This window comes from Ochotona princeps, chromosome 4 (assembly GCF_030435755.1).
Source record: "Ochotona princeps isolate mOchPri1 chromosome 4, mOchPri1.hap1, whole genome shotgun sequence".
Taxonomy (NCBI): Eukaryota; Metazoa; Chordata; class Mammalia; order Lagomorpha; family Ochotonidae; genus Ochotona; species Ochotona princeps.
Genome location: NC_080835.1, coordinates 24,685,030 through 24,829,208, shown reverse-complemented (window position 1 = coordinate 24,829,208; position 144,179 = coordinate 24,685,030). Strand labels below are relative to the sequence as shown.

The following is a 144,179-nucleotide window of genomic DNA, read 5'->3' as shown; positions in this document are numbered from 1 at the left end:
GTGTCAGACAGAGATTCCCCATCCATTGGTTCACTCCCCAAATGTCTGTAGGAGTTGAAGCTGGGCCAGGCCAAAGCCAGGAGTCTGAAATTCAATCTGGGTCTTCCACGTGGGTGGAAGGGATTAAGTACTTGAACCAACACCTGCTGTGCCCTGAGTGCTCATTGGCAGGAAGCTGGCACCAGAGCCAAGACATAAATTCAGGTACTCTAATATGGGATGTGAGTACCCCAACCAGCGTCAAAGGCCCATCCCATCCCAAGCTTCCATACATGTAAAAATGGCATATTAATAACCCCTGTTGCATCATGAGGTTGTGAGGATCATTACATATATGAAGCGCTTAGAACGACATTGGTCTGCAAACCCCCAATAAATGGTGAAAAAGTAAAAAGTCAAAATAAAAAGGCAAAAAGTTAGGCCTCTTGGCAGCCAATCTACTAATTTTTGAGAGAAACTAGAGAGACCGAGTTTGAGGGACTGCAATATTTTTAAGTGTAGGTAAATAATACAAACACTCCCCAAGTTTGTATGAGCCAAAAGAGAAGGGGGCTTCAGGCCACATACAGTTCTCAGGCAGCCACTGCCTCTTATCTAATTCCTTGTAACCAACAGATCTAGGGAGGCAGGCAGGCCTCTGATCTACTTCCAACTGGGGTCCTGAGAACACAGAAGCTGGGAAATCAGGATCAGAGAAACATGGGATGCAAAATCCTGCGCAAGATTATGCACAAGTGACAGATGGCCGTCCTGACCACACGGAACAGAAGGAAGTGCTTGCAGAGAATTCAAAGAAGCTGTACCGTGTAGGGAAGCGATGGGACAACACGCCCCTCCTTGTCCCCATGTGTTTCTTACCACATCTTTGACGCTGGCCACCACCTATCCTACAGGGGGCCAGGATGGACATCCTTTGTGTCCAGAGCCAGCGTAGAGTCATTCTCTTCATTCCATTTGTAAAGCACAGTCTTGCTCAATGAGTCTACAAGCCAAAGCAGTTGCTGTGATTGCCAAAAACACCAGACGGCAATTCGGCAGAGAGCGCTCAGAGCTGCTTCTCAAGTGAGACATCAGATAAATAAGTGAACAACAACAACAAAAATAAAGATCAGTGTCACGGAGAAACAGCCATTTCTTTAGAAAGACAGTGCACCAAGAAAAGCATGTACTCTTTGTAAAAGTTTAAGGGCAATGCTCCATTCTCCTTTGACACTGCCGGCTCATTATCTTGTCTGCCATTATTTAAAGCTGGCCAGACAGGTTTATAACGAGATGCTAGTTCTTTTCTATTCCACTGACAAGTCTGCAGCCCATCTGCCTCCCGTCAATGATGGCGCACGTGTGGAGATGGAGCAATGAGATATTTTTAAACACTCTTTCTTTAATTAATTCATCCCAAGGACTTGGCGCTGGGCATGCGGCAGGGTGAGGGGCAGGCAGAGGGAGGAGGGAACAAGCTCCCAATCCTGGTAAATAAAGAGATTTGCCGTCATCTGGATTCTAAAACCCTTTCTGTGAAGCATTCTGCCTGCCCCCCGACAAGCTGTTAAGGGCATGAAAGCAAAGACTGCAAGCAAGGCAGTGTCTAGCATTTGTGGAATTTTTTTTTTTTTTTCAGACTATGAGGGCAAGTTCTGAAAGTGCAAACAAAACTAAAATCTCATATTGAGAAGGACGCTTCTGCGCCACTAGGTGATTGGAATGAAGGATTTTGGAGGTCATACTGAAAGGTAAACCAGTCCAATGAGGAAAAAAATATCAATATAGAAAACAATTTAGTTTGCCTCTGAATAGGGGGAAAACCAGACACTGGGCATTTTGGTGGAGAGCAGGGAATTTTCCTTGAAGTTATCCTGGATTGAGTTTGAAACTGACAAAGCTTTGCAATTCTGGAATTGTAGGATTTATGGCACACTGACCCAGAAATCTCAGACTCGGCCTTTAAATATTACATGTTTTTGCAGCCAAGGCTTCATTTCATAAGCACTTTTCCTTGTCTGCCTGCCACACCACTTAAATGTAAAAGGCCAGGCAGACAACACCTAATTGATGGTAGCATGAAGTGGGAAAGCTAGTGGCCAGGGGACTGATGAGCAAACCTGTCTTCTAGATTTTAATTACCTGGCATTTCCACTTCACAGGTTTCATTTGGATTAAATATTATTTCTTGAGAATTAAGCTCTGAATTACTCACAAGAGATTGTCTTGGTAAACATGAAATGGCTTTCTCACAGCCTAGTTAATGTCAATTTTACCTAAGGAGGCCGATTTCTATGCTCTTGAAAATGAGAAAATTAGGAATGAAAATTACAGCAAAGCCCAAGGCATGCAATATGCAAACCCCTCTAGAGCCCCCCAAGGACAGCCACCCTCTGCTCGCCCCCTCTCAGTGAGGCCACGGCCTGAGCCCTCCCTCCAGCTGATTTCAACTTCCCTCCCCAGGGGAGGAAGGAGAAGGCAGTGGTTATGTTTTGCCTTTGTCTGCTCAAACTAATAAATTCAGGGGATCTCCCTTGCCAGGGTTTTCTGCTGTCAGCAGTTTTCTGTTTCCCTTGCTCCCTACGTCAAACAGAAACCCAAGCCCTCCTGGTTGCCTTCCGCCCTGACCCCCTGGCTCCTGGGAGTGGATGGGAAGACAGATTGCCTTGGGTCTCTGGAATATGTGATGATCTAGCCGCCACCTACCCCCAAGAGTGTATTTCTAAACTGTCTGCCTCTCCAGCTGCAGTCAATAACGGACACTAGCCTGCCTGCCACCAACTACTTCTAATCTCTTTCCAATTTGGGTCAGGGACCTAAAAGCCATTTCTGTAATTCTAGCCATGACAGGGGACTAGAAGAGAAGAATGCTCAACTATCAGATTAGACAGCTTTGCAGGAAAATCACTCTGAGGCCTGAGAACTACCAAAGAATCCACTGTTAATTTTTACAGAAACTGGATGTTAATAACCCTGATTCCAAATAATCAGAAACCTTGAAAAACAAATAGATTTTAGATATATGTAAAGTGCTCGACAAAGCAAAGACTGAGGCCATAAAGAAATGAGTAAAAAAAAAAAAAAAAAAGAGATCCCCAAAGGGACATGCTGGATAGGGATAGCAAAGATTCAAGGTTCCTCCCAGCCATGCCTGAAGAGCAATCCAATTGCTTCCCCAGGTGATGATTCCAAAACTCTGCCAAGTCCTAGCATCTTCCTGGAAATGTGGCATTATACTATACACAGCTTTATTCCCAAAGTCTGTTTTCACTGAACTGTTTCATAAAGTTATTGCAATAATTAAATGTGATGATATCTGAGAATGAGCTTTGAAAGTATGATGTTAAACCAACACAACATATCATCATTGCTTCTAACGATTCTTTAACGATTTGTTAATGATAATTGAGTCACCAAATAAATATTAACTGGAATGGTCAGTCTACCATGTCACCTTATTCTCTAAGCATTCTGCGTGAAAGGTTTCACTGAACATCCAAAAACTGTACCAGAGTTTTTGTCTCCTACTCAGCTATGTACATTTCAAGGAAACAGTTTCAATACTGGTAGCCCTAAGAAAGGAGACCAACGTTAGGATTCCTAGCAATTTTTTTTCACAAGGTGCATTAACTCGAGATACCGGAAGGGGAAACAGAATATCACATAAATAATTAGCTGATAGAGTCCTCCACTGTGGCCAAGCTTCTAAAAACCAGCTCCCAAACTACACATCACACTCGTCACCCCTGATCCAGCAAGTGCATGCTCCCTGAGACAAAGATGAAAAAGATCGGAAGCGAAAGATCAGGGTTCTCAAAACCGTCACCTGTATATCAATGACTGCTTCTAAATAGATGACGGATCTCTTTTTAAAAAATTTGTCTCCCAGCTTTTTCAAATTCCTTCAATTCCTTCATCTCTCAGATAGGAGTTCTCTTGGCCAATCCTAACTCAGTGCACAAAGATGCCAGTATTAGTTGCATGTGAGTCTTTTGTAAATAATGCAAATATTTTTACTCTGTATTTATGTCAAACCATGGGACAGCTGTCACATAGGACAAGAGAGAGATAAACACCTTTAGTTCAAGGTGTTAGTTATTTTCCTAATCTCTTCCTCTCTGACCATCAAATCAGTGAGTTAGTTGGATGCACAATGTGTGAAACTATGATCATCCATCTTTCTTACAGCCGTCTCCAGCCCAACCTTCACAAGCAGGGGTGAGTCTAGGAGAGCTCTGAAAGTACCCAGACATACCTGGATAGCTGTTCCAATGCAGAAACAGAGGGACACTGATGCTGAACCACCCGTGCTGTTAATACTGAATTCTAGAAATCTTCTTTAGCACCTTTTCTTGAACCTAAGTGTCTTTTTAGGGCATCTTTCAGGAGAAATAATAATCCAAGTGCTTGTCACTGCCTAAGTATTAGGGCACGAAGGTCAGAAATTTCATGCTACTACTAGATGCCAGGCTGCCTTGGCAGGAGTCCAGGGGGCAGAGGATGAGCTCCTCCTGGGCACAGACAGTTTCAGAACAAATCCCTTTGTTCGATATTGGAGTGTGCAGACCTGGCTTTGGACAGCAGATCTTCACGTCTACTTGAGGGACGCATTGTGCCCAAAGATGTCTGCTCAGGGGTGGAATTTATTAAGAGAGACTGCAAAATGCCAGCACCAAGGACCCACAACTTCTGCCGGGCGGGTAGTTCCTGTACTGGCTCCCCACAGAGCGTGCATACAGTCATCCCTTGCAGAAACTATTGCAGTTTTGTAAATCAATCAAACGGCCGAGTTTTCCAATCAGTCATTTATTGCCACTCAAGCTCTACATAGCTGGAAAAGTTTCCTGGAGATGCTGGCCAGGAAGCTGTTCCCGGTCCCTTTCTTTGAAAAGAGAGTAGTCAAGGGATGCTTTTTACCTCTTGCAACCCCATCTGCCATTTGTTAAAAGACAGTGGTCCTTCTACAGCTCTGGTGCTTTCTCTATGCTAACAAGAGCCTTAGGAGACAGGAAACGACTCCAAGGGCTCCGGGTGCTACTGGGAACCCGGTGCTACGCCAGGGCCTGGGGACTCCAGCTCCTGACCCAAACCACGTTTTCCTTTTTCCACGTCTCCTTTCGGGAAGCACCCAAATCTCTTCCACCCTGTCTTGGAGCTGGCCAGGGGGATTCCGCCACCGGGGGCCAAGCAGGGACCGGAAGGAGCCAGCTTTGATTTGAGAGGCCGCGCGCGTGGGCTCCAGCCCGGGTTCATTCATTCCGACTGCTCCCCACCTGACAGCGCGGCTTCCCCAAGCAGGGTCTGCTCACGCGACGCGCACGCTTCCTAGGTGCTTCTGAATCTCAAGAGTAACCTCCAGAGGATTCTTCGGCACACTTTTTCCACACCTTTATCGTACCTTACCCCTTTCACTGAAATAAAACGACCCTCGGTATCTCTTGCCCTCAAAGGGTTAAGCGGCCAATTCCACCACAGAACACCCGTCTCGCCGCCACCCTCCCACCCCCAGCCAAGCGTCACTCCGCCGCCACCTCAGAGGCCCGGCTCCAAGCCTCTCGGTCCCCATCCCGCCTAGGAGACCACCACCCCACGCGTGGCCCTTGCTGCCCCGCGGGTCCCGAGAGAGCCCCTCACCCTTCGGAAGCCGCCATGGTCTGGGGAACGCCCCCTCCTCTTCGGCACTGTCCGGCCCCGGCGGACGAGCGAGAGAGCGCGCCCTGGGGTGAGCGCGGGAGTCTTGGCCTGAAGCGATATTTAATAGGGAGCCTCTCCCCGCCCTTCCACCCGCCTCCCGGGTAAGCCCTTTAGCGCCTCGACGTGCGTTGGAGGCTTCTGCGGGTGCTAATCCGCGTTTCAGCTCCCCGCGCCGGCCGGCCGGCGCTCGCCTCAGCCGCTGGTGGTGGCGCCCAGCAGGGCGCACCGAGGGGATGGTAGAGCCCAGATCCCCGAGAGCGCTCTGTGTCCCGAGCTGCAGGAGGCGCACTCCGCCGCTGCGCCCCCGCCGCAGCCGCCGCTGCCACCTGTGATTCGCTGCGGGGCAAGCGGGCGCCGCGAGTGGCAGGCCCGAAGAGCGCTGGCAAGGGGGAGGAAGGCGCGCGCGCGCGCGCGTGTGTGTGTGCAGTGTGTGTGCGTGTGAGCGCTTGTGTGCGGGTGGGTGCTCGCCAGGGAGGCGGCGGAGGCTGCTGCGCCTGGCTCGGCGCCGGCTGGGGAGGGATTGCGAGGTTTAGCCCCCGCTGGAGCAGGGGATTTGCAGGCGATCTCCCTCTATTTTCGTCGAAGAGCTGACATCACCTCGGGCGACTCCTTTAACTGCCGACCCCCGCCCCCCATCTCCAGACTCGGTACCTCCTCTGCCATCCCTCACCCCCTCACCCCCCCAGCCCCTCGCCATAAATTAGCCAAATAAGAAAAGAGGCTGCTCCGGTCGTCCGGGAAGGCCTGGACAGCCCATGGCAGGAGCCCAGGATCTAAAGAGTTGCTATTGTTTCCCACTCAATCCCACGTCACCCCGGATCACCCCGCGCGGGCCGAAGCGCAAAGCGACGACGCAGGGAGCAGGGTTGCCCTCTCGGCCCGCACAGTTTCGGGTGCTCCCCCTCACTGCCTGGCACAGCCGCTCAGACTCACACTCACCCCCAAGCTCACCCCCACAGGCGGGAACACCCACCCCCATTCTCCCGTGTCTGTGGTTCCGGGCCGACCAAATGCCAGAGGCTGAGCGGGACGGGCGGCGCGGCCGAAGCACTGCCCAGCTGCGCGCCCTCCTCCAGCTCGGCCAGAATAAATCTCTGGCCTTTAATTATTCATGGAGATTAATATTGATGCTGCTCTCGGGGGACAGCAAGCGGCGTGCGGAAGAGGCTGTAGGTGTTTTTGTTTTTGTTTCAGCGGAGAAAGGTCTGCTTGGGGGCGCGCCCAGACTAAGGGGGTTGGGGATGGAGGGGCGCGTCTGAACCCTCTCCACTCGTCCGGGTCAGAGCCCAGGGAGGCGGTGCGCAGGGACAGATGGACCGGTGCAAGGGAGCGTCCACGCCTCCTGGCCGGCTTTGCATAATAATTACGAGAATCGGGCAGCTATTATTTTCTCAGCGACTGGAACCCAGCAGACACCCATGGCTCCACCACCTGCCACCCCGTGACCGAGGGGAAAGGAAAACCATGCTTTCTTGGTCTAGACAAAAGAAACCCAAATAATGATCTCCTTGACAGGGCCGCAGTGAGAATTGCACTGCCCCTCAGTGAGAAGGATGTGCACCTGCACCGTGTAAACGCTTTGGGGAGCTGTGAGCGGTGCAGTGGCGCCGGCCGCGTGGCAGCTGCAGGCTCCTTCCTGAGAGGTCGCAGAACCCTGAACTCTGCAAGCGATCCGGGTGCCCTCTCCCTCCAGCCTTCTTCCCTGGAGGAGGCGCCCTTGCGCCCTGGGCTGGGCTGAAACTTATCAGTAGGTGGAGTGCCAAGAGACACGTGGCGGTCCAGGAGTGGTGTCAGGGAGGCAGGAGTCCTAGCAGCACACCTTGGTGTTTAAATGCCCAACGTTGATATTGGAAGGCTGCAATCTTCCACCACTGTCCAGAGGAGGCAAACTCCTCAGCCTCCCTTCTTTCCATCCATGAAGTGCAAAGGATACTAAATGAAATAGGAAAGATCTGCAAAGCTAGAGTCTAACACCCATATAACCTTCAAAAAATCTTCAATTCATTTTAAGAGACTGCAGAAGATAGTTTTTGGGTAAAACATGCAAGAAGGAATAGACAGAGGAGCAAAGCAACAAAGGATCTAATGGAAGTTAACAATGAATGAACAAGTACCTATCTGCCTGCTTGCTTCCTCTCCCTTCACACAATTTACATAATACAAACATCATCCTCCAATCCTCACCACCTGCCCGTTCCTTTACTGCCTGTCCCATGACATCACCCTGATTTGCATCACATTCCTCTTGCCACCCTTAGAATCTAACTCAGTATTTTCTTTTATGGAATAAAAGCTATAACCATTTCTTTATCCTTGGGCATTATTCTTTAGGTACACCCCTCTTCAAAAAAAAAAAAACCACACAGGTATTGCTTAATTGAATAAAGATGTTTTATAGAAAATAATGGGTCCACGAAATGTGCATTTCTCATGCCTTGATAGTATGCTTCACATGAATGTCGCTTAGGTTATCACATCTCATTTACTTTTGGCTGTTTAGAGATTTCCCTTTTCTGTCAGCTGAGGTGGCAGCCTGAGAACAGACATGAATTTCTCCCAGGCCTCGCCGTTAGGGGTCCCAGCAGCACTCTGCTTTGTTATCACTGCCTTCAATCTCAGCATGAAGGCAGTACTTCCTTGCAATCACTCCACATTGCACTCAGGCACAAAGCTCTGAACTGCCCAGAGCAAGGTGTTTGGTATAGAAACAGGCTGTTAAAGAGAAGCAACAAGAAAGAGGATGGCATTGTTTGCCAATTGTAAAATATCCTGTTAAGAAAAATTAGTCTTAATTATGTTTTCAATATTTGGGACCTGTAGAGTTCAGATGAGTTCTCAGGAAGGTCTAATGAAATCAGAGTGGTCCTTCCAGTTGGCCACCTTCCGAGTAAGTGGCTGTTTAGAAACCTTACATTTGACGAACATTGGCATTCAGTGACCAGGTCTATTAAATCATGTGGATGATGCCACAGATAATTCTAAGAAGAAACTGTTCTCTTTCTTCATGCCAAGTAGGTCCTTGCCAACATTCATACCAATTCTTCATTTTTAAGCAAACTGGAGCAGTGATCTGCCACACTGGCTGCCCTTTAAAAAGAGCTTCTTGGAAAATCACAATGTGTAGGCCACTCTCCGGAGATTTCTGTTCCATCAGTCTGAAGGCTCTGATTTTGGTATTTTTTTTTTTTTTTTACGATTTATTTTACGGCCTGGTGTGGTAGCCTAGCGACTGAAGTCCTTACCTTGCACACACCGGAATCCCATATTGGTGCTGGTTCGTGTCTATCCCAGCAGTCCCGCTTTCCATCCAGCTCCCGGCTTGTAGCCTCAGAAAGCAATCAAGGACAGCCCAAAGCTTTGGGATTCTGTACCCACATGGGAGACCTGGAAGAAGCTCCTGACTCCTGGTTCCTTACCTTGGATCAGCTCAGCTTTCATCAGCATGGCTACCTGGGGAGTGAATCAGTGGGCAGGAGATCTTCCTCTCTGTCTCTCCTCCTCTCTGTATATCTCACTTTCCAATAAAAATATATGAATGTTAGATAGATAGACAGATAGACAGATAGATAGATAGATAGATAGATAGATAGATAGATAGATAGATAGATTTTATTGTTACTGGAAAAGCATAAAGAAAAGGACAGGTTGAAAGATCTAACATCCACTGGTTCACTCCCCAAGTGACCACAACGTCTGGAGATGAGCCAATCCAAAGCCAGGAGCCTGGAGTCTCTTCCAGGTCTCCCACACAGGTGAGATGGCTTAGAGCCATCCTCCTCTCTTTTTTCAGGCCATTTCAGGGAGTTGGATGGAAAATTGAGCAGCCAGGACATGAACCAGTGCCCAGATGGGGTCCTGGTGCTTGAAGGGGGAGGATTAACTAATCCAGCCATTGAGCCAGGCCCAACAAGGGCATTTTTGAAACATCCTCAGTTGATCGATGCCACTGTGCAACCAATATGGTGACCACTGGACTACAGATGCTTCAGTAAGATGGGGTAAGGTCCAGACACAGGGCTCCAGCAGGTAGTTGGAACAAACTGACATATTTAGTCTTTGGAAAGAGATAATTAGACTGATCCATCTGTCTTCAAACACAGAGAATTAAAATCCTTCCAGGCAAATACTTGGGTGTGGTCTTGACAGCTAATGTGAGAAACAGAAAAACTTAGGACTCTATTACTATTCTGCACATAACGTATGAAGGGTAAGCTAACACCTACCCCCACCATTGTTCTGGATAGCAATTCAGCTCTGGGTCCAATAGTGCAGTCAATGTTACCACTGCTGCATGGTAGACTCGGTGCTACTTTAGTCTGTGTATGGGAGCCTCTTACCTTTGTTATTTTAAAACTAGAGAAGATTACTATGACTGCTTCAGAGTTTCCTTGAGGATTAAGCCATATGTGGGAAGCACTTAGCTCTCAGCTTGACACGAATGGATGCTACCTGAGATTCCAGGACACAGTAGCATGTACCCCAAGCAATTTACCAGAGACATCACTTGAGCACTTAGCTGCTCCCACCCAAAACGTGACCCCACTTTCTGTTTTTATTCCCACAACAAGCTTCATCCCTCAGCCAACATTAAGAAGATAGAGCCTCCTTATGGGGTCAGAATGAAATCAAGTCTTCTAGTATCTCCCAGGCTCTTCAAGGGAAACTGTCCTTGGTTATGGAGCAGTCAGTACATGGGATGTGCCATATTTGCATACTGATTTGCCTTTCTCAAGTCCAGCTCATGAGCAGGCCTCCCTCCACATAAGAGCCCTCCCACAGGACTGAATACAGAAAAAAGTCAATTGTGTTGTATTTTGAGAGACAGCTTGAGGGATTTTTAAAATAAATTCTGACATAATGGGTAATTCCTTCTTTTCTTCTAGGTTGCTGACTTAAAACCTAACTTACACTCTGGAAAATGACTTACTAGAGTTGAATTAAGGTAGTGTTTATGATGCAATGTTGTGGTAGTTGCAGCAGTACCTTAATATTTGGTGAATGCTAACTGTGTATGTAATATAGTTATATGGGCAATCTTTTTTTTTTTTTTTTTTGGATAATTAACAACAGTGCCAGTACTCAGTTCTTTGGACTCCTTGTCCCATATCCCATTCTTAGTGAAATAAATTTGATGACTGGTATACAAGAAACCAATGGAAACACAAAACCCTATATATATTTGTACACCAACAACATTTTCAAGTTGCTGGAAATCTTTATGTAGCCAAATCACTTTCCTCTATATTCATGGGCAATCTTGTCTGATTTTTAAAGATGACCTTCTGCAAAAGATATAACTACAATTCCCACTTAACAGAATCAGAAAACTGAGGTCCATCAAGATTAAGGAATCTACCCAACTTGATAGAGACAGTGATTATATGAAGTCAGGGTCCAAACTAGAAAGAGATGGTATATTCAAATGAAATAAATTGTAGAAAGTTTAATAAAGGCACCATATATAGAAAGATACAGGAAGGATGCCAAGCAACCTCAAGGCAGGTCCTTGGGCTGGTATCAGTGAGACATAATTACCCACTCTGAGGTTGAAAGAGGCTCTCTAGGATTGGGAGAGGAGTACTGTCTGCAGAAGATTGTCTAACAACTGAAGACTTTGAGGCTACAGCACAGCACTGGGAGGAACACGAGAGAAGCCCCTGTTTCTCCCCAGTTCTTCATTTCCTTCCAGGCATCACTACTGGTCAAAGCCAGCTGACAGGTGGAGGGCAGGAGAGACCACTGAAACAAGTCACAGACAATCCTTGCAGTTTACCCTCCCCATGAAAATACAGCAGGAGGAGGAAAGTGTGGAGAATGGGTCTCCAGAGGCCATGGACAAAGCTGGGGTTTGAGTACAAGCAGTCTTCCAGCAGAAATATGCTTTTGACCTCTTAGCTATGTGACCTATAGAGATCATCATGCCATCAGTGTTAGAAACAGTTGTTCCATAGCATCTAGAAACCTCTCAACCATGGAGTCTTCCAGCAGAGACTCAGACTACTCATTAGAGATCAGAGAATAACTTTGTGTTATAACACTGGTTGTGGGGTAGCCACAAAGGTTTCAGTTCAGAATCCTGAAATTCTCAATGTTCTCCAATAACTAGGATCAGAGAAGGGACAGAAATTATCTCCTTTGTGATCTTCTAAGGACTGTCTGTCTCGTTTTTGTTCAGATTGCTTGACATTAGCTATATAAGCTGCACATAGGGAAAGGGATGGGGGACTCCTAATACAGAAAAGAGAAGAATGTCCCTTGATACTTGCCCATAAAAGCTTATTCAGAAAGACCATTCCCCTCAGAATGACAACAGAGGACAAATTCTTCAATGTCCAAAGATTATCAGAAGAAGGGGACCTGGAGAGAACTATCACAGCCAAGTGACCCAAGGGTTACCCTGAAAAGAGACTACCGTTGAGTAATGTCTGAGGAATATGAACTTGACTTTTCCTCCCAAATGCAATCACTGCTTCGTTGGCTTTGCTCTTTAAAAGTATTGATCTTTGGGGTTGGCACTGTGGCACAATGGGGTAAGCCACCTCTTGTGAGACTGGTATCATATATGAACACAAATTCAAGTCTTGGATGTTCTACTTCTGAAGCAGCTCCTTGCTGATTCTCCTGAGAAAACAGCAATGGAAGTTTTAGTACTTGGGCCCTGCCACTCATGAGGGAGACTCAGGTGGGCTACATGGCTCCTGGTTGGTCCCACTTGGTTGACTCCACTTCACTTCCACTTGGTTCAGACCTGGCCATTGCTGCCATCTAGGGGAATTATTTAATACCTTTGAGCTTTAATCCCCTCATCTGTAAAATGAGGCTATTCATTTAGCTGCAAAATTATATCTGTGTAACAGTTATCATAGGACTTGGGACCCCATGTGAGCACACCAAATGCCTGTGCTATGCCTTCCTCAAAACAAAGGCATTAGAAGCTATGTGTCCACATCTGTTTTTAAAATTGACACAATCACTGAGACTACCAGACTAGACATATTAAAGTTTTTAAACACAAATAAACCATAAGGGACTTTAGAGGCCCTTTCATAAGACAATTGATATGAAAATGCCAATTTTTAAATGGGAACTATCTTGGGAAGCATGAAGTGGTTTTTTTTTTTTTTTTGGAGATTCATTTATTTATTTGAAAGTTACATATTGAAATGGAGAGATAGAGAAAAAAAATCTTCTACCCACTGTTTATTCTCCAATGGTCACAGCTCTAAGGGATGAGCCAGGCCGAAGCCCAGTGCCCAGAATTGTTTAGGTCTCCCACATGGGTGGCCAGGGCTAAGCACTTGGGGCCACATTTTTTTCTTACTGCTTTTCCAGATGCATTAGAAGGGAGCTGGGTTGGGAGCAGAGCAATCGAAATTCCCACTGGCACTCACACAGGATGTTGGCACCACAGGCAGTAGCTTAAACTGCTTCACTGTGATGCCAGCCCAAGAAAATTATTGCATAATGTTCCTATTTTTAAAAAGTTACCAAACCAGTCTCCGACAGCACTGGCTCTGAAACCAGCAGCATACAAGAGAGAAATTTGAAAAGTCCAGAATTGAGTTGGAAATAGAAACGATTTGAGAAAGAGAAGGGCATGCAGAACTTTAGCTAGCAGGAAGAAAATTTTCATGGAGGCAACACCAGATCATTGTATCAAGAATGCCAAGGTGGAGGCAGAAGTTATAATGCAGACTTCAGAATTTGACCAACCTGAGAAGCATTTTTCTAAATCGCATTTGGTGTTGAGTGCATCACTGTCTTCCTGCTTTAAATGACCTTCAGTTTGACGCAGCTCTCTGGGGGCATCAGTGGGTATAGTCACAACCTCATACACTAACTAATTAGGGCCACGTCATATAAATCACTTAACACAGTCCCTGGCACAATGTGGTGGCTATTATCTTCATTAGGTCAGCTTCCTGGCTGCGACTGCTCTAATCACTCGAGAGAGCAGTGGTAGCATCTTGGACCTAACAGCACATACAGTTATGGATAGGCCAGCCTGGGACCCTGCTTGTCTGATTGTGGTCACTGAATAAGGAGAACCATCCAAGTCACCGAGGATGGAGCTGCCGGGAGTTGTAAGCTGCAAGCTGAGTTCATTCATTCTTTTCTTGTTAGCACTCATCAGCAAAAGACAAGTAAAAAAGCTCTATTTTTACCTTTCTTACTTAGCTGACGAGGAAAAAAAAAAGATGTTATTTCATAGAAATCTCAATTCAGACTGAGAACTTCATCTAAATATAATCCAGTCTTCAGGCAGAAAGCACCAAGTTAAACAGAGGGCTTGAGAAGGTTAAAATGCCAGGTAGTTACACTTACTGCCTGATGAATTTTACAGGAAGGCGTGCGGATTCCTTCCGTGTAGCGCAGGTGAGAGAGGAAAGCAGACAATGGGAAAAGATGAATGGGGCGTTCTCCACGCTGTCTATCACGTGCCACATCAGTATTTCCAGGATAAAAAGACTGGAGGCTGAATGTCAAGGTTAGCCCACATTTTTATGCCCATCATAAAAATCATAACATTTTGAATTAGTGTGACTGTCTCTTTTTTAATAGCTTTATCCTATATAGAGTAGAAATAGTTTTTTAGAGTGATTGCTGGTATTCTAATTTCTGCCCTAGATTTTTTGTAATCATGGCAAAGATGACTAGCTAGGCATCCATCTTCCCCCTTCTTTTTTTCCTCTGGGACATTACAATATTCCATTGTGATATGCTACTCATCATGAACAGAAGGAGGAAGGAGTGATTTTTTTAATCTTTAGGGAGATGCCTTTGCTTGGTGCTAGCTTACAAGAATAAATTCTTGCTGTATTTATTCAGTAATTTAATGAAATTACTTGGTAATTCTGAAAGAGACTGTGTGGCAAACACCAAGGGTGTTTTTCTTATAAAGTTGCTATTCTTAATAAGACACAACAATGCAGCAATTTAATTCTAAATTGAGATTATAGGCTCAGAGATTTGTTTTTAATCAGTGGATAAAGAACTAAATTATGTCTCTGCAGAGCTGCTGTAAATTGCAAGGCAGCCTGGTTCACCTCAAGATTTTGTTTATTAGCACCAGGTTATGTTTTATTGGCAACATTGTTTTTCACTGAAAATATGCAACCTTTCCTGAATTGAGAATTAAGGATTAGTAGGATTCTTTTCCCTTTCAGATGAATTACTTTTTCTTAGAAGCCATAAGTGTAGAAATATGAGTTATTTTCTTCCTTTTCTCACCTGCAAAAGCAATTCCCTGATTTTATCTTCTTTTTCTGTGTAAACAACACTCTCCATCCAACCTGCATTGAGTCTCTGGATAAACACGCAGTGAACTGGAAAACAGACGTGAAGTGAGCCCTAAAAGACTCAGCCATTGAGCAGTCCTTTTAAAATGCTGGGCCTCAACAGCACATCCGGGCCAAGCCCTGCCAGGCAAAGCCAGTCCTGCTGCCAAGCAAAGCAAAGACAAGCCACAAATTGCTACCAAATTACTCCAAGATGTTCTCATCTTCCCAACAGCTCTGAAAAGATAAACTTCCTCAAGCCTAGGGATCCCAAGGACTTCACTCAAAATTTTCACAGGATACTACAAAATGAGAAAACACAAAACAGCACCAAAGATATGTCTCAATTCTTTGCATCTTGCATGCCAGTCAGCTTTCTTCTAACTCATCTTCACTTAAGATTATTCTTTGCTAAAAAAAAAAAAGTGCTAAAAAACAAAACAAAAACAAAAACAAAACTGAAATAAGCAGAAATGGTGATGTCAAAGTAATGAGACTGAAGGTTTTTATTCAGGTCCAGGTCAGGGCAATGGAAAAACACCAATAACTCCTAGTGCACATTGTAGGAATTCATGGAGTTTGATACACACCTTACACAGTGTGACCCTGGAACTTCCCTCCCATTTGGTGCATCTAGCTTCCAAAATAACCCTGGATCAGGTGGCATCATCTTACAATGCACTTAACACTACTGTTCTCTTCAAACTCTTCCCTACAGCCTTATTATTTTTCTAGAAGTTCCTCCAAAACACCAGTTGCCAACTTCCTCAAGACCTCAGCACAGGCTCTTCCCCTTAGCTACACTGCTCTTTTATTATCATTATCATTATCATTGGGAAGGCAGATCAGATTCACAGAGAGGAGATACAGAGAGAAGAATCTTCCATCCATTAGCTCCCTCCTCAGTCAGAACAGCCAGTGCCAGACATAAACTGCTGCCCACATGGGATTTCCCATTGCTTGCAAGGTGAGGATTTAGCCACTGAGCCATTGCGCCAGACCCTGCAATGCGCATCCTCGTTCTGATAGATACTATTTCTCAGCTCAGTCAGCACTCCTCCATTTTAAATCCATCCCACCTGTTACGCATTCTCACCACATTCTGTATCTTTCTTCTAAGGACTTACCATGTTTTTCCTTTTCTTTTTTTTTTTTTTTTTTCATTTTCTGTATGGGCTTCTGGTTTGAAATGACTGAAGGAAAGGCCTATTGCATCAGCCTTTAGTGTTCCCAGTCCTTGGAATATATCAAGCACTCAATAAACTTTCATTGATCAGTGAATAACAGGTGAAAAAAATTAATGAAATCATAATTCTTAATTCAAGATCGAAGAAATTTTACTAATATTCTGACATAGGGGATAAATATGGACAGACTATTAAGCTTTTTTTTCTTTTTTTTTTTTTATTGTTAATTATTTTGCATTATGTGACAGTTTCATAGGCTCTGGGTATCCCCCCCTCCCTCCCCCTCCCCTCCCCCCGGTGGATTCCTCCACCTTGATGCAGTATTACAGTTCAAATTCAATCAAGATTCTTTCATTGCAAACATATACCAAGCATAGAGTCCAGCTACTTATTGTCCAGATTGGTTGAACAGTTTCTTGGGGAGACCTTTTCTGGTCTGAAGTTTGAGCTGGCAGAATATCATCACAGTCAATTAAGAGTCCCAATATAACATCAACAGCAATTTGCAATGTTATGGAGTTGACATGGTTTTGAGTAACCAGTGTATTAAAAAGAAAAAAAATAAATAAAAATAAAAAAAAAAAAGGAAAACAAGTCCTAGCCACAACCTATGATTAGCTCATTGACATTTCAATTTAGTTCATATACAGGACCGGCTGCTCTATACCTTAAAATGGCCATAAGGCACCATTCAGCTGTTTCGTGTCCATTTCATCTTAGTATTTAGCCAGTTGTTGTGTTGAAGTAAAATTTTGCTGATCTTGGCAGATTTTAGGATAATCCAGAATGGCTTGTAACTCCAACAAGATATATGTCAACATTTTAGGTGCAGAACATTTTTTTTGGGGGGGGGGAGGGTGTGCAGGAAAATCCTCAACACCATGGTGAGGAGTAAAACTAATCTTTGTGACCCACCCAGCGAGGCATGAGCCAATCCATGCCAGCTCTTTCCTGTCAGATTTCAAGTTCTACTTTCTGTTGTTTATTTATTTTAGGTTTTTTTTTTTTTTTTTAGTTTGTATGATTGTTTGTTTGCTGTGAGGGGTTTTTGAAGCGATCCCGATGGTCATTGCGAGGGAGGGGGGGTCCAGAGGTGGAGCCAGGCTCGGACCAGAGAAAGCTCTCCTCCCTGGTCCCGAAGGACGTTTATTGTTCTTCTGTTTCTGCAGACCACTCAGGGCTTCTGGTTGTCTTTCCGATGACGTTGGTTTCTGCACGGTAGTGTTTGGACTTCTTCCATCCCCTGTGGAAGCTCCGGTTGGGGGTGGGTGACCTCAGAGTACTCGGCCTCCGAGGGCATCCAATTCCCTGTGGCCTCCTTGGCAGTTGGGATATAGTCCTTGTTGCTCGTATTAATAGTTTGTGGTGAAGGTCTGGGAGTCTTCATGGTTGGGATCCAAGCTTCCTCCTTACCACCTGCTCCACTCTGGAGTGCTCCCCTGCTCCACGCACATGACCTCCTGTTAAGAGGTTGTCAGGATCGCACCCGATTCCCCCCTCATGCATTGGTATCAGACTATTAAGCTTTGAGCAAGTGATGAATTCAGTAGCATAAAGATTCTTAAATCCAAAGGAAGTGTGAAGTTTCACACTCAAACCTGTGCTCATAACACTATAGGAAAGAAGTGTAACGTTGGAAAGATGAGGATTAGATGACTGCAAATTTCCAACTTCTTGAGCTGAGTCTTGCCACTTTTAATAAGTCAAATAGTATCACTCTTGTATCTTTGTTCCCAATCTTCTCTGCTCCTCTTTCTCCACCCTGCCACACACCTCTAGGTAAATGTCACCACAGCGGGCATTTGGCTCAGTGATTGGGACACCAGGTGAGAAATATACTTTCCACATCACAATGCCTGGGTTAAGTGCCCATTTCCAAATCCTGACTCCAGATACCTGCTGTACAGATCTACGGGAGACTCACATTGTTTGCTTTGCTTCTGGCTTCAGCCTGCCTCAGCCCTGGCCATTATGAGTAGTGAACCAGAAGATGGGCTCTCGCTCTCTCTCTCTCTCTCTCTCTCTCTCTCTTTCTCCCTCTTTCTCTCTCTCTAGCTTCCTCTCAAATTTCAACAATATTATAAGGAAATGATTATTGCCTTCCTTGGCACTTTTTCTCAAAATTTTGGCAGACTGCTGCCACATACACAATAATATGGCTTCTTGTTCTTGCCCCTGATCACTCTCTTAACTCTTGGATTCAATTTAACTTATACCTACCCTTTTCTGTTGTGGACCCTCCTCCACAGATAAAAATTTCATGTCTTCTCTCCACTCTGCAAAACACTTCTCATGTCTGATTTCAGTCTCCAGTCTCCTGTTCTGAGCAACAAAAGAGAAACCACTACTGCTGCAACAGCAGACAGCACTGAGTTGGGGCAGTGGGCCAGCCAGCCTTCACACTGGGGAGGTTCACAGAAATGAACCATGTTTTGGATTGGATGTTACTGGGCATAGTTCTGAAACTGGCATCATAATAACTCTAGATCAGATCTAAAGCTCTAGCTGAGAGGGAGGCAACTGTTGCTCATATAATTGGGAAAGAGGGATATTTAGTATTTGTGTTTTGTAGAGTGACCTCACTTTTGTCTGTTATTAGAAAATACATGACATCATTTTGCATCTTTGAAAGACAGAATGTGTGTGGGTACATGCATGTGCATTAGAGACAGGGGGGATACAGAGAGAGAGAGAGAGAGAGAGAGAGAGAGAGAGAGAGAGAGAGAGTGAGAAACGTTCTTCCAACTTTTGGTTCCCTTGTCAAATGCCCTGCAATGTACCTGGCTGATCCAGGGTCCAGAAACTTCACCCAGGTCTCCTGCATGTGTAGAAGAAGCACAAGTAGTTGAGCCATCATCTCTTGCCTCCAATTGTACACATTAGTAGAGAACTGGATCAGAAGTGGGGATGGGATTTGCATTCAGTCACTCTAATACGAGATACGGACTCCCAAGAGGAGTTTAATCCAGCACATCACATTGCCGAACCCTGTTTGTGTCTTGATCCATCAAAATCACAGAGGAATTGTCTTATATTTGCATCCTACAAAACCACTTTTTTTTCAACAAAGAATGCTTTTAAGCTTTGGAGTGCCACATCAATGGATAGGTACCACAGCTGGGTTAACAAAATATCAGAGGGAATAGGGTAAAGACACGTTTAAACGGACGGAGAAACAATTAATCAGGCAGAAGCCTAGATGATACATTCCAAGAAATAGGAGAGGACAGAACAACAGCAGAGGGGAACGTGGAGACTGATAGTCACAGGAAAGAAGCGGACACAACAGTGTGGTGTTGGAATGACTGATACCCTAGCACCATTCAATGAACGGCAATCTGAACTCCACCAGCAGCCAAGTTCCACCAAAGACAGGTCTGCGTATCCCTCAGACTTGACAGCTAGCAGATCAAGAACTCCAGTAGTGGCACATCAGGTACCATTTTTTTACAGTATGGCAAAGAATTTAAGACTGCAGGGACAACAGTGAGCTGTGCATGCACTAAGCTTGACAAGAGCTCACTGAGCTCATTGCATTGCACTGGTCCCACAGGAAAATAATACCAACTATGGCATTGTACTGGTAAAAATGTCCATGTAGCCCTCAGACCTAACAGCCAACTGGTTCCGGCAAGATCACCACCAACAACAACCTAGCTAAATAAGATACCTGGTGTCTTCTTAATCCCGGACCTGCTCCAACCATAAGTGGGAGAAAGTTGTACAGACAATCGTGCAGACTCAGCACAGTATCACAGGAGGTGGAGAGTGGTGAGCCAGGAGCTGGGGCTATCGAGACCATGGTGGAAATCTAATATAGGAACCCAGACTTGGAACTCGCTGGAGGAAGTGGCACAAGTGACTGCAAATAAAGAGCCCTGGGCCAATTGCAGTAAGTAAAATCGAACTGTAGACCTATGGGTGGCAGAGCTTAGAAACCTGCCTCAAGGAGAAGAATCTGATAACCAGAAGTACAATGACCAAGAACAGAAGAAGAGATAGAGGCACAATGAATATTACTGAAGACTCCCCTGCAAAGGAGCAAAACCCTTTATCAACCTCAGAGTTCACTGAGAAAGATATCGAGAAAATGGGGGATACAGAATTCAAAATTCTTGTTATAAAACTTCTTATCAACAATGAGAAGCATGTAAAGCAGGAATTCAAGGAATATGTCACACTGGAAATAAAGCAAATGAAAGTTGATATATCAGAAATGAAGAATACAGTGGAGCAAATGAAAAGTACAGTGGAGAGTCTCCAAAATAGAATGATGGAGGCAGAAGAAAGAATCTCAGAATTGGAAGATATTTCCTGTCACCGGGGGAAACAAACAAAAAGCTGGAAGCAGAGCTGGTTCAGTCTAAAAAAAGTATTTAAGAATTGAAAGACACTATTAAAAGGCCAAATATAAGAGAGGAGTCGCAGATGGTGCAGACAGAGAAGCTGGGTTTACAAATGTTTTTAATGAAATAAGGAGAATTTTCCCTAATCTGGAGAAAGAATTGGGAAACAACACCAAGGAGGGTCACAGAATCCCCAACAGACTTGAGCAAAAACAATCTTCACCAAGACACATGATAATCAAGCTCTCTTCAATCATACATAAGCAAAAGTTACTTAAATGTGCACATGAAAAAATTCATCTGACATATAAAGGAATGCCAATTAAACTCCCAGGAGACATCTCACAGAAAACTCCACAGATCAGAACAGAATGGAGTGACATATTCCAGATTCTAAAAGAAAAATATTGTCAGCCTAGGATAACCTACCTAGCAAAACTTTCCTTTGTCTTTGAAAATAAAATAAAATTCTTCCACAGACAAGTTAAAAAAGAATATGCCTCTTCCAAACCTGCCCTACAAATGATACTTAAAGATGGTCTCTTGACAGAGAAAAGGAATAGCGCCCACCAAAACCAAAGGCAAATGCTAAGAACATCTCAGTAAAATAACAACAGAAGACTAAATCAATGAACAACCCATTGCTAAAATGACGGGACCAAATTACCACCTATTTGTACTAACTCTGAATGTAAACAGCTTAAACTCGTTAATTAAACATCAGATTAGAAGACTGGATTAAAAAACAAAAACCCATCTAATTTTTGTCTACAGGAGACACATTTCACCAACAAAGATCAGTGGAAACTATGTATCATGGATTTTGACATTTTTTTTTTAGTTTCATCTCTTCAAAACACTTTCTTCTGATTAAGTTCTTCAATGACTCAAAGATCATACAGTAGCATCATTTTTCTTCAAGAATGTTCCTGATTTTCTTTTTTCTTTCTTTAGCGACACGTTAGTCATTCAGTAGCATGTTATTTAACTTCATGGTGTTGTTAATTCCTTTTTTCTTCCTGATGCTGTTGTTGATTTTGTTTTGTGGCTTTTCATTTAAGGGAATGTATAATAACTGTGTAATAGAAACTATCATATCTAGCAGCATGTTATTTAACTTCATCTTATTGTAAATTTCTATTTTTCTTCCTGTTGTTGATTTTGTGGATTTTCATTTAAGGGGGTATATAGTGTGTGTGTGTGTGTGTGTGTGTGTGTATATATATATATATATATATATATAGTAACTGTGTAATGGAGACTATCATAGCCAGATGTGAGGATACAATGCAGTACGCATCTCTACTTTTAGACAAAGATGCACTCCCAATGAAACTGTTTACTACGTCTTGACAATAGGATGCTGGACTCTCTGTCATTGTCCATGCCCGCAATGATGGACATATGATTGTGTATGAAGAACTATACTATAGTAATGATATAAGAAACTCAGTGGAGGGAGAGGGAACTGGGGAGGGGATAAGGGAAATCCCACAATCTATGGAACTGTATCATAAAATGATAAAAATAAAAAGAAGTAAAATTAAAAAATAAGTATCAGGTATCAGGGAGTACATAGATATAAAAAACCTAAATAGCCACTACAAAGGACCTCAGAACCAATCTATTTTGAATGAAGCTGGAACCTTCTCTGATCCTTCCTGAAGGCATCTTCAGCTAGCAGCCACATTCCCAGCACTCACATCCCATGACTTGTATGCTTTCAGGGGCAAGAGGCACAAGAGAAACTCCACGAGTGACTTGGAAAAGAGATTGAAGCCAAAAGCTGCTTTCATGTTTGAGAGTGGATACAGCACATCAAACAGACATAGTGGCAATCCACACACTGTGTCACTGATCTGCCTGCTCAATTTTCTGGGTGAGACAGCACCCAGCCCAAAACTCCTCCACCACCTACTGAAAATGCTCCTCTGGCTTCTCCGAATCCTAGACCGGGAAAGCATGTAGCCTCATGCAATGGGCGCCAGCTTCTTCAGCTCTGATATCCACAAGATTGAGGTGGCGGGCAAGATACAGTTGTAAGTTTCTGTTGTGGTTTTGTGAATTCCATTTTGCCATTGCTTTGTCTGTTCTACACTCCACTTCCCATCCCAGGGTACAGGCCTGGTTGATTTCAGTTTGTGTTGATTTCCAACACCAGGAGCAAAGTCAATAGAGTTGCATGAGTGCCTGCAATTGTGTGTGGCCATTATAATCCCTTCAGGCATTCTGATTTTCTTTTATTTTTAAAGATTTTATTTATTTTTGAAAGGCGGATATACATAGAGGAGGAGAGACAGAGAGGAAGATCTTCCGTCCGATGTTTCACTCCCCAAGTGAGCGCAATGGCCAGTACTGCGCCGATCCGAAGCCAGGAACCTGGAACCTCCTCCAGGTCTCCCACGTGGGTGCAGGAACCCAAGGCTTTGGGCCGTCCTCAACTGCTTTCCCAGGCCACAAACAGGGAGCTGGATGGGAAGTAGAGCTGCCAGGATTAGAACCGGCACCCATATGGGATCCCGGCGCGTTCAGGGCGAGGACTTTAGGCGCTAGACCACGCAGCCGGGCCCCCCTGATTTTCATAAAAAAAAAAAAGAGAGAGAGCGAGCGAGAAGGAAGGAAGGAAGGAAGGAAGGAAGGAAGGAAGGAAGGAAGGAAGAAAGAAAGAAAGAAAGAAAGAAAGAAAGAAAGAAAGAAAGAAAGAAAGAAAGAAAGAAAGAAAAGAAGGAAAGAAAGAGAAAGAAGGAAAGATACCAATTCCAGATTTTCAAATGAGAGGGGAAACCCAGTCCCTGGAGCCCTAACTTGGATGCAACAACCATATGCTAAAAAGAGATGAACAACCTTCCAAATGCAGCGAAATGCGGCTGACTTAGAATCTTAGGTCTGTCAGCTTGAGGACTTGTAGCTCAGGGAGGCAATCTTGGGGTAGGAAGCTCTAGCAGATAACAGGTATCAAAAGGTCTTAGATTGTTAAACAAGCTGTGTAAAAGGTGATGTTCCAGATTTGGAGTCAGATTCATTTTGGTTTGGAGGGGTGGCAGTAGCCAACATCATAGCTGAGACAGCATGCATGTAGTCTAAGTCTGCATGATGAGGCAAGAATGGAAAACGACACAAAGTAAGAAAGAGCGTATCAACAATGTGGGGACTGATGGTCCTAGTGGGGTTGGGGGTTGGGACAGAGCCGAGGAAGGGAGAGTGAGTCTGCGTGTCCGTGTGTGAAGTGCTCACTGAAGCAGATGAGGAGGCTCTGTACGGACGGCCCTGCTCCTGTCTAGGATCACGAGCATGAGACCATCCGCCACGTGCTGCATTCATTACTTTACATGATATCTCACCTAGTTGTCTAAGCTGCCACAAGAGAATCCCAACATCTTAATCTGCCAATGTAACACATGCTGAAGCTGAGGTTGACAGCTAAGTGACTTGCCCAATATCGCTTAGAAAAGGTGTAAGAGAGAAATTCAAATCCAGATCTCTTTGATCCAACTTCCATTATATCTTTAAAGATTCATAATTTCTAGGCTTAGAGAAAAAGAAAACCATTTACTGCTCTGCTAAGTATTGGTAGAAGTAAATTCCTCAGCATCCATTAAACCTACAGTTGACTGTAACCTTACATAAAGCCACTTTTTAACATTCAATCCTTTGGTGGCTTTAAGCCACCAAACACTTGCTAATTTGTACTTGCTAATGGTAACTAGGATGTTGCTTGAGATTAAACCATATGAATGGAGTGGCTATAGGTGACAGGAGAAAGGATTTATGGGCATTCTTCTGACTCAGGAAAGAAACCAGTGATGGAGAAGAAGGTTGGTACACAGATATGTTCTTACCTCTGACTTCAAAGCTAACATCCTTGTGGGCCCGGCGCTTTGGCCTAGTGGTTAAGTCCTCGCCTTGAATGCGCCGGGATCCCATATAGGTGCCAGTTCTAATCCTGGCAGCCCCGCTTCTCATCCAGCTCCTTGCTTGTGGCCTGGGAAAGCAGTCGAGGACAGTCCAAAGCCTTGGGACCCTGCACCCACATGGGAGACCCAGAAGAGCTCCTGGCTCCTAGCTTCAGATCAGTGCAACACAGGCTGCTGCAATCATTTGGGGAGTGAATCATCAGATGGAAGATAATTCTCTCTCTTACTCCTCCTCTCTCTCTCTCTCTCTCTCTCTCTCTCTCTCTATATATATATATATATATATATATATATGACTTTGCCATAAAAATAAATAAATCTTTCAAAAAAATGCTAACATCCTTGAATGGGAAGTTCTTTGTGTGAGGTGAAGGAATGGTACAATTGCTTCTTGTGCTTCGAGGAGATAAATGTCTCTCAGAATGCCCTCTCACAGGTTCCCAGATCTCTCTCTCCTTTTCTTAAGATTTTTTCATTTTTATTGGAAAGGCAGATGTGCAGAGAGGAGAGATGGAGAGGAAGATCTTCCATCCATTGATTCACTCCCCAAGCGGCCGCCACGGCCGGAGCTGAGCCGATCCGAAGCCAGGAGCCAAGAGCCTCTTTGGGGTCTCCCATGGGGGTTGCAGGGTTCCAAGGCTTTGTCCTCGACTGCTTTCCCAGGTCACAAGCAGGAAGCTGGATGGGAAGCAGGGCTGCCGGGATTAGAACCAACACCCGTATGGGATCCCAGCATGTGCAAGGCGAGGACCTTAACCACTAGGCCGGGCCCCCCAGATCTCTTATGGTAGTAGGGATAAGGGAAAAGCTCCCACTATCTTCCAAGGGAGGAAGAGTGAGTCACTGAGAGTCCCTACTCATCAGAACAGGTCATATTAATAGCCATGAGACTAAGTGATCAAAACCTGAGTCAAATGGGAGACACCACCATCTTTTAGGAATATTTGGCCCCACAAGAGCTGAGGGACAGCCAACTCAGAGGGAATGACGTCTGAGCCTCATGGACGCACAAACAGAACATAACACAATTGCTGTATATACATACCCTGGCATCAAACATCAGCAAAACACCTAAAAAGGAGAAAATTTCACAACATACCCCCCGGGAACCTGCAGGAATTCAGGAGTCCCCATTCTGGTCACAGTGTTCAAAGATGTACACATCTCCAAGACCTATCTTGGAGAGAACTGATGAGGAGAAAACAACAACAACAACAACAAACTATGCCAGTTGGAAAGGAGAATGTCACTGAAAACATCACTTAAGGTATGTCATTGGATTAGATTAATTTTTTTTTTCAGTGGAAGGTAGGAATGGGGCTTAAGAGGAAACCCACAGAGCTACATAAATCAGTGAAGTGACAATATCTTGGTATATTTAAATCTAGTGCAAAGATATACTCAGATGTGACCCCAATGCCAAGGATTTAAAATATACCATAAAGATTCATGGGCTTGTGCTGTATCTAGAATGAAAGAGCTAGTGAGGACACTACTGAATGCCTGGAGTTCTACTGTTTGTGCTTTATCTGCTGACAACCAGTCTTCTTTCCTCGGCCTGGTATTAGACAGATGGCACTGCCATTGTCAAAAATACCATTTGTGAACCACAACCCTCTATGCATTTTAAAGGACTATTACCAACCCACTGGGCTTTGTCTATGTAGCTCAGAAAAATGGCATGCGGATAGAACAGTGTAGCAATCTGTTTTGTGGGTCAGAAGCTAACCTTTGTTTTATTAAAAGGTGTCCAGGAAATTGGAACAGAACAGGGCCAGATTGTACTTTGGCAATGTACAGAAAAGCATGTCTCATGTTCAAACTCCACTATGCAAAGCTGCATTGCAGGCAGCTCCTTGAACTTGGTCTCGTTGGAACCTCAAAGGAGGCCCTGTGAAGCAAAGATCTCCTCAGGTCAGCTCTCCACCAACCAAAGCTGACCAGGACATTCACATGACAGAAAGCAGGGAAGACCACCAGGCCAACTGAATGTGGAGACTTTCTCTTTTCTGTTCTTATGGCTTTCTTCAAACAAACTCAGTCCTTGCAAGCCCTGATATCTGCAAATGATTGTCCAAACATTCTTAAAGGTAGTGGGCTCTAGAAACTGAACTCTACTCATCCTCCACTGAGTGGGGTCCCTTGACTCGGAAGTCCTGGCTAAGCCAAGATCACAAGCAAAATTACACTTCAGATCCCCATGCGTAGTGCAGCACACACGTGTACACACAGATGGGTACATGGAAAAGCTTCTCCATGGGCCTGCAGACAGTTCATTTCATGTTTCTTTCTATCCAGTCTTTAAAAGGAAGTACTTTGGTGAAGGCTGTGGAGAGGCTGTGGCTACATGTTTTGTCATAACTCCAGCTGACCAGTCCCACCAGATGCCAGCGTGGCTCAGGGGATGCTCTGCCTGGGAAGGACATGGCTCCAATCCCCCCTGTCTCTGTGGTGCAGATGTCAGAAGGGGCAGCAGGGTCCCGGCTTGCACAGAACATAGTGTCAGTGACACTCACTGGGATTCCGTGATCTTCATGCTGTTCCTCACACAGCAGTGAATCTATCACCTTCATCACCCCTGAGTGAAGCGTGTCATTCTTAAAGCCAGGGCTCCTGACATCTGCCAGGATGTTCCAGCCAGCCACGGTGATCTGTGACTCCTGGAAGGCTGTGCTGAGGTCCCGGGGGGCTGCAAGGCATATGGGCTGGACACGGGTGCTGATGCGAGCTTTGTCCAGGAGCTTCAGGACGGCAATGTCAGCATCAAGCAGGATGGGGTCATAGTTGGGATGCAGAATGATAGCAGAAATCTACAAATGCAAAGAACAGATACCAGTAATGAATGGCCAACTCACAGTAAACCAGAACCAGCAAGACAGGAGAAAATGTCTAACAGACAGCTACAACAATTCGGAGATGCTTCACTCAAGGAATCATACAGAACAATTGTTCTGTTTCCAAGGCTGCAAACCAATATTTTTACCATTGCCTGACAGGTGGTAGATAGTAAGTAAGTGGATGATGGAATGCCCATCTAAAGTGAGAAGTGGTCAATCTTTCTAGCCAACAATTTCTATGCAGAAATCAGGCCAGTTTGCTAATTTTGCTGAGCATGAATGCCAGATTTTTAAATTGTTGGCAAAAAATGATTCAGAAAATATACCCAAATACTGGAACCAGTGTCATGGCATAGTAGTTTAATAAGCTTCCACCTGCACCACCAGCACCCCATATGGGCACTGGTTTGTGTCCCGTCTGTTTCACTTCTGATCTAGCTCCCTGCTTATGGCCTGGGAAAACAACAGAGGATGGTTCAAGCTCTTGGGCCTTTGCACCCAGGTGGGAAACCTGGAAGAAACTCTTGGCTCCAGGCTTTGAGATGGTTTAGCTCCAGCAGTTGGATCCACTTAAGGAGTGAACCAGTGGACGGAAGATCTCTCTCACTCTTTCTCTCTGTAAATCTGCCTTTCAAATAAAAATAAAATAAATCTTTAAGAAATATATACCCAAGTACTGACAAAGATCATCTATAAGCTACCAGTTCTCAACCTCTGTCCCATTGTAAACATTTTATTTACCTTTAAAAAGTAAGATAGGGAGTTCATCTAGAATGTTTTGGAGGACTTTCCAGAAAATCTTCCCTGATTATCCATTCTTGCTGATTATTCTCTTTTAAGGGGACATCCTGGAGCTTACATCTGTGACATCTTGTAATTGTTTAAATGTATACAATATGTTTTACTACTTCAGATATATTTGGATGTATTTTCTCGGAGCTTCTGTTTTGTCACCCTAGTCATGAAAAACTGATTCATTGCTCCACAAAGACTGGATTCTTCAGAGAAAGAAAGTTCCTTTTCTTTTCTGTTTATTTTTCCTTGAAGGACACTTTGTAGGAGCTCAACAACAGATGAGTAGAAAGCTGGGTGGAGGGATGTATGGATAGATAGGTAAGTGAATGGTAGATGGATGGATGGATGCATGTGTGGATGAATGAGTTGATGGATGGATGGATAGATCCATGGGTCAATGATTGAAAGAGAGGAGGGAAGGAAGTAAAGAAATGAATATACTGCATGGGTGAGCCATTAAGATGCAGCAGATTCAGTCACCACTTAGATGCCAACATCCAACATCAGAGTTCTGGGACTAGTCCCATCTCTATATTCAACCCAGCTTCCTGCTAAATGCACACTCATGAGAGTCAGCAAATGATAGCTCAAGTATTTGGTTCCCTGTCACCCATGTGAGAGACCCAGACGGAGTTCCTGGCTCCTGACCTTTTCCTGGCCCAGCCCTGGCTGTTGTGAGCATTTGAGCAGTGAGTCAGTGCATAGAAGAGCCCCCTTCTTCCTTTCTTCACTCCTTCCCTTCCTCTCATGCTTTGCCTTTCAAATAAACAAACTTTTTGAAGAAAGAAATTCAAAATTGAGTACTAGAATTATAGATGAAATCTCTGTATGTTCAAAAAGTCTACCTAGGGTAGGGCCCACAGGTAACAAGTGATTAAATTGAACAGAAGAAACATTGACTAGTAAGCCACCTGGAACTAGAGACTATGCTAGGCTAAGAGCGTACAGTGACAACACATAACATCTGTGGAGCAGATGTATTCAAACACATTCAATAAATAATTTCACAAATGTTTAATTTGTTATAATTTATAATATGTACTACTAGGAAGTACATGTATATTTTACTCTTTGATGATAAAGTTTTAGACAACCACAATGATAGATGATAGCTATTTTTTTATCTTATTTTTAACGCTTTCAACAAGGCAGATGATGTTTAGTCCTCCTAAATCCTGTGTCTTTAGATGTGTCACAGATGTGAGCTCCTGGACGCCCTTTGCCAGAGTCTGTCAATGTGCAACGCTGAGCACCTGGCCCTGGCCAGGCTCGGGGGTGGCTGCTGACAGGTGCAGGTGACAGGGCTGACAGAGCAAAAAGGCTGCAGCTCTGCTGTGCTTGCAGATGACTGAACTATAGCCCGCATTCCCAGCTTGCTTCCTTTCTCACCCGAAGGTTCTGGATGGTCTTCTCATCTCGATCATCATCCCGGTAGAATTTCCCCAAGACGACTTTGAGATCTGCTGTCTTGATGAGGGTGATCTTCCCCAGGTCAGTAACACAGTGGGCGGCAACTACCACAGTGCGCTCATTGACCAGGGCACCACTGCAGACCAGGAACCAGGCACCCTTGTGCAGGCCACCATCATGGCCTGCACTGGTCCTTCTGTAGATGGCTGCCTGCCACGGCCAGCGTGTCCCTTGAGTCTTCGGAGAAGTAGCGTTCTCAATTTTCCCACAGACTGTGGAGTAAATACGAGCTAAATAAGATAAACTAAGACCTTCTCACACAAATCAGAAAGTGTCCTTTTACCAGGAGAGCAAAAATTGGTGCTATATTGGGGTAGAATGGCCACTGAGTTATCTAACCTGCTTTATTTTACACCCTTTAAATATGAATCAACTCTCTTAGCATGGTTGGCCATAAAATCTAAGGATTTTGCCATCAAATTGCTGATTTCAGGCATTTACTATCAATATGATTTTGGATAAATCACCTAATCATTTTGTAGCCTCAGTGTTCTTGCCTGTGAAATTGATGGAATAATAACAATGTTCTCAATGAGATTTTGCGGAGACTAAATGAGATGATGCATGTGAGTGGATTAAAATGTATCATGACCATGACTACAGTGAACTGAACTGCACTGTTCTTGCTGACACAAAAAGAGTGGGGACCGTAGCTTAGAGTATGCAAGGCCCTACTCCAGACACTTCCACAAGTAAACAGTGTCTTAGTAATCATCATAATCACAAGGACTAATTAATGATAATTATGAAAAATGTAATCAGATAATGAATGAGGAAATTGAGGCTTTGAATGGGTAAGCATGATGTAACAGAAGCTGCTGTGGTACCTTTAACTGCTCCTTAACTTGATATTTAGTGACGTCTATTTTTTTTTTGCAAGTAAATATGATAGAATTAGCCTCACAAAAGTATGAGGCTACCTCAAAAGTTCACAGAAATGCATATTATCATTTAATTTTCATCTTTTACATTCATTTTCTCATGAACTTTAAGAAGAATTCATATATGTCCTTGAGGTGTCATGAGTCAGTTTCTCCTAGGCTGTAATTTCAAGTCAAAGAAATGAACCTCTAACCATGGTATTCAGACATAATTAAACTATGGAAAGCATTGAAAGGCAGGGGCCTTTCCTAAGAAGTCAGTGGGGTTCAGCGTTGATCACAGGTGGCCAGGGAAGGTAGAAAAAGCTCGAGACCAAGAATGCATTTGACTTACCAGGGATGCAGGATGGGGCCCGCCCACTCCACTTCCCAGTCCTCAGACACGTTCTGCGACTGCTCCCCAGGCGCCGGTAGAAGGGCGAGATGCACTCATACTGGAGCTGGGTGTGCAGATGTTGATACCCAGGGGGTAGGTCTCCAAAGGGAAGAGCTGGCTTCTTGGTTGGGGCATCCTGGAGTTTTTTCTTGCTGAGGGCTACAGAGTAGAGTTGATGCAATGGTGTTTCCCTGGTGAGCATACATATCCCAGAAAAAGAGCAGGTCAAGAGATGATTATTGTGGCCCTTTAGCATTCACCCAAACCCCACAGAGATATTTGGTTACAGAAAAAAGAAAACACTTTACCTCATTCTCTCGCAAACATTTCACTTCTGCCACTGTGCAAATTTTCTTACACATCTCAATATTCATTTTATTTCTCCATTTTCATTCTTGGCATGGTTACAACTGCCAAGGATTTTGACAATGGAGGATAATATCTAGCATAATAGCTGCTATGCAAAGGTACGTTATCCATGCAGAAACGCTCACACACATACACACACACACATTATAAAATTAAACAGAACAGAAAATGGAGTCCATTTGCCTAGAGAAATCCAGGCATACTTATTTCCCTAAACATCATCATAATGAGGCAATATTAGAAATTGACTTGAACTAAACTGTGTTGATACAGTGGCTTGATTTGGCAATTAGCACATGTAATTAGTTCACCTCGGAGAATTGAATTTTCTCTCAGGGAACACTGATTGGAAGGAATGGAGATGTTGTGTGTAAATGTGAAATGGGTTATCAAACTAGCCCTGAACTTGAAGCCCCCAGATGCCATTCCAAGGATCTTGGGGTATATGTGTAAGCATTGTATGGCATGTGTTCACTGTAGACTGGGGCATAATGACTGTCAACTGGAAAATTGAAATTCCAATCAGAATTGATGTGTTCATGTCTGTTTAGCAAATGGAGAAAGGAAACCCAGACAGGTGAAGGAAAGTGCACAGGGACACACAGTAAAGGAAGGTGGTACCTAAGGCAGCATGCCATAATCACAACTTCCACCCCAGCGTCTCTACCACATCCATAGGTTAGCATCAAAGAAATCTCTGTCCAATTTTGCCACAGTATTTGGCTCAAAACCAAGATTCCATTCAGCAAATATTGATCTCATGGCAAAAGCCAGCTCTGTATTTCAGGGAATTTCCAGACTTGCAAATCAGAAGTCTGCATTGCCTTCAGCAGCTCTTGGATGATCACTGGTTGCTGAAAACAGAAACACATCCACCACCCCGACTCCTGTGTTGCAGGAAGACGTTTAAAATCATGTCTTTTGCATCTGTGCTTATTGACATGAGACCCCTGCACCTTGCCACCTAATCTTCCACAAAATTGCTGTAAAATAGGAAGTCCGGAGGGCTTTTGAAACAGCTCAGGGGATTCCCACTTAGGAGAATTCAGCTCAGGGAAATCACCAAGACAAGAAAAGAAGGCAGATGAGGATTCTTCCATATGTAAGGAAATGCCTCACCTATAAAGGGAAAGACAAAAGTGGGATGAAATCAACAGAGTAAGAGTGATACATCTGTTGCTATTTTGACTTATCACTGTTCCAGATTACCTGGTTGGGTCAGTGCTAGTCACTGGAACTCACTGTTACCATAAGCTACCATGGACAAGTAATTATATATGTGTAAAGTGCTTTGCCAAGTCCTTTTCTTAAGGCATGAAGTCTAGTGCATACAGGAACAGACCTTAAGGTCAGATACTCGATTTACTTTCTAACTTTGCCAATTCCTCTAGTAACGTGACCTTGCTCAAGTTACTTGACTTTTCTGAGCTTTAGTTTACAAATCAATCTGCAATAAATCTGTAATAAAATCACCATCATAGTCATGTAATAAAATGGTAACAATAACTATCTTAGAGTTTACATTAAGAATAAATTAATACACATATGTACTCTGAAGGGCATCCAGCACATATTGCCAACAATAGATGCTACTTACTAGAGTACTGTAAATTTTTAAAACCCATATGTAGGGCTCTTTTTCATAATATACATTTCTCATGAACTTTCAGAAATGCTCTGATATGCATGGATTTCAAGATCTTTTTATACCCAAATAAACTGATGTTTAATTCATTTCCCCACAAAGTTTTTGAAGTACCCTCATATTAGCATTGCATTTAATCCTAATAATAATCTTGGAGATATTAAGAATATTGCTGTTCTTTCTTTTTCCAGAAATAAGAGTAAGGCTTGGAAAATTTAATAACTTGGCCCAAGAATATCAAGAACTGAAGACAGAACCAGGTATTAAACCCTTATTTGTCAATCCAATTCAGTAATTCAAAAATACTGGGCCCAGCACGGTGATCTAGCAGCTAAAGTCCTCGCCTTGCATGTGCCAGGATCTCATATGGGTGCCAGTTCTAATCCTGGCAGCCCCGCTTCCCATCCAGCTCCCTGCTTATGGCCTGGGAAAGCAGTTGAGGAAAGCCCATAGCCTTGGGACCCTGTACCCATGTGAAAGACCCGGAAGAAGCTCCTGACTCCTGGCTTCAGATTAGCTCAGCTCTGGCCATTGTGGTCACTTGGAGAGTGAATTGATGGACGAAAGATCTTCCTCTCTGTCTCTCCTCCTCTCTATGTATTGGACTTTGCAATAAAAATAAATAAATCTTTAAAAAAAATACTGAGTGTCTGCTATGTGGCAGGCACTGTTCTAGGCAATAAGACTTCAGCATGAGCAAAACAGATAAGGATCCTGCACTTATAACTCACATTTTGAAGGAATGGAGAGGATGGGAAATTAAACAATAAACCAAAATGATGTATATAAGAAACAGGTGGAGAGGGAAGCAAAGAAAAAAATAGAAGCATGAAAGCCGGAGAACACTGGATAAAGGAGTCAGCTTGCTTGTCAAGGTGGAGGTGATTACTATTTTAAATAAAATGGATCAGGAAACATCTCTGACATGCAAACACTGGAGCAGAGAAATAAAACAAGGGATGCCGTAGGCCTCATTGACCACAGTAGAAGTTAGATAGAAGTAATCACAAGTATATTTTTGAAGTAAATTGTGTGAGAGTGATGGGGGTCAAAGGCCCCAGGAAACTGGAGTGGAGAGAGAGGAAAAGGTAAGAGAGATGAGTAGAAATGGTCATGTCCTCGCCACCCCTCTGTCTTTTCCAGGGAAAGGTTGGCAATTCATGAGAGCTCATGTCCCTCATGGGGGTTGGGGTGGGTACTCATTCATCTCTGGTTCCTGGCAGTTACCAGTCTGCCTCACATAGTCATTTACTGACAAAAATGTCTTCCTAAACAATAGCAGGGCACATTTGTAAAAACATCCTCTGCCCAGAAACTTTCATATTAAACACATAAGAACTTCAGGAAGATAAATATTATAATCCAGTTCCTCACAGATCATCTGAAAATCTTTCTCTCCTCTAGCCATTCACTTTCCCATGATCCAGTGGAATTTACACATCTTTACTACCATTTGAATACTGGAAGCTTACTAGTCAGCACTTTGCATACCCTGTTATCTCACAAAATTATTAGTACTAAATGTCATTATGAGCCTCCAGATTGTAGTTGGCCAAACACAAATGGGGAAAGGAAGTGGAAGAGAAACTCACTAGCCTTTAAAGCAGGGTTCTGATGTATCAACCTCACCTTGATTGAACCTGCATTGGAAGAACTCTCCTTCTCACCAGATCTGAGATCTTTGGTTCTCGGCAGGCTAGGAAAAACAGACAATGCTGTGTAATCTTTTTACCATACTCAGTGTTCACATTATCCAGTGCAGATTCATACCTGACCACCCTAAGTGGCTACCACTTCCCCTTTCCCCAGGCTGTTAGAGGTGAGACATGCCAGTCACACCTGGACATCTTATTGAGCAAGAGAGCATGCTACCTTTCACATGCATGAACATCCCCTATTAAGAACCCAAGTAGGTAAGTGCTTCTGGGGAGCTGTTAAGCATAGGTGGTTGGGCACAAATGCTGTTAACAGATTGGATTACCTATTTCTGAAGATAGTATTAGCAAGATTGAATTTAAATGGAATAAAAGCCAAAGTGAGTATTATTAAATACATCTCACAGAGGAAATTAGAAGGTTCTAATCTGAAACCACACAGCACTGTCAACCATAGATACTTCTTGGGGGACTGACTCTTCCCCGTCCTTTCCCTGTAAATTAAGGTCCCTAACAATTACTCCAAGGCAACCCAAAGTCCAGTTCAGGTTTTTTTTTTTTTGAAGTCTTTCTTTCTTTACAAGTGAAAAAGAGGTCTTTCCATCTCACTTTCCCAATCAAGCAGCCAACACTTGTCTAATTAGCAAACTAGAGAACTTTGGTTGTATTAATTTGTAAGGGAAGAACTGAAAAAAAAATCTCCAAGGACATATGTTACACCATTCCCATACTTAATGAAATGAAAAACTAGAATCTGTACTAGTGAGGATGCAGGTCGCTTCTGAGTAAAGTCCCAAGTGATTTATTCCTTTCACAAACTATTCTCTTTCATTGCTTTTCCCATGATTCAGTTTGTTGACAAACACCCAGAAGGGAAAGTCGAGGATTTAGGCAATTATTTGGATAATCTAGGACAAGAACATGCTTTTCTTTCCAGTAAACAGACAGATCATTGTGACTGCTCCCAGCCTCCAAACAGAGGAGTAGTTAACCTGAAGGAACTAGTGAGTCCATTAATAAGAACTATGCATTCCTACTACCAATGTGGAAGGTTCATACTTCTTTGTACAACATTGAATTTCTCCGGTTCCAATTTAGAGCTTTAAATTTATTTCCCAGATTTCCACATGTCTTCCCCCGGATGATTTCCCTTCTGTCTGCATCTCGTCTTCTGTAGCACCCTCCCAGTTCCTTCTCATATCTGTAAGTTCATACCAGCTAACCAAGCTGGCCCCAATCCTACTGGCTTCAATATCCCTAATTTAGGAATGATGATTTCTCCTTTTCTGAACTTATAGTACTAATCTTTTCCTATAGTTATCCCTTGAACACTCAGAGAATTAGTGTCTTCCTCTATTTTTAAAATCTTAACATCTCAAACCAACCATCACATAGGCTGACTTGTCAATTCTTGCATTTCTTGTACTAGCTTTATATTGCATAGTTACATAAATGTAACTGTACAAACATGGTTTAGAAATCACCTCAATTCTGTCTCTGGAGGTACATGTATAAAGTCTTAGTACTGTCATCTTTCCTAAACCATTCTGGTGTCACATCATTCTTCCTGACTATCTCAGGATGCTGTGACTAGGGTGGACAGGTACAGTGGGAATTTTCCCCTCTCATCCTTGCCATTCCTTCCACACACCATGTTTGCAACCTAAGGGCTATTTAGTGTTCCAGGGAGAACATGAGGGGAAAAATAATTCCATCATTTCCAGGGACTTAAAAACATTCAGTGGATGCTTCCAAAAAGTCCAGCAGCCCCATCTCTATCTACAGATTTCTGGAACATTGATAAGTTACCTTTTATGCAGGTGGGCTGTTTTCCTGACCACTCTCCATTCTCCTGGCAAGTCCTCTTCTCAGTGCCACTAAGAACATATGAGTTGTTACAAAAGAAGGATACAGTGGTGCCAACCTTTGCATGGTGCCCAGTGATAAGTCCAGGGCCTCCTGTTACTTTCTTGTACCCATTGACTAGCCCCCCAGGATCTGAGCAGTTTCTTTCTTCGAGGGCTAAAAGTGAAAAGAAGAAAAGAACTGTTATAAGTCTGAGTCATCCAGTTTTAGAATAGAATCTTTTCATATTTCAGTGAATTAAAAATATGGTGCTAGAAGTGGTGCTGAAAAGAATTACCAAGAGAAACCTTTTAATAGAAAATGCATGTATAAGACATGTCTTCCCTTGCAGTGTTGTATTTTTAAATTGAGAAATATTTCATTCTATATATAATTAAATTTGACACCAAATCTGGCTGATCTTGTTCATTTTTCTTTCGCAAACTGTGAGACATAGGCAGGTCTGGACAAAATAATTCACCTAGGCTTTTCTGATAGTGCATCTGGGTTGTTGCTTTTCATGGCTATTGGTTTATCTGCTTCATTTCCTAAATCATGGCAATTACAGTGTTCTGTTTTTTGTTTGTGTGATATCCAAAACCAAGAACTGACTAAAATAAGAGTGCATATATAGAATAAATTTAGATTTTATATTTCATCTCCAGGAATGAAATGCATTGTGTGTTGAGAGTCATAATTAAAAATTACTAGAGAACACTATCACTGCAGAGAAGAAACAAATTTCTCCTGATCACAAAATGTATATGTGTTGAAAGATTTTTAAAAATTGAATTTTCATTACTGAAACATTTCTATTCTTTCACTCCCACTAAACAACTAATTTAAAGTAGAAATGGCATCACCAGCTATTCTGAGGACTAAACATGGTTTTAAATATAGGCTGGGAATATTCCATCAGATAGAAAAGACATTTTTCTCAAATAGATTATGCAACCGAACTGACCATCACATGCCCAGGGAAACAGTGAGGCAAAGAATTCAGCCTGTAATTACTGATCTTGGGTACCAAGTGCTGTATCAGTCTCCCTGGTTCCTTCTTAATAGCTCCTTCTAAGACACAGGTTCATCCCTGTAAAACAGGCCCCATGCAATGCAATTACACCTTTGACAGGTTTTTCTTCCTATACCTGTCCCTGTTACCTTCCAAGCTAGTTATCAGCTTGTCTGCAGGCAAGCAAAGAATCTCCATTCAGATAACATGTCAAAAATATTTGAGAATCAAAAGTAAATTAATAACTTTTGCATGTGGTTATTTGGCAAGACTGCTATAATAAGCCAAATTAATGGTTTGTGCACTCCAAGATTACCCATAGACCATGAGGCAGATGGTCTCAATGACATTCTGTGTGCTCTTAGGTTATGTAATACAAGCCATTTTCATACTTTGTAAACCTATAATCCCTATTTTAAGAGTAAAAAGAGGACTTCATCAAGAAAGCTGTTGTTTTTTTTTTAATTGAAATGGTGTGGGGAGGGAAACACATTTTTGTTTCTTCAAGTGAACTCAGAAAACCCTGGTGCTTATACTGTCAAGAATGGCTCTGCAACGTGGGAGGAGGAGGCAGAGGAACCAGCTTGTGTAGCTTTCATGATGGGACTCCCTTCTTCCAGTACGGACTCACACAGTCAAGAACATGTAGCCCAAAAGGCACCCCCAGGAGTCCTAGTATGCAAACAGTTCAGAATCAAGGTGTGTTACACTTACAGTTTTTAAAGTATGTTTACTTGAAAACAAAAATTGGGAGATTCCACATAAAAACCTATGTTACTGGCTTCTAACACAATTTGCTGCCGGAAGCCCTGTACCTGTGTTCTTACCTGACAACAATTAGCTGGAGTTGAGAAATAGCTCTTTCCTGAGGTAAGGGCTCATACCCCTTGCTAGGTCATAGCCCTGCTGCATGGCTCTAACAGGTATTTGAAACTGTGGCCAGACAGTCTATCCAAGAGCTATTCATGTAATTTTAATGTTGTTCCTCAGGCATTTTGAGCTTTGCTAAAGCTCATAGCTAAGAAAGATTTGGTGACATTCAAGATCTGTCCTGGAATTCAGAGAGAAAAATGAACTCTACTGCGGCTACATCAGCCAAGGCAGAAAATAAGGGTGTATTAGCAGAATGATGGGCTTTCTATGATGGGCTTTCATGTTTAGCCTGATCACTGGGTTTTTCTTCCCTTGAAAAGAAGTGATTCCTTGTTCTACCAGGCTAGTAGACTTCATGACTGGCCACTGCAAGGGTTTCTTAAGTTACATTTTTGCTATAGCTAACGTGGATTTAACTAGCAGGAAATTTGGGTGTACTTGAGCTCTTGGAGTTAAAGATTTATGGCAATTCAAATCCTCTCTTTCCTCACTAATGGGCTTCAACAGATGATTTAAAGACTGACTTAGAATGTGCAAACACCTCTGAGCAAGGCTGAGGGATACTCCTATAGTTAAATAATTCTGAGATGTGCACACTGACATTTCTGATACCACATGTCCACTTTTATATACCATATCCTTGCTCTCAACTCCAGCAAATCTATCATCAAATCAAGGAGGCTCCATACACTTGATGAGATCTTAAGCTGGACAACCCTGAGCATTAGTACTTGATTTTGGGTTATTGCTCATGGAACATCATTAGGGTAGAGCCAGGATACAGTGGAAAGTTCATTCTACTAAGTGTTTGATTCCTCTCTGCCCAGATTCATACACTGAAACTGTAAGCCCCAGTATCATGGCACTAGGAGTGATTCCCTTGAGAAGTATTTGAGCCACAAGTGTGGTGCCCTCACAAACAGGATTAGTGCTCTTATCAAAGGGAGCCCAAAGAGTTCTCTCGCCCTCCTGCTACTGTGTAAGGATAGAGCAAACCAGAAAGCCATCTATGAACCAGGAAGTAGGCCCTCACCAGACAATGAATCTTCCGGGGTCTTGATCTTGGGCTCCTCAGCCTCCAGAACTGTGAGAAATAAATGTTGGTTGTTTTAAGTCACCCAGTCTATAATATCCTGGTGTAGCAACCCAAACTGACTCAAATATAAAGGAAGACTACATAGCTGAAAATCAACAAAAATAAAGGAAAACAAGTCTTTAAAGAATCCTGACAATGTAATTATCTGACACAACTCAAAATAACCATGTCAAATATACTCAAGGAAATGAAAGATTGAAAACTTTAAAAAAAGGAAAAATCAAAACTGAAAAGTAAGTATGAGATAAGAAAATAAAAACTCAGCGCCTGAAAATTATCAAACTAAAAGAAGGCTTAAAATTAAAACTTCAGAATGAAACACAAAATGGTGAAACCTGTAGAGAAAAATTTAAGAGGCATGACTTATATATTGAAAAAGTTAATAAAAATACACATAATTGGGTTTCCACATGAGTAGCAGAAGGGAGAAGAAACAAAATATATACAGATAATAACTGATACTTTTCCTATATTGATAAAATACATAATCTATAAATTCAGAAAGCCCAAGCATTAAGAAATCCACACAAAAATATGTTTTTAGATGTCCAAAGGGAAACTAGAACAGCATACTTAAAATAATTACCATCATTACCTCTGTCTTGTAACATCAAGAATGACCACTGCTTCTTTATATTTTCTTGGAATTTTATAACCATCAAGTGTAACCATAAACTTACTTGTTATTTTATTGTTTCTGCTAGGATTTTTTAAGAATCAGTGAAATGACTGGGAAACCCCTAGGTTTCAGCAAATGAAACCTAAAATTTTCATGATTTTTGTGTGCCTTCCTGTACACTCTCAATCACTTCAATATCTTGCAAAACCATAGAATAATACTTATTATTTAAATAAATCTAATATCAGCCTCTGGTAGAAGAAAAATGACCTTCAGGACCATACTGATATTATTTCTTTTTTTTTTTTACTGATATTATTTCAAATGACTATTTGCTTCCTCAGCATCCAGAACAAACACACAGTAGATGCTCAATAAATTTATATATATTTTTAATTTGAAGATGTATTTGTTTATTTGAAAGGCAGCATTAGAAAAGAGAGACAGAAGGAGAGAAGAAGGGAGAGAGAGGTAGAGAGGGAGATTTTCCATTTACTTGTTCACTCCCCAAATGACCACATCACTCAGGGCTGGGACAGTTGGCAACCAGGAGTCAGGTGCTTCTTCTGGGTTTCCTACATGAGTGCAGGAATTCAAGGACTTGAGCTATCGTCCACTGCTTTGCTAGGCACATTGGCAGGGAGCTGGATTGCAAGCGGAGCAGCCAGGACTCAAACCAGTGCCCATATGGGATGGTAGTGCCACAAGAGGTGACTTCCCCTTTTATGCCACAGCACTGGTCATTCAATAAAATATTTTTGGTGGGCAAAATGGATAAAAGTTTAGTTTTATTCATTTTTCGACTAAGTGAGCTAGACTGTATGAAAATGACTTGATGAAATTACTTCACAGTCCTTTCTGTCTTCATTTTAAAATAGAAATAACATATACCTAACTAGATTGGGTTTTAGGAGTAATTAAAATAACATAGCTTCCTTTTCTTTTGCTTGCCTTTGTTTCCTGAACACTCAACTACTTTTAAACACCAATCCCCCAAATTTAATACACCTTACAGAAAATTCTAAAGGCCCCTGGTACTTAGCCAAGAACAACACAATAGTTCATTCCATTTCCTGTGTTCACTGTAATGCCCATCTATAATGGGCTTCCAGACCTGGATCCACTGTATTGATTTAGATTACTGGGTACCAACCACAGTGTCTCTATATTCGTATCTTTTAATCCTGCGCAATAAAGCCTTAAAATTCTATCCCTGTATCAAACAGCCAATAGAAATTATTCTCTCTTCTCTCCCTTCTTTCCTGCATTTGCTAAAGCTGCACACTCTCCTATGATGCTTTTGAAGAAAATTCAAGGACTTTCTCCATCCATGCTTTTTATTCCCAGTTTAGACATCTACCTGATGTGGACGTAGGCCATCTGTGTCTCATCAGAGCTCCTCCCTATTGTTAGATTTCAAAGTGATTGCTGTTCTCCCTATAACATTCTCCTTTTAGAATCCTTTATACCTTCTCTTGTCTCTCAATGAACAGATTCATGTTTGATTTTTCAAGTGCTTTATATTTCATTTGTTCACCATGGGTGATAGATGTTTTCATGCAAAGCCAAATGAAATCTAAAACATCTATATCTCTCACATGAAGCAGCACTGGTTCCTGACTTGCTATGTAAAGTATTTCATGATTAATAATTAATAGCATGCCTTCCTGTTACTTTGGGGACTCAGCCTTGAGACATTAAGTACAGTGAGTCTATAATACTATCACATGCTGTTGTGTGAACCAAAATAGAAACTGGAAGAGCATTTGTCTGTTACGTAAAAAAAAAAATTAAAAAAAAAAAAACTCTCCTTGTTTTCCTGTTTTCTCAGAGCAGCAAGATGATATGGTTCATTTTGATGCCACTTTACCAAAGTACATGTGATAGTTCTTGGTGGGACCCCACTGGTGTCCCACTAAAGGTCCCATATCCTTCAGTTCAGCAGGCCCTTCCTTGGCTCCTGCATGTGGGCTTCACTGCTGGGAACTGACACCTGCAACTTTCAGAGCCCTGCGTTGGTCATGGGCACAAGCTTGCTCAAGAGAAAAGCTGAAAAATTTTAGGAATTTGTCTCTCTCTGATTACCCCCAGCCAAACCTATCTTAGATTGCCTGTAGCCAATGAATGAAGAGTGTGTAAGTGCAAAAACCCAACTCTTATTTCTTGAGGTGTTAATTCACACTCTTTAAACCCTCATAGGATAAGATTGAGCCTGGGAGTCCAGCCCAAAACACTCTTGCTAGTACATCCTGGGAGTATTTTCTTTAATAAATCAGAGCCACCCTCAGTGGCACTCCTAGAAGTGGTGGGACTTCAGAATGACAGTATTCCTAGCTCTAGGAATCTAGCCCTGTTGTGTGATGATGCAATCTTTAAAATGATGATTGGCCAACAACAAAAAGCCAGATCATTCTTAGAGGCTCTCCAGTCCTACAAACTCTCTGACCTACACCAGCCCTACCACAGCTTGAGATGCTTTGCTTGAAAGGACCAGGTGTTCTAAGATAAGCTGGACAGTGTGGACCCAAGTCCACCATCAGCAATTGGCTCTGCTGATTTGGAACAGTGTGCGATATAAGCAATGCTTCCCAGAGGTTGCCCTGGCAATGACTTAAGTTGAATTTCTCACAAGACTGAATCACAGGTCTTCGAATGTGATTTAAGTTGACTAAAGCAAATAAAGTTACAACTTGTCCTCTCCTATCTGTCTAATTCACAGAGAATCAGACTCAACAAACCTGCTGAAGTGACAAGATCCAGCAGGACATGAGAAGCAGGCAAGGTGAAGGCAGCACCAGGGAGTACTTATGGGCAACATGAAGATAGATTTTGGAAAACTAAATTTTAGTTCCCACTAATACCACTGCTTTTCTAGACCATCAAATCAACAATACTGCTTGTGATAAAACAACGTCCACACTCTCCAGACCTAACCTCGGGAGTAGACTCACCTTTTTATTCTCAGAGAGTCACAAACTCAGGACAGAGCTCAGGTGTGAAGAGATAACAAACTCATGCGTAGAATTTCACTCTCCACCATGACAACCACAACAATAACCTTGCTTGAGTGTGTTTGAAATTTTAACATGGAATTTTTTTCCTTTTTGCCTAGATATCTAAGTTGAAAATTCAGATTTGGAAACAAGTGTTGTAAAAAGTCCTTGAAAACCAAAGACTGCAATTAGTACTCTGTCTTTCAGAAGTCCATTATATCACCCTGTAGCGAAGTGTTGATGAAATGCTCTAAGTTATTGCTTCGATTAATTAATTTCCTGCACCATCACATATTTAGTGAGTGCCTCTTCTGTGCTCAGCTGAATAAAGCATTAGCAAATGTTTTTTTCTGTAGCTTTAACATAGAGGTTTTTCACTTACATCCAAAAATAGAAGTGATGTCAATACAGGCTTATTCTTCTGTGGTTTTTCAGAAATCTCAAAGCTATCTCCAGCTTTACTTAAAAACTCATTTTTTTTCAAAAATGGTTCAAGGCCTTCCTTCCAATTACTTATTCCTCAGGTCAAATGCTACCCAAACAAATTTTTTTTAAACCAAAAATAACAAAAAAAAAAAAAAAAGAGGAGGTGTTAATAGTTCAACTAGTACTTCAAGGTATGTCACTCTAGAAATCCAGTCATATCCCTATGGACCTACTCTACTCCTTCTGGCACAGAAATAGAGCAAAATGCATAAACAACACTACTTCTTCCCAAATGGCCAATACCTTTATCAGATTTGCTTCAAAATTGCATCAGGAGGTAAGATCCTATCTAAGGAATAAAATAAAGGTAATCACACAGGCCTTAAATTAATTGCACTGGGACATGGAGAACTCAGCTAATACCAGCTAGCTGCAGAAGTTTATGAAGATCTGCATTGCAACATACAATTGACTGAGCTGAGTTTATATTATCCAACCTGCCCTGTTGTCTGAAAGAAAAACTTAATCTATAGGTAGGAAGGAAAGGAAAATGGAAGCAGACTCCAATTTATGTGTGTCACTGGAGCTGAGTTGGAATCAGTTTTCTCAATTTCATCTATTTATGTTCTCACTGTGGCACTGGACAGAACTCTGAATACAGAGATCACCACTTCACCAGTGACACAGTTAATGCAGTATAGCTAGTGAGTCAGGAACATGGTTCCGAAGCATGAAACCATCAAATGATGCCCAGAGATGCTTCTTTATGATGGGAGCAGCCATTTTCCAATCCCTGTCTGAAAACTGTTAGATAACACAGTTTAAGCAAATCCTTTTTGAGAGTGCAAGTCTTTGAAAACAATTACTGACTATATCCACACGAACACAGTGGTCTCCACATGCTCCCATGTCCCAACTTGCTAAAGGACTGTGTTGGCTCTTCTGCAGAGAGAAAAAAATGGAAGTGTGTGTGTGTGCGTGTAATTCTTGGGTCTAACTAGTGTTTACATTAATAATACAGTTGATTTATATTTTAGTGTTTTTCAGATAATGTAACACTAAAACATTAATCAGCATTGATGAAGGTTTATTATTTTTAAGTGCAAAGTGGTGATTAGTTGACCATGATCACTGATTTTATGGGTTAATCTCACTAGATCAGGCAATACCAGATCCAGTGAAGCATTATATCTGGGTGTGTCTAATCACGGATAAAATAAATAAAGGGGATTGCTAGGGCCAGAATGGAGGCGCAGCAGTTTTAACCTCTACCTTGTGGCACACGCATCCTATATGGATGCCAGTTCGTGTCTCAGGTGCTCCAGTTCTAATTCAGCTTTTTGCTGATGGTCCAGGAAAGCAGCAAAGGACAGCTCCAGGCCTTGGGCCTCTGTATCCATGTGGGAGACTCAAAAGCGGCTCCTGGCTTCCAGCCTCAGATCAGCTCATCTCAGGCCATTGCAGCCATTTGGGATATCAACCAGTGAAGGGAAAAGCTTCTCACTCTGACTCTCCTTCTCTCTGTAAAATCTGCCTTTCAAATAAAAATAAATAAATCTTTAAAAAGATAAATTGCTGTCCTTAGTGTGGATAAGCATCATCAAACTATTTAGGGCATAAATAGAACAAAATATAAAGTGAAAGGAGAGTCTGGTCTTCTCTGGCGGCCTGGCCTGCAACATTTATATTTTGTTCTCAGCTCTATTTGTTACCACCCTTCAGACCTAGACTAGAATCTAGTCCATTGGCTCTCTGGCTTTCTAATTGCATCACTGGCTCTCCCTGGATCTCTAACCTGTATACAGTGGTTGTGGAATTTACCAGCCTCCATCATATTGTGAGCCTACATCACCCATCTGTATTTAAGCACAGAAAATATTGGCTCTGTTTGTCTAGGAAGACATCCTGGATAACAAAGCTCTGGGCTTCCAGGAAGTTAGCTCTCCAGAAAAATGCTTTCATGAGGTACCTTAAGTTGGGTTCTCCCAGACACAGCCTATGTGAAAAAGCTTTGATGGCGAATAGCTTATTAGATGGTAGTCTTAGACAGAGGCTATAAGAGGAATAAGACAAGAAAGTTTGCATGGTCAACAGGTTACCACAAGGGAAAACTGAGGTGCAGTGGTATTTAGCAGCTGTGGATGACAGTAGGAGATTGACCTCAAGGCTATCCCATTCAAGGGGCAAGGGACCTACCAACTGCCAACGATCGAGTATTGAAAGATGATGTAGCGAGCAATGTTAACTTCTCATGCCTTAAGTCTGCCCATCTCCATGAACCAGGGGCTCTTGAGAGTCAAAAGTAGAAAAAAACATAAGGTTGGAAGCTGATTGGGTTGATAGGCACAGTAACAGTGCATACAAGATGAAACCCAGTTATCATAATTTTTTCCAGGCTAGAAGGAAGGATCTAGTTTTTAGAAAGATCTAAAGTATTTAAAAAATTTAACCCTTCTGTAATTTACAAAGCTGAAATGAACCACATTTCCTCAGCATCCATCCCAAGAGAAGAAGAAAGGATAAAAATGCAATGAACCTTTTCATTTCCAGCTGAACTTGCGTTCCTTTTTGTTGCACCTCCATCTCATCCATTACTCTTCTCTCTTTGATGTTTTAGTTCTGCCCCTAACTTATTTTTTGTTTTAATTTAATGTTTATTATTTGTGCCCTGCTTGTATTCAAATCTAAAACTATACACAGAAAGCATGTGTCTTTTTGTAAATGCTATGCTAATGAAATGTTTATGAAAGCAAAAAGAACTAAATCTGGATACTATTCTGTATGTTCAAAAAGAGCTGATTTCAGAACCAAAAGAGTAAAGGAAGCAAACCAAAATGAATGTAATGCATTGCATTATGTAGAAGGTGGAGATGCTGGGGACACCAAAATGGTGGGCTCAATTCTTAACACACTCTTGGTATCCACCGCTACTCACTCATCACCAGAATCAAGGAAACAACTTGTGACAGAATTGTGGTTCTGCTTGGGAAAGGCATTAACTTTTCTATTTGCTGCTTTGTTCATCCTGAAAACCTGACTTAGCATGAGGCCAACATCAGGAGACAACCCTCAAATGGCGTCTCACCTCTTTCTCATTTTATTCTTGCCCAGCTTACATTTCAGCTTGGTGCCACTGGAACAAACCAAATGTGTTTTTGTTCTATGGAAGTCTTCACCTAGTAGGAATAATGACAGTATCTGACATAATCTCCACTGAAAACTTCCTATCCCTTTCCAGGGTATGAAATATTGCCTCTCTAGTGCTTTCCAGCCCTCTGTGGGTGTGAATGAGACAGTATCCATGTGAAATTATGCTTGGATTGCACACACTGCTATTTATTCATCCGGCAGCAATTTGGAGGCTGAGGCTTACAATTAGCTATTTGATCTTAATCAGTATTGTCTTTGGCCCTGGTACACTGTGTCTTTCGAACACTACTTTTCCGGTGTTTGGATGGCCTATTTAATCAAACTACTCAAACTTCCTCTGCCTGAGATAAAGGTCAACTTGAAAATTTTTCAAAAAGTCCTGGTTATTTAAGTTCAAAATCGCATCTCCATTGGATAGAGTAAACACACGTAAATACAGCAAATAACCCATAAATACACATAAATATAGCAGCTGAGCTGTCCTACTGGATAAGCTTAGTAAAATAGTCTCCTTGAAGCTTCCTGAAATTCAGAATGTTTCTTTATTATCTCCTAGCACAAGAGGGGAGAGTGTAAGTTTTATTTTACCAAAGGAAAGGAGAGAGAGAAGGGATGTTTACTATGAACATGACCAAGCCAATAATGTTATGGTTAGCCTCTGGGACACAGAGCATAAAATTGCAGCAGGGTTCTCTGCTCCTGAGCATATCTGAGTCCTAGGTCACCCTACTCAGAGACTGACATACAAGAACATAAGATTTTTCATATTCAAGTCACTGTTACCAAAGGTCTTATTGGAGAAATTGTGGGCATATGACATTGTCTTTGCACCAGGAAAGGGCTAAGATTGGGATTGTTTTTGTGGCTTTGTCAGAAGGAGCAGAAAAAACATACTGTATAGCCCTGCTATATTTTTTTAAAAGTTTAGTTAGATAAATTCATGAAGTAGAGATAGTCTAAGCAGCTGTCCATCTCAATGTAGAAAAAATTAAATGGGCAGTGCCACAAAATGCACAGAGCCTGGCCTGGATCAAGAATAGAAAGCACAATGCAATTGGGTTTTGTTTGTTTGTGCACAGGTAACTCAAGAAAGTTGTCATCTCCTGAAGTGACAGGGATGGGTGGTGAGCGCCTAAGCAAAAGCAGAGGCTCCATAGCCTCTACAAACTAGAGTCCATCTCAGAACTCACAATGGCAGGCACTTTTATTCCCATCGGAAGTTGATTCTGATTTGCTCTCCTGATTCCTCTACTCCTTTCACCCCTCCATCATCCCTCAGTGAGCAGACTTACCTTTAAATCAGAGCCCACATACAACCTTCTTTCCTCATCATACCCTGCCTGCATGACCTCATCTACCGAATCAAAAGCCAAGAGCATCTTATCAAGGAGCAGGCAAGTGGAAGCAAATCTTGGGCAAAGCAGTCAAGGTCTGGGCTTCCACAGTCTGAGCTTCCATGGAGTCAGTGAGCGCAGAAAACTGTGGATGTGGCCTCACTTTCCTCATGTTATTTGTCTGGAGTACTTTCTAAGGTAAAACAATTGCTGATTAGCAAAAGATATCTCTTCAGGTCTGGCACAATGGTCAATGGCTAAATCCTCACCTCACAAGCACAGGATCCCATATGGGCATCAGTTCATGTCCTGATTGCTCCATTTCCCTTCCAACTCTCCACCTTTGGCCTGAGAAAGTAGTGCAGGATGGCCCAAAGGCTTGGAACTCTGTACCCATGTGGGAGACCTGGAAGAAGCTCCTGGTTTCTGGCTTTGGATTGGCTCAGCTCTGGCCACTGCAGCCATTTGGAGAATGAACCAGCAGATGGAAGATCTGTCTATTTTTCTCTCTGTAAATATGATCTTCCTTCCTAACAAAATAAAGAAATCTTGAAAATAAAATGTATCTATTCAAAGGATAATCCCCAAGCATCTAACTCTGTGAGACATGGAAATGCTTTGGTTAAGAGGCTCCAGGCATCCTGGAATCCAACAGAGTCAATGCTAAGATATGGCTTAGCCTGTATAGACTCAGGTTCACCCAAAGTGACTAACCCAAATAAAATTTCACACCGAATTAAAGTACACACACATACACTTCTTGATAACTACAAAAGGTTAGCTTCTACTGTGTTCAGTGACAGTTTTTGTTTTTAGATCACATTCCTGTAAATATTCCAAGAAGGATGTCAGAAATTTATTTCCATGTTAGGAAGGGTGAGTCAATGGGAGCACCAGAAAAAAGTGCATAAAGTCATCAGCCTACCAGCTAATGGTCCTCCTGGGACCCTTCCAATCTCTGAAGTTTTTAGTTATCTACATCTTATGGATATTAACTATGAATTCCCTAGGACTACTCTCCATGGAGTTATCTCTATAACCCCCACATCCACTTTAGAATACATTACTTGTTCTTTTTTTCCTCTCCTATCCTCTATTAACATACACAAACATTGCTCTGGAGCCCTGGACTTGAAATTGGCTACCAAGCACACTATACATTAAATAGCTGGACAGTGAAATCCCACAAGAGAGGACGATAAAGTAACATGGCTCTCTGGATCGCCGACTCTGCAGTGTCCAAATGCAGCTCCCTCCAACACTGTTCTGTTTCTCCCAGTTGTCCAGTGACATTCATCATATTCCATGTGGGTGTCTTCACGTGGTTCCTAGGATTTCTTTACAAGGGAACCAACAACATCTACTTGCCCTGTTGGAACCAAATCTTTTAAGTTTGTACACCAGTATGGTGACAGCAACACATAGTGGCTAGTAGTGACTTGGGAAGATCAATTGGCAAAGGAAAGTTAGAAAAAAATGTTTTTCTATACCCGGGACTTAGAAATGGAGTGTCAAAGTGATCCAGGTTATAGAAACTAGTGCTGATGCCCTATCCTGTTCTCTGAAGAATCTCCTGATTTCTGCCAAACAGGGGCACAAAAGCCTTAACAGTGGCTCCTACTACTTAACTCAAGAGTTTTATGTTGATCACTTCATTCTGTTTCCCAAAAGACCTTAAGAGGGATTTGATATTATATTTTTGGAACTTATAAAAGGGGAAAATGGGGAAGCTTATAGCAGTTAAATGATTTGCTCAAGGGCAATGACTTGTTCCAGGTCAATCTGAGCTCTTTCTGAACTTAAAGTGCACCTGATTATGCTGGACAATGATGTACCTGTCTCCTGTGTGTTGAGGATATCGTTTTGCAACCAAAAAATGCAATTTTTCAAATGCCTCAGCTCAGAGCTCTCAGAACAATTAGAATGTATCCCACACTAATGAAATTGCTTAGCTGCTTATGATGAGACGGGCACTACCCACTAGGGTCTTCAGCATAAGCTCCCTGAATCGGCATCAATGCTCCCATGAAAACCCAACGTTCCCATACTTCCTCAGAAGATAAATGCGGGTCAGCCCTTTGAAGCCGGAGTTTAAAGTGTGCCTCTCATCCTGGGTTCTTTTCTTCCCAGAGTTTGGGACAGGTCAGTGGGAACTCCTCTGACGCTCCAAAACCCCAATGAATCTGGATTCACCATTTTTTTAATTGGTGGAGGCCGGTTTGTTTTGTTCAAAGGCGCATCAGAGCCTGCAGTGTGAGCATTGTGCCCTGAGCGTTAGCTTGTTTCATCGGCCTTCATTAGGATGCTGGGGGAAGTCTCGGCCTCGTCAACTGGGCCAGAGGAACAAAGGCAACATGGAAACTGGAGCAGGGTGATGAATCCCTTGCTCTCCACTTTCTCAAAACAAGATTCTGACCATTTACTCAAGGACTTACTTTGTTGCTGTGTCCCATACAAAGAAACAGGAAACTTCAGAGGAAAGAAGGGACTCTAGTTTCTTACATGGTGGCCCAGGGAGGCTGAAGGTCACTGAAGGTGTTGGCAGAAGGCTAGCTTGGTCCCAAAGTGAAGGATGGGGAAACTCTCCATGTTATACTTCCCAGGAGGTCACTTGAGAGCAGATTTAAGCTTTCCCTCTGATGAAACATTCTAGGGAAGATGAGGTCTGGGGACAGCAGCCCTGAACAACTGTCCCATTACACCCACTCGGCCACCGGAAGGAAGCCAAACTTCCTGATTGTATCTCATTCTCAAAGTCTGAACAAGAACCATCTCCCAAGCCTGCTGGAATTCCTTTGAAAATAAATCCATGTCCAGCTTGATGAGACTAGATCCTAACTTTTCCATGTGGTTTTGTTGTTGTTTTTGCAGTAGGCATCCATTCTTTAAAAGCTAGATGCTTGACTTAGAACCAACAGTTCAGCATTTAAGCATTTATTTTTCCAAAATATCAAGAAATACATGTGAGGTTATCCATTGTTACCCTTGTCATATAGCAAGAGATTAAAAACAATCCTCAGTTTCCTCCCAAGGAATCAGATGAACACATGGATGTGCACTCAGCTGTGTTACAGAATACCCAACCACCATGTTCTTACAGGACGTAGACAATATAGGCCCACGTCGAAAAAATAACTAGAATATGAACAGAGTAGAGAAGTTGTAAATGTGTCTTTCAGACTTCAATTCATGTACATGTAATATCAGGTTTCTTAATCCTGGCACTAGGCCAGACAGCCTTAGTACGGGAACCACCCTGTGCATCACACATGTTCAGCAGCATCTCTGGACTTTCTTCACTGGATGCCACCTCCACAAACATGACAATCAATGCTTTCCAGACACTGCCAAGCATACAAGCAGGCAGAGTGGCAGCTGGGTATGGAATGTAAGAGCACCCCATCTGATGACCACTGGCTTAAAATAATGATAAACAGAAAACAGGTTTGCACACACAGAGAAAAGTCTGGAAGGATATACATCACATTTTTAAGGGTGGTTCCTATAGGAACCAAGATTGCTCAGGGAAGACAACCTGTTTTATTTTTATTTTATATATCTCTATATTGTCAGAATTTTTAAATAAGCACATATTTTTTCTGCAGTGAAGTAGGGGATTTATTTCCATTCCACTCTCACAGGGAAAATTAAAAAAAAAAAAGTAGCTTCTGTCAACAGCCAAACAGGACAGAAGTAGAACATACCTGGACTGGGATGTCCTTTGAGGGGACTCAGTAATGGGACATGATGGTGGCCAGAGCCCATCAGTACCTCCACCAGGGTCTCACAAAACCACACGTCTCAGTACCATGTCTGAGAAGCTTGGCATGTTAAGGGAAATGTCTGTTGCAGCCACTGGCCTTGCACTGGATGGGGAGCAAGGTCCTGCAGCCTCTGTTTCAAATCTGTCAGCTGCATAAAGGGAGTATTTGCCTTTCCCCCGAAGACTTCAAGAGGTCAGACCACTAAGACAACACCTGTGAAGCAGTTTTCCGGTCTCAGATCGGGACTAAGAGAAGAGAGGCAGAATCTTCATTTCTCTCTGTGCCAGTGGGCCCACAGATTTTATTATTACTACTACTACTGCTACCACTGTTATTATTGTTGTTGTTATTAAGTACCTAATCAGTGTAGTCATTTCAGAGTTTGAAGAAAATGAGAATGTTTAAGTTGCTTTCTAATTTTGAAAGAATTTCCTCCAGGGAGATGGTTCCGGTTTGCTGACAACATCACAAGGAGAATAGTTCATTGCGCTGTCTCTCTTTTTGCTTTGTGAGCTGACAGAGTGCTCCAGAAAAATGGGACAGAGCTATGCAGATATTATAGACATCACTGGGGCTGATTTTTTGTGATACCTCCCATGAGTTAGCTAGAACTCATGCCAAATTTCTTAGCAGGAAGAAATAAAACCTGGACCCACAGCAGCCTCCTTCATACTAATGCTAGCAAATGATAGGCCAGATCTCTGCCACCAGTATCATCACCCTCTATACCTCATCTATACTACGGAATTATGATATTTGAACAATACTTTGAAAATCAGTAAGGCCATCCATGCTCTGTCTTAAGATGATTTGAGGCAGTTTATGAATCGGTTTATTATGACTCCTTTGATGTTCTATTTCATTATGTTTATTTTTTTCTTGCTAAAATAATGATACTGAGAAATTCAATTGTTTTCCCACTTCCAAGTTACCCATGACTATTTTAGTTACCACTTTTGGAGTGATTTACTTAACTCCCCCAGCTTCTTAAAAATATGCTGGCATATTTAGTGATGTTTGATTCTGTCTGCAGTTTACGTTTGTTTATTAAAACCCTAATATTTGTTGCAAGTCACCAAGAAATTCAACCTTCAAGAGTTCATTTTTTCTGTTTGCCCCTAGAATTTAAATGGTTAAAATGCAGCAGGCTCGCATGTTGGCAGGAAGCACAGAGCAGAACAGTATTGTCATCTTTTGCACAGTTACTCTCAAGCCAGCTGGGTCAAGACACAGAGTGATGCTTTTAGTCAGACTCAATGGTACACTCAGGAACTCCCTGCTGAAACCACAGTTTCCATCTGTGTTTGCAAGGAAACACTACAGCAGAAATGAATTCAAACAATGTGTGAACTTAGAGACTGTTGTCATACTAGGCCCTTCCAAGTGACCCAAGAGTATTTGTGCATGGGCATTGCAAGTGATAGGAGCAAACACTGCTGGCATTTTGCCTGTTTCCCTGCCTTGGTGTCCCTTTTGGTCATACACCCTGCCCCACTGCTGTGGTGTTTTATGTGCCTGCAGCGCTCACTCAGAGGATAGTTCAGAGGCTGCTAGAGTCAATTTTATCACAAACACAGAGAGCTGGGCATGCCTAGGATTTATGCTCCCCTTTCCCCCCCAAGGCAGGTGTGACTAGTGACAGGTGTGTAGGAAAGTCTAGTCCCTTTGTCTACAGGCCAAGACATACTCAGAGAAGTAATTCACATTCCTGATCTCACTACTCGCAAGCACTGAGAACCGGCTTTTGTCTGAAGCCACACCTTTGCTTAGCTTCCTTCCTTTCTCAGGTCAGCCTCTTATAGATCTTTCCTTGTTGCTTGTCCCACATGTGTAACTCGCACACACATCCTCAGGAACACATGCCCTGCTCTGGGAAACCCTACCTGGGATATTATCTGTCCTCGTTAGCCCTTATGATAGCCAGGTTGCTCTTTGCCAATGCATATAACCTTGGGCACTGTACAGCTCTGGTACCACCATGTAGAGTAACAGGTAAGCAGTTTTCCCCCAAGAACAGAGGACCGGTCCCATCAACTGTATGTTCTAGTTTAAATCCTGTATCAGAGAAGGGTCATGACCTTCCTTTTCAAAGACATGCATTAAGAACAGCTGCCTACTGTGGAGTGGGTCATCTCTGAGTTGGTTACTACTGTGTAGATTGCCCCAGATTCCTGGGGCTACTATTGTTCTTATTCTGACTACCTTCTAGGAGAGTTCAGGACAGAAGGATGTAGCTCAGGGAAGAAGTTGAAGGGCAGGGTTGGAGGGCTTGAATAACTGGAGTGAAAGGAGTGCTATGCTAAAAAAAAAAAACCACCGTGGAACTCCACAATAGAAGGATTTCTTTCTGCCTTGACTCTTCACTGTGTCCCATCCCTTCAATGCCATTTTCCCCAGGCTTTCTCAAGAACTACCCCCAGAAGCATGAAGTTTGTCCTGACAACTCAGGATATGCTCCTTACGAGGCAGACAAGGTGTGCTCCTCTGCATGTCCAAAGATCCTGATACAAAGTACTTTCAATAAATGCTTGATGGTCAGGCTGTAACTTACCTACCATTGTCCCATACTTCCGGGAAGATAATGTAATTTTTTCCTACAATTCAGGACAATTTAAGAATGAAGGTGCATGTGATTAGTTTTATATCCAGACAAAAAGCATACACTGAGACTATAACCAGGAGTATGAGATCCCTACGTATACACCACCCACACTGCAGAGCTTTGGACTGTATCGATAGAATGGAGTCCACGGAGATGCCCAGAAATATAAACTCTGAAATTCAGACATGAGGATGGACAGGGAGTTCAGACTCTGAACCCCTGGAGAGTTTGTGATGGTGGCATTCAATCATTGACACTGATCTAGGCTTTGAGCTCTTGATATTATTTAAGGCATTTGTCTCTTCAAGAAGTATTTGCAGCAGGTAAAGGCCAGAAGTGTCAAGTGGTAAACCTGGGTAGCTCCTGACGTCCTGGCTCAGAAGCATCCCCACGTCTCTGGGGGAATGTCCATGCACAGGTAATCTTGGACGAAACATCCCAGATGGCAAGAACACTACACGCTTCTGAAACTTCCGTCAAGCCCAGCAGACACCTGAACTCCCACACAGGAGGCATACTCACGATGTTCACAGTGCTGCCCAGTGTAGCCTGCCAGGCAGGCACACTTGTAAGAGCCAGTCGTGTCTAGGAGGCAGGTGCCATCATGGAAACAAGGGGATGAGGAGCACGCTGGAAGAGAAAAGGCATCTTTCAGTACCATTGCGCAGTGGATTTGCCTCTTCAAGCCTACAGTCAGTCTTAACCTGAGCTTTTTACTTGCCTATTAAAGTCTACTAATTTTTTCGATTTATTTATTTTTATTACAAAGTCAGATACATACAGAGAGGAGGACAGAAAGGAAGATCTTCCGTCCATTGATTCACTCCCCAAGTGACCGCAACAGCCAGTGCTGTGCCGATCCAAAGCCAGGAGCCAGGAGCTCTTTCAGGTCTCCCACGCAGGTGCAGGGGCCCAAGACTTTGGGCCGTCCTCAACTGCTTTCCCAAGCCAAAAGCAGGGAGCTGGATGGGAAGTGGAGCTGCCGGGATTAGAACCGGTGACCATATGGGATAGTGGCACGTACAAAGCGAGGACTTTAGCCACTAGGCCACCGCACCGGACCCAAGTCTTCCAACTTTTTAAACATTTTTTAGACATTTACTTATGCACTTGAGAGGCATAGAGACAGATAGAGAATCCTCTTCTACTGGTTTCTTCCCCCACATATCTGCCACAGCTCAGGACGGACCAGACCAAAGATAGAAGGTGGGAGCCAGGAACTTAACCAAGGTCTCTCTTGCAGGTGGCAAGGACTCAACTGTACCTCCTCCTTCTGGAACTGGAAGCAAAATTAGGACTGGTACTCAGGTTCTCTGGCACAGATTATGAGAATCTCAACAGGTATCTTAACTACTGAGTTAAACACCAGGCTCCTTCTTGCAGTTTCTTATGCCCCTTACTGAATCTACACTGCTCGCATTTGTCAGTGCCTCAAACGGTTATGCTCTAAGTGTCAGATCTTGCTGATATTATTTGACATTTTGATGGTCCCAGAAGTGTGCTCAAGATGTTTATGGCAGGAGGAGCATGGAGCAAGCACACACAGGAGTATTAAAGAGGTAAGGACACAGCTAAGTTTATATCTTTCCCACAGGGACCCACGTAGAGAGAAGCATCTTCAAGTAGGCTTTAGTTCATTCCTCTTCAAGAAAGCTCAGCAGCCCCAGAACTGGGGAAAACAACTGGAAGATGATTTTTATGTCACTATTGAAGTCGTGTGCAAGGATTTTCATTTCTTATTTTAATACATTTTTTATTATTGTTATTATTTTATAATACATTTTCATATTCCCTTATCCCCTCCCCAGTTCCCTTCCCCCCAGTTCCTCTATATCATTACTAACATATAATTCTTCATACTCAGTCATATGTCCATCATTGCGGGCATAGACACTGTCAGAGAGTCCAGAATCCTATTGTCAAGATATAGTAAACAGTAACTCCATCTTTGTCTGGAAGCAAAAACGCATACCACACTATATCCTCACATCTGAATGTTAGTCTCAATTTCGCAGCTACTGTACATCTCCTTAAATGAAAAGTCATGATTCAAAATCAACAATAGAAAGAAGAAATTTACAATGCCATGAAGTTAAGTGATATGTTACTAGATATGGCAGTTTCCATTACACAGCTACTATACATCCCCTTAAATGAAGAGCCACAAAACAAAATCAACATCTGGAAGAAAAAAGAAGTTAACATCAAGAAGTTGAATAACATGCTATTAATTGACTAATGCGTAGCTGAAGAAATGAAAATCAAGAACCTTCTTGAAGAAAATGATGCCACTGTATGATCTACGAGTCATTGAATGATTTAATCAGAAGGAAGTGTTTTGAAGAGATGAAAACAACAGAAAACAACAAAGCCCATGTGATATAGTTCCCGCTGATCTTTGTTGAAGTGTGTCTCCTGCAGAAAATAGGCAGATGGGTTTTGTTTTTTAATCCATTCTACTACTATATGATGTTTGATTGAGCTTAAGCCATTTACATTCAGAGTTTAATATACATGGGTAGTACTTTGGTCCTGTCATTTTAGGAATGGGTTGTTCATTGGTTTAGTCTTCTGTTGTCATTTTACTGAGATGTTCTTCACATTTGTCTTTGGTTTTGGTAGGTGCTATTCCTCTTCTCTGTCAAGAGAACTTCTTGAAGTATCATTTGTAGGGCAGGTTTGGAAGAGGCAAATTCTTTTAGCTTTTCTTTACTGTGGAAGAATTTTATTTCATTTTCAAAGACAAAAGAAAGCTTTGCTGGATATGTTATCCTAGGTCGAAAATTTTTTTCTTTTAGAATCTGGAATATGTCACTCCATTCTCTTCTTGCCTGTAGAGTTTCCTGTGAGAGGTCTCCTGTGAGTTTAATTGGCATTCCTTTATATGTCACTTGATTTTTTCACGTGCACATTTCAGGATCTTTTCCTTATGTTCAATTGAAGAGAGCTTGATGATCATATGTTGTGGTGAAGATCGCTTTTGATCAAGCCTGTTGGGAGTTCTGTGCCCCTCCTGGAACTTGTTTTCCAATTCTTTCTCCAAATTAGGGGAATTTTCCTTTATTATTTCATTAAATACATTTGCAAACTCAGCTTCTCTTTCTGCACCTTCTGGGACTCCCATAACTCTTAGATTTGGCCTCTTAATAGTGTCTTTCAATTCTTGAGTACTTTTTTTGGCCTGATCCAGCTCTGCTTCCAGCTTTTTGTTTGCTTCCCCCTGATGACAGGAAATATCTTCCAATTCTGAGATTCTTTCTTCTGCTTCCTTCATTCTATTTTGGAGACTCTCCACTGTACTCTTAATTTGCTCTACTGTGTTCTTAATTTCTGATATACCAGTCTTGATTTGCTTTATTGCTTCCTTAAATTCTTTGAACTCTTGCATGAGCTTCTCATTGTTGATCAGAATCTTTAAAATGAGTCTTATGGATTCTGTGTGCCCCATTTTCTCGATGTCTTCCTCAGTGAACTCTGAGGTTGGCATAGGGTTTTGCTCCTTTGCAGGAGAGTCTTCGGTAATATTCATTGTGCCTTTGTCTCTTCTTTCGCTCTTGTTCATTGTACTTCTGGTTAGCAGAGTCTTGAATTCCTTGGGGCAGGTTTCTAACCTGTGTCACCCACAGGTCTACAATGCGATTTTACTTATTGCAGTTGGTACACAACTTTTTGCTTGCAGCCACTTGTGCCACAACCTGCAGCGAGTTCCAGGTCTGGGTTCTTATGTCAGATTTCCACCGTGGTCTCCATAGCCCCAGCTCTTGGCTCACCACTCTCCACCTCCTGTGATACCGTGCTGAGGCTGCACTGTTGTCACTGCAACCTTTCTCCCACTTCCGGTTGGAGCAGGTCCCAGGATTAGACACCAGGTTTCCTATATAATTAGGTTGTTGGTGGTGCTGATCTTGTTGGAACCTGTTGGACTTAAGGTCTGGGTGCCACACAGACCTATTTTGACCGGTACACTGCCAGAATCAGTATTAATTTCCTGTGCGACCTGTGCTATCATGGACCTCAGTAAGCACTCGCGAGATCAGCACATGCGCAGTTCACTATTGTCCCCTGCAGTTCCAAAGCTATTGCCACAGTGCTCAAAATGGTGCTGGATACACAACCACTACAGTTCTTGATCTGCTGGCCGTCAGATCTGAGGGCTACCCAGACCTGTCCTGGGTGGAATCCGTACAATGGTGTGCAAGGATTTTCAAACAACACTGTGTGAACGTTAGTTTCTTGGGATGTTGATATGTTCAGCCAAAAGAGAGCTCTTGGTTCAAGTATGTGATGGAAATGCTGCTGACATTCAAGGGTAACTAATCATATTTCTTTATGACAGAATCTCTCAAATCGATGCCTTAAAATGCATTATAAATTTCTAAGAATGTACATAATCTTCAGCATTTTCCAAGCTTAGTTCACAGGGAATTATGAGGTCATTTATCTCTACAGAAAACACTCAGACCAACACCGGAATTAATGTGATCGACCACTCCTACATTCTTTTACCCTGATGTAGTAACGTGTATATATCCCCAACTCCATTCAACAAAAATGCATCGAATGCATTGAGGACTTGTCTTAAGGTGCTTGAGAGAGACAAGGGTGAATAGAAAATCCTATTTATTAGATCAAAGCTATTTGAAAAATTCACAATGACTATAACCTGAAGCATGATACAGTTGATGTATTACAAAGAAAGAAGAGAGAAATGTTGCCTGACATTCAAGACAGCACAGTCACAGCTCATTGGAAAAACAGAAAAGGCTTAGCATAGGAGGAAGAATGTGATATGGGCCCGAAGGGTGACTGCTGCTGTGCAGCTCCGAGACAGGTGACTTGAGCCTTGAGGAAAAGCAGACACGGGACATTTGAAGAACTAGAAGCAGTGCTGTTGGCTGTTCCCCAGCACAGGACAGTGCGCACCTGCACAGGGCAGCCCCCAGGGGGCGCTGAGGTCTCCTGACCTTGCTTCAGACATACAGGCACAGCTGGTGAGCCACTGCTGCCCTCCATCTGACTTCACAACAGCCAGCTTTTGCTTACTGCCCCAAGCACATCAAGGTGAATCCTGCATGAGATTCTCATTAGCATGCGGAGTACCACCCATGCTCCAGCAGTCAGCCACAGGAAGTCACACACAACAGCAAAATGTCTAGAACTCCTAGATGACTCCAAGAGGACAGGAAAGAGGCAAGCACTGAGGTTGCAAGGAGTAAAGAAAGGAAGCAGCTGCAGGCAACAGCTAGCAGAGGAGCAGCCTGGGGCAGGGTCTGCTGGGCTTGCTGAAAGGACTGGCCCCCATGGCCACAGAGCCATGCCACATCCTACACCCAAGGAAACCTTAAGGTTTGGAATACCATTAAAGTTGTGTGGTTTTTTAATATTCAGTATTGCAAAACAAATGAACTTCAAGTTTGAAATTATATTGGAAAACTTGATGCATCCCAATGAAAGCTGAAAATACCCTGACAGTAGGATGCTGGAATCGCTGAGGTTGTTCATGCCTACAGTGTCAGGAAACACATCACTGACAGCAAGAGGGACTTCCAACTGCTCATGAAGGACCACCCATTTTAATACTAAAGGGGAACTCAATGGGGGAGAAGGGGACTTGGGGAGGAGGATGGGAAATTTCAAGCCTATGGAACTGTATCATAAAAAAAATTTGAAAAAAGAAATAGAGAAAACATGAAGAAAAATTTTGTATATATACAAAAAAATGAAAGCTGGGATGACTCCTTAGAGGTATGAATTTTTTTATCCTTAGACTTAAGAAATTGTGGGGTCCAACACGAAGGCTCAATGGCTAAATACTCACCTTGCAAGGGCTAGAATCCCATATGAGCACTGGTTCATGTCTTGGCTACTCTATTTTCTATCAAGGTCTCTGCTTATGGCCTGGAAAAGCAGTAGAGGACAGCTCAAAGCCTTGAGACCCAGTACCCACATGGGAGACCCAGAAGAAGCTCCTGGTTCCTGGTTTGGGCCATTGTGGCCACTTAGGGAGCAAACCAGCAAATGATCTTACTCTCTGTCTCTCCTCTCCATAATCTGACCTGCCTTTCCAATAAAAATAAAATAAATCTTTAAAAAAGAATTAAGAATTTGTGTCAGATATTATGAATTAAGCTACCACTTGCAAGGCCAGCATCTTTTATGGGAGCACTGGTTGAAGTATGACACTCTGCTTCTATTCCAGCCTCCTGGGAAGCAGCGTAAGAGCTCCTGACTCCTAGCTTTACCCTGACCCGGCTCTGCTTATTGTGAGTGAACCAGCCTAAGGGTGCAAGATTTTCTCTTTCTTTTTCTATCTTATCTCTCTTTTCCCACTCTTTCTCTCCACCCCCCATTTCCCCTTCTCTTTTCACCTTTCAAGTAAGTAAAATATAAAATAGACCCTTTTTAAAAAAATGTTCATTTTAGTTAAATCTTACTTCCTAGCCAGAGCAGAAGCTAGAATCAAACTTAGACTCATTCATTATATAAATGATATTTTCCATTAAAGACTTTTAATATCCACTTTCCAGATAGCATTCCGAATGAATGTTGAACATACACCTGAAGTTGAGCAGCTGTTGAGTGCCTGTTATATATTTGCACTAAGATGAGCATTTCATTTATTCTGTCTACCACAGCCTCCTTAATAGGGCAGGATCTAACATGTCTCTGTTATCACTGAAACCCTGAGAGACAGAACTTTCTCAAGGCCATACTGCTTGATCTTCCAGGAACCCAAAGACTCTCCTAACCATGAGAAGTCCCATCATGGAAGCTTCAGGGCCTAACTGCCTTAGCACAAGTCCAAGTGCCACCTCTGTTGCTGGGTGACCTACAGCAAACTGCCCAGCTTCTCTATGCCCTGGCCCTGTTGCCTTTATTACAATTTAATAAGTCCTACTTCTTGTCCTGAGTAAAGCATCCTGAAGTGAGTCTTAATGTCTCTGTTTTCTCACTGTGTAGGTTGCTTCTCAGAACCCCACCTGCCAGGTGTCATGAGGGCTGAGCAGGGAGGTGGGAAGCAAACGGTGAGGAGAGGTTTGTAGGAAGAAGCCACATAATGTAACACATCTCTTGGGCTTTACCTGTGATCTCCTCAAAAATGGCATGGAAGCCATCAAAATTCTTGGAGCCATCAGAATGGAAGAGGACATGCAGCGAGGAGCCCGAGCTCCGGATGGCAGCTGGCCGCTCGTTGCCACAGACACGCTTGATAATTGGGCTATCGCTATTGTCTCCATCACGGACCTCAACGTAGTCATACTGGCACATGTAGTCAAACTCCAGACTCAACATGACAAATCTACAGGTGGAGAAGGCAACAGAAGAGGTGGGTCATGGGCAGTCCCAGGATCCCTGGATATATGTAAGGCCACATGATGAACTGGTGGGAACAGATCATGCGATGGGCCTCATGTGCTTGGAAGATGGTCCTAGATGATTAGGTGGGCACATTACATGTATGCTGTTGATGTGTATGTTCATATTGCACATCAAGTGGAAGGCAATGCTGTCTTCCATGCCAAGATTCTTTGCACAAGCTTTTGGGGGGAAGGTCAGACCTGTGAGTCACATTGTGTGCTGCATGCTCTGCCTTCTAAGATGATGCCCAACTTCTCATCCAGATGCTGCCAGCTTCTCACTCTGGGGGTTGGGGAGCCTGCTTCCTCTGTGGGCTTTGGTGCCTTTGAAACCATACAGACACAACAACTGTCTCTCAAACTGCACGAGACATTACAACCTGCCTTTGCATTCAGGTATCTGTTCATTTTTTTTTCATTTATTGAACACAAATTTCTATAGGTTGACTCCATGCCAGAAGGTTAGAGGTGCCTCAATACAGTGTCTGCCCACAAGGAAATGAATTCAGATAACATGCAAGGAGACCAAAAACACAAAGCAAACCTAGGGAGTCCCAAATGTTTTCAATAAAATAAACCAGGGAAGAGTGTAAGAAGGAAAAACTAAACTCAAACAAGCCCTAGCATTGTGGCAAGGGATGTAAAGCTGCCATCTGTGACACCAGCCAGCATCCCATATGGGCACTGCTTTGTGTTCTAGCCTGCTCCACTTTTGATCCAGCTGTCTGCTAATGAGCCAAGGTAAAGCAGCAGGAGATGGCCCAAGTGTTTGGGCCCCTACCACCCAGGCTGGAAACCTGAATGAAGCTCCCAGCTACTGATTTTAACCTCAAGCTGCCGGCTACTGATTTCAACCTGGCTCAGCACTGGCCACCACAGTCATCTGTGGGAGTGAATCCACCGACACATAATCTCTCTTTCCTTGTAAGTCCTTCAAATAAATTAATCTTAAAAAAATAAGAGTGCTAAGAATGCTTGACATAATGTGGTCAAGGAAGACCTCTTTAAGACTGATAGCAGGTAGAGACCTGAATGATGTAATGAGACCAACCTTGTAAAGGTCATAGGGAAGAGTGGTCAAAACAGGGAACCTGATGATGGAATCATGACTCCTTATTTAGTCTCCTCTAAAGGACAGAGAACTGGGGAACCACCTGACATGCACCATCTTCTGGGTGCACAAATGTAACATGAATTAAACATTTATGAGGATCTTAATGCTCCATAAGAGAAAACAGCTTATCTTTCATACAGCAGAGAGAATGAGTTCATTTCTTGTGGCCTATCTTTGCTTGCTGATACTGCCATACCCAGCAAGAACCCCAATCTATATCCTGTACTCCTGAAGGTTAGATCTGTACCATTTACTTTCCATACCCGCCCCCGCTAGGACATAGCCCAGTGCTAGGTAAATGAGAACACCCATTAAAGATGTGTAGCTGACTTTCAGTAATTTGCTTCATTGGTAATTTATTGGGTTCAGAATAACCTAAACCCTATGATTCAAGGGTGTGCATGACAAGCCTTTGATGGATTGTAGTTCTGTCCAGGTCTTACCCCCCAAAGAATCAATGAGGTTGAAAAGAAAGGTTTCAATACATACTTTACACTTCTAAAAATCCAGGGCTGGTGATTGGCTTTTGGTGTGTAGGCTCCAGGGCCTTCCACCTTACTGTTTCTTCATAATCTCAAACTCCTTAATTTTGGCCCCAGTCTCTTACCTTAATTGGATGATAAACCCTGGTTTGGCGTGAATGATCCATTCACAGTGAGCATTTAAGGGATAGCTCTCCAACAAAATCTGACCCTTTGGGACTCGAAGAACCTGGCCACATCCTGGAAAGAGAAGAAAAGACTGGGAGTCAATCAGTGAGAAAGAAACCAAAGAATTCTCCAAGGGTTGCCGAGCTCATCCCACATCCCAGAGAACAGAATAAGGAAAAGGCAGAAGGGAATTAGTTTCTCTAAAGCACCCAGCAAACCACGAGGCAATTTGTAGGAACCAATCTGCTTAATCCATCCAGTAGCAATGGAAGGGAAGTAGTATCATTTTAGTCTTCCAGCTTGTAAAACAAACGGCAGTCAAACGGCTCATGCAGCAAATGAAGTGCAGACACTCATGTCTAAGTTCAAAGTCACATATCACCCGCCTCTCCAGGACTGCTACTGGCACTTGGTACCTCCACCTCACCAGGCTCACAAAGTAGATCCTCCCCTGCTTCCCTTCCCCTCCCCAACCAGGGAGGACACGTATGTGCTAACCTGTTCTATAGGCAATTATGTAATAAATGCCTTTTTAAAGCATGACACCAGAAACAAGGAATGATCACCCAACTGGACTGGATTCATACTTTTTGTTCTTTCCTTGCTTCTGATCACATCAGTAAAAACTCTTTTGAAGACCACCAACAAATATTCAAATTGTTAAAAAGATGTATGTATTTTTGTTGGAAAGGCAGATACACAGAGAGGAAGAGAGAGAGGAAAATCTTCCGTCCGATGAATTCACTCCTTAAGCAGCTGCTTTGGCTGGAGCTGAGCCAATCCGAAGCCAGGAACCAAGAGTTTCTTTCAGGTCTCCCACATGGGTGCAGGATCCCTAGGCTTTGGCTTGTCCTCTACTGCTTTCCCAGGCCACAAGCAAGGAGCTGAATGGGAAGCAGAGATGCCAGGATTAGAACCATAACCCATATGGGATTTTGCTGCGTTCAAGGTGAGGACTTTAGCTACTAGACTATCACGCCAGGCCCAATACTTAAATTTTTAACAGAAGAAATTAAAGAGGGACTCCTGATTTAAATAGAAGCAGGAGTACAAAACATTTCACTCTCACACTCACCTGGTTCGTTGATTTACTTATAAGAACCAAAATTTGAACATCACTGGACTGAATAGTCTTAATTGTATCAAAAATCCTACTGTTAGTATAAGTATGGCCATAGAAGCTATACCTAATTTTTTACAAAGCATTTGGAGGTGATTTTACAGGAGGAAAAAGTAACTATTAACAAATGACATTTTCTATCCTGAGCTGACAAATTATGACCTGTTGCCCAAACCTGGATAATTACTTGCTTTTGCTTTCATTGTTTTGAGATTCTTTTTTAATTGTAAAAGTAGATTGACAGAGAACAGACAGAAAGATATTATATCTGTTGGTTCACTCCCCAGATGGCTGCAATGGCAGGAGCTGAGCTGATCTAAAAGCAGGAGCCAAGAGTTTCTTCCTGGTTTCCCATGTAAGTGCAGGGTCCCAAGGCTTTGGGCCGTCCTCTACTGCTTTCCCAGGCCACAAGCAGGGAGCTGGATGGGAAGTGGAGCAGCTGGGACACCAGCGCCCATATGGAATACCATCACTCGCAATCAGAGGATTAATCAATTGAGTCATCATACCAACCCCAACTACCTGTTTTTTTTTTAATAAAGTTTTATTGGAACACAGCCATGTCCGTTCATTCATGCATTATCTAGAACTGTTTTGTGCTTTAGCGGCCTGGTTATGCAGATGGGAGAAGACATAACAAGACCCATTAAAAATGAAAACATTTACTATCTGGCCATTTACAGAAAGTTTACCCCAGTTCTACACAGAAACCCAGATGACAGAATGAACTCTGGGTATGCAATCACATTTCCTAACTCTTTAAAAAGAGAAGCACCCATAGCTAAAAAGAACTATTTGTGCCAGTGGATATAACTTTACGGCAAGGTAAGAGCGGCAGCAATTCTACAGTGTCAGAAGAACCCAGGCACTGCTTTGACCAGTGGGGCGCCCTCAGCTCAGCACTTCCATGAAAAGTACCATGAGCATCTTGCCTCTTCTCTAAGATTTCTTCTCTAAAGGAAGTAGCAGCCACTGCTTTCTATTTGGGGTTCTTAGCCAGCCCTCATCTCTCTCTCTCTCTCTCTCTCTCTCTCTCTCTCTCTCTCTCTCCTTTGTCTCCCTTTTTCCCCCCTACCTCCTCTCGCAGCCTTATCCCTACGTTCCATCACATCAGCAGCCAAACAGTAGCTCAGAGCAGCCAAAGTGGTGTTTACTTATTTATTTAAGATAAATAAATCAGACGGTATTCCTCTCTTGATCCGAGGCCCTGCAAGCTACTCAGGTGCAAACACTTTCCTAGTCATCAGGGCTCTGTTTCATTGACTCCCTAGGCCTGATTCCACCCAATCCTTCATCTCCCTCACGCACTGGCTCACATGTCCACATCACATCAGCTTTTATGTTCTCCCGTTGCAGGCTTTGAGCATGCTATCCCCTTAACCCAGACAGTCATCTCCCCCCATGGAATTAAACTCAACTTCCCCTTCCTCAGAGTTCTTCATTGACCATCCAGTTAAACTAGGACATACCAGGGCCCAGCATGATAGCGTAGCAGTTAAAGTCCTTGCTTTGAACACACCGGGATCCCATATGGTCGCTGGTTCTAATCCTGGCAGCCCCACTTCTCTTCCAGCTCTGTGCTTGTGGCCTGGGAAAGCAGTCAAGGATGGCCCAAAATTTTGGGACCCTGCACCAGCGTGGGAGACCCGGAAGAAGTTCCTGGCTCTCAGCTTCGGATTGGCTCAGCTCCGGCCATTACAGCTGCTTGGGGAGTGAACCATCAGATGGAAGATCTCCCTCTCTGTATATCTGGCTTGGCAATAAAAATAAATAAATCTTTAAAAAAAATAGGACATACCACTTAGCAGTCATTATTGTATTTGGCTTAACTGTTAATGGGCCAGTTAAGATAACCTGTGTCCCACATGGGTACATGGGTTTAATACCCAGCGCCAGCTGCCAACTCCAGCTTCCTAATAACACAGACCTTGGCAGACCATGGTGATGGCTGACATGGTTGGGCTCTTGTCACCGACATGGGAGATACAAACTGAGGCCCAAGCACCTGGCTTGGGTCTGGTCTAACTCCAGCTATTGTGGCCAATGGGAGTGATATCTCTCTCTCCCTCTCTCTCTCTGTCTCTTTCACTCATTCTCCTTGTCTTCCAGATTAATTTTTTTAAAACTAAAAGAAAAAACTTTATACAATATTACCTAATGTATTTACCTACTTCCTTCGGTAAAGCAGTAACCAGGTACTCAATAAATATTTATCAAATAAATAATGACAATATAGACCAGGCCACTAGATAAAACCTCTATAAATGTTATTTTCTTTAATATTCTTTTTTCTTTTTTTTTAACATGACACTGATTTATTTCCCTCTAGATTATTAACCAAGATGCAGAAATTGAGTTACTAAACTTAACTATTACTATACTTCTGTACTTTCTTTTTTTTAATTTTTATTTTTTTATTTACATTATTTTATTTATTTAATTTTTTTTATTCATTGATTACATTGTATTATGTGTTACAGTTTCGTTGGAACTGGGAATCACCCCACCTCTCCCCCCATTAATTTTTATTTTTTCCATTAATTACAATGTATTACGCGACACAATTTCATAGGTACTGGGATTCTCCCCCCTCCATCCCAAACCCTCCCCCTCCCCGGTGGATTCCTCCATCCTGATGCATAGCCACAGTTCAAGTTCCGCTTGGATTCCCTCATTGCAAGCATATACCATACATAGAGTCCAGCATCCCATTGTCCAAATTCAACGACCTCATTCACCAGCCTCATCATACCTGGATTGTTGCTGATGATATATTGGAGCTTCTAGTTGATCGGGATGACACTCTGCTGGCTCTGCCTTCGGACCTGAGAGGGCCTCCCTAAGAGGTCGTTAAATATTCTTTTTTTCTTTTTAAAGATTTATTTATTTTTATTGGAAAGTCATTTACAGAGAGAAGGAGAGACAGAGAAAATGATCTTCCTTCCACTGGTTCACTCCCTCAGTGGCCACAATGGCTGGAGTTGAGCCAATCCAAAGTCAGGAGCCAGGTGTTTCTTCTGGGTGTCCCACGCAGGTTCAGGGTGCCAAGGTTTTGGGATGTCCCCTGCTGCTTTCCCAGGCCACAAGCAGGCAGCTGGATAGGAAGTGGAACAGCCAAAACAGGAAGCAGCACCCATATGGTATGCAGTAGCCACTAGGCTACCTTGCTGGGCCCATATTTTCTTTAATACTCTTAATGAACCTAGTAGAGCAACATTCATTTCCCCATTCCTAAGATGGAGTAGGCTAAAGATGAAAAAATTAAGTGACTTAAACTGCAAGCCCAGAAGCCAGAAGACTATAAATCACGGTCCTACTTATGGACTGTAGCTCAGATGAGGAATTTTAGAGCTCAGCTGCCCTTGGCTTGAAGCTGAGCTTCATCTTCGCCTGTTCTGCAGCCTGAGGAAGTGATTTCACTTCTCAGAATGTCTGTGGAATGTGAATAAAAGTGCCACCCACTTCATGTAGTTTGTCAGACTCAAATCAGATGATGCATGGAAAATCCTTAGCAGACAAGCTAGTAAATGCCAACTGTGGCTGTGAAGTGGCACAGCAGAGGTCTGAACTCAGATTTGTCTAGTGCTGAGGCTGGGTGTTGTTGGGGACGACCATTAAGCTGTCTTCCCGGCTTCCTAAGCCCAGCCATTGTGAAGCAGCAGGAGTTTTCCACTGCAAAAGGAGAGAAACTAAACCTCCGTCTCCCAGCCCTCGGAAAACGCACAAGCCCTCTTCCTGCACACCTCACACTTAACATCGCCCACATCTGCCCATCTGTTGCAGGGCGACGGAAGTTATGCGCTGGGTGTGAGAGACGAGAAAAGAAGTCTTCCTGCCCGGCCCCCAGCCCTGAGACTGGCAGCCTTCCAGCTTGCAAGGTGTGAAGTCCCAGCTCCCTCAAGAAAGGCGCCTGCTGGGAACCCCAAGTTAGAACCAGTAGCACATGCCGCCAGCCTGCTTCCAGCTCCTTCCCTCCAGATGGAAGCTGGAATCAGACAGGGCCCTGAGCTCTTCCCCAAACCCAAGAAGCTGGAGCCCAACCCCACTTAAGCATTTCTGCTAAGTGCACTGGGGTTTTGGCCAGTCCCAGAATTTCATGCAGCCTCTGGAGGGCTTGGATCCCCCTACCACAGTGACCGAATGATGTGCTGGGTTCCATCAGGGCCATACTTTGGGGGTGGCCAGGATTCCAAGACACAGCTCAGTTCTTGACATTGTTCCCTTTCACTCTGAAGGTCATGGCCAAGCCCGCCCCAGGATGCAGAACAACCTCCAACCAACCAGAGACAAAGAGGATGCTTCTTGGTAAGGTACTTGGAGGAAGTATTGGGCAAAGAGGAAGAAGAGGAGGAAGTCCATTCCTTCGCCACATCAAGGGTCTCCTTCAGCCCCCTTCCCACCCCTGCCTCGACTCAGGGAGCTGGCGGACCTGGGTTCAGGGGAAGACTAACGATACCTCTCTATCTGGGACAGAACAGTGAACACGCTGAGTGTCCCTGCCAAGGAAGTACTGCTGGCCAACCAAGCAGGTGGTCCCAAGCCTGAAAGAACAGAACAGGCAAAGGGCCTGGAAGATGTGCTCAGACTCCCTAACACTGTCTTAACAGCAGGCAGAATGGGCTGTGTATACACATGCATGGCGTTTGTGCGTGTGTGTACATGAATAAGTGTAAAAACATCAGAGATGTTCTCAAATCCTGAACTCATCCTTCCTTCTTCATCGCTACAGGCCAAAGCAGGAAGGGCAGCTGCTTCCCCAGAGCTGCAAAGGGATCTTCATTCATTTCTGAACGAATAAGATGGCTGGAAGCTTCCCAAGCTAAAGCAACAAACACCCTGAGCATTCACACCGGAATCCTGTTACCTCCAGCATGAGGGTGGCGAGGGGTGGCAGGAAGGAAGCACCCTGTACTTCTGAGAAGTGGTTGGGTTTGTGTTTTCTTTCATCTTTCCTCTTAGGGAGAAAACGAGGACTTTTTATAAAAAGCCCATTCAGACAGAATGACACATTTGCATTTTCTTTCCTCCTTCAAAGGGGACGCCAGAGGCAGGACCCAATTCATGGGGCCAGACTGGGACCGAGCTTCAGCCATTCCTAGCCGTGTGACCTGACACAAGCACACTGTATTTTCTGAACCGAGCTTTTCAAGTGGAAACGAGAATAATGGTATTCTTTTGTTGACCATCAGTTCTACTTGTTTGTTTGTTTGCTTGTTTGCTTGGTTTAAGGATTAAGTGAGATAACGTATGCAATGCCCTTGCCACACACATACAATGTGTGTCGGGGACAAATGCTCAACATGTGGTAGTAAGTATTGTCGTTTTTCTTGAGTTTGGTCCTGGGCTGAATCCAGAAATGACTCTACAGCTGCTCTGGTGACTAGATCGAAACTTCAATCAGTTTAAACTTCATGATTCCCCCACTACTCAATTATATGAAAGCGTGGACACTGTCTTGTTTACATCTTTGTAGATATTAAGTTGGTACCCACTTAATTGTTAACAAATGGCCATATCAAATAATTAAACATCTCCCTACCCAAACAAATCATTCAAACTGCTTCCCATCACATCAAAAAATCCTGCATTTTCAGGGGCCTGGCACGATAGCCTATTAGCTAAAGTCCTCACCTTGCATGTGCCAGGATCCCATAAGGGTGTCGGTTCTAATTCTGGCAGCCCGGCTTCCCATCCAGCTCCCTGCTTGTGGCCTGGGAAAGCAGTTGAGCATAGCCCAAAGTCTCAGGTTCCTACACCTGTGTGGGAGACCCGGATGAAGCTCCTGGCTCCTGACTTTGGTTTAGTACAGCTCCGATCGTTGCAACTGCTTGGGGAGTGAACCATCTGAGGGAAGATTTTCCTCTCTATCTCTCCTCTCTGTATATCTGACTTTGCAATAAAAATAAATAATGCTCTCTTAGTAAATGTGTTTTTACTATCATTCCTTTCTGGTCTTAGATTGGCTTTTTCCTTTCTCCCCTCACCTCAAAATACTACACACAGACAAGAGTTCCTCCTCAGGGCCCTGATTTAATCATCAGAATACCTGCACCATTTATTGAGCCCTTGGTAACTGCCAGACTTCATATACCATATTTCACTTAGCGCTCTGAGGAGTCACCATTTTAATTTCAAAAAAAATTTTTTTTTAACTTCTTGAAAGGCAAAGCAAGAGAGTGAAAAAGAGACACTGAGACAGACAGAGATTCTTTAAATTTGGTTGATTCCCCAAATGCCTTCAACAGTCAGGACTGGTAGACCAAAGCTGAAGTCAGGGAACGATCCAGGCCTCCCACGTGATTTCAGGGACCCAAGCACCTAAGCCATCATCCGCTGTCTCCCAGGCTATACATCAGCAGAAGCTGGAATGTGGACTCGCACCCAGGGACTCTGTTATTACCTGTGGGTATCTCGAGCAGTGCCTAACTGCAGTGCCAAATGCCTACCCCAAGGGGCTACTGTTACTATCCTCATTTTGTAAATGGGGGAACTGAGATTTACAAAGATTGAATAGCTTTATCCAGCTCCACAGAAGGAGATTCAAGTTCAGGTCCATTGAGTTGGAGCTCAGGATACCAATCAGCGCACAATGCCATGCCCAATTAGGACCCAACTGGCTATTGTCCTTTTCCTAGAAGTGACAGAACACAAGAGGCTGGAGCAAAAGGAAAGTTATTGGTGATTACACCCCTTGTAATTTCACAGTTTCCCAGAAAGGTAAGGCTGTAAATCAATTATACAAAAGCTTTGTAGCTTCTCTCTCTGTCTCCTTCCTCCTACTCCTCACCAATCCCCCCCACACCCCGGGACCCCCATCCCCCACCCATTCCCCATCATTCCTTGTTACGGGTCAGGTGTCAATCTGCACAAATGGTCCTTCTCTCTCCAGCCCCTCAAACACTTCACTGCAGACTCACAGCCAGTTCCTCTGCTCCTCTGCTTCTGTCTAAAACATGGTTAAGAAGATAAAGACAATAAGAGTGCATAATCTTTCCTCATAAATCCTCTCTTCTCTGGGTTACTTCCCTAACCTTCTGAGATCCCCAACATCTTTGCAGTGACTGTAGGGCTACAATCACCATGGTATTAGCACCTGGGAGCCTCTTGAGTCTTCCCTCTGCTGGTATTTTCTTGATGGTTCAGGAATTCAGCCAAAACGCCAGGTTCAAAACAGTCCATGTTCCCCTTGGGAACAAAACTTGCCTCCTTTGGAAGCTTGAGAGAAAGCTCTGGTTTTCACTTTAAGGTTTCAACACCTGTCACAGCCAACAGCCAAATCATGATCCCTAAACATTGCTCCTCTCTGAAAGGAAACACAGTCTATGGAGCAATGATTGATCCCAGGATCTGGGAGCAGAAAATCAGCGTGAACTTCAAACCTCTACAGGAAACAAGAAAGCAAGGAAGAACAAAAATAACGGTGTGGTGGGCAGCTTGAAAGGTGTTGTCAGGGTAAAGCTGGGACAGGTTGAGCACCAGAAGGAAAGAGAGGGACATCATGAAATCTAAGGGGGAAAAATCTGAATGGATGTGTTCATAGTGCAGAAAAAGAAACAGCAGCACGCAGAAAAACCACACTAATTGATGAATCCAAGCGAGGGCGTACGCACATATGATCCTTTCAACACTCTATGGATCCAAAGCTTATCAAAATTAACAGTTGGGGAAGGAAGAAACAGTTCCTATCCTGGCCTGTATATTTTGAGACGAAGCAAACTTCCATGGGCAGGAAGTTATAACTGAGTCCTCTCCCAGGCTCAACAGCCTGAGGCCTTTCACAGGTTCTCCCAGAGAGTACAACCACCAGTGGGTATCCGTGGACGGATCACTCCACGGCTTTCAAGACTGCCACAGGTTGGATTGATGTTATCACAGGAATTGTTTGGGATAGTGAGCAAACTAAGGTGTCACTGCATCTGCTCAGTGCTGAATATTCTATAATCGGAACATTCTAGAATATTCTATGAAAGCTCTGACGTTTCCTGGCATTCTCCTGTCACTGTTTCTAAGACTAAGTGGTAGGAAGCAGCCAGAAGCCCTCTCTCCTTCAGTGTAAAGGATCGCCTGAAAGGATTGCACGGGCGCCATCTACCGGGCAAAGGCTTGCATTGTCGTCCAGCTTCCGTGCTATGCCCATCCATGAGTAGGACACCCAAGGGGTCAGCTCCCCTTAACACTGGCAAGCAGCATAATCCCTGCAGCAGGAAGCAAAATGAACGCATCCTTCCTATGGATTCCCTCCACAGTAGAAATCCAATGTGATGTGGAGGTAGTAGGAATCAAACAGTATAAGGTTGATGCCTGTTTCTGATCAGGTTTTATTTCCACAGAAGGATCCTAGTTTATGGTGGGTTCTTTGTGCACCTTGGGGCAAGTCCAGAGCTCCATCAGACATGCTCTACAAACACATGTGGCTGTGGTAACCTTCACTGTGTGGAACAAGGCTTTCAGAAATCCAACATGGAATTAGGTAAGAACCTGAACATGATTCTGTTTCTTAGTGATTCTATGTAATTACAACACAATGTAATTAATGAATAAATTTAATTTAAAAAAATAAATAACTGAAAAAAAAATAAAAAACACTTTTGGAAGGGTTTCTTGTCCATAAATTGCAAGCTTTCTGGTGGAAGAGAACATGTCTGTCTTGCTTACTATTGCACTTTCAATATCTCAGAGAATCAATTCACACATATGGAATATATACATAGACTCATGAAAGGGGTACGAGTTCTCTTCTCTGCCTGCCTAGTGAGGATGACTGGTTTCCCCAGCCCAGTTATTGTGTCTTTGTGAATCCTTAATCTCACACATGGATACCTTCTAGTCCAACATATTAATCTCCTAAAACAGCCAACTCTTCCACTGACACTCAACCCAAGACTCACCCAGTGGGTGATCCTTGGAATGGAACATGTGCAGCTTATCTTTAGGCAACTGCTATTCTTATGTCTCGTTATTTGTTTCATTGAACTTGGGCATTCGAATGTCATTTTCTTCTCCCTTGTCCCCTAAACAAAGCCACCTACTCACACAGAGAGAAAGGAGCATTGCTGGGAAATGCCTGCATTATCGCCCGTAGAATGGAGTCCATGTGCCTGCTCCAGTGACCTGAAGCACAGCCGTGTGACTTCCGTTGGCCATAGGCGTAAGAAGGAACATGGCATGAACAAAGGACTTAAATACACCTGTGTGTTTGGCTTGGGCTCTTATTATCCTGTGGCCCACCTGAGAAGAAAATTCTATAAGTAGCTACTCTCCTACATGAGTTTTGCAGCTTGGAGGTCAACTTACACCAACCAGGCTGAAAACAGTTGTCCCTGCCAGCTCACAAACTCATGATAAAGAATGAACAATTGTCTTTGTTACACAGAAAAAATGACATATTATCACTACCACCTCTGAAACTCCAACTTAAAAATTCTATTCTCTGAGTCTGGTGTGATGACTCGGTGGCTAAATCTTCACCTTGCATGTGTCAGGATCCCATGTGGGCACCAGTTCATATCCCAGCTGCTCCACTTCCCATCCAGCTTCTTGCTTGTGGCCTGGGAAAGTGATAGAGGATGGTTCAAAGTTTTGGGAGCTTGAACCCTACTGGGAGACCTGAGAGGAGCACCTGGCATGTGGCTTCAGACCAACTCAGCTCCAGCTGTTGCAGCCACTTGGGGGAGTGAAGCAGTGGATAAAGATCTCTGTCTCTATATCTCCTTCTCTCTGAAAAAAAAAAATCTGCCTTTCCAATAAAAATTAAATCTTTTAAAAATCTGTTCTCTGAACACAATATTCTCATCCATTATTTCCCAACCTGGATCCCCAGTCCGCCGGGCCTTCACCAAGTCATGCATCAACCGTCAGCTGGTGTTCCTCATCTCTGCCACCATGCCGCCATTGGGTATTGCCTACCTGCTCCGAATGCATCACCTACACAGGATCCGCAGCTTCAGTTCAATCCTCCTTCTTATTTGGACGTATTTTAACTGATCACTGGTTACTTCGCTTGGTTCTCGTATGGCTATCTTGAACCCAGCCTCTTCTCTAAACTCAGCCTAGAATTCTCTTGCTAGAGAAAATAGAGCTAGCAGAGGAAGAGTTCACCAGTGGGAGGCAGGATAGCACTATGATTGAGAATCAGAATAGGGAACCTCCACCCCAGACTTAGGTTTCCTTGGGTTGGATCTCTAAGTGTTTTTGGTCTTAGGCAAGTGACTTCATATATCTGAAACTCAGCTTCAGCATGTATAAAATGGCACTACACATTTCATAGGATCAACTCTATGGGCAAAACAAGATCCTTAATATAAGATGCGTAGTTCCAACCATATAAGGAATAATAACTTGCTTTATATTAGCAATAAAAATTCTTTCCCTCCTCCCTTCCTAGCAGAGAAATACAAAAATCTCCCTCCTTTAACTTTCATGTTTGTTCTTGAGCTCACTGACACTTTTCCTCACATCAGTTTATAAATTTACTTATTTGGTTTTGATACATTACTCTAGTAACATAAAAGGCTGGGTACTTCATAAAGAAAAGGGGTAAATTGAGTTTATAGTTCAGGAGGGTCAAGGATGTGAGACTGGCCTCAGATCAACCTCATGGTATATGAGGTTGCAGTGGCATGACGGCACGCAGAAGAGTGCGATCACGTGGTGACGTAAGAAGGCAGGGCAGCGGAAACAATCATCTATACACTTTGCCTCCATCCCCCCCCTTCTTCTGCACAGATGCTTGGGACTGTGACTGTTAGGGTCGTGAGTCACCTGCTAGCACTCAAATACGAAAACTTCTTCATGATATTTATCCCACTTGAACTTTCTGCCTTATTTTGGAACCATTCTTCCCTTGGATCCCCAAACCAAACTCCCATCTCCCTTCCTGTTCTTTTCTCATCTTCTTTCCAATTTTCTTTGGCTTTCCTTTTATGTTTTTGCTGTTTCCTCCATCCATTTCTTTCTTCTCATTTCCCTGAAGGATTTAAGCTCACATCTGAATGTAGATCACATGCTCCCAAAGTTCTACTGCAATCAAAAACCTACTTACAAATGGCTACAGGGTCTCTTACACATACTCAAAGTCTAACGTATCTCAAGAAGTGACAAAACTTCTCTCTTATCCACCTAACAGCATCAACTTCTGTGCAGTGGCAAAAAAAAAAAAAAGAGGAAAGGTTATTCAGCCTTGTCTTCAGCGTGTCATTGAGTCCTGCCATTTCTTCCCGTACGCTTCTCTTACATCTTTTCTCCCCTCCCCCATCCATGGCTCCTCTGACTGCTGCCATTGGAAATGGTCTTGATTCCACTTTAATGCACCCTCCATGCTGTTGGAATTATCTTCCAAAGACCACTTCTCTGAGTAATCCATTGGATGCACATCATCCGTCATCTTCAGAATGAAGCTCAAATCTGAGTCCTGGCACACAGGCCTTTCAGAATCTTATCTGACCTGCCTGCGCAGTCTCACCACTCGCTATGACCCCCTTACGCCATCTCCTTGTTCCGGTTACACTTCATGTCACATGACTCCCTGAAGACACCTCACATTTGCACACCTTGCCCCTTTGGTTCTCTCTTCTTTTTCTGTTTTATCCATACCTGAGCAAAGGCATTATTCAACCATTACCTCTTATCTGAAACTTCCCCTAAGACAGGCTCCCTGTGATTAATTATTCCCCATGCTCTCAGAATACTTGCTTCATAGCAGAGATCACAAGTCTTCGCTGGCTTAAACTGCACTTTAAATAACATCTAACTTCTTTCCTTAACTTACTAATATACCAGATATCAATGGAACTCTGTCTACCCTTCCAACCTTTTGACATTCCCTTCCCCATTTATGCACCTTCCATGTGTCCCAAAGCAAGGTAAAACTCCAAAATGACCTTATATCTTTCAAAGGCCAACACAAAATCCAAGGCTATGATGCTCTGCAAGTCCCTGCTTTTCTTACCTAGTATTGAAAGTGCTTTATCTCTAGGCTACTTATCAACCCAACCATTGAGAAGCATACAAAATGATAATGGTATATTTACAGCCTTGATTGGCTTCTGCTCTGTCCAAGTGTTCCACAAGCATCATCTCATTTAATCCTCACATTGTCCTGTTAGGTATGGAGCATTATTACTGTCTTTAAAAGAGAATAATGATGTTATTAAGGTTGGATGACTCATTTAAGATCACCCTGCAGCGGCAGACACTTTATGTTTGGCATCCCAAAGCCTGTGCCTTGCTTGCTATGCTGTCCCATCTTCAGGGGACAGCTACGCAGGGAAGATTAGGGCTAAATCTGACAGCAGAACCACCAGAAACACGATCTGCCAGAACATATTTGACAGAAAACACCTGCAAGGATACTTGAGTTTTAAATTTGTAGCCAAGACCAGCATTTTAAAAGTGATCCCTACCCTGGATCGTTTAACTCCAGGGGTTCATCCTGAATGGCAACACGGTTCTTGTCTACTGTGTGGTGTTTGAGTCCTCAGCTGCAGACCCGCCCTACACTTTGCTGGAGAGTCTGCACGCTGTAGCATATCGTTACATGTTGATCAGGCCAAGACTAGCAATTACATTCCACCTCAATCTCTGTAAACTTGTATTACAGCTCTTAGGAGTGAAATTTCTCAGGCCATGAGATCATCCTTACTGCATCTGATTCAAATAAGAAGCATATAAAACAGGCTTACTGAAATTATAACAGTCCGAACATTGTTCCAGATACAGCTTCTCCTGAGGAAATTGTCCTGCTATCAAGGTACAGCAGTGGGGAATCATAAACCAAGGAGAAGCTAGATTTCCACTCTTTGAAACTCATGGGGAATTATTCTACTAAAGATGAAGTCACTTTTTAAGATCAAGTGGATCCCAGGAATAAAAATTCCTTTCCTGGGACACACAGCATGCTGGATATCTGCAGTGGCTTCCAGAAACTTAACTCAGATTCAAGGAATTGACCAACCAAAATTCATATGCAAGAGGGGTTGGGGGAATCCCAGAGCCTATGAAACTGTGTCACATAATGCAACGTAATTAATAAAAAAAATTCATATGCAAAATGCACTATTGGCAACATTTTTTTTTACTGCTACCATGCAGCTACTTCCAGAAAGAACACAAGGCATGTTGTGTGCCAAATGTCATGGCTTCATTTAGGAGCAAGTGACATTGAAGAACAGATACAAGTACAATCTGAAGTGGCCAATCATTCCAAACAGATGTCTGCAGGCCATACCCAACAGATGGAGACACTTCTGTGCTTTTAGAGTCTTACCTGGAAAGCCCCGGGCCACAAGCTGTGCACACAACTCAGCTTCCAAGGACATAAGCCTTAGCTGCAAGCTCAGGCTTTCAAATAGTGTGCCCTGGAGCCGGCACAGTTGGAGGGTCTACTTACGCATGCAGTCGCCTCCGTACCATCCTGCACGACACTCCGCACAGTAGAATCCTTTCACATAGAAGTCGTCCAGAGTGCCCCCCCACGAGCCATTCCGGCAGCTCTTGCAATTTTCAAAAATGGTGCAACCTGTAATGTTTCCAAGGAGGGAGGCATAAGGTTAAACACTTGCAGGTTCCAACTGAATGCGTGCGAGAGAAGTTGTGTACACTCTCAAAGCTCTGTCCCAGCCAAGGGCATTTGGGAGATAAAAAAAGTGCTGGAGCCATGAGGAGAAGCTGCGCATCCCAAGGGAAATGCCACAGCCACCAAGATTCAAGCCAATGTTTCCAGGTCGCATAAAAATATCCTGTAGTGTACTAAATCATTTTCTAATTTAATAATAAATAGCAAAACTCCCACTGTATTTCAATTTTGTTTCTTTTATTTGAAAGGCAGAGAGAGAAAAAACGAGAAAGAGAGAGAAAGAAAGAAAGAGGGAGACAGAGATTGCTCCATCTTCTAGTCTATTCCCCAAATGCCTGCGTCAAGCCAGAATGGTACTTGACTGAAGGCAGGGGTCAGGAACCATCTGTGTCTCCCACATGGGTGGCAGAAGCCCAAGGATTTGACCCTCCATCTGCTGCCTCCCAGAATGCACAGTAACAGGAGGGTGGACTGGAAACAAAGTAGGTAGAACTCAAACCAGGCACTGCGATATGCGCTGCGCATACCACCAACAGTGATTTAAGCTGCTGTGCCAACTGCCCACACCATCCCTGTGCATTTTGTAAAAGTTGGACCTATGCTACATGGTACATTTAGTTTCTGCAATTCATTTTCTAATTTAATACTAAGTATCCTCCTAGGGAAGTAACTATACCAAGACATCCCTATCCACCAATAAGATTAGCAAAAATCCAAAGCAATGTATTCTGGGGAGGACATTTGGTACAGCAGCTAAGATGCCACTTGCAATGCCACATTCCTGACTGTAGCACCTAGGTTTGAATTCCAGCCCTGTTTCCAATTCCAGTGTCCTGATAATGCTTATCCTGAGAAAGAGCAGGTAATGGCTTTGGCTCATGTACTTGGGTCCCAGTCACCTCCCTGGGTCCCACCATGGCTTTCATTCAGTTCTGGTTATTGCAGGCATAAGGGAAAAGAACCACCAGAGAATACATTTTTCCATTCTTCATCCTCTTCCTCCTCCTCTTCTTCTACCTCCTCTCCCTCATTATCCTTCTTGCTCCTTCTCCCTTCTTTTCTTTCTCTTTTAATCCTATACACTTCCTCTTGCCAGATGGAGCTGCTTATAATTCCTGAAACCTTATTACTTCACTTGCCAAAGAGCCTTGGCCTGTGCTATCCTCCGTGGCTTCAGCTCTCTACTAAATTCCCTGTACTCTTCCCAATTTACTGCTTCCCCTCTTCAACACAGGCATCATCTTCTTTAATACATTCTTTTTGAAATTACTTTATTTTGACAATCTTTACATAGTTGATTAGGGCACAAAAGGTCAGGTCTTTAATACATTTTACCTGACATTCCTTTTGGATCCTCACCCCATTCCCATTTGTGCTGCCATGGTACCCTATGCTTCTAGATCACAGTACTTACATTACATCGTAGTTGCCTGTTCTACTTCTCCCCAACAGATGGTAAGTCCTGGGGATTCTAAACATGAGTATTTTCTTTATTAGAAGATTATTTATTTGAAAAACAGAGTAACAGAAAGAGTCAGAAACAGAGGCAGAATTCTTCTATCTGTTGGTTAACCCCTCAATTGGTTGCAGTAGCCAAAGCTGGGCCAAGCTTGAAGCCACGAGTCAGAAACTCCATCCTGGTTTCCCACAGGAGTGGCAGGGCTCCAAGGATTGGCGCTTTTTTCTACTCTCTTCCCACGCGTTATCCAGAAGCTGAGTTAACCAGGAAGCAAACCTCTCATGAAAAATAAATTACGAAAAATTTTATAAAGAAACTTAAAAATTAATAACAAAATTAGGCAAAAAAGGCTATACAGCTAATTCACAAAATAAATGAATTCCTAAAAGAAATGGCCAAAAAAAATGAGAAGCTAGTATTAAAAGCAACAGTTTAAACCAATGTACTACAAACCATCCCCAGTGTGTGTCTTCTTTATTTCAGTTCTTCTATTCCCAGTAGTTGAAAAGGCACACAGTTTGCTTGTTTAAGGGCATGTTTAAGGGCTTTACATCTTAAACACTGAAATGATGACCCATCCCCCTTATTCTTTTGTCTGTAATGTGAATTAGATGAACTATTTCTCTTACAACAACTGCAGCTTTCTGATGGCTGCTTGCTAGCGTTCCAGCTTTCAGCCTGTTCCAATTAACTATCTCAGACAACAGGAATGCAGCCTACGGCGTCCCATTTCACACTCACCTGGGTGAATCAGGCAGGAGTCACACTCATTCTCCTCATTCCTACAGCAAGGGATGGTATAACCCACCACTTCCTTCTTTCCGGGGCAGACACACTCAATCTGATCATATTCACAACATTCCCGACACATGATGTTCCACTCAGCTCCAGGGCAGCCTTCATTAATGACCGTGTACTCTGAAATGGAAAACCAGAAGGCAGATGAAACTGGGTCCTGGCAAAAAGGGTGTAAGATCTTTCAACACTCTACTGCTAAGAAGTAGCCTTGCCCTGGAAACAGGCTATCCTGCCTGAATGAGAGATCCTTATGTGAATGCCTCCTGGGCCAGTATCCTCTTAAGGTTGTATGCAACACCACCCATTAGGGCACAAATGTAATTTGCACTGGCTGTCATTCATTTTAGTTTTTACATTTTTCAAAAAAAAACCTTGTTCTATCAATATATAAAGTCTAAGTAGATTGACAAGAATATTTATGCAGTTTGTAAGCAAGAACATATTGGGGGGGTCTATATGCTCATCTCTAGTTGTGTTGGTATACATCCAGCCTTTGCTTATAATTGTGTACTGCATAACTCCAGAGGGAGCCATTGGAATGCACAACTATGATCCGCAACCTAGGCACGTGGGCCATAATAAAAAAGAAGTGTGAAATCCACTGTCTGAAGAACGCTATTCAAAGGCAAGGCTGATCGCCAAGTAGAGACTACGTCATTTTTTTTTCCAAACTTGGCTCCTCAATTTCACAGCATGCCATTTTCATAGTATCTTCAAAGCTAAAACCAACAGGAAAGACAAAAAGTACCTTAATTAGTATGATTGGGAGAATTTCGGTGTTTTACAAGGGTGAACTCATTAGCCCCACTTCATTCAGTCCCTAAGTACAACTTAGAGTTCTTTCCCATGAGAAAAAGAGTATTCCTTTTGCAATGGATCTTTTTCCTCCCATCTCTCCTTTTCGTGTGTGTGTGTGTGTATACATATATGTGTGTGTGTATAAATATATACACACACGTTGAATAAAAAGAAAAACCATTTGGTAAAACCTGTAAGAAGAATCAGTTGGGGGCTGCCCAGAGGAACTCAGGATAAGCACTAGCCCTGCTAGCTTTGATTTATTCTTCTCATTCCCTACGCTCCACCTCCAAAAATTTAGCAAAACAATGATGATTAAAGCAGAAACAAATCAGATATTTGAGGAAGAAAGAAATCTGCAAAATGGTCCTGGGAAGACAGCCCTAGACACCCTGAACAAGGATCATGGACATATTTTGTTGGCTCATAAAAGCCAATTCTAGCACTGGTGATAACACCCCAATTCTGGCATCCCATAGTCTGGTTTTCTACTTTCCTTGCTCACATTTAGAAGGCTGACACAGGCTTCACCTCTCCTAATCTGCTAAGCAGAGACACGTAAAGAAGCAGTTTCCATCTACTCTGAACATTGAGTAGTAAGAAGCTTCTAGTGTAAGTAAGGAACCATTTATATAATAAGGTAGATCATTTTAGTATTATGAACAATTTCCACAAATAGGGTGGACAGATGAAGTTCCTCCTACATGTGTTACACAGCCACTGAGGCTCTGCTTGGTCCGCTATTCTGTGAGTCCCTTTAGGCTGACCACCATGACTTATGACATACTGACTTGAATATCCATGTTTCTGATGTCATCCGTTGATGTGATTGACAGGTAAACTATAAATGAAAATTTAGCAATCAAAAGTGAAGGGAATAGGAAGAAAACATAGAGGTAGGTCTCCAAATCTCTGATTAGGTAATGGATTCTTAGAGCTGACACCACAAACATAGGCCCAAAAGAAAAACTAAAAAAATCAGACTTCACCAAAACTTAAAACTTTTTTGTGTCAAATGACATTATAAAAAAATGTTTAAAGGCAACCCACGGAATGAGAGAAAATATTTACAAATCATATATCTTGTAAATGCATAATATCCAGAACATACAAAAGGCTCCTATAACTCAACCACCAAAGACCAACATCCGAATGTAAAAATGGGCAAATGGCTTGAATAAACATTTCTGCAAAGAAGATAGGCAAATTTCCAAGAAACATATGAAAACATACTCAAGACCAAAAGTCATTTGAGAAATGTGACTCAAAACCACAGTGTGAAACCAGTTACTGGCATAGCTATAATCCAAACCAAAAAACAAGTATTGGCAAAGATGATGCGAAATTGGAGCTCTTGTGCATTGCTGACAGGAGTGTAATATGCAGAAAAAGGTTAACAGTTCCTGTAAAAGTTAAACCCAGAATTACCAAATGATCCAGAAATTCTACTCAGGTATATGAGAAAACTTCAAAAACTCTGTGGAAAACTAGATTTAAAAAAAAATATTAGGGGACTAAGAAATCCATTAATTATGTTCATGGTACACATATTCCATGAACTCTTCGACAACCCTACATATGTCTAGAATATTGAAAACTTGACATTCTGTAAATATTCATTCACAATACTGAAAACAAGGAATGAATATATTACATGTGTTCATTCACAATAGTTAATAGGTGGAAATAACCCAGATATCCATCATGAGATGAATACATGAACAAAACATAATGGAATATTATTTCAAAGGAAAGAAGAGCTGATATATGTTACATCACATATGAACCTTGAAAACATTGTGCCGGAGGAAGAAGTTAGATTTTAAAAGATGAAAATTGCCTGATTCAGGTTAACTGAGACATGTATCACAGATAAAGAGAAACAGGAGGCAGAGTTCCTCAGTAGCAAAGTAAAGGATGAAGGAAGTGGGTCTCATTTCATGGTCTCCATTGTCTGCTATACTCATCTTCTGTTTTTATTTGCAGGTATCCCTCTGCATTTGTGCGATTTGCATCTACAGATCCAACTAAAAATGGATTAAACCCATTTTTAATCATTGCACCTATACCAAAAATATACAGGCATCTATGGTCATTATTACCTAAACAAAATGATGCAACAGCTGCTTCCACAGCACCAACTATATGTTAGATATTATAAGTAAACCAGGGCTAATTTCAAGGATATAGATCGCTGTGATTTGAATGTTGCTTACTCTCAAGGGTCCATGTGCCAGAGGTCTATTCCCCAGGTGGCATTGCTCATTGATGATATGGAACTTTTAAGAGGTGGCCTGACCTTTGGACATATTATAGGCTAGTAGTAATCAAAACAGCCTGGTACTGGTGCAGAAACTTAGTAGAAGACCAATGGAGTAGAACAGAAACATCAGAAGGGAGCCCACACATGTACAGGCATCTAATCGTCAACAAGAGAACAGAAAACAACCCAGGAAAAAAAGAAGGCGTCTTCAATAAATAGGACAATTGGATAACAGCCTGCAGAACTGAAAAACAAGATCCTCATCTTGCACCATTCCCAAAGATCAAATCTAAATGGGTAAAGGATCTAAACCTACACCCAGAAACCATCAAACTTTTAGAAAAAAATGTAGGAAATATTCTACAAGATATAGGTGCAAAGACTTCCTAGAAAAATCATCAAAAAAATAGCAATCAAGATCAAAATAAACAAATGGGACTGAATCAAACTAAAAAGCTTCTGCACAGCAAAGGAACACAATCAGCAAACTAAAAGAGCAACCAACAGGGTGGGAGAAAATCTTTGCACACTACACAGCAGATAGGGGGGTTAATATCCAGAACATACAAAAAACTTGAGAATAACAATAACAACAAAACAAACCAACCAGTCAATAAATGGGTGAAGGAAATGAGCAGACACCTTTCAAAGGAACAAATTCAGATGGCTAACAGACATGTGGAAAAAAGTTCAAGCTTCCTAGCAATAACAGAAATTCAAATAAAAGCAACAGTGATGTTCTACTTAACTCCAGTAAGAATGGCCCACATACAGAAAAGCACCAACAACACCTGCTGCTGAGGATGTGGGGAAAAGGAACCCTACTCAACTGCTGGTGGGATTGCAGGCTGGTGCAGCCACTGTAGAAATTGGTATGGAGAATACTTACGCAATTGAAAATTCACCTACCATATGACCCAGCAATCCCACTTCTAGGAATATAATCCAAAGGGCCTGGTACATGAGAAAGCAATGTGCACCCCTATGTACTTTGCAGCATCAAAGGATATAACAGAGACAAGGCTACCAGGAATCAAGGAAAATCAACAACATGCATTTCTAGTAAGGAATGAAGGTAGACTTATATCTAATTTTAAGAGATGATGCCTTGGTGATACTCAACACTAACATGGTTATGGCATGTTTTGCACATCTTCTCAGAGAATGGCTCTTTCTTGTTTCAATTTGCAGTTTTATAGTGTCAATCTAATTATTTTTCCTGTGAACTCTTCCATTTCGCACTTCCTAGCTGTTCACATCTTTCTCAATAAATTCTTGTGATTAATCGAACATCCATTAGAGACTGATTGCTTGTAAACATCTGAGATTGTTAATGTCCCTTTTATCACTGTTATCGCTACATCTCATGAGTAATGATGCTCTGGTTTTTATTATAATTTCTTTAGCACCACATGGGTCATGCGCTAGCATCTATTCCTATATGAAGGTTCTTGATATTCTTTTTCACTCCTCTAACAATGCATTGGTATTTTTTTGCTGTTCATTATCTTCATGTTGTGGATGTGTACACTGGCTCTGTATTTAAGGAGATGCATAATGGAAGTGTAGCGGAAGCGGATATGTTCAGTGGTGGAGACAGAGGGCAGTATGTCTCTACACATACAGAACAAGGATGGACTCCCAGTGAAATAGCTGACAATATCCTGACAGTAGGATGCTAGACTCTCCAACACTGTCCATGCCTACATTGTCGGGAGACACTTCAATGGCAGCAGGATGGACTTATGAATGTTCATGAAAGACACCCATTGTAAAACTAGAGGGCAAGTCATGGGGAGGGGAGGGAATTTGGAAGGAGGGTGGGTAATCACAGTGCCTATGAAACTATAATAAAACAAAATAAAAAAAATTTTAAAACACAACAGTTTTTTTTAAAGGTGATCTGGGGTCCGACGCGATAGCGTAGTGGTTAAAGTCCTCACCTTGCACGCGCTGGGATCCCATATGGGTGTCGATTCTAATCCCAGCGGCCCTGCTTCCCATCTAGCTCCCTGCTTGTGGCCTGGGAAAGCAGTTGAGGACGACCCAAAGCCTTGGGACCCTGCACCAGCGTGGGTGACCCAGAAGAAGCTCCTGGCTCCTAGCTTCAGATTGGCTCAGCTCCAGCCATTGCAGTAACTTGGGGAGTGAACCATCAGATGGAAGATCTTTCTGTCTCTCCTTCTCTTTGTATATCTGCCTTTCCAATAAAAATAAATAAATCATTTTTTAAGGTGATCTGATGGGAGGTTGCTAGATCAATTGGGGGTGAGCCCTCTTAGAGGTGTTTCTGAAGGGGCCCTATTCAGTCCTTGTGAAAGTATTGCTGTAAACACTTGCTCATGCCCCCCCTTCTAGTCTCACTCAGCTTCCTATTTGAGCATTTTCTCATGCTCACTTTCCTACCATTGCTGTGGCCATAAAGCAAGAGAGTTTGTACCATGCTGATACAATCAAAAAATAAATAAACCTCTTGTGCTCCAAACTAGCCTGCCACATTTTACAGTGATGACAAGCTAAAATAGAATCAGAAAGATAGGTGTAAGTTCTAAGCAAACACTGTATCACTTTATGAAAGGACCTGAGCGCCTGGGTTTTGGTATCTGGGAGGGGTCCTGGAACTAGTGTCCCAAGGCTCTGTGGGCCATCTGTATTTCCTTACTGTCTATTTACCTTACATGGCCACAGCTGATAGCGATTCCATCTAGTTTGTTCACAGTTCTAGGGCAAAGCCTGGTACACAGGAGTGTAGGCCATATCATTGAAACAATCTGGCCTCGCCTCCACAGCTACCTTCCCCTTTGAATAGTCAAATAATTCTACCAAATGGGTCAGTTTCGGAACAGTGGTCCAAGAGGGTGGGCTCTACCCCTAAATTGCTGATATCAGTCCTAGGGCACTTTTCTTCTTCTGGAAAAGTTCCTAGTACTCTTTGCCCAGCCATGGGCCCATATGCCTCAATTCCAGCCTTTGTCCAACTTGGTGCTTTCTCTACTCTAAACAGTAAACATGTCTGCAGCAGTGGTTCCTGTCCTACCATCTCCTTCCCTGGACCATTCACCCTGGGGCAGATACTACAGCCTTCTAGAATTTTAAAGAATTTGCAAATATTGATAACTCCAGAAGGCAGTGGAGGCATTGACAAGCTATAACTCATTTGCAACTTTCATAAGACTCTGTCCCACAACATGGAAGGTCAAGGATTCAGCTGGCAATAGCTGGCAAAGCCTCTTCCTCCACAACAGCAGGTTTGCTCACCTGCAGCCTATCTGTGGGATACTGGGGCCTCCCTCTTATCCAGGTATCACATCATTTAAAAACCTTCTCTGGAATATCTCTTCTACAAGCAAGTCAATACTCTCTTTATCTCACCACATTAACATCATAGGTAATGAGCATCTCAGAGTAAGGGAACAATCCCAGGAATAACAATCAAACACAGTTGTTGGATTCTGTAACCAGAAGGATCCAGGTCAGCAGGAGACAAGAGAATGAGTGTCAGAAGAGGAGATGCACACACACGAGTGGGAGTTGTAGTGATGAGCTGTGAAGGGCCATGAGCCACAGAATGCAGGAAGCATCCGTAAACCAGGGGGGAAGCAATGAACTTGATACTCCCTGGAGCTCCAGAAAAAAAGTAGTCCTTCTACTGCCTTGATGTTAGATGCTAGAAGTTTAATTGTTTGGGGGTATGGAATGGTTCTGTGATGTGCCAGATTGGGCAAGCCTGCAGCAACTGCTGGTGCTCACAAGAGCCGGAGTGTGTATAGGACAGGGCTGAGCTAGGTCTCTATACCTGATGAACCGTGTGAGAGCACCTGCTGGTGCTCATAAAAGCCAGAGTGCATGTAGGACAGGCTGAACTAGATCTCTGCACCTGCTGAACCATGTGAGAGTTGGGTCTGGGGGTGGGCCAGGAAGGTATGGGTTGAAGAATACAACGATAAGAGCCTAAATGGGTGTGGGTTGCTAGGGCAAGGCCACTGCACCTGCTTGAACAGGAGGTTGGCCAAATCAAATGCACCTGCTTTGTCAGGATGCAGTTCCTGCAGGTGAGCAAAAGAATCAAGGCTGGGAGCAGCACAGGTCAGGCCAGATAGTGGGCCAGGCCGTGCCAGTTCACAGCACTCACTGGCCGATGTGAAACCAGGATGGGTTGCAAGACAAGCTGGGTTGGGCCAAACAATAGCCAGTTTATATTAGGGCTGGGACTTGGGTCTAGCTAGGCTGGGCTAGGCTGCAGCACCTATTAGATGAGCTGGAACTGGGGGCAGGCTGGGGCAAGTCAGGCTACAGCAGCCACTGATGAATGCTAAGGTAGGCAAGCCATGCCAGTCTGGGCCACAGCTCCCATCAGCATACATAAGACCCGGGATGGGAAGTGAGCCCAGCAGTGGAGCTGTAGAGGCTCTATTACTGGGCCACTGCTCCCGCTGGTGAGTATGAGAGCTGGTTCTTGGAGGCAGAGTAGGCTGGGCAGGACTACAAAGCCCATTGGCCTACATGTGAGCTGAGTTGGGGGAGAGCCAGGATGGGCTAAGCAACCATATCCACTGGTGCATGCATGAACCAAAGGCTAGCTGGGCTTTGCTACAGCATCAGCTAGCAGGTAATGGAACTTGGGGCAAATCTTGTCAGACTAGACCATAGAACTACCTATATGGTACAAGATCCAGCGCTGGGAGTGGGTCTAGTAGGGAACTTGTGGGGAACTCTCTGATGGACTGCAGCTCCCACTGCTGAGCAAGAGAAGCAGGGCTGGAGGCAGTTCCGGCTAAACAAGTGATGGCACCTGCCAGTATGAATGTGGGCTGGACAGTGGGATTGGTTGGGCTGAGATACGTTCCAATGCTCATTAATGTGTATGAGAGCTGAATGGGTTGTGAGACAAACTGGACCAGTCTGCTTCACATACTGTCATGCACGGGAACCAGGGATGGGGGTGGGTTTGGTGGGGGATATTGGGGTCTTTCAGACTAGGCTGCAGTTTCCACTGGTGTGCGTGAGGAAAGAGTGTGTGGTGGGCAGGGTTAGGCTTGGCCACAGCATCCACTGGTTTGTGTGTGAGATGGAGCTGAGAACAGACCTGACCAGGTGACTACAGGCACCACTGTGTGTGGGGGCTGATATGGGTCATGGACTGAGCTGGACCCCACACTGGACGGCACATACAGGAGTCAGGTTGGGGTCATATATGCTGAAATTTCTTTGGGGGACTTCCCAACTGGCTCACTAGACTCAGAACTCAAACCATAAGGAAAACCACAGGCTTGTGAATTGCATGTGTCAGAACTGAGTCTTTATGATTGCTGAGGTATATGTAGTGGATGGTAAGCTAAGAAACTCATGGAAGATATGAAAACCAGTTCATTTAGGCCTACAAAGGATGTCTAGTACCTCAGAGGGCAGAACAAATTGAACAGCTTCTTGGTCAAGGTTTGACAGTGAGTATCTAGGTGAGTGAAGATTCTAAGGAGGACTATGTCAGCCAATGGAAACTTGGAAGGATTTCCTCAACTTTGTAGCAACAAAATCAACAGCATCTCAGAACTATCAAAACTGCTTAAGCAGTACCCTCAGAACATGATCCACACCAGGGACCCTGGGATGACATCAAGTGGCCTTCCCCCATTTCTGGGTCCTGATGTGGTTGGGTTTCTGGGAGCAGCCCTCTTCCCTTCTCTCCCCACTTTCCCCAGATACAGCAAAAAAAAAAAAAAGAGATTGTAGGCAGTTGTCTAATCCACTTTTCCCCATTCCTAAACCCTCCCCACCCTAAACAGCAGTCCTCTTAACTATGTAAACATCATCAACAATGAAACGAATTATTATTTCAAAAAAAAAAGAAAAAAGAAGTCAGATGCTTGATTTCCTTCAGTCCTCTGACCTCCAGAACCACAAGTAACAGACACGAGCTGTTTTAGGTTACTAAGTTCATGGTAATTTGTTACAACATCAACAGGGGACTAACACAGCACATCTTCTCAAGAAAAGGTTAACCAGCAGCAAATCATCTAATCAGTGGGTTCTTTGAGAGCATACCTGAATTGATGAATCCATTCTTCCACTGCTCAAGTATTTACTGAGTGTCCAGTATGCCTTGGACAGGAGTCTGGATGTTAAAACACATTAAGAGGAAAACAGACACCTTGACCTCAGAGGTCACAGTGACAGAGGAATTGACATCAGTCAAAGACTCCACAAATGCATAATCATTACGTGTAACACGGACAATTTAGGATGCGATGAAAAAATAATTAATAGCAAGGAAGGGACAGGGACACAAAATCCACATGTCTAAGGTTTGAATAAAATCATCGGAGAAAATCAATCCATTTGCAAAAATGTGGCCACTTCCAGGAACAGGGAGGCAATGGGTGGAGGCATTGGCTGGGTTGGCTTTTTGATGTGGCCCTTTCCCCTCCAGTCTGAAAAGACACTGCTACTTCCTGAAATCAGATGTGTAATAAGTAAAGAGATGTATGAAATATCCTGTAAGAAATATTTCAACTTGCCCAGCCAAAATATTTAAAATTTCAATAAGCAGACAAGAGCGATGTCCTAGATTTTTTTTTTCATTGATTAAAATTACATTTGTAGAAAGGGCACATTGGCCATTTGGCTTCTGCTGTGCAAATTTCAGGGAATTTCAATATGGTGTCAGGGCCAGTTCCAGAAAGCAGGAGTCAGGGAATCACCACTAGCAGTGGAAAATTATTAAGTGTTTTCTTACATGTGTGCCAAACTGCTTAGATGTCCTTTATGCAAGTCATCCTTTCAACTCACCCAGTGAGGTGGGTAATTCATTTTCTTTTAAATCAATTTATCCCACCCTCTCCATCACTTTACCAGTGAGAAAACAAGTAAGGAAGAGGTGGTTCTATTTGTTGCAGCAAAAAGAAGTAACGAAGAATCCTTTTCGGGGAATGGATTTAGAGGGAAAACACAGATTCAAAGAATTCCAGATCTAGGGGTGAGGTGAACAAATCTGCCAGGGAAAGAGAAGTAGGCTGGGATGAGCACTAGCTTAGCCAGCTACTGGAGTTCAGCAAGCCTTGCTTTGCTTGTCACATATGAAAACAAAGTCTTGCAAGCTGCAAATGAGGTTTATACTCACGTTGTGTGTATTCCCCAGTAAATAAGCACAAGGGACCCACAGAGCCTTCCCCTGGGATAAACAGTCAGGGAGGGACCAAGTATACATCCAGGTCAACTCTCAGATTTCAGGTGCCTCACACAGTTACCTGTAACTTAGCTCTCCCAAGGATAAGATGGTGATTTCTCTCTATCAAATACTTCTGAAGATTGCATTTTTTCACATCTTTTCTAGGTACAAAGCAAAATTAAGAGGCAAGTTAGAGATTTCCCATATACTCCCCATTTCCACAGTACACTGCCTCTCCTATTTTCAAAATCTCCCGCCAGGGTGATTCCTTTAGCACAGTTAATGAACTCACTGTCGCCATAATGAAGGCATCTTCCTTTGCCCCTTGCTATTCTAACAAAAGCCAGCTACTGATATTGTGAATTACCTGTGACTGCTCTTATGAATAACAATGTTTGCATAAGAATTTTAGGAGCCTGCAGAAAGGAGGGGACTTGGAATGGTAGGCTTCAACTCAGCTAGGAAGAAAGCAGGCAGCCATCAATTGTGAAAACGTCAGCTTCTGGCCCGTACGATAGTCCAGTGGCTACATCCTCGCCTTGCATCTGCCAGGATCCCATATCCCGGCTGCTCCACTTCCCAACCAGCTCCCTGCTTGTGACCCGGGAAGACAGTCAAGGATGACCCAAAGCCTTGGAACCTGCACCCACATGGGAGACCTATAAAAAGCTCCTGGCTCCTGCCTCCTGGCTTTGGATCAGCTCAGCTCCTACCACTGTGGACCAGCTGGAGAACAAACCAGTGGATGGGAGATCTTTCTGTATCTACTTCTCTCTGTATATCTGCCTTTCCGATAATAAATAAATAAATAAAATCCTAAAAAAAAAAAACCCTGAGTTTCATTATTCAGAAACATCCACCTGGTTGACTTCTGTCACATCCCTGGATTTCTGAAATGGACTATCAATAGAGAAAAGTATGAAAGTCCGCTTACGTATCAATCGACTGGACTCAACTTGTTTTCTCTAACCTCTACCTGTAGTAATTTCTATCTGCTCATGTGTTAGGCAAAAGCAACATATTTAGGATCCAGAAATCACCCCTCCCCCCAGACTGCTGGCTTCTTGAAATAAACATTTTCTTCTTACCAACTCTCATCTCTTGTAAACTGGGTATCACACACTGAGCATAAACAGTCTGATTATATAGCCAAGCAATGCCCACACTAACCCATCATCATCACCCACACTCCACAGATCATGTTAGAGTCCACGCTTGGTGTGTATCCCACAGGCGTGGACAAAGGCACATGGTGATATGCCAGGATACAGAGGATTTCACTGTCCTCAGCATCTTCTCACATACTTTCCCTACTTACTCCTCCCCATCCTCCAAAAGATTACACTCTTTTAAATAGAAGACAATTTTTAAAAATGTTTGTTTATTTTCATCTACTTGAAAGGCAAAGTAACACAGAGAGAAACACACACACACACACACACACACACACACACAGAGGTATATATCTACCATGTTTGAAGAAACACATTGAAACGGTGGCTGTTAAGGTTAATCTGAAAAGACTCAGGCTTCTGTATGAAAACAAGGGTCAGCTTGTTCCATACCTGGTTGGAACACCAGTTGTCAAAGTAGAGGCCCAGGCTAAGACCACCCCTGAAGGCAGCAAAGAAAGGCACTTTGACCATGTGCGGACTCCTCCTCTGTCATCTTAGCACCTACCTCTAAGTCCACCAAAAGCTTCACAAACCTTCCATCCAACCACATTTAATTAAAACTTCTGCTGAGGTTATTTTTTTAAAACCATCTAGCATTTTATAAACTTCGTGAGACCAGAGGGAGGAAAAAAAAGATAAAGGGATCAGAGAGATAGAGCATCAAGCAGCTTGAGAGTATTGCTTCACCCCTCCCCACCCAGTCCACCCCTCCGAGTGGACTCTCTGAGCTTGCCATGTGCTCATCACATCCGCACACACATTTCCTGACAATTGTGGGAACTGACCACCATGGGGCATGCTCCAAGGGACAGATGGCAGGGCACCTGGGTGGAAATGACAAGATGATGGGCCCGGCGGCGTGGCCTAGTGGCTAAAAGTCCTCGCCTTGAAAGCCCCGGGATCCCATATGGGCGCCGGTTCTAATCCCGGCAGCTCCACTTCCCATCCAGCTCCCTGCTTGTGGCCTGGGAAAGCAGTTGAGGACGGCCCAAAGCTTTGGGACCCTGCACCCGTGTGGGAGACCTGGAAGAGGTTCCTGGTTCCCGGCATCGGATCGGCGTGCATCAGCCCGTTGCAGCTCACTTGGGGAGTGAATCATTGGATGGAAGATCTTCCTCTCTGTCTCTCCTCCTCTGTGTATATCCGGCTTTCCAATAACAATAAATCTTAAAAAAAAAAAAAAAAAGAAAGGACAAGATGATGAGCCAGGGTGTGGGATGCTCCCTGGGATCCCTCTTCCTGAGGCTTGCACAACCATCTGTTATCACGTGACTCTCAGTCCCAGCCTCACTGGGTGTCAGTTACAGCATCGGTCTCCTCTCACAGGCTCCTCTTGAGTAAGAGAATGATCTCTGCAAAGCCAAGGTCTCCATCACAACCTCTGGGGACTTTTACTGGATTCCCTAGAAATTAGAGTTTCAGAATCATGCACATGGAGGGGAATTTGACAGAACAAAAATCAATTTGGGGGTTCATTCTCTCATTTTTTATTAGGTACAATGCTCCCCACTGGAGATGTCTTCTACTCATTCATCCTCTACTCAAGGACCAGCACCTGCTACAGACATTCATGAGCCGTTGACATACAGATGTTCATTGAATTTTTACAACTTCTGAATGAATATTATTTTCTTTATTTAACAGATGGGATTTATTTAAGGATAAATAAATTTTCCTAGGTCATAAAACTTTTAGGTAAAAGATCACAATTCAGCTCTTTCTGGGGCCAAAATCTCCATCTTTTCAACACAGTAAATTACTTCTCCAGAGTTCACACCTCAGGTCTACAGTTTCAGAAGAAAGTAGTTTTGGTGAAACATAAACACTTGGAAACCAGATTTTCTGGATTTGAGTTTTGACTCCATGGTTACTATGTGGTCTTGGCGAAACATTGAAATTTTCTCATCTGCTAAATCAAGATAATGTTACTTCTTTATGGCTTTGATGAGGAAATCAAGAGCTAATGAAGGGAAACTGACCAGCAGGGAGCTCAAATGCTGGTATTTATTATGTTGACGATGAATATTAACAATCACAGGGCTGGAATTATGGCACAAGCATCCCATAACGGAGCACCAGTTCAACTACTTGCAGTTTCTAACGGAACCCAGTTCCCTGATAATAACCTGGGGAAAGCAGCACATGGTCCAAGTGTTTGAGTCCCTGCTACCAACATAGGAGACCTGAACAGAGCTCCAGGCTCCTGTTTTCAGCATGCCCTGGCCCAGCTGTTGCAGCCATTTGGGGAGTGAACCAATGGGTGGAATTTCTCTCACTCTCTCTCTCTCTCTCTCTCTCTCCCCCTTACCCCCACCCCATAAATTCCTTTGAACTAAACAAATAAATCTTATTTTAAAAGAAAAAAGACCTGGCCTGATGTGGTAGCGTAGCAATCTAATCCTCCATTGAAAACACCAGTATCCCATTTGGATGTCAGCTGCTCCACTTTCACTTCCACTTCCAAACCAGCTCCCTGCTAATAACCTGGGATGTTTATGATGAATATTAAGAGTCAGGTACCTTAACCAAGGCAGTGGAGGCAGTGGAGAAAGGTCCATGTGGCAGACATGGAAGAAGCTCTGGCTGCTGACTTCAGACCATCCCAGCTCTGGCCATTACAGTCATTTGTGGAATGAACCAGTGGATGAAGATTCTCTCTCTCTCTCTCTCTCTCTCTCTCTCTCTCTCTCTCTGTAATTATGACTTTGAAGTAAAATAAATATTTTTTAAAAGAAAGAAACAAAGGATCAACAATCAACATTGAGGTCATATCAGTAGTCCATCCAGAACAAGTCTCTTGTTACAGCAACAAAGGGACAAAAGGTTAGTGAAGATATTGTTATGATGTGAAATTGTCACAACTTAATGATGAACAACTTGCTCCAAATAACAACTGAAAACAACTTCATCACCTTCCCTAAGAAGCATAGTTTACCTGCATTAAGAGATTTAATCTTTACAATAATTCCTTTATTCAGGGACAGTGTTACAGACGAGCAGACAGGCATAGAGAGGTTCAACAATATACCCAGGACAATGCAGGGAGTAAAAAGCAGAGATAGGATTCAAATTCAGGCAATCTGTTTGCAGAGTCAGAGCCTGAATAGGCTACTGAGCTGGCTCTGAGATACAGCATTTACAATTCTGAATGCCACAATAAACATATCCTCTGAGCAAGTACTGTGCTAAGTGCTATCCACATTATTTCATTTAGTCCCCACAATGATATTACAATCTTGCATTCATATGTGAAGAATTTGAACACCAAGAGTCAGGTAACTTAACCAAAGGTAAACAGCAGTGGTAGAGCCAGAACTCAGTCTGTAGCATCAGAGCCCGTAGTTTCATCTACATCACAGTCCCCCCAGACCATCTGTACTGAAACCACCTGGAATGCTCATTTGAATGTCTAATGCCCAGATCCTAATCAAGACCCTCAGAATCTCTCGGCAGGGTGTCTCAGTCAAGGCCTTTCAAACAAGTGTGCTTCTTTGAGCACCAAGTCCCATCATTCTACTCCAACTATTTCTAGGGGAACATGTTAGAAAGTATTCATCCTCCTTCCAGTCCTTGGTTCTCTCTCCCCACTGGTCTAAAGATCAAGGATAGTAATCTTAGTGACCTTGAAAGAAACCCTGAACTTCTAAGCTACACTATGAACCTACTGCCAAGAAAACTACCCCTCTTTTAGTCTGCTAGATAAGACGCCTTCTACAGCGCTTACACAAAGCCTCAAGGGGATGGAGATTTGGAAATGAGACTGTAGGTGTGACTGCAGTTGCAGAAGGCAATAAGCATGAAGGGGTTAAAAGAAAAAAAAGATGTTGTTCAGACATTATCAATGTTCTTTATAGCATTAATAATTTTTTAAAGAGTCTTTGGCTTTGGTACAGATGGCTAAGAGAGAACAGGAGCTGAGCAATGATGTATCCTGCAGAAGCTCATACTTCTGCTTCTGCTTCTGCTCGTGTTGGGAACATGGCGTTCTGGGTTCCTCCCACTGACTTCTAGGTTTCCTACTCCCATTTCTCTAAGGCTTATGTCTTCATCTACTTTCTGATGCTGTAACAAAATTTCTGTTACCAGGTAATATATAAAGCATAGCTGTCCTTTTGGCCAGTGATTGTAGAGGCTGGGAAATCCAGATGCATGCAGCTGGCATTTGCTCAGCATCTAGTGAGGGTCCTTTGGCTGCTGGATAACATAGAAGAGGACATACCAGGGTGTGGCAGGGCAAGTGTGCTCAAGAGAGCTCCCTTTTAGAACAAAGTCGCAATAACCCATGAATCCATGAGTGGATTAATCCAGCCATTAGGGCAGAGCTCTCACACCCCAGTCACCTCTCAAAGATCCTACCTCCAAATAGCATTAACATGAGTTTAGGGATTAAGTTTCCAACTCATGAGATTTGGGAAAACATTCAGACTGCGGAACCTCCTCTTTGAACACCACTTCATAAAACATACCTCACCTCCTGCTGCTTCTTTTTAGAGACAGAAATTCCACACTGATTGTTAAAAGGGAACAAAACACCAATTATAGCATCTTGGAGGAGCTTCCATTTGCCATTATCCTTAACAACTGTGATGCTGAAAATCCATGAAGGACAGCTGCTTTGGGGTTATTTCAGATATTAGAGTATGAACTGAATAGGTCTTATATTACTAGAAATAATAACTGAACAATAATTGAATGATGCATATAAAAGTATTTGACAGTAGAATTGAGTCAATATTGCATCAGCCAAAGCATTAGAATGGCAAAGTTACAACAATAAGTCTTAAGCTATACCCTAAAAAAATGCCAATAGGAATTCCTCAGACTCAAGAATTCTAGAGACTGTCCCACCTGTTACCAATTTTCCACATATTAAAGTCTCCTGAATCAGAGTGCTTTAGCGCTGCACTGGTGGTCTTGGTCTAGCACAGCTGACCTCGTTGTCAAGAGCTCCCAGCATTAGTGTTAGTACATTCACATACAGGTTCACTGATCCAGGCAAAAGCCAAATTTGCCTTCTCCCAATGACTGTTGGCCAACAACAGATGTCACACATGGAGGAAAGCCAAGGGAGGGTGATGCATTTATAATGGTATACTCCATGGGTCCTTAAGTTCTGAGCTGGCAACAACTTCAGGCAGGCTAGCCTTCATAATAGCTATCTTCCCAAGTTTTGCCAGCTATAATGAGCCCAACATCATTATAGCTACCTCTCCCAGGTCTGCAGGCTAGAACAAGATGAAGGGGAATGTTTTTTTCAGTGAGAATTTCTGGTTGGTTCCAACCCTGAATCACACGAGGATGGCCATGAATGACATTTCATCCTCAGACTTGTAAGAGGCCTCAGTGTTTGGGATGCAATATTTTTGGCCCAGAACCATCTCCTCTGCAAGACATTTGTTTCCTAAGTCCCTGCAAGAATCTGACACCTGCCAGGCCCTTTTCTAATTTGGAGACACAAAGGCACAGTAGTTGGAAGACATGATAAAAGCAAGTCACGAGAAAATAAATGTATGACAAAACTTTAGGTTTTCTCTTTGTCTGTAATGGAGTCACATATGGTATCAAGTGGGATAATCCTTTTAAAATACTTAGCATGGTGACAAAAAGGAGAGCATCTGGGAACTTGTTTTCTTTGCATTTTTCTTGCTGATCTAATTTCCACCCTTTCAACTCCTCAGCATTAAGTGATAAGGGCCTCAGTCTTCCTACCCACATCTAAGCAAAAGTCTGTAGAGGACCCTGAATTCCACAGACTTCAGATTCCATTCTTAATCTTTCTTCTGCAATAGTGTGCTAGTCACCACATCATTCTGGGCAAGACAACAGAGTTTTCCAAACTGTTTCATGGAGCACCAATCCCACTGAATGAAATAAATTCTTATGTTTAAAAAAGACTCTATGTCCAAAGAATTTGTACACTGTTAATTAAAGCTTTCCTTATTGTAGGACTTTACAGATTCTATAATATTCTTTATGCGTAATTGATTTCCACATCTCGAAGATTTATTTTATCCCAACAACCTTAATTGTTTACTTTTCTCAAGTGTCTCCCAGAACTGGTGTTCCATGCAGCCCATTTTTGGAAATGTCAGGCTGGACACTTGGTAGGATGGATTTTAGCCAATTCATTTTAAACTTATCCAGCCAACAAGCATCTTAAGAAAATGACTTTGTCTGACTTATCACAAAATCCTCAGTGTTCAGAAACATGCCTGGCTCCTGAGTGATGCTTAATCAAGATTGCTAAATAACTAGGTGGACACAGATATACGAGGCATGTATGATCCCCAAGGTAAAGGTTATTTGTAACAATGATAGGCGTTAGAATCCTTTCTTGCTTGACATTTTGGAGTCCCTTGTGCAGCATGGGGAAACCATTAGGTCCAACACTGATGAATGTTTTTGTATATTGCAATTTATCTCTGGTTTCAGGAGGGCTTACTCACTCCATTTTATAGGTGGTTATCCTTGGAGCCAGGAATGCCCAGATGGGAGACTGAACATCAACTAGAAGCAGTAAAACCACCCATGAGAATCAAACATTCAGACCAAGAAGTCCTGCAACAAAGATTCGTCACCACCAGCCAGTTCCTCCTTTCTACCTGCAACCAAGTGAGCCAAGGGAATGTTGAAAATGCAGGAGTAGATGTTACCAGCTATAAGTTAAGCTTGGACAGCACATGCCAAAACATTTCAGATGTTCTCCACCATCACTGTTAAGTCCTGTTGGATCCCATAATACAGGGATTAACTGCTACCCTTCAAAGGAATTCTCTGAAACAGAAGTAGAACTGAGGAGCCCTCAGACAATTCATTTGATTCAAAGAAAACCAGGCCAGAGTCCCCTGTGTTCCAATGGTTTTCCATTAAACTGGCTGGGACTTTTTTTAACCAACCATAAATTTAGCTTATGAGGACTATTGCTTTGTCTCTGCATGACCTAAAGTTGTCTAAATGTTTTCGTCAGTATGTCTGGCAGTAGTAGCTCTGCTTTTCCAATCACCAAACCAACTGACCAGACTTCAAATCTCACAGGTATCTGCTGCCAAACCACTAACTCAGTTCTCTGAGACATCCAGTACCTCAGAGAAGGCTATGACGAAAACACCACAGCTGCAGGAAGAGAGTCATTTATCCTACTCCTGAGGCAGCAGGGTGACCAAAATAGATTTTCTTCATTTGTAGTTTGGCCACAAGGGCTCTTCTCTTAACTATTAGACACAGGATTCAGGACATTGCTGTCTACCGAACAAAAGGTTTTCACGGCTAAGACAAATTGGCTAAAACAATCCTACTGTTAATGGAAAGGGATAAAGCTTCCATCCCTGTGATATCCATCAACTATGCTATGCCAAAAAGGAAGAAAAATGTCATTCCACTTATTTATTCCAAGCCTGCTCCTAACCAGCTCACAGCTTTAGCATTTAAATTTTGATGACCTGGACAGAACAAACAGTAAAGGAAAGATCAGGGCTGAACTTGAAATTTGTTTTGTTCTCAGTTTTGGTTATCTGCATATAGACACATGATTTGGATTATCAAAGTATGTTACAAAGAAATTCTGACTTCCCATATCTAATCAGAGTGAAGTGTATGCCACCATGGAGAGCTATCCCAAACATGCGATTTGTCCAGCACCCCCGTTTTCTCCTCTTGGGTTCCATGTAGCCCCATGGGGGCTGTTGATATCTCTGTTCCTTCTTTAATCCAGTGCGTCCCTAAATAGATGACTCTACGACCTTATTTAGGCCTGCCTGATCTCTTGAAATGTTCCTTTATCATTTGGCCAAAGCATAACCAACTCATCTGCTAAAGCTGAACCTGTTCCTACTATGCAATGTTATGTTATGTTTTAGGGCACATCTTACACAGTCAGGCTGTCTGGGTTCAAACTATGGATGTCCAGCATTGTGGCTCGTGTAAGAACTGAAACTCAATGCCCAAGTTCCTCTGGGTGTGAACTGGGGATGCTAATAACAGTACTGACCTTCCAGGTTTGTTTTGAGAACTAAATAAGTATATAAAAACCATATGCAAGAATTCCTGATAGTAACCACAAAAGCAGTCAATTATTTGGTTAGCCAAGCTCACGACTAGATTCCTTAGTTAGGGCAGGATGGAAGTTCTTTCAAAAAACACTTCCACCATTAGTATTTCTATCATCAGTGGTGAAACATTTGATGAGCAATTCCTATTCACTTCATTCTCAACCCATACTGACTTTGAGTCTGTCTCATACACAATCGTAACCCAGAAAAACAAAAGTAGAGTTGCATTGGGATAGCAGAATATCACAATGTGGATTCAGAAGGTAGAGGATCTCCAGGTACTCTAATCCTCTGCCTTCCTTGAGAGGTTTTATTTATAGGTATGAGGTCTGATTTGTCCTGTATTTTTGGATTTCCCCTGCCCCCTTGATTGACTGATTTATCTGTTTGTACGTAACACAACACAAGGGGGGGCGGGGAGAACCAGAAAGAGAACAATCTTCCACGTGCAGGTTCACTCCATAAGTGGCCACAACAGTCAGGGTGGTATCAGGCTAAAACTAGAGCCAGGAACTCCATCTGGGTCTCCCACATGGATGCCAGAGGCCCAGGTACTTAACCAAAGAGCAGGCTTGCATTCTAACAGACTCTCTGCCTCTGATCTGATGGTCTTCAAACACCGCAGCTGGCACCTGTGTCCTCTGCCCTGGAATTCAGAAACTGGAAAATGTAAACACTATATTCCCACTTCATCCCCAGCTTTAACATGTAAGAGGACAGTCATTTGTGATATCAAACATTTTAAAGAGTGAAGCTGTCACCTCCTCCATGAGAAGGGAGTAGAGCACACCTTCCCACATTTATCAGTGAAGCAACACATTTCCCAGCTTGTGCACACCCCATATCTACAGCTGGTCTCAGGGGAACCAGGTAGAGACATCTTCTCTTGCTCTCCAATGGAACAGATGAAAATAACTTTCTTTTCTTCCTTCCTTCTCTCTCTCTAGAGAGAGAGAAAGAGAATCTTCCATTCATTGGTTCACTCTTCAAAGGCCCAGCAGCCAGAGCTGGACTGGCCTGAAGCTAGGAACCAGGAGCTTCTTCCAGGTCTTCCTGATGGATACAGGGACCTGAGGCCTTGGGTCATCTTCCACTGCTTTCCCAGCCCACTAGCAGGTAGTTGGGTTGGAAATGGAGCAGCCAGTACTCAAAGTGGCATCTACATGAATGCCAACACTGCAGGTGGAGGACTACCTTGATATGCTACCGCACTGGACCTAGAAGTGATTTTCTACTGAAGAAAAGGAAAAGGATGTTGTGGTATAGCTAGTAAAACCACTGCCAGCAATACCAGTATCCCATACCAGTACTGGTTCATGCCCTCAGCTGCTCTACTTTCAATACAGGTCCCAGCTAATGCCCTGGGAAAAGCATGATACGATGGTCAAAGTGAGTTACCCAGTGAATGGAAGACCTCTCTCTCTCTCTTTCTCCTAAATAATACATAAATTTTTCAAAGAAAAAAGGTCAATCACTAGCCCCTAACCCCACCCAGATGCCATATGGCCATTCAATGTATTCAATATACCCCAGAGTAGATGCAAAGAGTGAAACCCAGAGTCCATACCTGTGGTATTTCAAAGCCTACTCCAAGATGGCTGGGTATTCCCAAGGGACATGCAGCTTTCAGCTGTCTCTGCTGTTAGGTGTCCCTGACCAGCTTACTGACTCAGATGCAACATCCAGCCTCATTTTCTGTTTCCAATGCTCAAGGGCATTCATGAAAGGAAAACATCTTATTCTATAGAATTGGAGGTCACAGAGAGAGGTGAGATTATGCTCCAAGAAAAATGTGCATGACAATACATCAGATGCTTAGATATTAGCTGCTAATACAGTGGATGCTTTAAAAGCCCTGTTAGTAGTCTGATCCACTGTGCTCTTCCCACTCAGCACACAGCCATACTTTCTCTCTCTCTTACTCCACTCCCTTATGCCCCAACTAGGCTGCAGCTCCCACTGATTTGCATCAGGACCGAGTATGAAGTGGGTAGGATCAAGCTAGACTACAACACCCATTGTTTCAAGTGGAAGACAGGGCTGGAAACAGAACTGACCCAGCAATTGCAACCACCAGCATGTGCATAAGCTGATTGGGGCAACGGACTGTGCCAGACCCTGTAACTGGCAAGCACACACAAGAATCAGGTTTGGGATCATCTCAGATGAAGTTTCTTTGGAGATCCCTCCAACTGAACTTCTGATCTCAGAACCCCAACCATGAAGAAACTATGTCAGCCAGTGGATTCTGAATAGATTTCATCACGGTTGGAACAGTGAAATTGGCAGCAATTCAGACCTGTTGAACTATCAAAACTGTTTGAGCAGGACCTTCGGAGCATGCCTCACATTGAGGACCTGGGATGGGAAGGAGACTGGGTAGGTCTTCTCCCTTTTTTTCTCCCCTGACCCCAGATAAGGGGCGGGGGGGAAATGATGATATTAGAGTGGAAACAATGGTATTACCTACTTTCCTGTAGCCCTTGATCTTTTGTACCCTAATCAACTAAGAAAGATTATAAAAAAAAAAAAAGAGCTCAAACAAAGCTATCCTCTAAAGTCATTCTCAGCTCCCAAAATCCAATGATCCCACTATGAAATTATGTTCCTGTTGGGGAAGCCAGGAACTCCCAGAGTATATATAAGGGCAACACCCTCTCCATGATCCCCACAAAAATCCACTCCTGCCGCAAAGACCCAAATTTCCTCCCTCCCTCCGAGGAATTTGCTAGCCCATTCCATTATAAACTAACGTCAAATTTTTCTTGCCAGTCTCTCTCCCTTGCTTTCTTTCCACTCTCCCATTCTCAGCTGACTGCTTCTGCCTACCGAATATCCGGGTGACAAACATTCTTTGCCAGTTGCGTTTAATGGCCACTGCCCACAAGCTCATGCCTGCTGGAAACTGCACTTGCAGAGGCACCTGAGTGAAGACTGCCTTCCCTAGAGGCCCATCTGTTCAGTGAGGCTTTCCTCTTAGGCAGAGTCACACCAGCAGAGCTGTTGGATGAAGTTGTTGGAGCTGGATTCTCGCCTCACATGCTGCTGATGTTAGGTTATCGCTTGGCCCATTCTCCAACATTTGTCACATGCCCTTGAGCAACAACAACCTCTCTCGTGTCTAGTGAATGTTTATGTGTCATCAGCTGCTCTTTTTTAGAAAAGTAATTAGAGAGACAATGCTTCCAGGCGTTCTTGGACAGGGCCAGTTACAGAATTCCAACAGAGGACATGAGGAAAGAGTTTCCTACTCCATCCCTCCCTCTTCCCTCCCAGCGTGCACAGGCCACACTGACACATCCTCGCTCAGCACGTGAAGCTGCTCCCTGGTGTAGCAGTGGCTTGAAGCTGGCCAGCAAGCCACACCCCCTCCCCAGAGCTTTGCCACAGTGAAAGGTAAGAGTTTCTCAGGTCAGGGATAAATGGATTTTTCAGAACTTGAACTTGGGGGCGGGGGGGGGGGGGATTAAAGGAACAACTGTGTTGTACTTTTTCACTTTTATGGGTTGGAGTTGCCTCACCTGCCACATTAGAAAAATGGGGAAGACTGATGCAATCTTGAGGAACCGAATCTGCCGAGCCTGGCGCTCTGGCGCTGGGCTGAGGTCCCTGGCAGTTTGGTTGCAAACAGCAGAGATGGAGGAAAGTGGCCAATTAACCTCTGGGCAAGGATCCATGCCAAGTAGAATCAGTCCCTCCTGAAAAGGCCTTCTTCCTTCCTCAATGTCTTCAGGCTGCTCTAGCTGCCATGGGGGTGAAATTCAAATTCTTAACAGTGCATTACTGAGAGAGGTTAAAACGGGGGATAGACAGGCTCTAGGTAGAGGACAAGTATTAATACGAGTGGGATGTGCTGGTGGTGGTGGGATGGGGCCAGGGAACAGTCAGTGATCTTCACTTCCTTGTCCTGGAGGGATGATGTGCCCTGGGCTGGTGTCCACTGTTCTACAGCAGGTGATTGCATGCAGCATCTGACCACTGGCCGCCAACCTTACCCTGCTGCAATCCACGGCATCCTGATGACCACCCCACACCTATCGCATCCTAGGGCCCTGGGCAGCCACCTGTAGCAGTCACACATGCACCTCTGCAACTTCAGCCCTTCATCATGTCAGGAGGCTCCTGGGCGTGGAGGGGGGTACTGTGTCATGTCTTAGCCTCATTCTCCCCCCTCCCGCTCCCAGCCCATTTGGCCTGGGGATTGTAGCTCAGAAAATGACCTGTGGCAAACAAAGAAACCACAACTGGTTGCAAACAACCACTGGACACCGCCAACTTCCCCACCCCCCCACCCACCCCACTCGCAACAACATGCACTTTTGACCTCAGCATGATCTTCTGCTCTCACTGGCTCATTCAGGAAGGAAGTGTGTATGTGCTGAGTGAGTGGGTCCCTTAGACTGGGGGTCTCACAGCAGGATGCTGGCCCTCGGATGGCATCCAGAGAGACTGGCCAGAACACGCACCCTGCCAGTCCTGCTTCTTTCTTTCCTGCTCAGCTCACCTCTGAGTGGAGGTGAGGGGGGGTTGGGGGAGGTGGTGAAGGTATGTTTCAGAAGGAAACTTTGCTTTTGCAAGTCAGAGCAGAGAAGTCAAACCCATTTGATTCCCCCAAAGAAATTCGGTGTTTCTAAAAAGAAATATAAAATGAGCAAATAAAACTGAAGCTGGAACCATCCCAGAGACAGTTGAGTCCCACTGTTACAGAAGGACACAATCCTGTCCCATCACAGGGAGCTCAACAAGCGTCCTAACGCCACCAGCCCAGCCCCTAAAGCTGTCACAGGAGAAAGCCACCCCCTGACCACAGCGCTCCCTCTGGAATCCCCCCTCCCCCTCCTGCTCCACCCTCGACCCCCGGAAGGATATGTCCCCCCTGGACTCTACTGATTGCTGCTCACCATACCTCTCGGCAAGGACGAGATGAGAAGGAGCTGCAGGAACGTGAGCCCCAGCTGTGACCACCAGCTCAGCTCCATCCTTCTCGCGGCTGAGGCAGCGGGTGCCGGTGCCTTTGGGTGCCGGAGCGACTGCCGGGAGGGAGAGGAGGGCGCGAGCGCGGCCGGCGGGCAGGCGTCTCTTACAGGGACCTCCCCAAGTCCCAGCTGAGCAGGAGCTCGGGTTTCAGCTGGCTGGGCTCTCCCACCCGCAGTCGAGGGGAGCCACCTTCAGCCAGAGCGACGTCAGCCCAAACCTCTGCTCGCAGCTGCCTTAACCCTTGCGCGGCACGGGATGGAGCAGGGACGGCTGTGCCCAAAGATGGGGCTGGAGGGGGCAGCTGGAGGGGCAGCTGCGAGGCCAGGGCGGTTCCCCCAAAAGCTCCCTTTGAGGGGCAGAAGAGGGAGTGTAGGCAGAAGCAACCCAGATGGGGTGGAGCGAGGCAGGGCTGTGGGACAGCACAGGTGAGCTGGGAGCCTGGGATGGGAGCTGGTTGTGTAAGCTCTGTCCCCTGATCAGTGCTGTCTAGGAGTTGAGGGAGTTGGGGAAGAGAGAGGAAAGACACCCCATCCCTGCCCCCGCACTTTTCCACCCTCAGCCTCTCCTTGTCCCTCTCTTAGTTCCAAAAGAACGCAGCTTGAAATGGAGAGGATTCAGTTTGGGCAGAGCCGGTGAGAAATAGCGGATGCTTATGTATTTACATCATCATGTATATCTACACTCTCCACCAGAAGATCATTCAATTGTATTTCAAACAGCTTTTTTTTTCCAATAAAATGATACATGCAGATACAGATGCACACTTACAGGACAAAACCATGTGAGGAAAAAAATTCAGCAAAGAGAACATATAATGTGGATATGTGGTTTGGGTATGGCAAAGAGTAGAGAATGAGTAGACACGTGGCCAGTGTGTTCGAAGTCTATTCTGTATTTTGAGGTGAAGTGGAGGCCTCCTAATGACTTATAAGCAAGGAGTGCTGAAGCAAGGGGTGATGGGCCGAAAGCTAGTTTCAGGGATATCAGCCACTCTGGAGTATTGATGAAGCCTGGAAGAAAACACGAGCAATGGAAGTGAATGGCAAATATGACGGGAGAGTCCCCAGGGCTCAGCAGAATGACAAGGGCAGGAGCTTGACACAGGAACGCCACTGAGGAAATTTCCATGTAAGTTCTTACCTGGATCTGGGGCTCACAGCCGTAAAACAACTGGAAGTGAGAACACCACTTCCTGGCTACAGGAGCGTAAGAAAGTTAATTCACTCTCTGAGTGGATTTTCTCATCTGAAAAATGGAAATTAACCAACTCTACTTTTGCAGATCAGTGAAAGAACTGAGTAAGATTCAGTAAGGAAGGCCTGTGACACAGTGCCTGAAACAAGCTAAATGCACAGTAAATATTAATCCATATGTGTATGATCTGTCCTAAGACAGACCACATAGCATGGCCTTCTCCCAGGTGAAATATGTGTAAACCAGCACTAAGAATTGCCTCCAAGAGGAGAAAAAGACCAAAGGGCAGATAATAGGAGAGGTGGAGAGCAGAGGTCAGTGTTGAATCTGGATGGGCCACTTACTCCCCGTTTTTACTGGGACATGTTATTCCACATATGACTGTCATATTTTTCTCCATCTTCTAAGTGGAAAGAACAACAGTTCGTGCCCCTACAAGGTTGGTGTTAAGAACTCAGAACAGTGCTTAGAATGTGCTAACTACTCTATGAGTATTGGTTACTTCTTCCCCTGCCTTTTTTTTTCTTTTTCAGAAAGATATAGAGTGCCCATATGCTGATTCACTCCTTAACTGCCCTCAATAGCCAAAGTTGGCCTTAGACTGATAGGAATACAATCCAGATCTCCCAAATGGAGAATCTAAGAAGGTAATCCAGGCAGTCCACACGGGTGGCAGGAACCCAGTTAAATCACAATCACTTGCTGCCTCCCTGGGTCTGCACTGGCAGGGAGCTGGTGTCAGAAGCCACAGTGCATACCAAGGCATTCCAATGAGGGTCATGAGCATCATAACCACAATGCTCATGCCTCTCCAATGTTAACTATTTAATTAAGCTTATCACCCCCTCCTATCCATACCGACTACAAACACTTCAGGGGAAAATTAATCACAAGAAAAGCTATGTGTGAAAAAGGCAAAGTGGCATGCTGGGAAGTAGGGAATGATACATGTAATTAAGAATTACAGACTTAGAATCAGAAATTAGAAGGAATTAAGCCATCCATTTAATTACAAGTCACAATACTTACTACTTTCACACGAAAATATAAGTCACTAACAGAACCTGTACCCATTCAGTGCCACCAGGAATCTTGTGAGTGCCAACAGTTTCTTAATCTGCAAGGCATAACTGCTGCAGGTCTGTTGCTGTGCAGAACCACACACTGGGGAAGTCAGAGGAAAGAAGGCTGGCTGGAGGGAAACTCGTCTAGAATCCAAAAGAGGCATCCCAGACCTCTGCTAATTAACTATGGTTTCCATTAGTTGCACAAAACAGAAACGACGAGTCAACCAGGGCCAGAGATGGAGAAGGGCAGCCCTGTGGAAAAGACAAAGGGCCCTTCCACTGGAGCCTACTGTAACCGGCCCCACCATGAACATCACTAGCCTAATGAATCCCCGCTGTTCACCTCTACACCAAGCAGTCGTGTTCTGCCTCCAGGTCTAGCTCAGCTCCACTCTCTTTCCACAGGGAACCAGTCAAGGGGATAGGTGTGTCTCTGGGTCTTTCTCTGGCCACATTCTTTTTGCTCTGTGTCATACTTCATACAAATTGCTGAAAGCCAGCAAGTTTCCCTGCTCCATAGTCAATGTGCTTCTGGATAACTCAGGCAATCCCGCTCTTGACTTCCGTTTGTATATTTATAAAAGTTGATTTCAAAAAAAAAGTCTGGTAGGCAACTGAATTGCCAAGCTTTACAAAGAACACTAACAAAATTTCAACCACAGTCCAAGGGACTAGCTAGCTCAAGAGTGAAAAGTGAGCAATTTGGGTGGAGAAGAAAACAAGCAAATAAATAAAAAAATAGAATAACTTTGATATAAGGATATAGTGGTAAAAAAAGATACTATGGTCATCAACCCCAAAAGGATTCTACTGAACGTGTGATTTTTATGTAAAGCTGCTCATCCGTAAAGAGGTAATAGTTACTTTATAATATTAGAGAAGTGATTAAAATGAGACATAATAACACTCAACGTTGACTATTATTACAATTACCTATGAACATCTTACCTTGAAGTTTTCAAACAAATCCTCCCTTCAGGTAGTTACTCAAAATTAAACTAAAATAAACACTGTTTTCCAGAGGTCCATAATATAACTTAGTTTGCTACATTGATGGCAGAAGCATGTGTGAAAATTAAACTGCCTTACAGACATGTGTTACCAGTTGGCGGTCTACAGGCAGCATGTACATTTGCTTGAAGGTAAAACTCAGAGGTTTGTTCTAATTGAAACCAGACCAGGACCCAGAAAAATCCCTTCAAGAGTCCTCACATTGAATGTCTGGCTCACCCTTGCCAAATCAGCCACTGATTTGTGTATAAAACATCTCTTTCCATGAAAAAGAGATAAAGTGGAAATTGCAAAATCTTGTTAGGTAAACATTATTCATTCACTGCTTCAACTCAATGTCTATGACATGTGTCATTTCAGGTCCTGGGAATGCGGCTATGAATAAAGCCTGTGTGGCATCCCAGCCTGCAGAGACACACACCAGACAGCAATGAACATTGAACAAATGTAATGGGCAGCACAAGTGAGGACAAAATGTCCTGAGAACTTGTCACAAGGGGGCCCAAACTTGTCTAGATTAGAAAACCCTGCTTAAGGAAGTGCCATTGGACTTGAGACCTAAAGAAAAACAGAAGAGAGAGTAGATGAGCCTGGGCCACATAATCAGGGCACTAGAGATGTAGACAGGGCTTCAAAAATCAGGAGCCGTACTAGAAGAACAGCAGGAATCGACTTGAGGGCAGACAGCGACTCGGTGGGGTGCGCACCGCAGACTTGTCTCTTTCTTTTCCCTGTATTCCACAGGAGAGAGGTGGCCTGAGTTTAAAGATGGAACTATGGTTAACAGCAAGCAGAGGGTAGCAGTGAGGCAGAGGTCCAGGTGACTCTGGGGTCAGCATTGTGGCACAGCAAGTAAAGCTGACACCTGAGATATCAGCATACGGATGCTAATTTGAGCCCCAACCACTCCACTTCTGATCCGGCTTCCTGTTAATGCCCTAGGAAAAGCCCAAGTGCCTAGGCCCTTGTACTCAAGGGAGACCCAGATGAAGCTCCAGGCTCCTGGCTTGAGCCTGGCGCAACCCCTGCCAGTGCCAGCCACTTGGGCAGTGAAACAGTGGACAAAACTCTTTCAAATAAATGAAATTAATTTTTTTAAAAAGATGACCTTGGTCTAATGGCCATGTGGGTGCTGATTGGTACATGGTGTTTTTCTCCAGGAGCCCCTTGTTCTCTCTCCTGCTTGCTCAAATGAAGCACTCCAGAAGGCAGCTGCTGTGTTGTGGGAGCAGCCTTGTGAAGAGTTAACAGAAGCTTCCTGCCAGTAGGCAGATGGAATGACTGTGGGACAGTTACTGAAGCCCTGAAGGTAACTACAGGTCTAGCCAATCCTTTCCAGCCTCACCCTCCTAGGTGCCTGAGTTTCAGAAACTGTGTGAGATAATAATAAACTGTGTTATTTTAAGGTGTCAAATTTGTGACACGGTCTCTTACATTATTTGGGCTTCCATAGCAACAGACCATAGATTGAATGGCTTATGAACAACAGGAATGTGTACTGTTCACAGTTCTGGAGGCTGGGAAGGCCAAGACCAAGGGGCCAGCACCTTTCATTTCGAGTGAGGAAGTCCTTCTCTGGATTACAGATGGTGAGCTCCAGCTGTTTGATCAGGTGGAGGATCCCTTTAGTCTGTGTTGTGGTCTAAACCTTTGGGCGCCCACCTCAGCTCACATGTTGATAAGTGCTGATGCTGGCATCATTTTAAGGTGGCTATGGATCATGAGGACAGAGCCCTCCTGAGCAGGATCTGGGCCCTTGCCAAGGGGCCCTGAGGGAGCCTGTGCACTTCACTCATCAGTTGAAGACATCACCAGACAGAAGGCCCCATCTGCGAAGCAGAGCGATCCCTTACCAGACACTGAAACTGCTGCTGCTTTGATCTTGGACGTCAGACTTCGAGCAATGTACTTTTATTATTCACAAATCACCCAATGGTTGGTATTTTGCTATAGCGACCCAAACATCCCTTTATAAAAGTTCTAAATCAAAATTCACCTGGGTTCCATTCTCCCAGTCTAATCACTTCCCAAAGTCCCCATCCCCTGTCACATTGTGGATCAGATGTCAACAAAAACGTGAGAGGGACAAACCTTCAGACCACAGCACATAATCATAAATTGCAGTTACAAAATCATTCGGAATTGAGCAATATGAGTTAGAGGAGACACTGAAACTTCCCCATGCCTCAGGAAATCTTTCGCCAAGGCAGAATGGCAGGCCCAGCCATCGCTTAAGGATTCAGTTCTGAGAAATGTCGGAGGGGAAGACTGTCACCGTAGCGGGCTTCCAGCTGTACAGAGAGACAACCCCAAACCATGTGACTGAACTAATGAGCATCTTTATCATCTCCCATGGCAGGAAGTCCACAGGAGGATGCTCCCGAACTGTTTAATTCTGTGGCTCAGCAAGAACGTTAAGCACCTACAAACAAACTACCGAAAGATACAAACAGCAGGCGAATGTTTATATACCATCTCCAAACATATCAAAAAGTGGGATGTGTTGTATATGAACACAAACCTCTCACTGAACTATTAAAACTCCTAAACAAACCACTTTATTTATTTTTATGATGCAGTTCCATAGGCTCAGGGATTTCTCCTCTCTCTTCCCAAATTCCCCTTCACCTGCTGAACAAATCATTCTTGAGGTTAGCGATTTCCATTGTAAAGGTTAGAATAAAACAAGGAATATGACATTGTAGGTAAAATATGAAAGAAGGAAAGAAGAATTCTGAAGTTATTGAAGCAAAATGTTAGCATCTGATTAACTGGAGCAAATACTTAGGTATTTGTTGGTATCTGAACTGTTTTGCATGTTTATTTCCATATATTTTTCAAAGACTCGTTTGTATTTAAAAGGATACTACAGAGAGAGGAAGAAACAGAGGGACATTTCCATTCACTGGTACATTCCCCAAATGGCGGCAATGGTTGGAGTTGGGCCAGTTTGAAGCTAGGAGCCAGAGCTTCTTCTGGGTCTCCTGTAATGGGTAGGGGTCCTAGCGCTTGGGGCATACTCCACTGCTTTCCCACACCATGAACAGGGAGCTGGATCAGAGGTAGAATAGCTGGGATTCTAACCAACACCCATGTAGAATGCTAACACCATAATTTGAGTCTTGACTCGTCATGCCACAGTGTCTGCCCCATTTATATATATATATATTTCATATATATATATATATTTCATATATATATTTCATATATTATATTATAGTACTATAAAGAAAACACAAGTGGGATATATGTGGGAAATACATTATAATGTGTGGAGAAGACAAGAATCTATGCATCTATTTTTTATTAATGTAAACATTTTGAATGTGTATGTGTTTGGCACTATTTTTTTAGTTTAAACTATTCTAGGTTTAGTTGAATGTGAAAAAAGTTTTGAAATCCATCCTCAGCTGTTTTCATGTACACATTTTTCCAGGAATATTTTGACGTATAATCTGCAACTTCTTAAACAAGATGGAATATGAAGGGGATTGGAAAAAGTGCTGCAAAGAACAGATGCAGCCTTGTATCAGTGTCATAGTACCTTTCTGGCATCAGAGAATCTTTTGAAAATTCAATAAAAAGCAATGGATCCTAGAGAAATAGACAACTGATTCAATCTTCGCTTAGAATTTCAGGACATGCACAGACCTTCTGAATTTTATCCAAAAATGACCAAATGCCTGGATTTGAGTCAAGTCTGCATTCTTCTCAGGCAGCCCAGGTCCACGAAGACACCAGATAAAAGCCTACACAACTGCCATCCTCCCCCAACCTCTGCAATTTACTGAGTCAAAACCAATGTCACAGTCCAAGGGATTGATGAAGTCAAACAACACCCTTAAGAATCCCAACAGTGCAGTGTTAGCCACCTTTTCCATCTCTCACTATCTCATTTCAACAGTCTGGCCTTACAGTGTGTATGACTGTAGACTACCACATGTTCAATTAAGCTCTAGTTCCAATGCTGGTTGCCTACAGAAGGCATGTATTATGCATCCACCAAGAGTAAGAATCAGAAACAATTCATTCTTGTGTACAATGGACAATAACATGCCCCCACGTTCCATCACAATATACTCCAAAGAAACCTGCCCCATCTGAACATCCTGCAGAATATTACACTGATCCATCCCATCAATGGCAAAGCAATGAGAGTAAGAGATGACCAGGACTCCAGAGGTCTTGGTACAGCTACTCAGACCAGATGGGAAGACAAAACCCTTCTGAAGGTACAGAATGCAACATGATGATAAGATTGTTAGGGATAACTTGAGGAATGGCGTGCTGACAGATCAGATTCAAAGTGAAGAACAAATTACTGCATCTTGTATATCCAACCTCAAAGAACATAGCTCAATATCTGGCAGACTTCTTTGGGCTGAGTTCTGTTGGCAGCATATTTTTTGGCTAGTAATGTTATTCCAGTCTAAATTTCAGAAGAGCTAAAACATAGCTAGCTTTGTATGAGACTAAGTACAAGGAAGAGACCTGCAGTAAGTCTATACTGTGGTTTGGGTAGCTGTCATTTTCAGCATATGCTTTGGCAGACATTCTGGGGGTGGAGGTATCAACAGTGGGATAAGATGCGATATGGATCCTCTACCAAACCCCAGTGGGAGATCAACCTAGAACCCCGAGTTTCTGGATCAAACCCATGTCATCTGCAACAGAATCATATGCTTTCAGAGGAATAAACCCTGAAATTGTACCATACTCTGGCAAACACATAGAAAACTTCACTCTGGGGAAATCAAATGATCATTAGGAGCAGATCCTCCAAGTCCTAAAGGTACACAGGTGCACAGCAGTCACAGAGGCGAAAAGGATGCATCCAAAATTGAAGCCAAACAGGACTGGAGGGCAGTCATGAGCAGAAACTTCAGGTTCCCATGCCATTCTTGTTGATTTTCCAGTGCCCCATTTACTGTTAACTTGTATGTATGGCCCCGTGGTTAAAGAGATTCCCAACACAAGTTGCTTTGTTACTGAAACAGTTTGGGGTGTGATTGTAGGCTGACGTGTATTATTGCCACGTCCAGGAATGACTTCAGAGACAGTGCCAAGGGGGTAATCTTTCCGATGAGCAGAGCTTTGAGTGGTGCATCTGCCTTGAGTGAAATGAGAAGTGGCCTGAGATGAGAATACAAGTAGATTCACAAGAAGTGATGAAGGACTTTGCCAGCTGGTCATGAGCCTGGAATGAAATGGTCTGATTGAAGGTAAGGTCTAAAGCAGACACATGTTGATGAATATTTGGAAATGGGCACTGAATTGTTTAACCAAAAAGTATTACTGATGGGCAAGAGAGTAACCACCATGGATGAGACACTGAACAACCAAGTTGACAGTAGTTTATGCTTACCATTACCTCTCAAACCTGGTGTGATAGGCACACGAATAACAATGGCCATGATAGCTGAGATGAAAGTTATACATAGCACAATAGCCTGGACTGCAGCATCCCATGGCCAATTTAACTACTGTGTAACCTCTTAACACCTAATCTACCAGCAACAGAGCCCATTGCTGAGCTCCTGATAAAGCACTACTTTGACCCAGTGGCACTGGGACAAGTACTGGAGACTTTAGAATTCTCACAAGGTCTCAAATGATGCTAGTGACGCTGGTCCATGAACTAAAGTTGGAGGAGTTATGAATTAGGAATTGAATAAGTTACCTCCTTCTGGGTCATAGGCTGGATAGTGATTAAAGACAAATTTTTTCAATAGACTAAAGGATCAGGCATCAAGATATTTAGCAGGAAATAATTTGCCTTTAAGCAACATCAAGACAGCCTGGCTTGATTAGGGAGTCTTTCCAGCAGGGCTCCCTGGGAATGAAGGGGTTATGTGTTGGCAGGTGAATTAGAGATGAGAAACATGAAGCATGTTGCCTCTTGAGGTTAGGATTTGCAACAGTATTCTCTCTTCCCCTGCATGTCTGGCTTGACCATAGACCCTAAACTTTCAATCTTTAGTGTCCATGAGCTACAATATAAGAGTTATCAGGGGAAGTGTGCTGCTCTACAGAGGAATCAGAGATCAGGAAGGACTGGCAGGAGCCCTCATAAATTCAAGTCCACACGTGCTTCCCTTGGGCTCTGCAAACTTTCTTTATCCCTTCTTCCTCACAGTGGACCTCCAAGAGACTCAGGACAGTCATAAGTCAGGACAGACCAGGGCTGTGTTGACACCTGGCTCCTGGCAAAAGCCTCTTTGGTAGACTGGGCCCATTTACCTGTGACTTGGCTCTGGACTCTTTTTCTAATCATATTTCATTGGGAAAAAATGTGATCTCATTCAACATGTATGTTGCCAATTCTGTTTCTGGATAGTAAAATGCAGCTGGGGAAATGTAAACCGTTAATGAATTCTAACAGGATTTTCACTTTCAGAAGTATTGCACGCCTCCAACAAGTCTGTCTTTCATATTTCTTCTGCTGGGCTCTTCATTCTGGACATGGCCCAGGGTCTGTTCTCCATCACCATGGCAAGTGCTTCAGGGAAACACAGGTGTTTGCACTCATTAGAAATTCACATCCACCTGCTGGACCACGTGCACAGAGGAGGGCAAGTCAGGGTCAACTTGTATGTGGTGGGTGGGGGTGGCTGTCTGGCCATGAGCCCAGAGGGGTCCATAAATCATGCTGGTTTCTAGAGTCAAGGAGCTCTCATGGGAGTCAGGTGAAGAGTTTCACCTGCAGCCAAGCGGCTGGATACTATTAAACAGTGGCCCCAACAGGACTGAAAAAGTGGGCGTTTTGGCTCATTACACCCTGGAACAATTAGCTGCCCTTGTCTGTGTTTCCTCTGTGCACCCTCTCTGTGTATATGCACTGCGTGTTTCTTATTTTCTTTCGTCTGTCTCTCTCCCCTCTATCTTCCTCTCCTTTGTTTCCTCTTTCTCTCCATTCGCCATTTCTTAACCACAAGGAAGTGAGATTCAAGAACCTAAACATGAGATCAATCTGGAACATCATATAAACAGGGAAAGAAGGTGTTGGGACACATGACTGATGGTCATCAGATTGAAACCAGGGAATCGGCACTGTTGTTGAAACATAACAGGTTAAACTGTCACCTGAGACACTGTGCATCATATATTAGCACTGGTTCAAGTCCCAGTTGCTTCACTTCCAATCCAGATCCCTGCTCATGTACCTGGGAAAACAACAGAAGATGATCCAAGTATTTTGGTCCCTACACCCAGCTGGAAGGGCTGGAAGAAGCTCCTGGCTTTGGCTTGGCCCAGCCCGGGCTGTTGCAGCCATTTAGAGAATGAATAAATAGATGGAAGATCTTTCTATCTCTCCCTCTCTCTCTCTCTGTCTTTTAAGTAAATAACAGTGAACCATAAGAATAGAAACTAGATGGCCAGCACACACAAGAGTCAGGCCTGGGATCCCTTCAGACGAGGTCCCTGTGGGGATCCCCCCAACTAAACTGCTCGACTCAGAGCTCCAACCATGGGGAGAATTGCAGCAGCTGTGATCTGACCATGGAGTACATGTGTCAGAACTGGGCCCCCTCAGTGGCTTAGAAGGAGCAATGGAAGGCATATCCAGATGCACAGAGGATACGGCAGTCCATTGGAGCCTGAAGAGGATAGCTGGTACCACAGCAGAGGATGGAGGACAGAACAAATTGGTCAACTACCCCAACCAAGCATTGACAGCATATATCTGGGTGAATGGGGACTATGTCACCCAATCGACCTTGGAAAAATTTCCTTATCCTTGGATCAGTGAGCTAAACAGCATTCCAGAACCATCAAAACCACTTAAACAGAACCCTGGCAGCATGCTCCACATCAGGGACCCTGGGATGACACTGGGCGGCTGTTTTCCATCCTTAGGTACTGACACAGTTGGGAGGCTGGGTGAGGCTTTTCCCCTTACCTACTCCTCATCCCAGATACAGAAAGAAGAAAAAGAAAATTTGGAAACAATGATCTCACTCACTTTCCCCTAATCCTCGACCCTTCCCACCCTAATGAACTATGTAAACATCATCAAAAATAAAATTTTTTAAAAAGAAGAAAAAAGAGAAGCCGCAGAATGCTGTTTGGAGGAAGAACAGGAAACGGGCTGAGAGCTTCCAGGTAAAACTGAAAGAAGTAGAATTCTGTCAGTGTCCTCCACCTGTACCTCTTCCCTGTGTTAGAATCCACTTCCCTTTTCTGGTGTCCTGAGGTTTCCTCTCCCGGCCTCAGTGAGGTCTGCTGAGGCTCACAGTGACCACCCACTCTACAGTACTGTGGACTCCAGCTCTCTTCTCCATCCCCTATCCCTTGCCTAACTGAAAATCTCAAGAACTGTTTTTGTTGGGACAAAAGCCATTCTTGATGAGTATACAGCTTCAGATCAATGGAACAATCATGATGGAGGATGCCCCTGACTTCAGGCTATGTCGTTAGGGGACACAAGTTTGATTTATATCCGAATTTGAATGTCTCTGGTTTCTCCCATCCATGGATAGAAACAGGTCACAGCCATAGACTTTCCCACACGTCACCAGCTGTTTCTCCTATAAGATACTGGAGAACATCCATGTCCAGGGAATCTGCCTCCTGTTTTCTTGGGACCCTCTGGGGGAATCCCTGGGTTCTGCACACACCCATTATTCAACACAAACATAGTGTATGCAGTTGCAGCCCCTGCCTTGTCCTCTTCCCCTTCTCGTCTTGCCTGTCATCTGCATCTCAAGCCCTTTGAGGGTATCACAATATGTGCCTCCTGGCTGCTGCTGGTGCCACTCTCAGTCATGAATATGTCGAAGTCTACAGTGAGGAGGCTGTCTACTGCTGCCTCCCACGGCTGCTAAGTCTTAGGTACCAACAGGATGCACTGGCCAAGTGAGTGAAGAGGCAGCCATTCTTCTCCATGTGACATCTCATAGAGTTTTCCAGACCTTCAAAGGGCCCTGCCTGCACAGAGCCTATGGCACAAAGAGGTTCCCATTCTTGCCCCCAGGAGTTTTTTTCACCCAGAACTCGAAGGCAGGGTGTGGCTGACTCTGTGGGCTGTTCCCATCCCTTTGTTTCTGTCACAGATGGGACAAGCTTAGCACAAATCACCTGTGATGATTCCCTACCTTTCTACTGACACAAGTCAATTTCCGCTGAGACATTCACACTGCCCCAACACACACACACACACACGCACACACACATTCTGTAATTTACACAGTCATAGCAAATACTGGTGGAGTATTAATGTGTACATGTGCATGTGTATCCGTGTGTTGAATGAAAGAGAAGAAGACTGGATTTAGTGTTTCCAAGCAGCTTGCTCAGTATGCCAAACCACAATGGCAAGTAAAACTAAGAATTCTCTTCCCCAACTTGTCCCCGCAGTGTTTTCTAGAGTCAGGACTCAATCTCCAAAGCAAACCCTGACAAATAGGTTGCTGGTGATTTTAACACTCTGTTTGCTGACAAAGAAGAATCAGACTAATGGGGGAATGAAATATGTGTTTTTTAAGAATTATTTTTCTAATGATCAATGTAAGGGGGGTTGGAAGCAAACCTGTAGTCTAGAGGTTCAGCCTGGAAAATCTGCAAGACCTTATTTTTAGAACTAATGAAAAGAGCCTTACCTAAGAACAAAGCACAATAACAGCCATTTTTCTCTCTCTTGGAACACGGGTTAACAAGTGGTTATTAAAGGGTCTGGACTTGGGCTCAGTGTGGTAGCCTGGTGGCTAAATTTCTCACCTTGCATGCATCAGAGCCCATATGGGCACTGGTTTGTGTCCCGGCTACTCCACTTCCTCTCCAACACATTGTTTGTGGCCTGAGAAAGCAGTAGAGGATGCCCCATAGCCTTGGGACCCTGCACTTATGTGGGAGACCCAGAAGAAGCTCTTGACTCCTGGTTTCAGATCGATTCAGCTCTGACCATTGTGGTCACTTGGAGAGTAAAGCAGCAGACAGAAGATCTTCCTCTCTGTCTAGCCTTTGATCTGCAAATCTGACTTTCCAAAAAAAAAAAAAATCATAAATGGGGGGCATGTGCTGGATTCAAGATTCTGAAAAAAGAAACCTAAATTTGAGCCCAACTTTATGAATGGTTCTCACTGCTGCTGGCCCAGAAAGAGAAAGTAAACAACTTATGACTGTAAAGGCGATCCCTATTCAACAATCAATAACTTGATTAACACCAATAGGGCGTATGTGATCAGATGAGATTCAGTCTGGGAGGTTTTGGAAGATTTCCTGGAGTAAGTGTTGGTGGAGTTGCACTTTAAAGGATGAAAAGGACTTCAGGGGATTAATAGAAACATTCATGTTCCAGCTGAGGAAGCATAACTAGGAAAGAGCAAATCAGTCACAAAGGCAGCTGGGAGGGAACACCATGCGTGTGGAGTATTGAAAAAATGCCCAGAACATAAGAAGCACTGCAGGAACGGAAGCTGCTGGGGATAGCAGCTCTCAACAGGTACATTAATACTGTGTTTTTAGGGTCCGGCGGCGTGGCCTAGTGGCTAAAATCCTCACCTTGAAAGCCCCGGGATCCCATATGGGCGCCGGCTCTAATCCCAGCAGCTCCACTTCCCATCCAGCTCCCTGCTTGTGGCCTGGGTAAGCAGTTGAGGACGGCCCAATGCATTGGGACCCTGCACCCGCGTGGGAGACCCGGAAGAGGTTCCAGGTTCCCGGCTTCGGATTGGCGCGCACCGGCCCGTTGCGGCTCACTTGGGGAGTGAATCATTGGACGGAAGATCTTCCTCTCTGTCTCTCCTCCTCTGTGTATATCTGGCTGTAATAAAATGAATAAATCTTTAAAAAAAAAAAAAAAGAAAGAAATACTGTGTTTTTAAAGAAGGCATAGTCACCAGCCCTCAAGATGGTGTCTGACGACCCCTGACTTCTGGCAGTCAAGAATTTGAATAATGGCTGTCCAAAGTGTACCTGAGTTGAACTGAGTGACCAATAACTGGTGAGCAATGTGACTGCACAGCCCTCCTGAGATTAGGTCCCGAAAGACTCGGCATCCTCCATCCATGTTCTCTTGGATCACACACTCTGCGTCCCAAGCAACTCTGCAGAGGCTCGCATGGGAAATACTGAAGCCCTAGACAATAACTATGAGAATAAAGTACAGGTTAGAAAAGTTATTCTACCTCTAGGGAGAATATTCTAGGGTCATTGCCTGAGGCCTGCAAATTAGAGAGATAAAATTCAGATCAAGAAGAGAGATAATAATAAGCAAACAAGTTTATTATGATGTGTATGACACATACCATGGGAGCACCCAATGATGAGTAACTCAATAGAGTGGCTAAAATTTGGACTAACTCAGCATTTTACAATAAGAACAATGAATGTGTAGAGAAGTGACACGACTAAGTTGCTAGGGCCAAAAGGGGATGGGAAGGCAAATAAATGTGGGACTAATGGAAAGCAGGGTAGTTCTTAGGTTTTATTTTGCTATAGATTTCTCTGAAGGAATGTAGATTGCTTAGGCTCATAGGGGTGTAGAGTTTTCTCCAGAGATTAGCTTCTGTGTTTCCAGGTATAAAGCAGAAGAGAGACACTTTTGCAAATTTATATTCTGCTTTTAAACAAATAGGAGGAGGGCAGAGTGCCCTTCTTCTATCTGCTTGTTCTCATTTGCTGTCAGCTCAAAATAATCCCTTTGTCAAAGTAGTGCAATTGAGGGTGACATATTTTGCTACTCCTCAGAGTCTTCTGGGAAAGGGGTGTTCCAGCCACAGCCAATTCTTCAGAAACCGCAGCCCCAGCTGACAACTCGACTGCAACTTCATGAGAGACTGAGCCAGAACTGCAAATCTAAGCTGCTCCTAGATCCCTGACTGTCAGAAATCATGTGAGATAATAGGGACTTACTGGCTTTTGGGGAATTGTTTGGGTTGGTTTTGAGAGGCAAAGAGAGACAGATATACAGGCAGACTGTTAGAGTTTCCATTTGCTGGCTCACTCCTGAAATGCCCTCAATGGCTGAAGCTGGAGCCAGGAACTGGGAACTCAGTCCAGGTCTCCACTGTGGGTGACAGGGACTCAGTCACTCAAACCATCACTTGTAACTTGCTTTATCAGCATGAACTGTGAGTCAGAGTTGAGAACTGAACCCAGGTATTCCAATATGGGAGGTAGATATCTGTATGAGTGTCTAAACTACCAAGCCAGTGCCCACCCTGTGCTTGCAGTTTTAAGATGCTGTCCTTAAGATCAATTGTAATGTTACACCCAAAAATAAATCTTTCATGTAAAACAGTAGCAACAGAATTAAATTTGCCAATGTGTAACTTTCAACAAGTCACTTTTTAATCTTTTTGACCATTGGTTTTATGGCTTTTGGATAATAGAACGTTAGGCCAGAAAGGGATTTAGAGATAGTCTAAGTATACTACCAGACCTTGGGGGCAGACCAGTAAACACATATGATGCATCAGTCCACTTTTGTCACTGTAATGAATATCACAATTTTGCAGGCTCAAGGACATGGCACTAGTACCAGCTTAGTTCTAGAAAAGGCTGTCTCGCTGCATCACATTCTGGCAAATGGCAATGGTGTAAAAACATAAGAAGGTGTAAATGATGCATTTCATCTAAGTTCAGGATCTGTAATAATACTCTTGAGAGTGCTATCAAACACCTGGATCTTTTCAAAGGCACAGCCCCCACCACGACCCTACGGCCTCTTAAAAGTCTTGCCACTGCAGTACTGTCACACTGGGGATCAAGCTTCCAATACGTGGACCTCAAACTAGGACTAGGAAAAACAACATTCAAGCCACAGCATGTAGACCCAGGATGATTCAATTTGGAAACAACTAGGAGTAGGGTAATGTTAAGAAGGGCTTACCATCTTCTCACAACTCTATGCCAAGCACTGTAGCTGTGTAATCTCAAGTAATTACTCAAGTAATGTCCTCATCTATCCAGGTTAGGAACTAGATTGCCCCCATTCTGCAAAACAGCACGTGAGGTATCAAGACACTGAATCAGTGGCAATATCATCATTCTATGCTCCTGAAAATTGTGAGGGAAAAAAGAAGTCTTTGTCTAAAAATAACTGTTTTAAAAGGTAAATAGAAATCACTTACTCTTCTGCCATCTTCTTGATTGCTCCTCATATCCGCCCCCATCAAGATCCTCTGAAAATTCATCCCCACTATGTTAATCTCTCAAACTGTCCCAATATCCTTCCTGGGTACAAATTCCAAACTTCCAGTCCCAGTTAACCTGGAAATCCGGAGGTTATGGGGTCGTAAATGAAGGTGGAGGAAGCCAGGCGGCAGCCGCAGAAATGCCTTCCAGTCATTTGCCTTCTGACAAAGTCCAAACAACACAGCCACTGAAAGTTTCCCCAGACCCTGTGGAAGTTGGGGTCTTTGTTCCCATGGCTGGGAGCATATCAACCTGCTGATTCTGGTAACAGGGTCTCTGACAGCACTCTTGGCTTCCTCTCCTGTTTTTGGCACACACGCCACTAAGTCCTTCTCTCTCTTTTTTTTTTTTTTTTTTTTGGTCTTTAAGTCTCGGTTTTCAAAGAGAATAAATCAACTGTAGAAGTATGTTATGAAAACCAACTTGGCAAGCAACGTCTCTGGAGAGGAGCACGGGAAGCTTTATTTTCCATTATCTCAGTGTAAAACAAATAGATTTATCCTTTTAAGATGTTCTTGTAAGGTCATCAGGAGCCCAGTGATTTAAACGATGACCCTTGGCCGGCTCAAGGCCAGAGCATGATCTAACCAGACCCGAATTCTCAAAGAAAAAAAGAAAGAAGACAGGGAATAAAACTGGCCTAGACGTGAGGATTTCAAAGTTATCTTTGTGCAAGAAAGTTTTCTCTTTCTGTTGAAAACTCCTGGGAACACTCCAAAGGAGGAATAATTCTCAGTCTCTTTTAAAGGTTCCTTTGTTCTGCTAACTACCCGTGAGGTTAAGTCTGGGCATCCTTCTCCCAACGTGTTCAGACCTCTCTGGGCTGCATGGTTTTCTTCAGAATGTTACAGGCTGAGCAAACTTGCACAAGGCACTTGACCCACCTCAGTCTCTACCTCCTCATCTGTAGAGCTGCCATCAGAATCCATAATGGAGCCTGATCACTCTTGTGAAAATTAGACAAAGCAATCGACATGCAGTGATTAACACACTGCCAGGCACACCTGCACATAGTCATTTTAAAGAAAGGTAGTTGCATTGATAGAGGGTGTAAGTCCCAGGGTTGGAGATGCTGTTTTGAATCTTAAGCCTTCTATCTCTTACCATAATATTAGTAAGTTACTTTTGGTTGTTTAAACCACAGCTTTTCCATTTACAAAAGAGAGGAGGGGAGGGGAGAACATCTGTGCCAGCTACTAACACATTTGCCAGGAAGATACAATGAGATAATACTGACACTATCCCCCAGAATGTAATAAATATAGTATTTACGAGTATGTAGTAATTATTAGTATGACTTCAAAACTTATGAGTCACAACTACTAATAATGTTTATTTTTTGTTTCTTTGATTGCTAAGGTTCTTGCATTACTAAGCAAAGCAAGTCACTTTCGAATAACTTACGGAAAAAGAAAAGGTATTGGTTACCTCTGAGATCGTTGAAAGAATCAAAAGATTTAATTGCCAAGCTGTTGCCAACAGTACAGGAGCCGAGTCCTGCGCAAAGAGAAACAACTGATGTCAGCTCTAATTGTGCCACTCCTACCATTAGCACTACTAATATTTGTTTTCTTCGTAGTAACAGTTGCAGTAACTGCTACCGATCCTATTATTCATTCAAGAAAGGGTTAAACTGTGTCAATGAATATCAGAACCTGAACTTCGTAGGTATCATCGTGCCTCAATAAGCAGACTAACAACATATTTTATTCCTCTTCTGGAAAAAAAAAATTAAGCTTTCTTAAAGTGCATTTACCTTTTGGGAAAACTGTAAGTTTCCTATGATAAAATGAAGGTCATTGTTTCTCATCTGCTTTCTAAATGCCTGAGGTTGCGCTAAGCCCTTAGATTTCATTTCACTCATTGTGGTTCCAGATTGGCTTGGGAAAAATGTTCATAAATGCTAAATAAAATTAATGGAAACTAAAAATTAATGTTGGAGTCATAATAATTTTATAATTATTAATAATTAAACCATGCTATGAAAGTTTTAAATTTTGTAAAAAAAATTCTTTATGTAGTAAACTGGACATTCAACTCACCAGAAGACGCAATTATTTCTACAAAGGCACGTGCCCCAAGTATGCACACAGAGCTGCCTGTACGTGAATCAGTTCAGCAGCCAATCAGCATCTGCCATTTGGAAGGTCTGTCCTCACCTTGTGTAAAGCGGAAGAAACAGACACTTCTGAGAACAGCAAATGTTTGTTGAATTATTAAATGATTCGATGCACAGGACTTCCAGGTACTGTCACAACATTTAGAAATTCTTTGGGATACTTGCACTTCTTGAAATGGTGTTAACTTTCAGAAACTGAATTGCTGTTAAGAGTCTTTAGTTTAATGTTTCAAGGGCTCATATTTGAAAATGTTATTTGTTTTCTGTCTTCACAGAGAGCCAGTCTCTATGGAAAGGCAACGCAATATCCTTCGGGTTGGAATTTCCATTGCGACTAATGTGAAGGCTTGGGCTTTGCCCATCAGCTGTCGCTTTATTCTCTGGGCCTCTCTCCAGCACTCAGCCTCAGCAGTCCCAGAGTGGTGTAACCTATTCCTTTGTGTCCCAAACTGTAGAGAGAGATACATCATCAGTTTTCCTATGAAGAGGGTGCTATGAGCCATTATTTCTTCAGTTGGGATGAGTTTGCACTGACCTTACTCTATGCTACTGACATTTTTGCTGCACCTAGCAGAAGCATTCGGTGTTATCGAGAATAGAGGAAGATATTCATTCATTCCTCATGTTAGCTATCATTAATCTTTTTCAATCTGATGTAGGTGAGGAGGTATTACTATTTTTTTTTACTCCAGGCTCTTGCCATACACAAAAATAAACATGCAAAGTGCTGACCATATATAAAGTGCACAAATGATATAATTTATTCAAAAGGTGAGAAAGAAAACACACACACACATGAGCAGGGGCAACTTCACACAGAGAAATATCCATCTTGAATGGGCGGTGGACCAGAAGAGCTCCAGAAAATAGAAGAGGGAGGAGGGGAAACAGCGAGAGAGCTCCTGACAGCCCCTCCAGCCATGATCTAGGGCAGAAGAGACAGAGGTGAACCCTGCCCTGTTGTCAGTCTCTTTTATGAGATTGAGAGTGATGCCTTCAGGCCTCAAGCCACCTGCAGATTATATGGCACCTCCATAAGTTCCATGTGGACTCAAGATCCATATTTTCACAATGTTCTCCTTAGGTCTCTGGTAAAGTTGATGTGTCTTGAGTACAAAACTAGAATTAAATGAGGGCTTGTGACTTCCAGCTCAGCTGACCCAGCTAGCTTCCTGTCTATTGTGCATCAAATCTACCACCTAAGAGATCCAGGGGAGAAACAGAAGGTGACTTTGAGAATCTCTGAGACATTCTTCAACAAGAAAACGAAGAGCAGTCATTTCATTTGAAACGACTTAGCTACGAGAAAATTGCCAGAACTCTGCCTTCATCCCCATTGGAGCTTCATGCTTGGTACTGGAATACTTCCATCACCTCAAATCCTATCCTTAAGCCTTTGGGCACAAGGAGAGGAACTGGTGTTTCAGGGAAAGTCCCTGGAGATGCAGGTGTTCTTTTCAATTACTTTCTAGGAGTTGTAACCCTGTGTCTTTCCTCTCACCGAGGAGAGGGAGAAATCTGACCATGTCATCACACCAGAGTGGGTGCGGACAAGAGGGCAGTATCTCACATGAAGGCATAACAAAAACACAACTAAGCAGTCTGTGTTCATCATTGGACACGGGTACCACACAGTGCAAAAGCCTTGGCTTGGTGGGCCTCTTAGCCCTCTAAACAATACGTCCTATTAACCTCTTCATTTTAAAGAGGAGGAAATGGATAGATTTCCAAGAAAACCATAATGTGTCATTGGCAAATCCAGGGGGAAAAAGAAAAGAGAAATGATCAGAAACTCCTGCTTGGAGGTCTCACCCAGTGTCAGCCCCCCTCTGAATTCTGAAGCTAGAACTGTGCTTCTTAAACCTGACTACACATTATAACAATCTGAGGAGCTTAAACACTGTAGGAGCCGGTGCTGTGATGCAGATGGATATGCCACCTCCTGCAGCAACGGCATGTTATATAGGCTCCAGTTCCATTCAAGCTCCTGGCTAGTGTGCTCAGGAGAGCAGCGGAAGGTGGCCCAATTGCTTAGGCCACTGCACCCACAAGGGAGACACAGACAAAACTTCTGGCACTTGGCTTCAGCCTGTCCCAACACTGGCTGATGTGTCCATTTGGGGAGTAACCCAGTGAATGGAAGACTCTCTCTCTTTAACTCTGTCTTTCAAATAAATATATATTTTTAATTTTTTTTTTCTTAAAGACAAACCTTACAGTGGCCTGGGTTCTTCCCATGATGATTCGAGCCAAATCTCATTTCAACAAAAAAACAACCCAATGGTGACTCTAAGTGCAGCTAGGGCTGCAAGCTACTAAGACAGGCACACTGCCGATGGAAAAGAGAACTGGTTCCTTTCATTCCTTGTGTCCACAGCAAGACCTTCCAACCACCAGCATTCCTTCACTGCCTCTCTGCCCTGCAACAGGCCAAAGTGAAGCCATAGCCTCTGCCCGACTGAGCTGACACCCCAGGCAGAGCTAGTTACAAGGCCTGGCTCCCCACCAGGAAGCCAACAGATGCATCACTGTTCTGCCATGGGGGGGAGGAGGGCACAAGAAAATCCAAAGGGGAGCAAAAGGGCCCAGGAAAAAATATAGATGGTTAATCTGAAAGTTGCTGCAGAGAGAGGACTGATACTCGGTTGGGAGCGAAGAGGCTCTGGAGCAGAGTGGGGGTCTAAACCAGGAAAATGGGAGAACAAGGTCTTGCCTCCCTCGGGCACCTGAGCGATCCAGAGGCAGACAAGTTCAGTCCAGCTGTTCTGCAGTGGGAGGACAGCCTCCTCTTCTCATGCTCACAGCTGGACTTCAGTTTTTAGGTTTCCTTGAGCAAACCCACACCTGGATTGTCACAGTAGCTTTCTGTCTGGTCCCCGAGCCTTCTGTCTCCAACCCCAGCCCATTCCTGAGTCTGCAAGGTCAACACCAATCTGTTTAAAATCTCTCCAGGGTTCCTCTTGTCCCCATGGTCATATCCAAATGCATCACTGTGACTTTAAATTACCCTGCAGAGTATTTGTCTCTTAGTCTTTCTGTTCCTCAAATTGACCTTGAATCACTGCACATGTGATTCCTTCATCCTGAAACTTCCTTCCCTCTCTACTTTGCTATCCTTTATAGTCCAATTCCAGCATCACTTCCTCCAAGAAGTCTTCTCTGATTCCCCCAGAGTGCATGGGTGCTGATTGTTGCTCTTGTCATGTGGGATTATGAATGCAAATTACTTGGTCATCTCTTTAGATGCAACTTCCTTGAGTGTGTTATGATCTTTCCAGCACCCAGCACAGTTTTTTTGACAGGAAAATGTCCCCAGCAGTGAAGGGAAGAAATGCCTACATGAAGTGGATTGTGAATGGCCCATCAAATGCAAGGAGAATACATCTGCTTCTGTAAGGAGAAAAATCCCCAGTGTTTTCAGGCAACAAGTAACTGTTCTGAAATCAGGGTGAACATAAACCCAGAGCATCTGAAAAATCAAGGAAGAATGAGAGAGGAGATGAGGAAACCAAGGCACTGGGAGGTTTGCATGATTTATTTATTTAAAAGGCAGAATGACAAAGACAAAATAATGGAAAGAGAGCTGTTCCGTCTGCTGGTTCACTCCGCAAATGACTATCACAACTAGGGTTGGCTGGGATGAGAACTTCATCCTGGCTTTCCATGTGAGTGGTAAGAACTCAAGCATTTGAGCCATCTTCTGCTGTCTTCCCAGGCACATTGGTAAGGAGCCGTATAGGAAGCATAGCAGACTAGAAACAGGCTGCCAATAAAGCATGTTAGTGCCATAGCCATAGACTTAACCCTGTGTATTACTACATTGGCACTCAATCTTTTTTTATAAGATTTACTTATTTTACTGCAAAGTCAGATACACAGAGAGGAGAAGAGACAGGAAGATCTTCTGTCCGAAGATTCATTCCCCAAGTAATTGCAATGGCTGGTGCTGGAGCTGAGCCAATCTGAAGCCAGGAGCCAGGAACTTCCTCCAGGTCTCTCACACAGGTGCAGGGTCCTAAGACTTTGGCCCTTCCTCGGCTGCTTTCCCAGGCCACAAGCTGGGAGCTGGATGGGAAACAGGGCTGCCAGGATTAGAACTGGCACCCATATGGGATACTGGCGCATTCAAGGTAAGGACTTCAGTCGCTAGGCCACGGCGCCATACCCAGTACCCAATCTTTATATTTAACCAGTTCCTTGGGTTTGAAGACAAAGAACTCCAGTATGAACAGCAGATCTTCACAGAGACCTGTACAACCTTGTCCATGTCAAAATCTGAACCTTAGTCTCTCCTTCTATGGAGGAGAACAATACTTGCCCCATAGGACTGCAGTGGAAAGATAGATTCAATACCATGCCAAATTCCCAGTACCCTAAATGCAGCTGGGAAATTTGTGTGGGCTTATTATAATCCAACCCAGCTTCTGCTGACCGAGGCATATGCACAGTCACATCCACCCAAAGCAGGCGTCTTTCACTAGTTTGCACAAATTTACCCGAAAATCAGTGTTGAGCTGGGATACATTAGGTCTCATAAACATCCACTGAGTCTTAAATTCTTTAGTATTATCCACACAGAAACAAAGTAAAAGCTATTGCTGTTGGAATAGTAGCAATCCAACTAACTTTCCCAGGGTGACAATACAGGAAAGCAGTTTTTAAAAATCCTCTGGAGTTAGTCCAGGGTTTAAGCCACAATTCTGCCACTGCTACACTGAGCAATCATAGGCAAGATGTATCATTTCTCTGCGTTTCAGCTTCATCATCTGCAGAAGGGGAATAATTTGGGAGGATTAATGGTGACTATCATAATTACGATCTCCTGGATACGCTGTGTTCTGCGCTTTCTGAGACATGTTCACACATCGATAGCTTTATGAGGAAGCCAACTCCAGATCAGCAGAGGTAATCTAACACTCATTACTATAATTGGCATTTATTAAAGTCCTAATGTGTTCTAGGCTCTGGAGAGGTCCTATCATTTATTGAGAATTTTGTTTGCCAGATAATGTGCTCAGCACTTTATTCACGTGATCTCATTTATTCCCCAAACCACCATGTGAAATAAAGTCTGTTATCTGTTGGAGGGGAACCTACAAATGAGTTAAGAAGGCAATGCACTAATAATTGAAAGCCATTTGAGTAAACATGAAGCAGGCAGAGACAGCATGTAGAAGACACACACAAGGATGTATGTGGTCTTTGGGAGGAGGAAGCAGTTAGGAAATAGAGTTAGTTAGGGGAGGCAACCTAGAAATATATGAGCAGACTTTTAAATATTTGGGGGGAGATGTGTCACAGTGGGTAAAGCTGCTGCCCACAATCCTGGCATCTCATATGGGGGCTGGTCTGAGTCCAAGCTGTTCCACTTATGATCCAGTTCTCTGCTGATGTACTTTGGAAAAGTAACAAAAGACGGCCTGTTTGGGCCCCTACCTCCCATGTGAAAAATTCAGCAGAAGCTCCTGGCTCCTGGCTTCACATTGGCTCACCTCAGACCACTGTAGCCATTTAGGGGGGTACTAGTACAAGGAAGACTTACAGGATAGTCTACATGTGATTTAAGAGAGAATGGGAGATGCAGTGATAGGACAAGGAACCAAAATTAAGAGTCAAGGAACTGGGCTTAACGTGATGGCTCAGCGAATAAAATCCTTGCCTTGCACGCACCAGGATCTTCTATGGCTTCCAGTTCATGTCTCAGCCGCTCCATTTCCCATACAGTTCCCTGCTTGTGACCTGGGAGAGCAGTTGAGGATGGGCCAAAGTCTCAGGACCCTGAACTTACAAGGGAGACCCAGAGGAGGCTCCTGGCTCCTTCCTTCAGATCGGCTCTGCTTGAGCCATTGCAACCTCTTGGGGAATGAACCAGAAAATGAAAGATCTTTCTGTCTCTCTTCCTCTCTATAACTCTGACTTTCCAGTAGAAATAAATAAATCTTATAAAAAAAAAAGAATCAGAGAAGCATGAACAAGCATTTGCTAGAGAAAGGGAGAGATAAAGGAAAGTGGCAATAAAGGAGAACTGAGAGGTGTAGCTGGAACTGTAGCAGTGCTCAGCGAAACTACCAGATAGAGCAGGAAACGGACCTCCTTGGACAACCTTCACTTTCAGTGTGATTAATACGGACGCCGTCATGGTCTCTGAGATGTCTTGGGGAGCATAAACACCACTGGATTATTCACAAATTCAGTAACTGAAGAACTACCCTCATGGAATTGTGAAAACTTGGATTACCACAAATAACAGATTTGTAAAAAGTCAGTGGTGCTTTCAGAACTCATCTTCACTGACTCTACCTCATTTTTCAGATAGGAAATGTTCTAGGGAGAGAAAATGATTTGTTCAAATTCAGAGTCATCATTAGATCCTGGGGAATTGAGGGAGAGGTTACTCTTGTCCTTTGCTTGGTCTTGGGGCTGAGCAGGTCAGGTTACACTGGGTGTTCTCTTGTTCTGCCTTCTTAAAATATTCACATCCCATAATATAATGTCTGCATTTGATGCTCAGCTTTGGCTCCTAACTCTTAATTTCCTGCTAGTGCACATCCCAGAAGACAGTGGGGAAGGCTCAAAAACTTGGGTCCCTGCTACTCACGTTGGAAATCTGGATTGTCTTCCAAGCTCCAGACTTTGACCCAACCCAGCTTTGATTATTATGGACATTTGCAGAATGAACAAGTAGATGAAGCATATTCTCTCTCTCTATCTCTCTCTCTCTCTCTCTCTCTCTCTCTCTCTCTGTGATAAATCTTTATAAGTAAGATAGAATAATGTTTAAAACAAGGGTCATGACTCTTGATGGCCTCAACATTCCTTCTAACTTTGGTCAAGATTTCTGAAGTCATTCAGATTAGTCCTTTTACTCAATAAATGGGGCAACAGACTTCCTACCCCATCACCATTGTGGTGATGCATGCCTGTGGATCTTTCCTCTTACAAGTGAAATACTTCCAGAACCCCAACACCAAATAGAAGCCTCAGGATAAGCCCTGAAGCAGGTTGACCACTGATCACAAAGCCAGTCTTCATGAGGAACTGAAGGCGTGAATTCAGAAAAGATACAAAAGATCTGTCTTAGAATCAACTGCTGAAGACAGTTCAGCAAAATAATTTGTTTGAAAGCCCACCTGTCCCTTTGGTAGAATAATTCTACTTGCTATTTCTATCACAACCCTGGGTTTCTGCCACGCCTCCCATTTTGGACACGAATTAAAAGGCTGGCTATAGTCGGTCTATCTTTGTCTTTTCCTCCCTCTGCCATAATATGTTGTTTTTTAAATCATCCATCCGAAGAGTCACATTCCCAAGCCATATGCAATCTACATGTGGAAGTCCCCCCAAGCTAGATGCATATTGATTTTAACCCCATCCCTGTTCTAGCTTAGCCTGTGAGCTCTCCATCAGTCACCTCCCCATCTCTGACACCCTCAGCCCCAAATTTGACAGGGGCTGCCTGATCCCAGCCTCTTGAGCTGATCATTGAACTCTCCAGATAGATCTCTGCATCTGGGAAGGGCAGGTGACCTCCAGAATTCCATCTTTAGAAGGCAGAGATCATCTTTTACAGCTGCAAAAGAGTTCAGAAGAAGTCCTGGCTCTGACAACCTTAAATCTTATTTCAGGAATAGACATAAGGAATAGACAGCCAGAACCTGAGTACAACAGAATTTTAGTTCTTGGCATCCAAATAGGCCTCTATGTTTTGAAAATTCATCAACATGGATAATCCTATATGCTCCTCAACAACACAGTAAGCCTTGGATACGTTAAGTGTATTTGGGCCATATCAGTCTGTTTTACTTATTGTAACAGGGACTGCTGTGTGATCACTATTCTCATAGGCTCATGGGTAGACCTCATCAGCATGATACTTCTACAGCTGGACTGCACAATATCCTACTTCTACAGTTGGACTGTAAAACACCCTGTAAAACTCCCTTCCTCCCTCTCTCTCTCTCTCTCTCCCTCTCTCTCTCTGTGTGTGTGTGTGCGCGTGTGATCTGCCAGCTGAATGGAGAACACTTTAGGAATGTAAAGGACAGAGTAGATGAAAGGAATCTGGGCCTACGAATCACCTCTTAGGAAACCAACTCAACTAAAAACACACATGTCAGACTGTTCAAAATGTGCCAAGCAAACTTTTACTAATTTAAGCTCACAAATAGGAAGATAATTGGTTACAGCAACAAGGATACTTCGAGCTTTATTTTTAGATACTTTATTTTCTAGACAATAACCTAAAGTGAATTCCAGAGAGAAATATTCTTCAGCTTCAGGAATCTATTTATCATGAAAGTATCATGAGAATAACAGATGGTGAGAAAATATTTACAATATATCTTACAGTCAGGCAGTTATTAAGACTAAAGAACAAAGAGTAATAAATACGCAGAAAAATTATCAAAGGATACAAACATAATTCACAGGACTACAAATGACTAGTCAATGTATATAGAGATATTCAATTTCATTAGTGATCTGGGAAATGTAAATTAGAGTGGCAATGACATAAATTTTTGCCAGTTAGAATAGATCAAACTAGCTTGACAAAATTCAGTATAGGCAAGGATTTAGGGAAAAGAGCCGGCCCAGATCGTCATGTGTTATTTAATGAGGGGGATATGTTCTGAGAAATGCACCGTTAGTCAATTCCATTGTTATGTGAACATAATAAATTACACTTACATGCATTAAGGCAGCTATGACAGACAGCAGGAAATATAATCTTATTGAATCAGTATTGTATGTGTGGTCCATTGTTGACAGAAATGTCATTATGTGGTGAACGACTATACTTTTAGTAGGAGTGCAAATTGTTGCCATTTTTGAATGGTAATTTGGCTCCATCTATCAGATCATAAAATGTGCTTCCTATCAAAATGTAAAATTCATGTACCCTTTGGCTCAAAATCATATTTCTAGGAATATTTACTTAAGGGCATAAAAGATATATGTTAAAAGATTACTCATTGCAGCATTCGCTTGCAGTATCAGAAACTCATCTAAACATCTATCAAATGGTGAAATAAATTAAGGTGCATCTACAGGTACCATAAGTTATGTAACTGTTAAAGAACTATAGAAATTCATATAAATGAAAAGTGAAAGTACAGGATTGGAAAATGAGCATGCACAGGTGTATAGTGAAATACTAGGTACAGCTTTTTCTATAACTTTGTTATGACACAGTTTCATAGGTTCTGGGACTTTCCCCTTCGCCTCCCCAAGTTCCCTCACCCTGCTCATTTCTCCTCCAGTATTGCCATGAATAGTCCTTCATGAACAGCAAAAAACTTTTTTTAAGAATGACAATAAAAACAAGAATTTTCTATATCTTTTGAATACTAGTAATATCCAAAGCTGAAGACTGCAAGAGTCAAGTAGTTTCCAAACACAAGATCCAGACACATTGGTCCACAGAGGTCTTTCATTACCAAGTTCTTCACCCATCACTGAGTCATAGAAGTATAGGCTGAGATCCATAGAGATGATTTCTTAAAGGCTATTCACAAGAGCAGAGAGCACAGTCGAGTTTCTCCTCCTTTCTTCTTCAAATTAAGGGAGATGCTAACCAGAGAAGTTGATCATGGAGTTTGAACTTGTCTGGCTAGAGAGGCATCTACCTCTGACCTTTCAGCTTAAAGTATCCTGGGACAATTCACAAGTCTACCACCTGGAACTGCTACCTAAATGCAGCACAATCAGTTTCTGGAAGAACATGAATTGTAGCCTCAATGACTTGTGAATTATGGATGGGAGATTGAAATGAATACCTCGGGTATAAAGAAGCACACAGTAGGAGTCTTATTGGGTCTACCTGTGATGCTGAGAGGAGTCCTGGTATAGAATTCACCTGTACCTATAAGGCAGAGTGGCTCAATGGGCGTGAGTTTGCCTGTGGTAATAGCCATGGTCACCTATAATGTTCCCAAAGTCCAGAGGAAAAGTACAAATAGAGGTGCATACAGCCCACACCTACACAGTTTAAGTACAAATCAAACTAAGTAAAATATGTTCTACCAGTCTACCTTGACAAATGCATCTTCATAATGACCTGGAAAGCCAAATGAAAAGAAAGATGTCTCATAATCCTTAAACTTCGTTTTTAAAGATTTATTTATTTATTTGAACGATAGAGTTTCGGGGGGAAACACACACACACACACACACAAGGTTGAGGGAAAGAGGGAGATCTTCACTCTTCAATGACCACATCAGTCATGGATGAGCCAGAGAACTAGAAGCCGGGAAGTTCATCCAGGTCTCCCACGTGGATGACAGGAGCCCCAGGACTTACGCCATCCTGCACTGCACACCCTGGTACATTAGCAGGCAGTTGGACTGAAAATGGAGCAACCAGGTTTTAAACTGGTGTCCATATGTCACTGCAAGTAGTGGTTTAGCTCCATGCACAGAATGCTAGACAAAGAGTTCATTTCTGAGTGTAGAGATGCTATGAGGACTCTTCCTGTCAAGCTTCCTCTTTTGTCCCACTCTCAGGTTCCTGCTCCAAACACACACATGTGCCTAAGTTGCAACCCAGCAGATACTACTCCCCAGGGTTATCAATACCTGTGGGGAGGGCCAGGCAACCTGGAGAAGGAACTGACAAACACCTTCAAAGAAGATTTAAGGCCATTTGGGCAAAAAAATTCTGGAATCATGTTTCCCAAAATGAGGTATAGAAAAGCTTTCAAGCTCCAGGTGGAAACATCCTTCTCTATTTCTAAGTACTCATGTGATTGAAAAGGTAAGAGCAAGGTCATTTAAAACATGAGGTTCAAGATCTGTACCCTTCTTGCCCAAAAAGAGAGTACTGGGCCAAAATGGACTCTCTGAAGGGTGCATAGGGCTGGGAGAGAAGCAGACTCTGGGATATATCCTCAGATAGGGCTTAGGTTGGGGCAGCATTAATAAACATCCAGTGGTACAGAGATTGTCCTGAACAGCCAGCATTTGGGCAGCTACCACACAGATTACAAAAGTACAAATTAAGTCAGACTTTGTTTTTTCTTCTAATTCCCACTTCCCCGCTTTGGTAGGGAGGAGCCTAAAGTCCCAAAGTGGTGTAGGAAGTTTGAAAGGAAAAGTTGTAAAATTGTCATCTTCCCTTGTCCAACAGTTTAGTATTGAGTCAAAGGTGTTGGTGAGGTGTTAGGAAAAGAAATGTTGAATTGGATGAGAGAGACAGAAGATTTCATGATACCGGACCTGTCATTCTAATAGCTGACAGTAATGAAAAAAAGAGCCGGCACTGTGCCATGCTGAGTTAGGCTACTGCCTGTGATGCCACATCCCATAGAGGTGCCAGTTCTGCTCCACTTCCAATCCAGCTCCTTGCTAATGTAACTGGGAAACAGCAGAACATTATCCAAGTTCTTAGAGTCCTGCTACCCATGTGGGAGACCTGGAAGAGGCTTCTGATTCTCGGCTTCAACCTGGCCCAGTCTTGGCTGTGGTGTTCATTTGGAACATGAGCCAGCAAATAAAAGATTTCTCTTTTTTATCTCTCCCTATCCATCTGTAATGCTGCCTTCCAAATGATAAATAAATCTTTGAGAGAGTGTGTGAATAGGAGAGAAAGGGAGAGAGAGAGCGATTGGAAAGGGAAATTGTTGGAGCACATTGACAGCACTGGACAAAAAAAAAAAAAACTACTGATTAAGCCTATTAAGTCCCACCCAATCCACAGCAAATTTTAAAAACTCAAACCAGAAACTCATATGTCTGTATATATGTAGTAATGTTATAATAGCTCTTGATATTGGTGGTATCTGAAAATAATAAGAATGAAAAAAGGAAGGGGTAATTTTTTACTTTCAGATGCACACATTCTGAATCACTTCTGCTCACATTTTTTTTAATCTAGAAAAATGTATAATGTTTTTGAATGATGTGGAATTCCTTCAATTTGCCAAGAAAGGCACTTAGAAAATCTCTTCAACCCAGATGACAAAAAAATCCAACTTGTGTATTACATATTCCCTTTCCAAATCTTGCCACAAGGCTGAACGCTATGATTTTGCTAGGGAACTAGAAGTTGTTTATTATTCCAGCGGTTGCCATAGTAGTCGGTGTTTCCATGTTATCGTCCTTTTCTCCCCAGACATTACTCCACTAATACAAGTTCCAGACTTGCAATCCCAGGCAGTTCAGCCAGAAGGAAATGTCCTTTTGCTGCTGTAAAATTGACCAGGAAGGCCAGCCTTGTGGTCGGAGTCTGAGTCCTCACATTCTCGATCATTGCATCAGGGAGGAAGAAAACGTGGAGCCTGGGTCTGGTCCAAGCAGAGCAGGATTGTGAAGAATGTACCCAGTCCCACAATCTTCCATCCTCCTCCACCTTTAATACACATCTGGTTCCAAACATTAGAACTGACATGGTAAGAACAGTAGAACAAAGAGTGGAAAAACAGACGCCTAGAGACAAGCTATTTGAGAGTCCGACTCTGGTTATAGTTACATCAGCATAATAGGCTATTCCTATTCGCATCAAGGTATCTAACGTCTAGAGATCACCTTCTCCCAGCCTTAGTGGGGCAGAAATACTCCTTTGATTTATCATTCTAATAGGGTAGTAAATGAAAACGCAACCAGAACTGAAGTCATTAGCCAAATGACTGAGAAGTCTTTGGGGCCTTTTATTTCTTCTGGTCACTTCCTACTCTGTTTTTAGATTTCTTTCTCTTCATTCCATGGCTTGGTTCCTTTGATTTTTGTTCTTATTCTCCACTACTTGCAAAGCATGGACACCAATCCATTCATTCCTTGAGTATTTAGAATATACTTAGAAGTTGTGTGAAGGAGACTTTTATTAAATATTGTGAATAACAGTCACAATATAGAAAAAGATAAAGGGTTGTCCTAATTTTTAATCTCATATGCTCATATGTGTATTGAACATTCCTGGAAGCACAGACCATACATACTGACATGGAGTTGGGATGGTAGGGAGACTCCTATTCATCCTGCAGCGATCCATTAAGCCTAGTATTATGCTAGCTATTAGGGAGGAAGGCAGACATTAGTCCAGGTATGTGGGAGGGGATGAAGAAAAAAACAGGCAAAATACAAGATCAATAAGTACATAGATAAGCATGTGTATTTATCTAAAGGAACTGTATAAAACAAACTATCACACTGAGAATGAAGGTGCAGTTCAGTAGGCATCTCTACTCATGAATAAAAGATGGCCTCCCAATGAAACTGTTAAATATATCTTGAAAATAGGACACTGGACTCTTTACCATTGTCTATACCTACAATGTCATGATACACATAAATAGCAGAATAGTGGACTTGTGACAGTTGCTGAAGGGACTATACTATTGTAACAAAATTGGGGAAAACAATGCAGGGTAGGGGGAATGAGGAGGGTGGAAGGGGAAGTCCTTGAAGCTATGGAATTGCATCATGAAAAGTAAAAATTAAAGCACACACACACCCACACACAGGAAAAAACAAAAACAAAAAAAATAAAGTTCCTGTAGTTGAATGATGGAAGAAACATAGAAGCATGCCTTGGAAGCAGCAAGGCAAATACACATTAAAACTTGGAGGTGAATCCCAGAGGACACACCAGAGGGCTCCTTCCAGGTTTGTACCAGTTGAGGGGGTGGCGTGCCCCTACTCACACAAACCCCAGTCTGAATGCAAACTAGGCCCTCGGTTCTTTGCAGAGTTGCCCACCTCATCTTCCAGGTATGTTCTCTTCATTACCTTTCACTGGCAAGTTTACTACTGATTACTGTCTCCTGTCTGAAATTCTTTTCTTATATGAAGGCAAGATGCAGCCATCTCCAGAAACAATGCGGCATGAGCTGCATCGGCAAATGAAAGGGACTAATTCAATATCCCTGTGGATTTCATCTCATTGAAGGGAGATAAAATAAACAACTAATCAATGAATAAGCGACACTGCATTAAAGGTAAGTGAAGGCCAAGCACAGTAGCCTAGTGGTTGAAGTCCTCACCTTATACAAGCCGGGATCCCTTATGGGCACTGGTTCATGTCCCAGCTGCTCCACTTCCCATCCAGATCCCTGCTTGTCGCCTAAGAGCAGTCAAGAATAGCCCAAAGCCTTGGGACCTGCATCCACATGAGAGACCTGGAAGAGGATCCTGGTTCCTGGTTTTGGACTGGCTCAGTTCCAGCCATTAGCCACTTGGGAAGTGAACCAACAGATGGAAGACCTTCCTTTCTGTCTCTCCTTCTCTTGTAAATCTGACTTTCCAATAAAAATTCAAAAATCTTTTTTCTTTTATATATATATTTTTTCAATTTATTTCATGATACAATTCCTTAGATTCTGGAATTTCCCCAGCCTCTCCCCAAATTGCCTCCCCACACACACTGATTTCCCAAAGATTATTACAGCAGTATAGTCCTTCACATGCAGTCATAAGTCCATCATTCCATTATTTAAGTGTATCCTGACATTGTAGGTATGGACAATGGCAGAGTCCAGCATCCTATTGTCAAGATACATTTAACAGTTTCATTGGGAGTCCACCTTTGATTTGGAAGTAGAGATCATACTGCATTTTATCTTCACATCTGGATATGACAGTCTCTATTACACAGTTACTATACATTTCCTTAAATGAAAAAATCATAAAACAAAATCAACAACAGGAGTGAAGCTTAAAAATTACAAGATCATGTTAAATAACATGCTACTAAATAACCAATGTGTCAATGAAGAAACGAAAAAGAGAACAAAAAAACCTTCTTGGAGGGAGTGATGCTACTGTATAATGTATGAGCCAGTGGCAAATTTAAGGAGAGAAAAGAAACTATTTTTCCCTCTATTTTGTGTTTACTTTTATGGTACCATCCAATAGGCTAAGAAACAATTTTGAAGAAATTAAAATAAAAACAAAAACATCAAAACCTATGAGTTGCAGCAAAAACATCATCGAGAGGGATATTGATCTTCTATTTTGCATGAAGGTTGCCTTCTCTCCATCAGAGAGAACATATGATATTTGTTCTTTAAAAAAAAAAAAAAAAGATAAGTGAGAAATAGAGGAGGCAACTTTGGGCTACGCAGAGCAAGAATGTTCCAGAATGAGAATGGCCAGTGCAAGGTACATTAAAGGAACAGCAGGGAGGCTGGAAAAGACACTGCTGACAGACAACGAAGTAGTGAGGGGGTCGGGGATGTAGGACCTGGAAGACCATGATCAGGGCTTGGTGGTCTTCTCTGAGCAGCACAGGAAGGTATCTGAGGATTTTGAACCAAGAATAATGCAACCTGTCTTGTGTTTGAACAGACACTCTCAGACTGCATAGATACTATAGTAAAGCAAGACCACAGTAGGGAGCCAAGCTGAAGGCTATTATGGCAGTTCCAGTACTGGTAGGTCCCACTGAGCTGGCAGCAGATCCTGAATTTACTTTCTCACCAGAATTTCCTAATGGATTCATGAGGTGTGAAGAAACTAGAAAAGTGGATGACTGTGAATGGGAGGAACTTCAAAAGTTATATCTTGGAGAAGTTAATGAGAAGGTTCTACTAGAACACCCAAGAGGAGGCATTTGGTAAAGACTTTAATTTAAAAATCATGAAACCAGATGAGATCACCGAGATGGCTAGTTTGAATAATACATAAAGGGCTACACAGGACATCTTCAGTACTAAAATTTCAAGAATTGGGGAAGTTTAAAAAAAGTTTCTAAAAAGACTTCATTGGAGGACAATAACGAGAAGGAAGTTTAAGGAACTCTAGTGAAAAGAAAATATAAGGAAAGGAATCGGAAACAGATAAGCAATACTGTAATGAATTTTTTTGTGAAAGAGATCAAAGAAAAGCTCAAGGTTCAAAGCACAGTTAAGAGACGCTCCTTTAAGTATTTAATAATAAGACCAAATGCTGAACCTCATGGTAAGGATGGTACTTGGGATACCCACATAGCAAGTTGGAGTGCTGGGAGTTTGAGTCCCAGATTTGTTCCGGATTAAAGCTTCCTACTGGTGTGCATCCTGGGAAGCAGTGACAAGGTCTCCAGTGAATGGGTCTCTGCCACCTTTGTGGGAAAACTGGTTTGAGTCTCTGTCTTGCAACTTCAGCATGGCTTTGATGGACATTCAAGGAGCGAACAAGTAAACCCAAGCTTTTCCTTTTCCCTTCCTTTGTCTTTATCTCTGTGTGTCTGTCTGGCTCACTGTCTTTCAAATAAAAACAAATGTTTAATATTTCATAATAAGTATAACATGTATAAAAGCGTTTACAATAGGACACATACTGCTCTAACCCTTTACATACATGTCATTTTAATTATTCTCCTTAAATCTCTGTAAGTTAGTTTCTACTGTTGTCCTGATTTGGTAGATGGAGAATTGAAGTTTAGTGAGGTGAAGGACTTACTTAACCAGGATCATACAACCAGAAGGTATTAGACCTAAGATTTCAACAACAACGACAAAAAAGTCCAAGGTCTGGCACAATGGCTCAACGGCTAAATTCTCACTTTGCAAGCACCAGGATCCCACATGGGTGCCAATGATTGTCTTGGCTGCTTCCACTTCCCTTCCTGGTATCTGCTTTTGGGCTGGGAAATCAGTAGAGGATGACTCAAGAGCTTGGGACCCTGTACCTGGGTGGGAGACATGGAAGAAACTCCTGGCTTCAGATTGGCTCAGTTCCAGTCAGAGAGGCCATTTGGGGAGTGAACCAGAGTAGGGAAGATCTTTCTCTGTTTCCTTCTGTTTGTAAAATCAGATCTGTCTTTCCAATAAATGAATGAATCTTTAAATCAAAAAAAGTCCGCCTCCTGAATTAACGCTTGGACTTGGTCTAGATGCTATCATACTATTTCCAATGCTTACATTGTGATTATTCTCCGTGTTTCCTTTATAACAACAAAACAAACACAACCATCTATATCCAAAAATTAATACTTGGTATTTCTCCCTTAAAATCTGTTGGCCATTGTCTGCTGGGGGGGATTTCTGTCTATTTCCTTCTTCTGTTTCCTTCTCTCTCTCTGGAGACCACCTTGAATCTGCTACAGCTGTGAGTTCACAGACTTTGTACCTTGAGCAGTTTACACTGAATCCATCCGGATTTAACCCAGGGGGCCTTAGCTTGCTCAGTTCAAAAGGCCCATCTCAGCCAACCCAGGTAATTTCTTTTGCAGAATAAATGGCCACTCTAAAGCTAAATGAAGCACAAATGTAATGAGATTTGAACTATTGAATGAGCCCAGCAATGCAGCCAGGCACCGTAGCTATTACATCCCACTTCCTTTCTCAAGTTCTCACAGTCAGTGAGTGGCTCAATGAACACAACCCAAAAGCATCTTGGAGAAAATTTAAGTTTTTAAAAAAATAATTTTTGCTTAATTAGATAATTTCTTCAGGGTAAAACTATATTTGAAGGATAAATTATTTGCATAGTTGTCTTAATTCTTCACATAATTTAACAGATTTATGTCAAAGAAGAGGCAAAACTGTTTAATTTTGGCAGATGAATCCTAGCTTACATTGAACATGTCCCTAATTACTTTAATTACGGTTCAATTTGAGAGCAGGGACATTTTTTCTGAATCCAAAGGAGGCAAATGTAACGGATTCATGGGAAAACGGTTACTTTCTGAAATACTCCTTGGTTGAGGTTTTAGGAGAGTACTCTGTAAACACGGCACATTCTTGCTCTGTGCTGTTGGTGACTGTGACTGTCAAAGACAATACCTCCTGTGACCTTCTTCTAGAAAGCTCATCATTAACTTTTAGACCAACCTTACTTCACCCTAAATAAATGAGTCTTGACCTGGATCCTTCATCCTTTCCCTAAGAGTCAATATCCAAATCAAATTCATTTGGTAAGCCCTGACTCCACCCTCCAGGCACCCAAGGCCCACAAACTAATCCTGAAGTTATTGCTTTGCCTTGTTGTAGAAACTGGCTTATGAGTGGAAATTAGACACAAACCTCATAATTCTGCCAACTGTTCAACTTCTGTCAAAATCAAACATTTCCACTTAAAATTCCAAAGAAAAATATCAGTTTCAGACTTAATACAGTCATCCCATAAGCAGAATATTTTATTTTTTTCCTCATGATAAACTATTCATGAGACCACCTTGCTCATAAATAATTTAATCCTTCTTTACTCTTGCAAATTGTGTCCTACAGGCAGCTAGTACACCTGAAATTATTTCCCCAGGAGCCAGTCTAGGCTTTGAGTAGCCACACATAAGTTAAGTATTGCATTCTTGGCAGAGGATCACTCTCATGCTAAAGAAAACTAAATATGCTTCGTTCCATCAGGCTTATCTCATTTTTTCCTTATTAATTTTATTTATTTGGAAGACAGACACACACACACACACACACACACACACACACGAAAAAGAAAAAGATTATTCCCCCAAATGCCCACAATGGGCCAGGATTCTCCCAGCCCAAAGCCAGGAACTGGAAACTCCATCTGGATCTCCCACAATGATGTCAGGGACCCACAGCCTTAGTCGTCACTTGCTGCCTCTAGCAGGAAGCTAGAATCAGTTCTCACATCCCAGGCCCCCGATACTGGATGCAAGCATCCCAACACCTTCTTAACCACTATACCAAATGCCTGTCCTGCTTTACATAACTTCTTGTTTCTCCACTTGTCCCCTACTCATACAAACATATAATCAGAAATGCAGGGGGGTTACAGGCCTTTAGAAATAATCCAGGATCCACACTTATTCCTCAATGTAAATCATGTCTTCTACCATTGCCTATACCAGTAGTGTCATGATCCACAGAAAGAGCAGAAAGTTGGAGTCATCCCCTTTTCAACTCTGATTTTAATTGGGTTTTCCCCTCATGCTTTTTTTTGACTAATATGGCTAAAAATTTGTTTTGCTCATCTTAAAAAAAATGGCTCATTCTTTGTTGCAATCTGTAGTTTTTTAGTTTCTGTTCCATCTGTATTTGCTGTGAATCGTATCATTTCTTTTTCCCTATTCATTTTTTTCTTTTTTAATAAGTCCTTGAGATGCATTATTAGATCATTTATTTCAGACATTTTGATTGTTTGCAAACATCTAATGTTATAAATGTCCCTTTCAACACTGTTTTTGTTATATCTCATGGGTTCTTATATTTTATTTTTATTTTCATTTCTTCGAAAATGTTTTTTTTCTCTTATTGATTTCTTCAGTGACACATAGGTCAGACAGTAGCATCATTTTCTTCAAGAACTTTTTTTAATTTTTTAGCAGTACATATGTCATTCTGTAGCATGTTCCTTTAACATCATGCTGACGTAAATTTTTTTCTTCCTGACTTTGACTTTGTTTTATGGCTTTTAATTTAAGGGGATGTATTGTAACTGTGTAATGGAGACTATTATATCCAGATGTGAAGATATAGTGTAGCATACATCTCAACTCCCAAATCAAAGATGGACTCCCAATGAAACTGTTAAATATGTCTTGACAATAGGATGCTGGACTCTGCCATTGTCCATACCTACAATGTCAGGATACACTTAAATAGTGGACTGACTGCTCGTGAAGGATTATATATTGTAACAATAAAGCAGAAATCAGTGGGGGAAGGGACCTCGGAAAGGGGGTGAGGGAAATCTCAGAACCTATGGAGCTGTATCACAAAACAACAATAATAAAAAATAAAAATTTTTTTTATTCCTCAGCAGAATTGAAGCAGACTAAGAGAAAAATGCTTTTTTGGAGAATTAAAAAATCATATGTCAGTGTGGTTTTTATTACCAAATGACTTGAAACATATCTGATCGCATGTACATAGTCTTTGATTGAGAACTACTGAAACAGAGAATTTAACGAAGGGATCGCCACAAACAAGGTAGAGTGAGTCCATGAATTAAAGTTATAACTGTCACTCAAGGCAAGAAGTACCCGTTAAGAACTTAAGTTTGAAACAGAAACCGAGTCCCCAAACACACTGTGCCCTTAAGTAAATGTAAGATTTTCATCGAGTTACTTAAAATATTCTTTAATACTGTAAGTTCTTTTTTTTTTTTTTAAAGAGTAAGAAAAGAAATGCAAAACTGATCTACCGGGTGCTGACTATGCCCAACAACTCACAGTTTTCCCAGTCATAATTCTAGAGGAGGAAAGGAGGGACACAGTTAGAAGTTTTGCAAAAGTAGTTTCCTGATTATTGATAAAAAAAAAATTCAATGGCTTGCATAGTGCACAGATGTTTTAATTAAATAAAAACATGTAGCTGATCTTGCAAAACCTGAAGTTACTGCTGAGGCCGTATTTATAATAGGAAAGTAATGTTTTGAGACAATAAAATGGTTCATATATCTTTGCATGTTATCTAAATGAGCCCTTAGGAAATAGACAGCTTTGAAATCTGTCCTGGAGCCAAGCTATTTTGACTAAATGTTTTGAAGTTAAGTAAATGAAAGCTATCCAGAAATCTTGGTACTCATATAAATTAGTTACTAAAGAATTTCAATGTATTTAGATGAAAAATTCTTTAATTTTTAAATAGTATACAAATGTTACATAAACATTTTTGCCTAAGTGGCCTGGTTTCAAAAAGAAAAAAAAAAGAAAAAACAGTTTGAAAGCAGACAGGCTTGTACTGTCTTAAGAAACCACTTATATGTTATGAAAACCACATGAAATAGAACCCAAATCAAATAATTTTAGAAAATCATTCCCAAACAAGCATTTTGAAATACTTTCCGAATTTAACTATTGATGGAAATGGCTTTCAAAATTCCAAGGAAACCAAATGGAAGTTTCATGTGTTCCAATTTTACAAAATACTTCTTTCATTTCTATCACTGGTTTATTTCAGCCTTTTCCTAGAAGAACCTGAGGATGTGAGTGTATTGCAGCCACTAAAAACATACAGAAAAAAGAGCACTCAAAATGGGAGACAAAAAGGCTGGTTCTTGGGGCAACCTGGTTTGAAGTCCCCCCTCTACTGTAAACTCTCTGTGGCATCCTGGCACTATTGCTACTTCCTTGTGTGAACGATAGTTTCTGTTTTAAAATGAGTTCTCCTCAAAAGCA

The 144,179-nt window shown here is 43.0% G+C and overlaps 1 protein-coding gene across 2 annotated transcripts; it reads right to left on the bottom strand.

The window, feature by feature from the left end:
- Window positions 1-26,118: 26,118 nt before the first annotated feature.
- PAMR1 (peptidase domain containing associated with muscle regeneration 1) lies at window positions 26,119-104,798 on the bottom strand. 2 transcript variants are annotated; one of them, XM_004585403.3, is made up of 12 exons: window positions 104,568-104,798; window positions 80,156-80,332; window positions 77,770-77,898; window positions 63,220-63,334; window positions 61,223-61,440; window positions 54,663-54,770; window positions 39,190-39,240; window positions 36,236-36,448; window positions 34,401-34,467; window positions 30,716-30,948; window positions 29,420-29,712; window positions 26,119-27,208 (listed from the first exon to the last, which is right to left on the bottom strand). In XM_004585403.3, the coding sequence occupies exons 1-12, from the start codon at window positions 104,638-104,640 to the stop codon at window positions 26,672-26,674; spliced, it is 2,214 nt and encodes a 737-aa protein (XP_004585460.2). In that variant the 5' UTR covers window positions 104,641-104,798; the 3' UTR covers window positions 26,119-26,671. The 2 variants fall into 2 exon arrangements, with proteins under 2 accessions (XP_004585460.2, XP_004585461.2); XM_004585404.3 differs by lacking the exon at window positions 39,190-39,240.
- Between the last annotated feature and the right edge of the window lie 39,381 nt (window positions 104,799-144,179).

Bases quoted from the DNA above. Each gene is read 5' to 3' on its own strand.
- PAMR1 (XM_004585403.3), bottom strand. From the start codon at position 104,640: ATGGAGCTGAGCTGGTGGTCACAGCTGGGGCTCACGTTCCTGCAGCTC. The intron at 63,335-77,769 runs GTAAGTAGACCC...TTCTCTTTCCAG, and splicing joins GTACGGAGGCGACTGCATGC to GATGTGGCCAGGTTCTTCGA. The intron at 61,441-63,219 runs GTAAGAGACTGG...CTCCACCTGTAG, and splicing joins GGGTTTATCATCCAATTAAG to ATTTGTCATGTTGAGTCTGG.